At 45.6% G+C, this 125,000-nt stretch overlaps 1 protein-coding gene and 2 long non-coding RNA genes across 4 annotated transcripts in view; 2 read left to right on the top strand and 1 right to left on the bottom strand.

Annotated features, from left to right (window-relative positions):
* LOC144118997 (uncharacterized) overlaps nt 1–163 on the top strand; it is an 8,111-nt gene extending 7,948 nt beyond the window's left edge. For both annotated transcript variants that reach the window (XR_013312218.1, XR_013312217.1), the window contains one exon: nt 113–163. This is a non-coding gene — a long non-coding RNA (uncharacterized LOC144118997). The remainder of the gene's footprint in view (nt 1–112) is intronic.
* A 962-nt stretch (nt 164–1,125) lies between these two features.
* LOC144118995 (uncharacterized) lies at nt 1,126–19,829 on the top strand. The gene is made up of 4 exons (XM_077651749.1): nt 1,126–1,218; nt 16,746–16,795; nt 17,121–17,192; nt 19,471–19,829. The coding sequence occupies exons 1-4, from the start codon at nt 1,128–1,130 to the stop codon at nt 19,633–19,635; spliced, it is 378 nt and encodes a 125-aa protein (XP_077507875.1). The 5' UTR covers nt 1,126–1,127; the 3' UTR covers nt 19,636–19,829.
* Nucleotides 19,830–36,166: 16,337 nt separating this feature from the next.
* Nucleotides 36,167–95,612, bottom strand: LOC144118994 (uncharacterized). Its single transcript, XR_013312216.1, has 6 exons — nt 95,543–95,612; nt 52,989–53,089; nt 48,172–48,234; nt 47,269–47,343; nt 39,683–39,733; nt 36,167–36,266 (listed from the first exon to the last, which is right to left on the bottom strand). It is a non-coding gene; the product is annotated as an uncharacterized LOC144118994 (long non-coding RNA).
* Nucleotides 95,613–125,000: the final 29,388 nt, after the last annotated feature.

The following is a 125,000-nucleotide window of genomic DNA, read 5'->3' as shown; positions in this document are numbered from 1 at the left end:
GCGAAGTTGCTTGTTTCACTAGATATGAACCGTTACGTGTTGTTGTTTTAGATGAGCAGCAATCAATAGTTGATGTATCTATATTTGTATGTTTCTTCATCCCATACCTTAGATTATAGTATAGATCTCGGTGACCCCTACGAAGCATTGGCGTACATATACGGTAAGTCTTGCAGATGATAAGTAAATCGTGATTTATTTGAATGTTTTGCTTAAGTAACGCCGATTAACACTCAGCAGGGCACTGCGCATAACCCTACTGAAGGCGAACCCATAGTTTTGTCAGTGAGAAAGTGTTACGTGAGGGTGACTAACAAAGCTGGGTACACAGTGCCGGAGCTAATTTCTTTAGGCCTAATGCGGAAAGCAAGCAAATGTAAAGGCTGTGTACAGAGCATTACTTCCGCTTAAATAATAGGTTGCTGATAATTTAACTGGTCCTAAGGCCAATGAGTGCGTAGCAAGCGTTAATGTGAATTTGCCTACCTTCCGTCAGCTGATGCATATAGTATCAGTACCTATTTACATTGTATTATAGGAAAGACATCTGCATGCAGTAATCACCTTCTTAGTTTGCGCGGCCAGTTTGTCCTCGCTTTATTCTAAAGCTCTCCACAACTGCGTGCTTTACAGCTGAAAATATTCCGCATGTTAAAACTCGTTAAGTCAGGGATCTATGCTTCGTCTTCGGGTGTCGTTTTGCCAGACTCAATTTCATATTTCAACGCGATCATGCTTCCAGAGGTTGTGAATGCAGTTCTGATTCCAAATACATACCAATGACAGAAAAAATTTCATGTAACCCCAGACCCCAGATAAAACTGTTTGAGTGTTTTATTTCCTTTACTAACCGAAAGAGAGATTTAAATTTACACTATGTGAACAATTTACTCGGTATCTAAGCGCCATTGCTGAGGTCACAAGCAAGTTCGAAAGAGAAGTTTTATACAAACTTTAGGACTATTGGAGGTGTACCTAGGATTCTTGTGAGAATTCACAAGTGCTCGTATTTCTCTGGGCATAAAATAATTTGTGAAGTACACTTAACTACTGAATGACACTACTTTCCCGGACACAGCTCATTTGTCTTAAAAACGTTCTTTGATTTCATTTTTCGTGTTGTCTTAATGACTTTTACACCATATGTCTTCAATTCTTCTTCTCTATTCGCTATGTCAGAGGCCACTAACGATTCTGGCGAAGTATACGACTTTAATGGTAAGTGAAATAAAAACCAAAGTATTATTAGCAATGTCATCTTGATTCATAGAACTAAATGTATAAAGGGTTACGCCAGGTCTGCCAAAGCGAATCAGGCTTGTTGGGAAGCACCCACAAAAAGAGAGCTGTACTTGTAGAGGCGAAATTAAAACAAGAACTACGAACAGGCGTAGCAAAATCTCGTGTGTAAATCAATATAGGTTTCTCCTCAGTACAAGCTCAACTAAAAGATATACTTTCAGGTAACTGTTCATTGATCACATAGACGAAACTGAAAACACAGTCGAGCAGAGAGTTAAAAATTGTGGTTACACAGTGATTCAGAACAAGACGACCTGAATGGGTATAGCTATGAGGGAGCAAACATCGTCACAGGTTGGGAGAAAAGCGTACAAGCACACGACTAACTTAAACATAATTTTTCCATATGAGCACGCAGAACACTTTAAAAAGCAGAGTAAAAAAAAGCAAATTGCAGAAAAGAAGTTAACAGCAGGCAATGCCTATCTTGTATGCTATAGATCGAAGGATCTCTTCAAGTGTTAACTTTGCCTTCGACGACAAAGTGAATGAGCAATCATAAATTATAGTAAATCAATATCTAACAATACCATAAATAATCGAATCTGTGATTATAAATCTGAGTTATGAAGGCCAATAGATATTTAGAATTACAAAATACACTTGACGAACCAAGCAACTTGTTGCATAGAACGGCCACGCTTCCATGAGATGCGTCTGTCAGAGAATTCCTCTCAAAATTTGATATCAGCGGATAAAAGAATAACAAAGAATCAACGACTAGCACAGGAAAAAGAATGCAAAAGCAACAGCTCCAGAGGAACCTGCATTGTAAAATGACTATGGAAACAGGACAAGTTCCGGTTTTCGAGTGTTAGCAATCTGCCTAGCTCGATATCAGTATTGGTGAACCCCTGTTTTTTTCTTGGGCTTTCTTCATTTAAAGTTAGCACTGTTACTCTCCATCTCTTGCCATGTACTGAAGCCCTCAGTGGTCATATATCCTGCGCTTTTCTTAAGCCGGTTTTGATATTAGCCAGCATTTCTGGTCTGGTTGGAGATCTGTTCATTGTTAAAGGGAGAGTAACTAGAGATTAAAGTTGGCTTGTATGCAAAGGAATGAGCCTCTAAACACAAAAACGGACTCTTACTAAGAACAAAGCTCTTGTAAAGTAGAAAAAAGGCAAGAACTAAAATATAGGTATCGCCGCCACAGGCAAATATCTCAAGTACAGCACAATGACGAAACAGTCAACGGAAATCGCGGACCTCTAAAACTGACAAACGGTCATGAAGATCACGCATTTGATCGATATTCAAGTATGGAATTTTTGTTCTGAAAACACAAGTGGTCTTTTCTCGAACGAGGATGACGGAACAAAGACAACCTGAACGTTGGAAGCCAAAGAAAACCGATACTTGTCGGCGCAACATGCGGCCAGCTGGGGCTCGGTATGTATTGTGATTGGCTGCTAAGTGCTTCCTGTGCCCGCGTTTTTTTCGTTTATGCGCGCATCGGTTTAGAAGTGCGGAGCAGGCGAGGAACTCCAAGTGCCCTATAAGTGTTCGTCGGACGATACTGATGCCGCTTCACACACCTGCGAGGCGTGGAAGACTTGTGGCCAGCTAATGATACACGAGTCCGACGCTAGCAAACGCACTGTTCGGCGGGTTCGCTTCGTCAGCGTACCAAGACGCAGGGCTGTGTAACCAGCGCTACTAGGAATTTTATGGCAGATTTTAAATATATCCGTACGTACAAGACTCTACTGTTAAGTCGTGACGGTGGCTCGGTGGTGACCGCTGCCGCAACAGTAGCTTGGCTTGCTACTGAAACTTCCGACACCTCGTCGCTCGGACTATCCTGCCGAGCCCGGCGCCTCAGCCCTCAAAAGCATTGTACGCTATGTGGGGTTGAGGTCGCTGAAGAGCAGGCAGGAGTTCTTCACGAGAAGTTTATCGGGATCGGGAACGAGATCTGTCGCAACTCTGGTGCAAGCGTAAACGAAGCGACGGCAGCCACGGCTGATAATAGGGCTTGAACGTCCGGCCGGCGGGGTTTTCATTTCGATTGCTTGCATGCTGCACCTATCGCTGCCAGTAATCACGGATTAGACGTTTGTGTCAATTTGTGTCACCTTTCAACTATTTCGTCATCAGAGAGTCCCGAGCTAGAATCAGAGTGGCGGAAAAAAAATTTCAACTTCGAATCCAGGACTCTTAGAAAAAAAACTCATCTTCTGCTGCAAGGCAAGCGGCAACAAAGCTAGGAAATTCCGAACTATCAAATTTTGATATCACAAAAAAATTTCATAGAGTTGTACAGAGTGTTCCTTTAAGGCGTATTACTTTTCGGTGGTTTCTGGTAAGAAATTATACGGAATTTGGGTAGAGAGTTCTCCCGAAGCAACGTGTCCCTTACCTGGTGCACGAAACCAGAGATTAGGTTTGGGAAATAAAAGGAATGCGTAGAGGGTGAAAATTGGAGGTGACGGTGGCAGCATACAGCGAGCTGTACGCAGAGTAGCCGCAGGAAAATAGTAAAATGCCCTGATACCGCACACATGCACAATGTGGAACACAGTCTTGATGCACGAAGCCGGTTTCAGAGAAGGGTGTCCCGGTCGTTGCAACATAGAACTGTGATAAGGCTTTGACAATGTGCCGGCTTGACCGATTTCCGGCACCTTGGAGACTGTGCTGAGTGGGCTAGGGAGTGCAGTTGCTCTATAATAAGACGAAAACTCTTCTTGTCTCCCGCCTAATGACGGCACCAGGAAAGAATGTGGAAGTGGTTTCTCTTCTCGGTGTGGTTTCCTTTCAAGGAATCGCCCCAGATTTGTTAAGAGCACGTACTTCACTACCTTTCCGATATAAAAACCTAAAGCCACAGGCTTATAAGATGAAGTCCTGAAGAAATTTTCTGGATTGAAATGCAGCTGCGACGCCGAGTGCAGCATGGATTGATTAGAAAAACAGGAAGAACGTAAGAGTCCCATTCTCGTTCTGTTGTTCCGGTACTGCAACAGAATACAAACGTAGAGTGAATGAAGAGCTATACTCATTGGCAGCTTTTCTTTGCGACGAATGGAAAGCTACGGATGCAAAACGCCCGAAACTGCGTCATTCCGAAAAAGGCTCGGCGGCATCGCGGTGTGCCTCGCCGCTTGGCGCTTTAAGCCTGTTTCACATGCAAGCGAACCGCTCGTGAATTCCGCTGCCGCGGCGAATACACCCTCTCTCAGGCGGTGGAGGAAGCTCCAGCGGCTGGAGCGGTGAGGTTCGGGAAAGTTGGAAATTTTCGCGGCGGCGACACAGCAGCACCGCAACTCAACCAATGGCGGCGCGGCGTTGCCCTGCGAGTTTGTACGCCGCACGTACGAACTTTTGTTTAAAAAAGAAATTGTATAAAGTACTGTTTAATGCTTAAAACGCAAAAATTATATGTATTTAAAAAAACTGTGAACAGAAATGACAAAATAATGCTTATATATTATGCGTTTTTGTGTTTGCAGGCCACCAAAACCGGTTGCAAGCGTATATATTTTGCCAGGAACGTTGGTTTACGCAGCGGTGGGAACCGCGCAGTGTAGGTGCATGTGAAACAAAAGCTCGCGAACCCCTTCGCAGCGCCGCGCCGCTGTTCGCTCTGTTCATCAATTTGCTTGCATGTGAACCACCCTTTACTCTGAACAGCAGCTTTTCTCTGTCGGTCACGTAGTTGGCGCTCATCAAAGCTCATCATAGCAAGAGGTGCCTGACGTATTCAATTCAAGCAAAAAATCTTCTTGCCTTTCTGTGGTGCAAAGTTGGAAGATGTAGCACAAAAAAGAAAGGCCGCCTCCGTCTGAAAGACGTTGAAGCAAGAAGCGTTAGCTGCTTGGTTACTATACGAAGAAAGCGGAAAAGAACGAGCCCGTTGTCCAGTTACTCCCCCTCATGATACGTCCCAAACGGTACTTGCTTTGTTTGGGGGGTCAAGGTGGACGGCGAAGTCGGCTTGTGGCGCGATATGGACTTTTCAATTAGTAATTGCATGTATACAATGCTTACCTATTAATTGGTTTTTTTTTCCTATACCACGACGTCTAGGGTTTTATTTGCCGACCAAATTCGGTACACAACTGCCCCGAATGGGTGCCCGTTGTTGTCGGGTATATATAGCGGAACGAATGTATACATATACAGCGGTCCCATAACGGGACAGTTTTCTTACCCGTTTTAGGATTTTTTTGTGAGGGGGCGGAAGGAATGAGAGGGCGCAACCAATTTTAATGGCTGCCATCTTGGATTCGAGGAACCGGAACTATGCCACCATTTCATCCCCTGACGTAATTCACCCATAGTTCCATTCCTATACTCTATATGGCAACGAGACATCATCGTTTACACGCGGCAGGCTGTTTTTTCTACAATACTATTGCAGATGGCGCTACAAATCTTCATATGAGATATGCTGTTTTCTAATTGCCGCCACAGATGGCGCTGTGATCTCAGGGTGGGAGCAGACCCCACGAAATCTCGAAACGTGATGAGTAAGAGCTAACGCTCTTAAAATGCTTTAAGCTAACGAATGTTCAAAGTGTAATCTATAAACAGAAAACTAATACCGGCAAACGGTGCAATATTCTTCTTTGTAGGAAGAAAGGGTGTGCTTCTTCTGTTCCGCACCTTCCGCTCCTCTGCCAGGAAACAGCAGCTTTGAATATGAGATGGTGAGGTGCACCATAGGTTGTAAAAAGCGCGCTGTTCGTCTCCGGAGGGTCGTAGCCTCGGCGACATCTTACCTTTGTGGTGCCCAAGACTCGCATGTCGTTGGGGGTCCAAGGCTCATTACGGATCAGAAGGGTGACAGCCTGACCGTGCAGTTTATTATCACCCCAACAAGCATTCAAATGCTCTGGCACCCCGCCGTAAGAGCGACAGTGGCGCCGGCCGGGAAAGAAAAGGCCAGAGCAAGGTCGAAATTGCATAGGAAGAGGGGGATGCCGCAGGCGCCAGCGCCGAGAGGAGGTTGGGGGAGACGCTCCAACCTGGAAATAAGGATCGCCCGAAAGGGCGGGAAAAGAAAGGATAAAAAGCCAGTCAGTGGGGTGAGGAGTAAGGCCCGAGACGACAGCGCTGGCAGTCTGTGTTCCGGCGGCCCCAAGCGTCCATGCTTTAGGGAGAGAAGCTGAGCCTCATCGAACGAAGGTCAACTCCGCAGTCCCTCCGTTCCTTCTGTCGAAGACTCCGGCTCCAAAGCATTGGCATGTAAGCTTCGGCACTCCAGCCTTCCTCTGGATCATGCACTCGCTGACATGTAATTCTTGAATATCGTCACGTAGCAGTTAGCGCTGGTAACTGGCGTCCAGATGGCAGTGAAACTGCCACACAGAAATCTGAGATGCTGTGAGAAGATGCGACAGCAAATCGAGACGGCCAGAGTGGAGCTTCAGTTTCTTCTTCAGAAGCGAACAGCGTGGCGCACGAGCTGCGTGCCGAACAGCCGCCGAGCGGCTATTGTTGTAGACTCGGCAGTACGCTCCCTCTCGGAAAGAGCATCGGCCAGATGCTTTAACAAGAAAATAATGAAAAAGAAAAAAACAAGATTGCGTAACGCGCGGCAATTAGCCACTAAATGTGTGGTGAAAAACAGGGGCCTTATCCGCACGACATGAACAGTCTGTGGATTCTGCTGAGTAGTTCAGGAAACCCCATCCGGAAGGACTTCATAGGTTGCGTTGCTTAGCTGACTGAGAACACTGTAGGGACCGAAATACTTCTTTAGCAGTTTTTGGAAAAACCGCGGCGACGAATGGGGGTGCATACCCACACTTATTCGTACGGCGCGAACGTCATCAGTCTAGCAAGCTGCCGGGCTAGTTGGTTATGCAAGTCGTTTCCTTTTTTGCGCTTCCTAGTAAACAACAGTAATCAGTCTGTGGCGGCGGTTCCAACGTCGGGCGTCACGGCCTTGTTGGCGCAATTTGTTCAGCGCGAAGCGTGAATTTCTCGGCGCCAATGTCGATGTCGCGGCCATCATGGGGCAGCCTTGCTTCCAACATTGACGACATATCGCGGCCGTACAACAAACAGAAGGGCGTTCTCCGCGTGGTTTCCTGTTGAGCCGTTTTGAAAGCGAAAGTAATATATGGCAGGATATCGTCCCAACATCGATGCTCAACGTCAACGTACATGGACAGCATGCCGACGAGAGCTTTGTTAAGGCGCTCGGTCAGGAAATTTGTCTGGGGATAGTAGGAGGTTGTTTTCCTATGAGTAGTGCCACTTCTCTGCGTCAGGGATTCCAAAAAGTTTGACAGTGAAAGCGGTTCCTCTATCCGGGATAATAAGTGCCGGGGCGCCATGCCTCAGGACGATGTGGTCAACAAAAAATTTCTCTGCGTCGGCTGCTGTGCAGCGCTGGAGGGCCTTGGTTTCAGCGTAGCGTGTAAGGTAGGCAGCGGCGACGATGATCCACCGGTTTCCCGAAGATGAAGTTCGGAAAGAGCCGAGAAAGTCCATGCCAAATTTCTCAAACGGGACTCTGGGCACTTGTACAGGATGTAAAAGTCCAGCTGGCTTGACAAGGGGTCTTTTTCGTCGTTGACAATTACGGCACCTGCGCACATAGTGTCGCACTGTCGCTGCAAGCTTAGGCCAGTAATAGGTTTTCTGGAACCGAGCCATAGTGCGGGCGTAGCCGAAGTGACCGGCGGTAGATTCGTCATGACACGCCTGCAATAATGATTCGCGGAGATTTGCTGCAACAACGAGGAGGTAGTCGCTTCCGGTTGGAGAAAGCTTGGCTTTGTACAGCATGTTGCTGCGCATACAAAAGGAGGACTGCGTTCTTGCGAAAGGCTGGGTAACGTCCTCGGCACGCGCTTCCAGGAAATCGATGAGAGGTTTCACGGCCGGGCCCTCACGTTGCTGACTGGAAATAGCCACTGCGTCTACGGCTGAAATGAGCGGAAAGTCCGGTTCGTCGTCGTCGCGCGCAACCTCGACTGGAGATCTGGACAAGCAGTCGACATCGTTATGCTGGCGCCATGATTTGTACACGATGGTCGTGTCGAAGTCCTGAAGACGTCAGCTCCAACGCGCAAGGCGGCCAGAGGGATCCCGTAAGTTCGTCCACCGGCAGAGAGAGTGGCGGTCGCTTACGACTTGAAAATGCTAGCCGTACAGGTAAGGTCGAAGTTTCATCACTGCCCATACCACGACGGGACATTTTTTTTTCGGTCGTAGAATAATTAGATTCAGCACGAGACAGTCCGGCTGGCGTGTGCTGTCACGGTCTCAGGCGCTCTCCTGCCACTGGACGAGTACAGCAGGAACGCCCACATTGCCGGCATCTGTGTGGACGTCCTCTTATGTAAGATGCGTCTATGGTGCAGCAAGTGGGGAAACGTTCTCAGTCAACCACCGGCAATACGAGCAAAGGCCCAAAAGCGCGAAACCGTTTTCTTGTCCGAAGAAGTGGGAAAGTTGGCGACGGCATCTGTTTTAGCGGGATCCGGCCGGACTCCGCGATGGCTGACGACAACACCCGGGAAAAGCAGCTCCTAATAACCAAAGTGGCATTTTAGGGCTTTAACGTCAGGTCGGCAGATCTTATAGCCTTTAGCACGGTCAAGAGGCACTGGAGGTGTTCTTCGAAAGTTGGCGAGAGTAAAACAACGTGGTCTAGTTACACCAAGCACGTTTGCCATTTCAGGCCTGACAGAACGGTGTCAATTATTCTCTGAAATGTTGCCGGAACCGAACACGAACCGAAAAGAAGGACTTTAAAACTCATAAATGCCATCCGGCGTCACGAACGCTGTCTTCTCGCGATCCCGATCGTCAACTTCGATCTGCCAGCAACCACTTTTTAAGTCGAGTGAAGAAAAGTAGCGTGCGTGCCGCAGACGGTCAAGAGAGTCGTCAAAGCGTGGCAACAGGTAGACGCCTTTTTTATGAGAGTTAGCTCTTACTCATCACGTTTCGAGATATCGTAGGGTCTGCTACTACCCTTGATCAAAGCACCATCTGACGCAGCAACTACTAATCACGTTTCGACTTGTGAGGTCTCCTACGACCATGAGATCAAAGCGCGATCTGTGGCTGAAACTAGAAAAGAGCGCATCTCGCATTGAGACTTGTAGCGTCATCTACAATAGCATTGTAGAAACTCCTGCCTGTCACGTGCCAATGATGATGTCACGGTCCAATATGGTCGATAGAGGTGGAATTATGTGAGTATGACGTCAATGGACAAAATGGCGGCATAGTGTCGGTTTTTTAAATCCAAGATGGCAGCCATTAAAATTGGTTGCGCCCTCTCACCCCATTACCTCTTCACCAAAAAACATCCTAAAACAGGTAGGGAAACTGTCCCGTTATGGGGCCTTTTTTTTTCTTTATTGCATGAATATACACATCAATAAAATATCGTAGTTGGCATGCCCCTTGGCAGACAACCGTGTCTAATGGACTTTCATTACAACAAGTTAGTCCGTCAGACTCAATACATCATCCGCATTGTCCTGCTGCGTCAGGAATTCTCTTAATTTATACATATGTTCGACAAAATAATCACATACCGATCGTGCATCCAAGTCACAATGTCTAAAAGCCATTCTACTCCTCCAAATGCTGTGAAGACCCAATGACATAATCGATATACATCTACACATTAGTTCCGCTATATATAATCTGACAACAACGGGCACCCATCCAGGGGTAGTTGTATACCGAATTTGGTAGGCAAATAATACTCTATGGGTTGTAGTATAGAAATAAAACCCCGATTAAATAATAGGTAAACACTGTATACATGAAATTACTAATTGAAGCGTTACCATATCGCACCGCAAGCCGAATTCTAGGCCCATCTTGACCCCCCAAACGAAGGAAATTCCGTTTGGAACTTATCTTGAGGGGGTCGACAATGGGTAGACGTGCATCGTAATTTCTCTGACAGATGGTGCTAGGCGGCGATCATTCCGCTAGCCGGCATGCGTGCACGCGTAGCCGAGCATGGTGGCAACCCACCCCATTTCAAAGGGTATTACATTCCGTTTCTCTAGACGAGCGGCGAGTTCGTCTTCGCTTTCTCCACCTAGTAAACCAAACAGCTAACGCTCGTTACTTCAACATCTTACAGAGGGATGCGGCGTTTTTTCGCGGACTGGTTAAGCTTTCGGTAGTCAATGTAAAATCGCAGACTGCCATCTTTCTTCTTAACCAAAACCACAAGCGAAGCCCAAGGGCTCTTCGATGGCTGGACAACGCCATCCTGCAGCGTCTCTTGGACTTGCTGAGCTATGGCTTCACTCTCCCGCACTGAGATACGGTATGGGTGTTGTCGAACCGGTCCGGTACTGTCGTCCGCTATTATGCGGTGCTGAGCGAGAAGCGTCTGTTTGACTGCCGATGTAGTCGAGAAACAGTCTTGAAAATGATGCAGAAGGCCGAGTAGTCTTTCCCTCTCGGTTGGTGGCAAGCCTGGGTTCCCATCAAGGACCAACTAGGGTGTGGGACAGGTGAATTTTTCGCTCTGGAGGCCAAGACAGTCGTGAGTTTCGGTGATGCCCTCGAAGTATGCGACTGCGGCGCCTTTGGCGGTGTGTCGCCGTTCGGTCCCGACATTCTTTAGACGTATATCTGCCAGGCCGTTGCGTAGCGTTACGATAGCTCTGGCTATGCAGGGCCCATGACAGAGCACAAGCGCAGTGTTCTGTTCTGCTACACCTTCAGCACTGCACCGGTCGTCACAAATGACGGTAACAAGGACACAGGATCGCGGAGGCATAGTCACATGCGTGTCCATGACGCGTAAGGCCGCTCTGCGTGGTTAGGTGTCGGGTGAAACTGTTCCCGGGGTCGAAAATGGTACCAGATGGCCAATAATGCTTATCATGGCACCATACTCGTGCAAGAAGTCCATTCCAAGAATCAGAACCTTGCAGCAGTGTGGCCGAACAACCAAATTGGCAATAGTGACTCGAGCAGTTTACCTTACGACTGGCGTCATGAGGTGACCGCCAGCAGTACGAATTTGCGGGCCATCCCATTCTATTTTCACTTTGCTGTAGCGATCAGCCAGGTGCTTGCTTATTATTGAAAAGTCCGCTCCTGTATCAACTAGAGCCGTCAGCGGGTGCCCGCCAAAGTGAATGCGGAGGTCAGCGCTAACAACTGCACCGGTGTCAGAGAGATTCGGTATCACAGAATAAGGCTGTGGCGGCATCAGGATCTCGGCATCGCGCTCCGGCGGCATTCGGGGGTCTTCGGAATATGTGCCGTCAGAAACCTTCCCCCTGAGCTCGCCGCTTTTAGTTTCCCGGCGCGGGCTTGGAAACCGGTCCCGCAGCCCATCCGCGAAAACCTGGCGGCTGGGTAACGTGAAGAGTACGGTAGACAGAGATCGTGGTCGGCGGGAAGAGGAAGTGTCACGGGCAGCAAAGTATTCCTCTCTTTCGTGGGGTCGCTGACCGAAACGGGGACAGGTCGCGTCACGTGAAGACCCCAGAGGCCGATTTTGCGGTAGGGGCAACGGCGATACAGGTGGCCGGCCTCCTCGCAATGGTAGCAGAGCGGCTGCTGGTCAGAAATGCGCCAAGCAGCCGCCTTCCGAGCCTATAGAAGATATGCAGGTCCTCGCTGGGCCACTGGTAGAATGACGGCGGCGGAGCGGGCGGCGGCGGCGGCTGGTATGGAAAACGTTCCGCAGGTGGCAACTCGGAACGGAGAGCCGCGGCGTAGCTCATGGGGCGTGGCTCCGGCATGACTGGAGGAGGCGGTGAAAAGCTTGACGGATCTCGTCGCGCACAATTTCGGTAAGAGCGGCACCTGTCGGATCAGGCGAGGCGAGGGTCAGTTTCTTAAGCTCTACACGGACCATCGCGCGTATGAGCTCACGCAACGACGAATTGTCGCTGCACACGCTCAGAGCGGCCGGGCTGCTGCATGGCTCGCCGCACAAGAAGTAATTTCGGCGGCCGCGCTGCTGCACGGCCCGCTCAATGGCGGTCGCTTCTTTTATTTCGTTCCATCTGAGTCAAAACCTCTTTCCCGTGTGGACAGGCTCAATATGTGAGGCCGTCACAAGGTTAACCTATGGGGCTCTTGCTGTAGAGAACGAGTTAAGGCAGTGAAAGTCGCCCAGAATCTTTGAGGCAGCTACAGTACGTGCCTTCCAACATGCGGTCAGAAATATTCTGCGATCGCTTGGGCGTTGCAACGCTCAATGGCGGCTGCAGTTAGAGATCGGCACTGCAGGCAGAATTGGCTGGTAGGGCTTGACGACGTGAAAGCAATACTAGGCTATATGTTTGCGCAAAACGTGTCAGCAAAATGTGTCGCCAAACGTGATGTCATCAGCTCGTAACGTCATCAGTCAAGATCTGAAGAGAGGTGTGGTGAAGTATGTAAAGTCAATGAATAAAAAATGTAAATTATGTGTCATTAGTCAGCTGTTATTAACATTAGGAAGTAATTAATGATTATAAGTAACAAGGCTAAATAATTGGTTCAAATAATGAGGCTAATCGGTGAGACCAGGTGACGTCATAAAGGTGTGACGTCATGCCTACAACGAATCAGAGCACAGCAACAAAAAGTACACATCGTCGAGTGGTAGCATCGGAGATCGATGAATGGTGGGTATGTAGGTGTAGAAAGGCGTCGACTAGGAGGCAGCTTGATCGCGGCAAACACTAATGCTTTCGCATTTTTCCAGTGCAGTCTCTGCAGTGATCTTGAAGTTTTTTCAGGTCCAGCTTTCTGCAAAATGGTCGCAAACGTTCGCATCCAAACAGATTAGGATACGGACGAATACCTGCTGCGGCACAGGGTGAGGAGGAAGCTCGGAGGTCGGCAGCAGATGTTGGTCGCCTCTATTTTCTTCGAGATCATTGTGGAACCCTAGAAAGCTGGTCTATAGCTCGTCTACACGAGTTTATAGCATCTGTGTTGCCTGTCAACAATATTGCGATGCTGCATTCTGCCTTATTGTTCTAGTCATGCGCTATTCCACCTCCACTGCGGAAGGTATTAACAGAGTGACTGCTGTTCCTGGTTTGCAGGTCCAACAATTAAAGTTGGACCAACAAAGTCTTGGTTTGCAGGTCCAACAATTAAAGTTGGACCAACAAAGTCTTGGTTTGCGGGTCCAACAAAACCACTTGGACAGATCTCACTGCTGCTCGTTTGCAGCACGTCATTGACATGCAGGTAGAAGAATGGCATATTCATGACTGCTGTGCCGAACATGATGTTAGAAATTTTTATTCTTCCTCCCGGTGCTGTGCACCTCAGATGGAAGGCGGTGATCAACAATGTGAAACGTAACATTACGCTTGAGTATGATCGGTGCCGCACGTTTCCACGTCAGTGCACGAAGTGTACCACAAACGAAGCAAATTTGCACGAAGTGCATTTCCACACAAATGCGGGAGCCGAACCGTGTATACATGTTGGAACAAAACTACAGCAATAATTCGCATTTCCTTAAAGTATGGATAACTCATATTACACAGGTATATTAACAACGTCAAGTTCCCCTCACTTATCAGGTGACTGCTGAGTGGAATTTGCGTGCTCCGATGGAAAGCTGCTGGGTTTGTGCGCAGCCCTTAAGAATAAAATTAAAATTCTTCCGATTCGTAGATTTTTCCGTCAACATCTCTATGACGACAGTAGCAACAGTAAAAAGTTAGGGTTGCTGTCTCCAATTTATGAGGTGTAAAGAATGCGATGTTTGTTGTTGAGAAGCTCGCTGCTTCAGCTCTTGTGTTTTGTTAGTTATAAGAGCGAATTTTTACTCACACATCGAATGGCGTCGTTGTCACGTCATGACTGGTGTCGCTTCAGGACCACCTAAAACAGGCAGGCGCTTTCAACGGCTAAATCAGGCTAGTAGCCAGAGAGTGACCATGCTCAGAAGACTATTACGGAAATTCACTGAGCTCAGCAACTGAAAAGAGCCGCTAACGGAGACTCAAAATGGTCGGCGGCAGCAGAGGATCTGTTGGAGAGGGAGTTGAATCATCGACTCAGGATGCCTCAACATTCGTTGACGACGCCGATGATATGCGATATGTAATGAGTCAAGCAGAGCTTGATGCATCCGCATGTGGTTTCCGAGCTGCTTCTTCCGCGGCCACAGGTGGCGCGTGACAATGTTTTTGCTATGGACCAAGTGTATGACGACCGATTCGAACTTATGAGTCATCCCAAAGGCAGGAAAACTGACCATGAAAAATTCAACAGGAATCTTAGCTGCCAGCGTCTTTTCGGGCGACTGATCTGAAGCTTAAAAAAAATCTTTGTTCAGCGATACGATCAGCGGAGCGGGTACTTACGCGGGGGAATGGCGATGCAGGTTTGAGGATGGATTACAATCTGTATAATGCGGCTGTTACGTTATTCTGAAAAGCTAAGAAGAGAACGATGGATATTTTTTTGCACTATTCTGAGGGCTACCGCGCCAATGTCAAAAATATGGTCCACTGTGAACAGTTTCTTGGGAATATTATAGCAAGAAGAAGGTTTGGACGTGCTTCCTTTATACCTAGAGATGCATTGCCTTCCTAGGTGTTGACTTCGCTGATGCTTGTGTCAAAGGAAGACCAAATCTGTCAGATGTATTACGCGTGAACTCATTTGCGTGTGCTATGGATACTCAGTTCAAAAAGTGAGAATAGTAGACTGCTCTAGGAAGGCTTTGGCGACGACGCGTTCAGGCCTCGATCATGACTGGACTGAAATGCTTCGATACTTCCCTGACGAGAGGCTGCAAGGCCTCCTAAACGTTTTAAACGGGTGTTATGAGGCAGAAGATATTCCGTCAGCCTTATTTATTCATCAGACTGGTTAATAGCCTTGTTGGAGCCGCGGTAGATATCATTTCCAACATGCCAGAGCCACTCAGCGTTTTTACTAGAAAGCTAAAGGAGATGAACACATGAATTAGGCTCTACCGTTGGGCGTAGAATTCAAACTATACCTGCCGTCTTGCCTGACGGCTTTCCACCCTAGTTTGAGTGCGAAGACAGTGTCGTATATTTGGTCTGTCACAAATAGCACAACAATAAATAAAGGCCTTTCAACCCTTGCCTTATTATAGATGTATCGATGGCTGAGTACTCGGTCTTGCCAGAGAGGTCATTTTCAGTCAGCTACGGTGTAAGCAATTACTGGACGCCTTTTTCTGGCACCTTGGGAGCCTAGCGAAGAGCACAGGAAGCGTGTCTAGGGGTGTGCTGTCCCCGCCGCTGTGCGATACCGCCATTGTAGGGCTTCTGGACGCCGTATCAACTTTCCGCAAGCTGCTTCGAAGCTCTACTGATGCAGATAATATCTGCCTAAGGATTACAGTGTTCAAGCATAAACGTCTTGGTGTTGTAGCACAAAGCGCTCTCTCTCCTGAACAGGAGCATCTCTCACAGCTAGGCTTGTCTTTATTAGCCAAAAAGCCTGTTTGAACATGCTTCATGGCTGAAGATGGCTTTGGGTTCTGTTGGACGTGTGATTATAAGGAATGCATTTCCGACAAAGAAGCCGTGTGAGATTCCTTACGTAATTCACAGTTGGCAATGAAGGGCCGTCTTATACTCACTGCTAACATTAAATGTGTTGAAGTGTTTTTAAAGTGCGCTTTCGGGCAGTGGTCGATCCACAATGCAATTACTGCCGGCAGGAATCTCGGTGCACAGCCATTGAGGACTCCTTCAAACACCCAACTTAGCTGTTTCGATATCAAGTACAGGAGGGCCTAAAATATCACAGGGATTTAGTTCGACAAAACGAGTTGCTTGGTTCATGTCATTTGAAGGAAAATAAAAGCCACAAATGAAGGCTAAACAGACAGGACAGCACTGGCTCTGGCCGATGTTTTTTTTGTACGCGGTCAGTTTTGGTGCCGCAAGTACAAAGCCAAGCCGCTTCCAGGAATGTCCTCGGCGACGTTTATTACTTCCGCAGGCTTCGCAAAGGCTGATCTTACAATAAATCTACTTGGAGAAACTTGAGAGAGAGAGAGAGAAGTTGTAGAGGAAAGGCAGGGAGGTTAACCAGCAAAATGTTCCGGTTGGCTGCTCTGCACTGGGGTAGAGGGATGAGGGGGCGTAAAAGAATAAGAAGTAGAAAATTGCGGTCCGTAAATCTGCAGCTATACATAGCGACTTCGTATTATAATAAAGTCATTTATGTATACCAATTCGCACACTCCGCAACACTGAGTGTGGTCATGCGCTTAAAGCGTGCAGCAGGATCCTCTTTAGAGATACGAAGATATAAAGTGCCACCTGGTAATCCGTGACGTAAGCTAAAAAAAGGTTCACGCCGACTGCGTGAAACAAGCTCCCTGGTGTGAGAACATTCATTTTGTGTTTTATGGGAACAAAGGCCGGAACATGATCATATACGCAGAAGGTGCCCCAGAGGTGCCACACAGTTTCTTTCGCTTAGTTTTTATCGCAACGAACGTCGGCATGATGAGTTTTTCCTTAATGAACTGCTTTATCTTTCAGAAACTCATGATATATGCACGATTCCGGCGCTCAACACCACCCATGGTCCGGTTAGTCAAACTCTGAGATTTTTTACTTTCCTTTCGTGTACTTTTAAACCTGTCCATTAAAAATATGATTCCTGTTGTGCTTTCATGCGTATGCCCTGCAGCAGTAATAGAATATAAAACTTGAATATAATTTCACTAAGCCAATGTTAGGTAATCCTGAGCAGTTGATGGCAAGATAATGGCAATGTGCACGTAACATCACTGCATAAGTTATTATTTAACGTTCATGTTAGGATGACCAAAATCAAGGATGCGCTTGAAAGCTTGAACTGCCTTATTTGCCGTAGTATACAGCATCCCCCTCCGGTCCTCTCTGGTCTTTTAGCTCCCCGTTGGCTGCCACGTGACATGCATTAGGGAAGGAAACAAGAGCTTGCCAGATGGCAGTAAATGCATAGTAAGTGCTCCATTTTCTTCATGGGGGTTTTGTACGCATAGGCTAGGCGTTTTAGATATATTACCAAGCTCGACTCTCAAAACATATATGCGGATGTTCTGTCCTTCTTATGAAAGAGTAATAATGAATTTAGGTAAAAAATGCAGGACATAAATATGCACCGAGACCATATATGCTGTAAAATTTTGTAGTCTGTGACGTAAGACAGCAAAAGGTACGAGGCGTTGCACGCATCTCTTTAATTACTTCTTATGTTTGGATATCGCCACTAGTAAAATTCAATTTTGTCGATTAATATAGATTGAATATTTCATTTCTTTTCTTGGAAATAAGTTGTTGTCAGGAGGTCATGAAATTCTATTTGTTATTTACAAGTATAGAAGAATAATGTGGTGTTGCACAAGACAAATATATCACAGCAGATGTGAAAAAAAATATTCAGAGAGCTAAGCAGAAAACGAACTCCAGTTTGGTTCAAACCTGATGACAAGCTATATAAGCGACTGGGAGGTGTCTCGGCGTTAGTTGGGTTGAAAGGTTTCGCATAAGAAAAACACAGACACAGAAAAGAAAAATACGTTTATGCACCGCACCGTGCTTCATCATGATGACGTATTTTATGCGAGAGAAAGAGCTTTCATTTTCTGTCTTGAAATCTGCTAGCTAATCTGTTGGCCCTTGTGAAGAAATTTCGTCCTAAATGTTCCATAATATTTTCACTCACTTGTAAAAAAACCACCTTAATGAAAAAGAGATAGCGCGTTCACTGACATCAGTCCAACACTGAAATATATCGCCTTAAGCTGTGTGCATGAGCTGCGTATCCTGTTCACTTCATTGTAAATTTAAGTTTCAGCTGCGCGAAATACTATGATATGGACCACGCGTGCTTTTCTTTTTGAAAAACTCCGTACCAAAATGCCTGCCTGCAGTAGTCACTTATATGGGCTAACGCTTCATGCCAACGTGAAGAATACTCGGACCGCCGCAAAGGTTCTGGTGTTCGCAGAATTATACGCCCTTTAGGGGAGGGAGTATTGCACTCAGACGTTGTTTACGATTTTCCGAGGTACTTTTCCGCTGCAATTATCAGTCTGAGGGTTCGGACTAGCGGGTAGGCAATGCGAGCATTCATAGCGCTACAAAGACACGGACAAGTAGACGAGAATACATAATTATACGAGCGGTAATTTCCACTGAACGGTTACATTCATTCGCTCAAGATGTTCAGAGGAAAGCATGGGTGAAAAGAGGAACGTGTCAGAGATGCTAGCACCCCAATCGCGAAACTGAAACAAATCGCAAAAAAGAACAAATCACACGAGAAAGAACATAAATCATGTTTCATTGTTCGGAAGCCGCATCGCATCCAGGTAGGCCATTTGTCTTTTTTTTTAACAACAATATGGTTGGACCGCTTACATAATTTTTCAGTGCAGTCCTTGTAATTTTAGATCAGTATGATCTCTCTTGTCTTTTAAACCGTGTACTTGATTATCGCGATGCTGTCTTGGAAGCGGGGTGTGAACTTATGGGGCCGAGAGTAATACGTTATGTTACTGCAAACGCTGTCTCTAACTTTTCTGCGGTGCTGGCCTAGCCGGAAATATTCTGTTGCTTAAACGGGCATCGAAGCGAACAGCATGTCATGGGTGCAAACGGGGGTTCTCTGACAGTTTTTTCCGAATATTATAATTTGTTTTCATTAATCTGTATCGCCTTACTCCTTGTTTGTTGGTGCGGAGTGCGCTCCTAACCACAGTCACGGGCCGCCCTCTGCTGCGGGCACAGAATTGTACTATATCTATGTATATATAAAGCGTAATAAATTTTTATGTATGTGTGTGTGTGTGTTGGAGAGAGAGAGAAAGAGAGAGATCTTTTATCAACTTTTATCAAGGGCATCATACTTTTAACTTCAAATAATTCAAGATCTAGGCTATTCATCCTTAAAGAGGCAAGTTATTTGTCATGCACGTGGTAACGTTAAAAATTAATTTTGCTGATTCAGTCATTTCAAAGGAGCACTTCTCTATCGGGCGCATCATGAAGCCACTTCCACATTTGTATGACACATAATACGGTCCAGACTGGGATAGCGAGTTGGTGTCTAGCGCTCTCTCAAACCGTGTTCGTTAGTACCAGCTGAATATGTTTTATTCAGCGTGTTACCACCCTAGAATAATTCTGTACCTTTAATAAGCCTGCAGGAGCAGGCATAATTTCTTTTATAGCTGCTTTCGAATCATGTGTTCGTTATTGGGGTCGTCTTTTTCAGCCCATGAGAGTTGAAGAAGCCACTGCCATGAACCAGTACGACACCAAACCATGCCAACTAGGCGCTTGCGTTTCAGGTCATTGTGAAAATTGTGGCGACCAGACTTGCTGCACGCGACTACCGATAATGACCATAAGTATTTCTAATGAAAGCAATGCTCAATAGCACAGGCTGCGTAATGGAAAGCGGCTTGTTACTTTCTGTGCTTCCGGCAAGGAAATGCTTATTTTATTCCGTAAACCAAGGACTGACTTTCCAACAAACCTAAAGAAGTCGTGAGTCAGTGGTTCACAATAAACTGCTTTGGTCCTAAATATAAAGCGGATGTGATGAATAAAGAGACGTGACTTCTCAGACAATATATTGAAGTTTAGTTTTTTTTTTTTTGCTTCGTGAGGTTTTCCTTCTTGAGGTTGGAATATTTTGAGTTACGAGTCCCTTTATGGTTCCGAAGGTGCACTTGCCTCATGTCTGATACAAATTTCAAATGTACATCAGACACGATTGTAAGTCTCAGCAGTGTTTTAGTTAATTCTCAATATTTACTCCGACGACGGATCTCCGGCGCGTGCCTCGCACTGAATCTTGCCGTATTAAATATAGCGCGACTAGAAGACTGATAGAAGATTGAACACAATCGTTTTCTTGCGCTTTCATTTGGGTGTTACGGTCAAAATTGTTTCTAAAATATGCAAGTGCTAGACATAGTGTCCGAACTGCAAACACGTTGCCGCTGTGGATGGAACTAGAGAAGCAGTCCATTACTTTCCTCATGGCGAGTAGAAATGCTAGTGTTGCGACTGATATAACAATAATATGACTAAAGAATCGCTGTTTTTTTATCAGATTCCGAGGAATATATTAAAGTGTTCATAAGTTTTAGATGTACACGCAGTAATAATTAATGTGAGCGGTAAATAAAGCCGCTTAAGTTTGTTGCAGATAGAACAACCCCGTATCTAGGTTTTATTTGAATTTATCCTTTTCATCCAATGTTTTTACTCGAATTAAGGGTTTAAAATTAGTTATCTTTATAGAATATGATTAGGCAGTTTTAGCGAACTGTTTTCTTCACTTCTGTGTGGTTTTTTCCAGATGTATAAGGAAAGGTAATGCTAGAAAAGAATTGACAACGCGTTTACTAAATACAGATTGCTACCTCATTCGCACTTCGGGTTTAGAAAAGAATAGTCTACTCAATATAATCTTCTGTCACATTAAGAACTTACCCGGCAAAATTTTGAACGTAAATATGCATCTTCGAAGATTTCAGCAAGGCTTTTGATTACCTGAATCATAACATTTTGTTCGCTAAACCAGAAAAATATGATGCTCGAGGAATATGCTCCTATTTTCTACGCCGTTACTTCACTAATAAAAAACAGGCTGTCTTTTGTGACCGACATGAATCCAGGCCAGAGGCCATGAATTTGGGTGTGCCATAGGGCGGCCTTTTAGGTCTTCTTCTTTTTAATTTCTACAGGAATGCCCTTGTAAACACTGGCTGTAACGAAAAATGCATTTTGTACACAGACGACAATAGCTTATTCCAGCGGACTTCTCAATAGGATAGTAATCAAATCGCAGCAACACTGTGGTCTAAAAATGCATGGATGTTCTTGTTATAATGAGCTGTCTATTAATAACGCTAAAAAAACGCCGTTTTTTTTTCAGAAGAGAGGGCTTCACAATTAGCTCAAAATAACATCTCCTAGTTTGGAACCAGAAAAATGGAAATAGTGGACAGCTTAGAATCACTAAGAACAGTGTCTGACGCTTCTATGAACTGGGCTACACATGCAACACATCTTATCAAGAAAACGGCAGCTTTCGTTCACTTTGTAGCTCGCTACCACCCAGAATTTTTCTCATGTCTGAAACTAATAATTTTTCATGCTCTAATCAAGTTACACATCAACTACTGCTTGGTGCAACCACACCTAAACAAATCTTCAGAAAACTAACCCTTCACAGGAGAGCTATCAGGCTTATCATAGGTGCTTTTCGTACTGCCCGTACGGCTGATTTGCTTAGCCTGTATTAAGTAATTGGTTTGGTTTGGGGAGTTTAACATCCCGAAGAAACTCAGGCTATGAGGGACGCCGTAGTGAAAGGCTCTGGAAATTTCGATCACCTGGCGTTCTTTATCGTGCACTGAGATAGCACAGTACACAGGCCTCTAGCATTTCGCCTGCATCAGAATTCAACTGTCGCGGCCGGGATCGAACCCGCGTCAATCGGGCCAGCGGCCGAGCGCCATAACGACTGAGCCACCGCGGCGGCTATGAAGTAATTCGTATAAATCTTTTTCTTGAGTATCTTTTATTATACTACCTAACTTCTGCTTCGCCATTAATTTTTAATTTTTGCTTAATATCGCAATGCTAAAGCCGAACGAAATTATTTCCAATACTGATTCACTAAGAAATGGTGACTTCAACACACGAGAACAAATTACGGGAAACAAATGTTTGCTTTCCTTATATCTGATGTGCTTAACAGGCACGAATCCATCTGTCTCAGAGTGTGTAAAAATCTGTGACGACATTTCAAATTGCACTTTGTAAACAAAGTTTTGTAAGCATGAACTATTGTAGTGTGTATGCGCGCTTCAGATGTTTCTTTGCACCTAATGTGTTTTGCAAGCAGTTTCTTCATAATACTCCTGATTGCTCTACTCTAAATGAAGATCGTTTCTGCTGGTTCTCGTCATAATTGGCCACCAGTTTGCTCTTGTGCGACCTGCATTCACCGCATGCATTTTTTTTCATGTGCTTTTATACAGGGCAGAGGCATTTTCAAGGTGTCTTCTTAGTTATGGCCCTGTGGCCTATGGTGAACGTATGTGCAGATTTCGAAATATTGCGTCCTTTCTTTCTTTCTTTCTTTCTTTCTTTCTTTCTTTCTTTCTTTCTTTCTTTCTTTCTTTCTTTCTTTCTTTCTTTCTTTCTTTCTTTCTTTCTTTCTTTCTTTCTTTCTTTCTTTCTTTCTTTCTTTCTTTCCTTCTTTCCTTCTTACTTTCTTTCTTTCTCTCTTTATTTTTCTTTCTCTCTTTCTTTCTTTCTTCCTTTCTTTGTATTCTCTTTCTTTCTTTCTGGCCTTCTTTTTTCTTTCTCTCTTTCTTTCTTTCCTTCTTCCTTTAATTCTTTTTTCTTTATTTCTCTCTTTTATTCTTCCCTTCTTTCTTTATTTCTTTCCTTCCTTCTTCCCTTCCTTCTTTCTTTCTAGCCTGCCTACACTGCCTAGCTTGCCAAGCCTGCATAATTTTTTGCTGCCTGTCACGCCCTCGAGTGTCTAGACGTCGTTCATTCTGTGCGCCAAGATGGAGCAAAGCCTTGCCTATTAACTGGAGCCAGTGCATCCCAGTCTCAGGCTGCCACCGTACATACTGGTTTTCATTCTTCTGACCGCTGCTCATGGCTTCGCGTCTACGCTCCAGAATTGCTTTCCACGCTTTCTTCGGCAGGTTCTTGCAAGCAGTATGTTGCATGTGTACTGGTAAAAATGCGGCAGCCATCTGCTAAAAGTCCCTTCTCTTCTGTTGTTCTACGCTGTATCTTCGTTTAGAGGAGTGACTACACCGTCGCTTCTAAATACCTCTAACGATTAAACGACTCCACCTAGGGGCAGATCGGATAATTTTCTTAAGAAAAGAAAAGACCAAGAGTATAAGTCGTTATTCTCCGCGATTCTGGAGCACTACGGAATAGAGCTGCGTTCCCGATCTGGTAACGCAGCTGCCGGCGAGAAAAAATTGTTGCCTTTTTGTTTAATGCAAGAAACTACACCACCAAAATCTCTGGGTGAGTTCCAGCTTTGAGCTTCGAGATACTTTGAGATCGTTTTGCATCCACAATGGTGGTTTCAAATCAGCGAGCCGAGCTAGGAGGCAAAACACCAAGTTAGCGCACAGTACTGTTGCGCCAGACTTGAAACTAGTGACAAGATAGAAATTGCTATGTTTTAAACACCTTTTGCTCCTCACTGCCCTACGCCAATTCTCTCACATTTGTTTAGAATTTTCGTACATCTACAAATCTTGCGTTGCGGGAACCGGTTAAAGAAATTGCGATTTACAGATATTGCGGTCTTGATTTATATGACCCTGTGAGACTGCAGACATGAAGGTATTGCAAGGATTTCTATTCCTGTTTGGGACAATACCGCTCCACTAACTAGGACCACAGCTGTGGCCGCGAAGAAAAACGCATCCAGGAATATCCAGCAGGCTTAAAGCATATTTCAACATAAGCCTCTTCATTCCCTGATTTTCGCGTTTATGAAAATGAGGCCTGGATTGAGAGCAGTTGGTGATAAGAGTTAATGGGGAATATCTAAGTAATTTGCGAATCGCTGATGACATTGCCTTGCTAGGTCACTCAGGAGATCCGCTTCAATGCATGATAAATGAGATAGAGAGGCAGAGCAGAAAGGAAGGTCTTGAAATTAACATGCAGAAAACTAAAGTAATGTTCAACAGTCTAAAAAGGAAACATCAGTTCTCAATTGGCAGCGAGCTGTTGGAACTGGTAACAGAATACGTCTACTTGCGGCAGGTAGTGACAGCTGAACCGGATCACGAGAGGGGAGTAACTAGAGGGATAAAAATGGGGTGGAGCGCATATGGAAGGTTCTCTCATATTATGAATGGCAGTTTACCAATATGCCTCAAGGGAAAAGTGCACAACAGCATATCTTACCGGTACTCAAGTACGGAGCAGAAATGTGGAGGCTAACGAAAAGGGTTCAGCTTAAGTTAAGGACCATGCAGCGAGCTATGGAAAGAAAAATGATAGGTGTAACGATAAGATACCGAAAGCGGGCAGAGTGGGCGAGAGAACAAACGCATGTTAATAACATCCTAGTCAAAATCAGGAGGAAGAAATGGCTTGGGCAGGGCGTGTAATGCGAATGCAATATAATCGCTTGTCCTTAAGGGTAACGGAGGGGATTCCAAGAGAAGGCAAGCGTAGCAGGGGGCGGCAGAAGGTTAGGTGGGCGGATGAGAGTAAGAATTTTGCAGGCATAGGATGGACGCAGCTGGCAAAGGACATGGTTAATTGGAGAGACATTGAAGAGGCCTTTGCCCTGCAGTGCGCGTAGTCAGGCTGATGATGACGATGTTGATGGCACCCTGATCCCACAATGCCTGCATGCTTGCTGAGGCTTTGACTCTGTTAACTGCTTTCTCTTAATTTGTGAAGGGTATGCTAAGGGTTGGTTATATTCTGCACAGTCATCTATCACCTGATTGATCATTTGGTTGATTGACGTCTCAGGTTATTCTGACTCTATTTCGTTGCTTACCGTACATTAAAGCGGTTTTTCTCAGACAAGCTTGCGTATTGTATTGGCATTTCTACTCTTACCAACATAAAAAAGGCAGGAAAGAAATTGCTTGACACAGGAATTTATTGCTTCTTTACCATTTATTTCTTTCAAATTTAACATTTGATAACACCATTAAATACTGAGCATTTAAGCGTTTTCGTTCATTCATGAACGTATTTAATTGTTCTTGATTTGTAGAAAAAATAATAATTTAAAACAGAGCCGAGCCTCAAAGATAAGTTATTCAACGGAACCGGAAAATTCCGAATACATTTTTGTCACCAGTCGTTTGCACACTGTTCTTTATAGTATTTCGATGAATCAAGAATAAAAGTTAAACATCTTTAACCCAACACGAAGTCCTGAAATTTAGTGATCGCCCTCAGAGCGTAACGCACATCCTTGGAAAGCTAAGGGTGTGCACAGCGCTGGAATAAGAGACAAAAAGAGATATGTAGCTGAAATCCGAGGATATAACACATGCGAAAGAATTCGCAATTTAATGTTGAATTGTCCACTGAGTTCACATACTTTTTAAAAACCATTCGCCTGTCCTCTCCACCTGGTACCGCAGAAAGTGTGCAGCATTATCTATGCGGGACTGAGTCGTATAATACGCGAGGAAGAGCTGCGATTGAGCTCGCTCAATAATGTTATCATTTTAACGTCTGCACTGCTACCTCTATGTTGTGTATTTCATGTGTTGAAGCGGCGGCTCATTTTATTAAGCTTTATGTTGTCGTTAGCACTGATCTCTTCAAATATATGAACAGTGGTAGTCACGAAGCTGCGAGGCAGCAACCTCTGCATTAATATGACGAATTTGTCTAAGGAAAAACTACGATCTAATCGTTTCAGGGATTTATCACCAAACAATAGAAATGGTTGCGCGTTGGGCCGCATTTTGTTGTCACACATACACAGCAAGTTTTTTTTCTCACTAAAACAGGCCTGTATTCCTTCTTTCATTACGTAAGGAGTTGGCGCTCACGTGGCAAAACGGTGAAGGAGGGTTTAAATCATGCGAGCTTAGATTTGTCGCCTGTGTTTCGGTCTCTCGGCGCGCGATCTTGTTTTAAGTTTAAATCTCCTCTTTTCGTCAAGCGTTACACCCTTAAAAGTGGCTAAACGAAAGACAGCACACGGGTACGCTACACACCACGCCTACAACAGAAGGCTGTTGGATCAGTGTAAATCTATCCGCCACAGCACGTGCACGTGTGTAGCAGTCCTCGCTTCGTTCGGTCTGTACCATTTTGTGCCCAATAAACGGTGTCGCTATCCTTCTTCTTTTTCTTCGTTCTAAAACATGGCACACACCCACATGGGGGTTTTGGCCAAGGTGTAGTGGCATAAATAAGAAAATTTCCATAAGAGACTACGACAAAACTTTAGTGCCAAGCGTGAATTTTGAAAAATATGCCAATAAAAACGACATAAGAATATTTAAATTAAAAAACGGAGCATTTTGGTGAAAAAAGAAGAGCTCGAAGAATTTTAAAAGAGTTAGCAATTCAACCTACCAGTTGCAGTTATGTAATCATGGAGAATCCCACAAACTGAACCCAATGCAAATCCTTTGGCGCTCGTCCCGAACGGCACACTTTTACACCCGCTGCTTTGTTTTTTTCTCCCGGGTAAAACACTTATCGTTCATCTAACCACGGTAGAACTTCTTAGTTTTTCTTTACTTCTAGTCCTGTCCGTGCTTTTTCTCTTTTTTGAAGTATGAAAAGGAGGCCATCTGTAAAATATGTTCCAAGTCATCAATAGCTTAGTTGGCTTGAAATACCGGCTAGAAATATCGCCAGCAGATTTTCCGGGATAGTCTAGTGCTTTAACGGCAGCGTCAGCCCAGCATCCACCAAGCGTTGGTTTGAAATCCAATACACCGGCATTTTCTTAGAAGTGTTTACTGACGGGCTAATTAGTAGTCATAAAGTGTTGACATTTAACACTTTGCTTTCTGTGTCATTCTTCCTTCTGTGTTCTCTTTGTCACGCAGCTTTGAAAATAAAGTCGCAAGCTTTCTAGTGGCGTGCATTGATAGACGTGCGCACCGACAAATTTGCGCCCAAGGAGAGTGAAAATGTAGCTGTTAAGCGTTTACAAGACGAAAAAAGAATGTGCGTGATAAGCACTTCACCTTAGGTAATATGTTAGCTTCAGGTTGTGAAATATTTTTTGTTTATGTTCAATCTTCCGGAAGGCGGCCTTTTGATTTTGATGATAGATACGGCCAGACGCCTCTGTAATGTTCTAGCCCTGCGCGGCTACTGTCACGTTGTTTGAAGTTGTTTGGTTTATGGTTTATGAGGTTTAACGTCCCAAAGCAACTCAGGCTATGAGGGACGCGTTTGAAGTTGTCTGGGTTCTTTCAGCGCCTTCTAGAAAGTTCTTAAAGTTAGTCGTTAGCTTTAAACTGAGTGCGGTCGACAGTGCCAGTGATTCCGTTCGTCGACGAATTAAAGCCAAGCACGTTAGTGGCTGTCGCTGCAGGCGGGTTGTTCAATTCTTTATGGGCGGAAATCAGGCCATTATAGTGTTCATTTCAGTGTCACCCCAGTGTGCTCGTGTTTGATTTACGTGCGTTTGCTTTATATTGACTCCAGTTTTGGCGGACATCAAAAATCAGGTGAAATATGTTACCTGCTATGCTGGTTAACTAAATTTGAATGGTTAAATTTTTAACTGTGACCATTAGGCACCTACTTCCAAATAAATATATCTATAGCAGCTGGTTACCAATATGAGCACGATTTTTTGAATTTCGAAAACGCGAATATGCTCGCAGCTGTGATAGGAGCAATTCCGACTTTTCCATGTGCCCTACGGAAACCGGAAGGCTGCGTAGCGCACATTGGAAACAGCGAGTAGCCTACCACCTAGGTTATGCACTCCATATTGTTTAGCTTAAATTTATCATAGCTAAGTTAGGCAGTAATTTTTATAGATAACTGCATTTCGTTTCATGGTTTTCAATTGAAAGATAAAACAACCCCTGGAAGTCGTAGCAAAGCCCAACCAACCCTGAATTTCTCAAAGAAGATGGTTAATGCTTTCCGAGCTTGACTACTGTATGAATGCTGCCCTTTTTTGCCTTGCCGCGTGTTTTCTCTCCGAGCGCTGCTCCTTAACATTTCAGCGCACATTGACACTGACTTTTGAGTTTGTGCTATTTAGAATACATATCTTGCCTTCGTACTCAGGGAACAAATATCGCGAACTTTACGATTTCTTGTAATTCGTCATGTGTCTTGTCTCCGTCTGAGCGCATCTTCCATCGTGCTAGAGCACGTTTAGGCCACGTTTTTTGCGAGCTGATGCAAACTGTGCCGATCAGCTGTGCACTGTTGTTAGGCATCAAGTAGTCCTTGCCGCATCAGCTTGGTGCAGGAACCTAAATAACTTTGTCTCCATTTTTCTTCGTAGGCTTGATATCGGCCATTACCGGGAGCGTAAGCCATTGTAAAAACTTTACTCTTGATGGTACAGTTCCAGAAGTATTTATGCGCAGTGCTGTAGGTTCATGTATACTCAATGCCTCCGGCGACGTCTAACATTTCAGTAGCGCATCGATCGAAGCCTAAAAAAAGATTAGAATGCCAGTATACGAGCTCAAACCCAGCACGAATGAATGCGCTCACGACTACCGAGTATAAGTGAATGCGCGGCTCGATTCTACACAGTAGGCATACACTGGATATAGACTGTCGCCCTTTATTCCTTACGCCGCGAAGTCACACAAGCGGCCACCGCTTGATGCTGTCTGCCCTGCTCTCGCATATTAAAGGTCGAACGGTTACGGATGCTGGTGCTTTGAATCCGCCAAGCGCTTCACGGCTCCCAGCGACGACTGTGTGGATTGAGGAGAAAATGCAAATCGACTGTGGATATTTTGTCGCAAGGAATTGCTTTAGAGGTACCAGGATGATTTGTTTGATACTTCCTTTGAAAGCCGCAGAAGGCGGTAATGTTTCCGAGCGAAAGGTATAGGTCACTCCGATTTGAAAGGTAACAAAGGTTAATCATTCAATGAATGATTGCCCTTAATTATCACGAAGTCAACAAGAAAGGGACAACCTCAGGGTGCTTAATTGTGTGTGACAAGCACACTGTTTCCTGTTTTTTAACTAGTTTTTATCTAGGCGCGTAAGAAGCGAGATGAATTTTTGAATTTCGTGGACAATTAACAAAACAATTTCTGCTTTCGTGCCAGTTGGTTGTTTCCTTTCATTTTGGAGGAACCTGTGGCAGTATTTGCCATCTGGAAGAAAAAAAGCGATAAAATTTTGTTTACAACTTTAAAACTTCTCAATCTAAAATTCCCGCTTTTAGCGATTGTCCAAAACATACTTACACTGGCTTCGCTGCAGTGGTTGTCCGAAAGAATGTTCAATCCATATGATATCTACCTTGGCCTAGATAAAAACCAAGGGGCACCGTGTAGTGAGACTGAAGGGGCTATCATTGTTCATTGAATGCAGGATAATCTAGTAGTGGAGCCACTGCAGGATGTTGCACTGTGTGATTGTTTACTCCAGCTCATGAGTATTTACTGACTGCTCGACGAACTGCTGGTGGCGACATTAGATGCCAAGTAAGAATGGGAAATGAATAGCAGAATTCTCTGTCGTACTGGAAGAGGCGCGATCGGGTAATACTACTTGCAATGAAATAGACTGAACTCACTTGTACTACTGGTTAGGTGTGGCCGGTGAACATGCGGTTTTCAGAAATTATATCTTTAGGACATGTGCTGAAGGTCACGAAACATTCCCTTTTTCCTTCGCTCTGTTTCTGCGGGTTTTCAAGAATTTGCAAAATACAAAATGTAAAGCTCAAAAGCGCGCGCGAGGGATGCTAGGAACAGTTGTCTTCAGTTTGCGTCATGTCTAGGGTTGCGCGGTGAAAGAAATGATAGTGTTTTATCAGTACACTACACAGGGTGTTTCACCTAAAGCGTTACACAATTTGAAAAAAAAAGAATTAGGTTTTTGAGTTAGAAGAGCGCTTTTTCACCACTGTCAGCGGTGTTGCACATCAGAACACAGCTAAGGCGTGTTGACTAGCAGGCTGGTTAACAAATATTGAATAGATAACTTTATAAATATTACTGTTAGGCTTCATAATTATTGAGTGGTATGTAGCCCACCGTAAGGAATATCCATAAGAGATTTTAGAATTTCGAAACCGTGGTTACCCTCGACGCTGTGGTCCAAACATCTTTGGGTACATCAAGCCAAAATGCCTGCGCTTTTGAGCAGCCTCAACGCAAAGAAACCTTTCCACTGCGCGTACCTCTTCAAAATAGCCAAAACTTGTGGGGCTACAGCGGCGAGGGTAAAACCGGTTTTGAAATTATGAACAGTGATATGGACGCTACTCAAGGTGCACTACACGCCTCTCAATAATTAAGGACCCTAACAGCAATAGTTAACCAGTATAGAAGTTAGCACGTCTCGGCGGTATTCTGATGTACTACACCGCTCACAATCTTATGCCGATGAAAGCGCTCTTCTAGCTCAAAAAGCGCACTTAAAAAATTTGTAATGCTTAGTTGCAACACCTTGTGGAGGTAACCGCTATTGGCAGCTTAGATCGCGGGACGCATATAGCCTCTGGAGTTATTTTGTGTGAGCTGTTTTAAGTCACACTACAGCGTAAAGCAACAGTAGACCTGTTCCAGCTTTATCTGCAGGAGTTCAGCTGATAAGTTTCGCTGTCGGAAGAGAACGATAAAAAAATCTTTCTAAATAAGGATTACTTGAAGTGGTCCTGAACTTTTTCCTTTTTTTTCAAAATAGGGTTTCTAACACACTTACATTGCAAATTCTGGCATAAACACTTTTTTTGTCTTATACGATCATAATCTTCCATAACCTTTTAACTTAAATTTTCTGCATTTCTTACGCGTACATTCAAAGGGAAATATAATAGTTGTTGTGCTCCTAGTTCACTATGGGCTGAAGAGCTTTAACAGTTCTGCCGCTTTAGAACCATGGTCATTACACTGCTATTGACGAGATCTGGATTATGCTAATTTCGATAACGTGCAAAGCAGCATCTCAGGGTACTCCATGCAATTGCGGTGGCACCGTCTAACGCGAGTGCGATATGAGAACTGGAATTCGTCTATCGAGTGCATTATGTAGCTGGTTGTAACAGTCGAAGAGAAGGCTGAGCCATTTGTTGAAATGAAAAAATTTCCATCTATGCCGCAAGCGCGTTTTTTGTTCCACAGACGATGACGCTAGTGTAGTCATTTTCCACATGTCGTGAACTCCAGAGTGGTAAGCCTATATTAATAAGCATGAACAGAGTCGTCCTCGGAGAGCTCTTGATAACCAATTCCGACAAAGTTTTTATTGTTTCTCTGAACATGCAACATTGATGTCTGGACAAGGTGCAAAGAACGAGAAGGGCTGACTCGATTCCTTGCAGTTCTTTGCATTTTGCCTCCGTATGTCTCGGCCCGCTTAGTGATTGTGAAATCTGACTAAAAGCGTCGAAACTTTCCACGAAAAAAGACCTCTTGCAAGCGTCAGACTTACCTTCGGCAGAACTGCGTTTGCCCTAAGGTGAGTGGAGTATCGATAAAACTGTACGTTTCTTCATAAACAAAACTGATCTGCTGCAGGAAGTGGTACATGCAGAACAAATTACAGTTTTCAGTTTACTAGACTAAAATCTAACAAAGAATGTACTTGCGCAAAGAACACAGGACAAAACAAAGTAACACATACGACAAAAACATAGCGCAACTTCCAACTAGTTTATTAAGAGCAGGCAACTTGAATATATACCAGTGTTGGCCAACAGAAAGATTACAAAACCAAAAGAAAGATAAGCCACGAGCGCAGTTCATACCAGCATGCCGCCGCCAAGGGTACAAGCAGATATTACTCTGTCCAACTGATATGATACTCCAAACATAACAAGCAAAACATAAAACCAAAAAAGAGAAACTGAAGATTCATGAGGTGAACAATGAACGCGGGGAATATGACATATCTTAGCAAAGCAGTGTCAAAAATGCTAAAACAAAAGCAGTCAAACATGAAAGTGATTCCTGTCAACGGGTAAAATATCTTCGTTGCAAACGCAGTGTCAATAAAACGAATGCGAAACGCTAAAAACATTAAGCCACAGAGATAACAGCACCGAGTTTCACCGACGTAAAGCAACCTAAAGGACATCGAATTTACACATGTCCATCTAAGAATGTTATCTCTTTGCCGAGCAGAACAACAGAAGCAGTACTAACCCATTCGTCACAGGTGTTAGCAATATGAAAAGCCTCTACTATTTCTCTCCGAAGTTTAGTCTTAGCATGGGCCAGAATCGTGGCATTGGTAAAGATGGGCTTGCATCCATGATCCATAGTATGCTCTGGTAGGCGGCGTCTTTCATTGTTTTTTATTGTCCGCTCGTGCTCCCGCAGTCTCTCGTTGGCGAACTTTCCCGTTTGTCCGATATATACGCAGCCACAGGTTAACGGAATTCGATGCACGACGTTGGTAGCGCATTGGACGTAATGATTATCGTGCTTCTTTTCACATGACTCTCGCTTCTTAGACAGGGGAGTACAAGTACTAGAAAGCTTACTGGGGGCGGAAAGATATCCGTCTGATACGCAGAAAAAAACCCTGAGCGGCTGCCCCGCTGCCACGGCGATTTTGCTAGCTTCTTGCAACGAAATCGTAGTGGCTGCAGGCGTTCTTCAATGCAAGCGATATGCCGAAATTGCCCCTCTGTTGCGCAGTATCAGTGAGTGATAAGTAACCGCATGTGGTGGATACGACTGCAGAGGCTTCTTCTGTGTCGTCTCTGAGAGCGCAGACGAAGCTTTGGGACTTTAAACCCAGCACAGTAGTGCCAATAGAGCTGCCAAACAGAATAAGTATGGGCTTGCATGTCCAACAAAGAAAACGCCCCTCTTACACAAAAATAACTGGCCGCATATCAACTTAACGCCACGTCGGCGCTTTAATAAACGGGTACAGACACAAAGTTTATAGGCAACCGTTTTTTGTCCCCTTGAAAGAAGCTTACGAGTGTCGTGATGATCAAAATGAGCTCAGAACACCAGTGTGCAGCGTTAATAAATAATTGAAAACAATCTTGTAACTTAAGTTTCGGACTTATTTGGCACCGGCGCTGAATTACGTTACTGCTGGCCGGTCATCCTGAATTTCGACGTCCCCCATGAGGTCGCCGTTGCTCGCAAGCACTGTTTGTTACTTTTCAGAATAGGTCGGTTCGGTGGCGTCAAAAGAATGGGGGCAAGAGCTACTTGACAACACTCGATGTGGGAAGAAATGCCCAGTGGCTCCTCGAAAAACATTCAAGAACATATTAAGATATGTTCCATCCAATGCCTGCGTCTAAAAGGTCGTAGAAGAGATCTGCTTACGCCCACGACACAAATCGTATTGTTTGTTAGTGTTAGAAAGTTTTTGTCTGTACCGCTTTAATAAATGTTTATGCAGGCCCATCGTCGGTGATCCCAAGGATGCTGGCAACCGACAACTTAAACTGACCGGATGTGAACCACTAGTGATGGTATTGGGGATTGAGACCTAACAATCCCGTAAAAAGTTGCTTTTCCAAACAGCAGCAATTATTTGGTAAATTTACTGAAGGAAGGATAGAGCGTGAGAAGGGAGTAAGGCTTATTGTTATTTAGCTGCATGGAATTATAAATGCAGTCTTGAGATGAATAGAATGATGACGGCAAAGACCATCCGAAAAAGAATGCTGACAACCGCCAGGCTTTCCGCCCTTGCTTTGGTCAAATAAATTACGCCGATAACCTAGAAGAGGCCCAATCGTTCAGCTATAATATATTCGTCCGTAAATGAAAATTGTTAAAGGAAGGAGAGATGAAGACCTCTAAGTAGAATAAATATATTTTCACAACGAAGATTCCAGATGTGATGCCTGACTCTAAGTTACTGTCACCCTGTCGAGGCAATTTTTCAGCGCTACTAAACGCCCTAGGGAAACGACAGCCCTACGAAAGCGGCAGGAGTCATAATTCCACAAATTAACATAAGGGAGTCCATTTAGCGCTATTATTTTATGTAACTTTAGGGATCCCCGAGTGGATCTATGCTTGTTCATTCCATCCAGATCACGAAGATCTGCTTGTTGTGTCCAATGAATAAGAGACAACAAGAAAGCAGGCCACTGTTATCTGGTAATGAAAACTGACTTAAACTTCACTGAAAAATGAGGATATATTTGTCATCGCGTTTCCCTATTTCGACTGCGTCATTAAAGAAAAATCTCGGTGCCTTGCAGTGGTGCCCTTAAGGGCATCTGGTGTCCCAATATCACGACTCCCAGATAGTCTAATAACCAGTAATGGGGTCATAGAACATATGTCGTTATTCCTTAGTTCCTCGCTTTATGATGGACGAGTGAAAAGACAACTTCGTTTAGTGTAATTGTTGAGTTGAGGCTTTTTTCTCGCGATGCAGTTTCGATCATTATATATTAGTTTTAAAAATTGTATATGTTTTGAGTCCAGTAGGAGCGTAGTTTTCGTAGCTGTCCTTGTCAACGCCACCACATCCTTCATGAACTGAAAGCGCTGGTAGCTACTAGCTTTTTTGAAACTGCTCTCTATTTGCCTAATTACGAATCTCATTAGGCGAAAGCTGGGGTTTTTGTGCAACAATCAGGAATATGTATTGACTCGCAAGCTGTGGCTATTATAAACGATATTTTGGTGCGGACGGTGGAGCATGCACTGAAGTCGGGTTTTAACTACCAAGTGTTAGGTTTTTGCCGGTACGCAGGTCATTACCTGATTTTGTTAAACTTATCAGAGGAGGATAACCATGTTGATTTTTTTTTTGAAAATATCACTGAATGTTTCCAAGGGGATGAGTTAGCAGCTGAAAAGCCGGTAGAAGGGTACATTCGTATTGTAGACTACAAGATGCGAATGGCAGAGAACAATGCGTGTTGGATGCATGCACCCCGTACGTCCAAACTACTGAATATGGGTTTGGCGCATTGAACATGAGCCATAGAAGAGAAAGTCTTCTAGTCGCTTAGGGCGGACAAGTATTATCGCCAATCAATAAGGCTGACTATACGGGTTACCTCGTCTAAAAATAGGGAGTTTTTCAAGACAGCTGGCTGCAAAGTTAAGGAGGAAAACAAGTAAGCCCACTGAACAAACAGGTGAGACTGGGCGAAAGAAAGTCGCAGTGGTTCCATATGTCTATTCTACGTATCATCGCCTTATACAGCACGATGTATGACTTTAGTGCGGTTTAAAGAATTAAGGTGGTCTAGTTGGTGCTTTTGATCCACAGACTGCGACATATTACTAGCGTTAAAATACAAAGGACAAAGAGCAGAAACAGACAGGACAGACGCTAGCGTCTAGCGTCTGTCCTGTGTGTTTCCGTTCTTTGTCATTTGTATTTTGATGCTAGTAATATGTCGCAGTCGGTGGATAGTGCTGTTTTGTCTGATTGAAGGTAGCTGAGCATTTTGCCCAGCTGTTCGTCGTATCAGAGAAGCAGATCAGCGGCAAAACGATATTGTCTGGATGATAAACCGTCAGGCTATCTTTGTAGCACGAAAGATATCCATAGTCTACCACAGTGCTCTCTCATAGGGCAGCTGTTATAGCGCGGGTCATTGACCACAACAGATCTCTGAGCCGCGTGGGGCAGCGGACGAATTTGCGCCTACATTTTAGCGCCCACAGAAGCGAAGCGATATTAGATGAAAGCAAAAAAGTCGTCCTGAAAAGTAATCAAACAATTAGAAAGACAAGTAAAGTCTCCTTTAATCATAGGGCTTGCACCACGCCGTTAGCAAATCTTCTAGCTCACTACAGGAACGTGAGATAGTGCTTCGGGGTGCATTGTGTGAGCATTGCTGGATGACATCATGACAACCTATATACACTCCATTTCTTGTTCAAAGAAACGTTAAATTAAGATTTAGCGCCTTTTCTGTACATACCTTTCTGTTCTCTTGTCCTCGTCTTTTTGCGGTGTTTTAGAAGCAAACGAACTCTCCCAGCTTTACCTTACTGTAATGCATTTGGCCTCAGTTACTACTCCTAGTAGAGTTATTTGAGGTGCGGATTAAAAAAATTATTTTAACACTTGAACGGAACCGGAACGCTGCAATACCGAACAGAATCCAAGAATTCATAAAATAAGCCAGCCTTTTTTCATTAATTTAATCAATACTATATCCTCCATCACAACTCTGATCATCATTGATGCCCTGAGGCAATAAATCTCGCTTAAAGAAACCACAAGAATTCCTGATAACACATCTGACTCGGCCGTCGGTTTTGGAAGTTTATTGTATACCGGGAAACCAAGAAAAGAAGTTGCGCATCTTCAACCAATCACGAAGTCCTTAAAGTAAGTGATTGCCCGGAGAGAATGGCGCACATCAATGGCAAATGTAGGAATTGCACAGCGCTGAAATGATAGGAAAAAAAGACGCCGTTGAGATGCAAAGAGATACATATATAAAAGAATTTGTAAAACTTTTTTCTGATTTTGTTAAATTTCACATATACTTCGTACTTTAGCAGTCACCTGGAGTTACCATATATGGTTTTATTTTGCCCATAGTTCACATATACTTATATCCATTGGCCTGGATTCATCTCCTAAATGCCTCAGAAAATTGGCAGCATGTCTAATGGAACACTCAGTTGTTTTGTAGTGAGATTTTAGCAGCTGTGATAATGGTCGCTCATTATTCTTACATTCTAACGTCTGCTCTGCGTTCTCTGTGTTGTGTGTTTCGTGTATTGTACTTGTGTTGCTTTTTATTGAGCTTTATGTCGTCAGCACTAGTGATTTCCAAGATTTGAAAAGGAGTAGTCAGCACGGTGTCAGGCACCGACCACTGTTTCGATTCCTATGTGTATGCAAAACTGACAGACGATTACGCTAGCCCATAATACGAAATTTGAGCGCAGCTCTTCATGCGCCACCTGCCACCGCCGGCAGGTGGAGTGTTACGCTGCTAGCCACTAATATAGGGACTAATATATGCGGACGATATAGTGATAATGGCTGACAACAAGGAAGACCTGCAGAAGTTGTTAGACATATGCAGTACAGAGGGAGATAGATTAGGCTTCAAGTATAGTAAGGAAAAATCTGCAGTCATGACATTTAATGAAGAGGGCGGCGAGCATAGAATACAGGAGTTCGTGCTAAAGGTAGTGAATGAGTACAAGCATCTTGGGGTGTGGATAAATAACAGTGTTGAGTATCTGACAGAGCATGAAAAATATGTAATGAATAAAGCTAGTAGGAATGCAGCTGTCATGAAAAATAGGGCACTGTGGAATTAAAATAGGTATGAGGTGGTAAGAGGGATCTGGAAAGGGGTGATGGTCCCTAGCCTGACCTTCGGGAATGCGGTCCTGTGTATGAGGCCAGATGTTCAAGCAAGGCTGGAAATTAGGCAACGGGGAGTAGGGAGGTTAGCTTTGGGAGCACATGGCAATACACCAAATCAGGGGGTACAGGGTGATATGGGATGGGCGTCTTTCGAGAGCAGAGAGGCTAGCAGTAAGATAGCATTTGAGGAACGATTGAGAAGGATGGAGGAAAAGCGGTGGGCTAGGAAAGTTTTCAGATACCTGTATATAAAGAATGTTGACACGAAATGGAGAAAGCGAACTAGAAAATTGACAAGCAAATATCTGGACAGCAGTAAGTGGGCAAATCAGCAATTATCGGTTAAGAAAAAGGTTAAAGGAACACAGAGAGCTTTGTGGAAAACAGGGATGCTGACGAAATCGGCACTAGAAACATACCGGACCTTTAAACAGGAAATTGTCAAAGAAAATATCTATGATAATTGTAGGGGAAGTTCTTTGTTGTTTGAGGCCAGGACTGGAGTTTTGCGGACTAAGAAGTATAGAGTCAGGTACCAGGAGATAGACACTTTGTGCATTGCATGCGGAGAGGAGGAGGAAACGGCTGAACACTTGATACTTTTCTGTAAAGGGCTTCACCCTACAGTGGAAGGCAGCGGGGCTGACTTACCCAAGGCATTGGGGTTTAGGGATAGTGAAGGGAAAGTGGATTTTAAGAGGTTAGAAGTAACCAAGCGAAGGTTATCTGATTGGTGGCTAAAAGCAAGACAGGAGTAAAATTTCACAAGACATGGCTAGGTGGCTTGAGCACCGCCCGATGTAAAGGGTTCAGCCGTATCCATCCATCCATCCATCCATCCATCCATCCATCCATCCATCCATCCATCCATCCATCCATCCATCCATCCATCCATCCATCCATCCATCCATCCATCCATCCATCCATCCATCCATCCATCCATCCATCCATCCATCCATCCATCCATCCATCCATCCATCCATCCATCCATCCATCCATCCATCCATCCATCCATCCATCCATCCATCCATCCATCCATCCATCCATCCATCCATCCATCCATCCATCCATCCATCCATCCATCCATCCATCCATCCATCCATCCATCCATCCATCCATCCATCCATCCATCCATCCATCCATCCATCCATCCATCCATCCATCCATCCATCCATCCATCCATCCATCCATCCATCCATCCATCCATCCATCCATCCATCCATCCATCCATCCATCCATCCATCCATCCATCCATCCATCCATCCATCCATCCATCCATCCATCCATCCATCCATCCATCCATCCATCCATCCATCCATCCATCCATCCATCCATCCATCCATCCATCCATCCATCCACTTTCCAGATTCTTGCACTAGGAGCTACCTTCCGGATTTTTGCCCTAGGAGACACGTTCCGGATTGTTGCCTTAGGAGCCACTTTCGGATTCTTGCCCTATAAGCCACCTGCCGGATTTTTGCCTCAGGAGCCACCTTCCGGATTCTTGCCCTAGGAGCCGCCTTCCGCTTGTCCATTCCTCTGCTCTCGCCGTGGCAGGGGGTGTTTCGCTCTGCTACCACCTGCCACGGTTGCCAGGTGGCGTGTTACAGCGACAGCGCCGACGACTACGATGCGGAATCCCCGAACGGACGCCTAAGAGCTGCGCCTAGTAAAAGAAACAGCCATACAGTTTTTGCTGACTCTTGATTACCACTGTAAATGTATGCGTGCTGTGCCGTATTATGTTTTGATGCTTACACAGCGAGTTTTGTAGCGATAGCTGCATTACGATAGCATTTCGAGCCTTCAGCGTGGCGGCGCAGCCACCATGTGGTTGCGCAACACCCTGCGCTGCGCCGCCACGCTGTCACGTGTTTGGTCACATGGTGCGGGGCAGCTGCCGGCGGCTCGGCACCGTGTCTGATCACGTGGTTCGTCACGTGGTCGGTAACGTGGCCACTCGGCCAGCTGTAGCTATCGCGTCACTCCAGGTTTAGCCAGAGCTAAACAACCGCCAATTTTCCGCCAAACACCAACCGCCAAGCCGTCGGTTAACGGCTTTCTCAGTTTACGATGAAATGCGGCCAGAGTTAACTGTTGTTTTCTTAGCCCTGCACAGCTAATCCTACGTTGTTCGATATTGTTGTAGGTTATTTGAGCGCCTCATCTTCAAGTAGACGGCCCAGCACGCCTGCAGCAGTCACCGTCGTCTTGTTCATTTTTTTTTATGAGCGAAAGTCAGCCCAGCTTGACATAGAGTTAATTTCAGTACCATGCGGGTCGTCTCGCCTATTTTCCACTCTGTTCTCATCATTCAGAAAAATATATACAATAGAAATTACGGGGAAGCCGCGTGTTTGTACACGAGCGGTACAGAATCGTAAAGTACAATGGCAACTCAAAAACGTGCATACGCTATATGTATGGTAAACGCAAACTACAAAGCACAAAAGGGCAAATTGATAGTCTCTACTTACCCTAAGTGCGGCTATAATTTTTGTATCCACGTGGAAGACCTGTTCACGAGACTGCAAGAGAACAAAAATAGGGTTTCCAAAAATTGCGGACGAACATATATTAATGTCCAGATGCTATAAGGAATAAAATGATTGATTTTTACACCAATAAGCAAACATGCTCTGAGCTACATTTTCAAGTCTACAAAAGTGTGTGGAGGCTTTAAGACGAAGCTACAATTGAGCATAGTCCGAAAACAAACTCTAACTATGGCAATCTTCATACGGAGTTTCACTCTGTAGTTTACGTGAGCTTTTTTGAGTCACGTGACGGCACAAGCTATTGCTATGTATGTTAGTTCCGTTTTTCGTCATGTATTTCGAACCTAATAAAAAATATTGATTATAAAAGCATGCAAGGTGAGACAACGCGAAAAGGATTTTTTGCGCACGCTGGACCCTGCTATGAATACTGAAAACAAAATCCAAGACATTGCTCCATTTTCTTAGGGAAGGAGCAACCCTGAGATAACTTTAATACACTGCAACAGATAGCGCCAGCAAAAAGAATCAGAATCATATCATGAAAACTACGTTTTCACGGATTTCTGCACGCTAGCCTGTACGCTTCTTTTGAATGAAGCGTAGATCGCATTAAAATAATTGTTTCGCATGGGATATGTTTATTTGTTAGCTTTGTCAGCGGTGCAGCGCATCAGAAAACAGCTAAGGCGTGGTAAATACTAGGCTGCTTAACTTATATAAGTAGCAAGCTTTCTAACTCTTACTGTTAGTTTCCTTACATCACGTCAAAATGCATGCACTTTCGAGAAGCTTTTAGGCAAAGTTTCTTCTCCGGTACGCATAGCTAGTAGAAATATCCCAGATTTTTCGGGCCATAGCGCCAATAGCAACTGCATTTTCGAAGTGCTACAATCTGCTAGCGACATCACTTACGGTTCGCTACGTATCTCTCAGTAAATAAGGAGATGAAAAGTAATAGTTGGAAAGAAAAGAACTCCATATTAGTTAATCATGCTACTGCTTAGCCCATCCATCTGCATTTTGATGCGCTACATCGCTGGCGATGTTACGTCGAAAAATTCGCACTGGTGGCTCAAAAAGCCTATTTTTAAAATCGCAAAATATCTTACGTGAGACATTCGGTATATGCGGCTTTAGCAGGCTGGAATTTAATTATAAATGCTCTTTAATAAGTTTGAAATTAATTCGTCGAAAGCTTATTTTGGTTTTTACAAACCGGCAATTCTCGAAACATATCCGCAGGACACTTGAAGCTGCCGTAGGACGATCAAGTTCTTGGAATCGTGTTTCGATAAGCACGCAGAACACATTCCACTGCCAAAATTTGGCCCCGGCCGGCCCGAAAATTTGACTTTGGTCAATTTGTACCAAAATCGATCTCCAGTCATACTTGGCCGTGCCCAACCAGATGGAGACCTCGAAATGTGGCCCGGATCATTTCCAAAATTTGGCCCTGGCTACACACGAAATTCGACCTTGGCCGATATCAACCGATATTAGTATGAAACCTTAACTGAGCGTGCCTTACAAAATGGTGACCTCCAAATTTGGCGCAGGTTATTGCTAAAATTTGACCTTGGCGATTTGTGAATGCTTTCGCACTATATAGGTTTACCTAAGTTAAAACCTTATCGTGTACCATGCCAACCACTGTGGCTTGCCCTGTGACTGTGGAGTTTTAGCCTTGAACTTTGGCAGTTTACCTTAAAAAAGATTCGTCGATGAGGCGTTACTGTCAGGTCATGTGACATGACGTCAACGTATGGCGCGCATATTAAAGCCGCTTATCCGCACTTGACTCATGCGCCATGGAAGAAGAGGAGTCGGGACCGTCTGTCTAGCCCTGCCAGAACTATCAATCGGCTTTTGGGTATACCCACGGTGAACCTTTACCGAGACTTTTCTCTTTTGTCATGTTTCACTTAAGCTAAACGCAACCTCGAGGTCGTAGCTATCGCGCGACAGATGAAATCAAAACCGAAACTGTTTCTAGAAGAAATAGATTTGAAATTATTTAGCGCTTGTAGAAGAATACCACCTGGCCATCTAGGTATAGTAATGTGTTGCGCGTACCTACTAAAACGAAAACACGCAACAACAAATTAACCCCTACACTGTTTAGCAATACCGTAGGTTTTCGGATACGATTTTGCAATTTCGTCTGTGGCGTCAGGCCACATAACATCAGGATCTTTAGAAAATTTTACACGTCCCTAATTGGCAATGGTGCTCAGAAAAAACCCAACACACCGCCAAAAAATTAATGTTCAGTTGTGCTCCTATATCTTGAAGATATTGTAGCGTGAAAAAATACATTTAGAAGTATTTACAGGAGGATGTACACCAGCAGCCGGAATAGTTGCGAGGAGCGCGAGTGAACCTAGCGAGACACCAGTCCTTGACTTCGTCCATCGTTGACTCGTGGCTTCGTGCAACCCTTCCTCATCGCCGTCGTCAGCGTCGCTGCGTTAGGTGGCCGAAGTGTCAGCGACGTGGTAGGGTTCAAGGCGGTGGACGGGGACGATACGGTGACTGGGCGAGCGGACGATGGTGAGGACGCATGGGCAGCGATATCGTAGTTGACGTCATCCCCTCTGTGCGCCAAACGGTAAGGGCCATTGTAGTGGGGAAGAAGTTTCTCAGAGAGACAAACGTGACGCGAAGGCGATCACAGAAGGCGAGTGAACCAGGTTCGTAGTTGACTTAACGGTGTCAACGGTCGTAGGCGGACTGCTGGGACGCTTGAGAGGCTTGGAGCCGATGGCGGGCTATTTAGCGCGCCTGGGCGGCTTGATCGATGGCCTCACGGGCATAAGCTGTGGTAGGGACTGGAGAAGGTGACATGAGATTGTCGAAGGGCAAAGTGAGGTGTATACCAAACAAAAGGTTGAGGGGAGTAGCCCATATTTTCATGCTGTGAGAAGTTCTATTTGAAAGTCATGTAAGGCAAGGCGCTGTCCCAGTTGGGGACACATACTCCAGCAAACAACGTGCCTCTCCAGGTGCGCCCAGAAAGGATGGAATGTCCCAGTCCCAGTAAAACATTTATCGAACATTTCCAGGACGTAGAGGCAGGACACAGAAACACAAGCAAAAGGGAAGTGCGCCCACTAATGGCCTAGAAACGTCTTTTCGAGGGTGTTAAGCAGAAACAAAAACAAATCATAGCATTTTGGTCCAAGGAAGGTAACTGGGAGCACGTTTTTGGGACCAGTGCTTTTCAACAAAAAATACAAATTGACTTCTCGCTCCCTTTTCTCTCTTCCTCGCGCCAAAGGCTACGGGGAGAGAAGGGTTTGCTCTTGCACTCGCCGTTTTGAGAGATCAAAAAGTTTTGTTCGAACAGCCGAAGGAAGCGCAGTTCAACCCGCATCTCTCTTGTGGGCCGTCGGCTCCATGCAGCAGGCAGGCAGGCGTCGGCAGTCTGTCTTTTCATCGCACCGTCGGGAGCGGCGGTTACCAACGTGCCAGTCTTCTATAGTGTTTCCAACTTCAGCACGGTGCGGCGGTCCCTGCCGGCATCTCCAACTACCAGCAGTCCTCGTTGCGCCGCTGTCTAGCGGAAGCGCAGTAATTTCCCCCCATCGCTCGTTCGGCTTCCTCGCTGCGCTCGCCCGGCTTCCTCGCTGGACGGAAGCCATCTTGCGCACACGTATTCGCGCAGCTCCTAGCCGCTCGCGCGCAAGCGCCAGCTCGCGGCAGCTCTTGCTCTCATTACTGGGCTGTCGTGAACTTCGTCGCTACGGATTCATGGCAGCTTTCCCGCGCACCTCGGCGTGCCCACATAATTCCTTTTGGAACTGATGCAACGGCGCGTGGCGCATCGCTAGTCTTTTGCGCAGCTTCACGGCCCTACACCATAATGGCGCTCTTACACGCGTCGTTCGCGGCAACAGATTTCAAGGCAATGGGCGACTCCTAGCGCGCACTCTGCACCCTCAGCGCATCCGACGACTGTGGTGTGTTGTTGGTGGCAGCGTGGCCGTCCGCTGCGGTCATAGGCGGGAGAGATCTTCGGAAGCCCACTAGACTCTTGCTGCGAGTGCCCATGTATTAACCTGCTCTACCTACATTGCCGTGCTGTCGCAGCGGTATAGTTTGTGTTGTGTTCGCGTCGCTGACTTTCAACCCACCCCCACAGGATTACTTGTGCCTTGATCCTCTTGATCTCGCCTCCCACGCCGTATTGCGCCGCACGCGCGGTCTGGTCTATCATAGGTGCGGCGCGCCAGGGCTCCTACCTCAAGACGTCCCCCCTTTCCATCCAGCCTCAAGCAGTCTTATCTCCACACTTAGTCACAATAAAATAAAATGGGGGTGTAACGAGGATGTAAGGCGTATGTCTGAGCGTTCGCTGTGCCGTGAGAAGGCGCGGGACAGAAGGCTGCGTTGAATTCATGTCTATAGTTGCATCATTTTATTTCATCACAGGGTTTCCGTTGGCAATATCGTCAAGGTATGTTGGTTTATGCTCGTTTTTTATTTTCGCCTCGTAGAATTATTTTTTTTTCTGTTTTGATAACACGCTTAAGCTTACTCCGGGGCCCGTGCGAGAGGCAAAGCCAGAGGGAGGTTTCACCCTGCAGAATATCCGTGACCTGAAACCGCGTATCTGTATCGTACGCCCAGATCGTCTTTTCTTTTGGCACCCAGGTTGCTCTTTACATGCGTTTGCTTTTGCTTGTGCATATATGCTTTTGTACCCTTTAGAATGTTTGCTTGAGGTGCATCAACTTTCAGCCTTTATTATGTTTTTATTGCTTTATTTTTTCAGATTTCTCAGACCTAGAGAAAAATTTGGTCATTATTATATGCTGGTGCCGTAGTGCTCCCTACATTGTGTTTAAATGGTGCATACATATGTGTCTCCGGTTTGTATTCATTTAAATGCAAAGAGCACATCTAATAAACTGAAATTACATCTGTATTGCGCAGCTATTTCCTGTTATATGGGCACGATCGGGCGACTTTTTGAATTCATATTTCCTTTGTGTGTAAAATTTTGGCACAGTTCATATTCTTGTGGCGGGAGCAGCGCAGCACGAAACAAAGAATAGAGAGGCGGGAATCAGCGCTGACTAACAACCAGATTTTTAATCCACGTTCGATTCAATATATACACCCTGCTCGTGCAATATGGAAAGAACAGAAGCATGACAAACGCATAAGATGTACACGTGGTAAAAGATTAGGACAACGCACGCAGATAATCAATTTCGCTTTCACGAAACGCTATCGAAAGTAGGCTGACGCATATACGTCGCTCTTTTGCCGATAATATGACGTGATGACCATTGTGTTGCAAAGCTGGAGGTGACATTCATGCTCTCTGCAATGTGCTGCTAATTCATTGCTGATGGCGCCCTTTAGAGATCTTTCGTGCTCTCGAAGCCGTTCGTTCAAACAGCTCCCTGTTTGACTAATGTAGGTGCGTCCGCATGACAGAGATATTTTACAAACCCTCTTTTCACACATTTCACATGTTTTTCCGGTGATTTTCTTTCATTGATTTTTCTTAGGTCGCTGTTGACTTTGGCGCACATTTCTTACTTGGTTGGGTGTTCACATGAGCACTGTTACACAAGCTCTTGCGCCAACCTTTTCGAGGCTGAGGGAAATGTCACTAATGAAAGGAATGACCGCGTACGGCTTCCATTCTTCTGATGGGGTTGTGACATATTTTCTGCCTCTAAGTGCTTGCAGAATCCCTTCTGCGACAGTGGATAGCAGTCTTATAGGGTATCCTGCTGCTTTCAGCCGACTGTTCTGGGCGTCAAAACTGCCTAGAACTTCATTATGAGAGGATCTCGTCAATGCGGCTCTCATTCCTACTTTTTCTAAGGACTAGAAGAACTAGGACTTGAAATAACAAGTGAACTCCCAGAAAACAACGTTTTGCGATTTCTTGGCTTGACGCTAGCCTTTCTAGGCGCTCACATATGCTGGCGGTACGGACCACGAAGCTAGAAGGGACTGCTCCCCTACACACCTGCGCACTCCAAGATCATCAAGCGGGGGTAGAAAAAAAACAGCAATGACAGAGCCGTGTGAGTGGCTCCGGAACTCCCGACAGAAGGAGGCGGCAGAGGAAAATTGAAACCATTTGTGCGAAGGCAATGCCCTGATTGGCTCGCGCTTGCCCGAGAGGGTCGCGCGGCGGCACGAGCAGACGATTTTCACGGCTACCGGAAGTGTGCCCGTGACGTCGTGGCTGCCGTGGCTCCAGCGAACGAGAGCGTGTGGTGGCCTGGCGACGTCATGGTACAGTGATGTCTTTGTTCCACGATTTTAGTTCCAAAATCGGTCACTACGAGTACACCAATAATAATAATAATAATAATTGGTTTTGGGAGGAAAAGGAAATGGCGCAGTATCTGTCTCATATATCGTTGGACACCTGAACCGCGCAGTAAGGGAAGGGTAAAGGAGGGAGTGAAAGGAGAAAGGAAGAGAGAGGTGCCGTAGTGGAGGGCTCCGGAATAATTTCGACCACCTGGGGATCTTTAACGTGCACTGACATCGCACAGCACACGGGCGCCTGAGCGTTTTTTCTCCATAAAAACGCAGCCGCCGCGGTCGGGTTCGAACCCGGGAACTCCGGATCAGTAGTCGAGCGCCCTAACCACTGAGCCACCGCGGCGGGGTGAGTACACCAATCGCCCGCGGATTTTGTAAAACACGGTTTTTAAAAGTTCATAATAAATTGCCAGCTCAGTTCTGAAGACTCATACTTGGTTTGAATGCTTCTTAGCATCATTTCTAAGCATTGAAAACATTTACAAGCGAGTTTTTATTCGATGCACAGTCCCTTTAAACTGCACCTTTAGCCGCCCTTTTGGCCTCTGGAGAGGCCGTTCGCAAAGGTAGCTTCTGGCCTACCTTTAGCAGCTCCTTTCGTCAAAGCAACATAGCTACCGAGTACGATCGACGACAGCTTTTCCGATTTATCAAGTTCAAGGAGTTAATAGAAGAAATCGACCAGGTTCCCTATCGTGCGAAGTCGGCATGGTGAGTGCTGAGGGATCGCCAGTATCCAATGAAGCAGTTCGAAGACGAGCTTCTCGCGAGGTACCTCTTTTCGAAGCCTGCTGTGCTGGAACTGCTATCTAAGCCTGTGCCCTCGCTTAGTATGACGGCCCTCCAATTTCGCAAAATGGCGCGCCTCACAAAATATAACCTGTCTACTTCTTATCCCAAAAGCGAGGAGGGCGGCCTTACGTCACCCAGTTTACAGTCGCAGCCGGGGAGCAGCGACGGCAACGTCGCTTTCTCTTTTGGCAAAGAGTGTACATACACGTGACGCCATAAAAAATTTCACAAGTAATGAGCTCTTTGACAAATGTGACAGGTATTAGATCATGAAATCCACAGTTCTTAACAGGTGATCAACGGTTCAATTTAGTTGTAGCACACAGCAATGTCTCATGGATATTAGGTAGCTTCTAATTAAGAGCATGCGCCAGAATCGATTTTTGTCTGCACGTTAAGGACACTGCCAAGTTGAGCTTCTAAACGCACGTTGTGATAGTATTTAGAAAAAACAGGGAAATGGGCCCACTTACGGGATACAGGGTAAGCCAAGTGCGGACACTCTTTTCATAGCACTCCATGAGCTGGTGATTGAAATTACCCGACACCTGCGCCAAGTTCAGTGGAAGAAGACGACGAACCGAAGTGAGCCGTGCTGTTTCTGCCAACGTACCACAGCATCTGTAGGGTAGGCGTCATTTGTAGGTGGCGTTGTTTTTTCCTCCACGCGGAGCGCTTCTCATCCACAAGAATATGGCTTTACCTAGTCGTGAGCACATTGCTGAAGCATGCCCGGAGGTTTCACGGGTGGTTACACAGGGCGTAATACGTACAGGCTCAAAGAACACAACGCAAAATGAAAAAAAAAATTACACAAAATTAAGCACAATTTTTCAATTCCGCTTCTAAAATGGACGCTGCGGGTAAATTCCATCACTCCAGCGTCAGCTCTCAGGGCATTCCAGCCGATCGGAACAGTGATGCAGTTAGGATGCTTGATATATGTGTAAGCGGAGCATAAATGGCTTCTCTTGGAGTGATAACATAGCCGCTGCAATGTTCTAGTTTTTTGCGTGCAGTTCGTGATTTGTACCCTTTATTTTTGGGTGCAGTAAGATGTTTCGAAACTAACACTCGACAAGCCATTACACTAAAGGGAGTTTGCGCAAACATGTCCCGACAGGAAATTTTTCTCCTCTTTGCTGCTGTTCTGACCATTAAGTAGAAATTTCTTAGGCGGCAGGGCGACTGCTTTGATTATTGACGCAGAATAATTAAAAGGCAAATGCTAGTTTATTTATTGCTCTCACCACTGTTGCACTTCAGCTAGGCTTGTACTTTTCCAAGTGATTTGTAAAAAAATTTATAATTTACACTATAGAAGAGTCGTAATAAATGTGAGACTTCTACACAAAATGTGACTCGCTAGTCCTTACGTTTTTGCTGTCCTGAACCCACGCGTAGCACAGCCTTATGAAAGCGCATATTCGAGGTACCTCCTGAAACGAGGAAGAAATGCAAAAAATGGTGTTTTAGTAATCAACATCTGATTGTCCAGCGCATGGGCAACAGACGCAATCATGACGACTGCTTTGTACTTTCGATGTCCGCTAAAGCGATATGGGGTATACGTGTGGGCCCATCAATACAGACTATCTGTAAAGCTTGCCCCCGAAAAAATCTGTAAGATGGTTTTGAATAACCATGCTAAAACGTTGATAATTTAAAGTCCCCAAAGAAACAGTTACGTGTACTATAAAACTTCATGACAGTTCTACTGCAATTTGGCGGGATGAAAAATATCCCCAAAGCTGACATCGACGTATTTTCAGTGTTGGTTATCATTCATTTGTTTTATTTATTTATAACATCTTCACTTGCCATACATATTGCTTCCCTTGAGCGTCATTGCGCTTGTGTGTGGAACAGACATGCGTTAATGCGTGGCGTTAAAAGAGTATGGATAGCAAAATCATGTTATACATGTACACAACAAAGAACGATTGATCCATTCCCTTTCTATGCACAGAAAACAATTATTTAATCTACCACCGTCCACTGCTACGAACCACGATGGTGGTGGTGAACACTCTCACGGTCCGGTTACACTACAGATAAATACCCTAAAAGCAGAAGATTGGACAGCCGTCGCGGTCGCTCTTGGTAGAGCACCGGAAGCGAAATTCGGAAGTCGTCGGTTCGGATCCCCCAGGCGGCATGGGGCTTTTTCTTCTTTTTTTATTAACATCGCGCTAATGAAAACCACAAAAGAAAAAAAATATCCGTATGTTCCTGGGTTTCTGCGACTGTTCGCTTCCGTCATGTATGTCATGACGATCACCTCTTTCCATTCCGGTGTCCCATCAACAACATAGTACGTACAGCTGCTCTTTCAGACAAAACATTGACCCAACAATGGAATCACCTAAGGGGACAATGAAAATGGTGTAACATTTGCCGCATCTTTCTTTATCATTCAAGAAAATAAAATGACGGTTTGAATGCATGCATGCGCTCGAAATAAAGCCACAGCATATACAATTTATAGGTGAATGCGTAATCACATTATTTAGAGGGCCAGATGTATCGACAAACAAGATCAAGGAAGTGCAAGGAAGTAACAGTAAATGCAATATGTCTGGAATGTTTTTGAACCTGCTGAACCATCTTTTAGACATAGTGCAAGCAAATATTCTTCCACGATGCTTTTTACCAATTGCAATTGATCCGGCGCTAATGTATCGGTCAGAAAAATGTAAACATCGCTGAAAATAGGGATTCCTGTTTTTTTCCCCCATGATTTGTGCGCATGCGAAGCATGCTGTTAATCTCATTTTTCTGCAGTTTCGTCTTGTTTTTCACTGTCGCTCTGTAAAGATATCTTCGTGGTAGCTTCTCGCCTACAAATGTTGTCTTTTAATTGCACCAAAGACAATTTATCAAATTTTTAACAAATCACTTTTTGCAGATTTTTTCGGTGTTTGCTCTTTACCACAAGTTTAAATCCCTTTATATTACGCAATTCTTAATTTTCTTCATTACGTGGCGGAACGGATTGCAAATAATATTGTAGTGTATTCCTGTTCTCATTGTCCGAGCGCAATGTACACAATTTTCTGTCGTTTAATGGAGCTCCCAATTCTGAAGTAGAAAAGCTGAACTGCTACTTTCCTTAACTTTTTTCACACATAATGGACATAGTAAATTCATGAAATTGCTGCACCAAATTATAAATCCTCATACTTAGGGCAGGTCGTGTATTTCATAGAGGTCCGTGCGAATGTTGAGCAGTTTTTAAATTTAATAGAGGTGAATCAGTATCGTAATTTTTCGAATAGCGATATATCCTCCTAATTCATTCACTGGACAAATAAAACAGTGTATGCTGAAATTTACTCGAATGGTATTCAATTTGTTGCCAAGATTTCAAATAGTTATCAAATAACTGGCTCGAATGTATTAATAAGTGCAGGGCTCACTTTCAAGGCCACGCTGCATTCAGGCGCGCTCATTCGTAGGTAAATGCAGATTTAAGTTGCACGCACAGCGCACTCACTTTAAAGCTCCCTAGATGCTCTTTCACCTTGGAGACGTCTAATCCCTCGAACGTCGAGATCTTCTCGACGCCAGGGCACCTCTCCACGACGGGCAATGAGGCGGCCAGCACAGCTGCTCGAGCTCTCCTCCTCCGAGCATCTGGCAGGCAGCCTCTCTCTGACACCATTAAGGACCCCTCACCCTAACTAAGCTACGCAGAAATGACAGAGTACCTTAAGATCATAAGAAGGAAATATCGTCTTTCTCACAAAACCCTTAGCAGATTTGAAGAGCACATAAACAGGCGACTACAAATTAATACCATGCCCAATCACTACTTGATGAGTAAATAGTATTCAGACACCTACGGTTCATCCTGCACCTTCTGTGGAGCAGTTGTCAAACCCTTTCACACATCTTGGAAATGCGAAGAAAATCCATACTTGGACAGCCATCTCAATCTGACATATGGGGGCTGGGAGGCAACCCTTCATAGACACAGGCCGTTCGAGCAGAAATTTTCGCTTGAGAGGGGCTGGAGTGTGATGGCAACGAATTCGTTCGTATTGAGCCCACCCAGTACTTATGCTACTAATGAATGTTTTTCCTCCTGCTTGCTACCTGATCACTTGGTTAAAAGCACGCAGCCGAAAAACCGTTCAGATGCATCGCTTTTGTACAGCCCCAGAAAGTAACTATGCTCGCTACCCAATCACGTAACTCCGCGCGGAAGTGCGAACGTCTTCTGCAATCGCTCAGGATGAAGGAATATGTGGCGTCTGCCGTCAAAGAGAAATCTTCACGTCTTGTCTCGGGTGGATCGGTTCGCTGTGTTTTTCGCCGTGGACATGCCAGGACGTGCAGGCATTATGGTTGAGCCTGCAGCTTCGTTAAAAGTCAGGGGGATCTACTACCGTTTCTAGAATGGGCCTCTTCCTCGTTCATGGGTGTGGCCGCTTAAAATATGGTCATCTTGTGAGACGTACTAAATGATGTAATCTTTAGAAATACAAAATAAAAGGAATCGAATAGTAATCAGCTTATTACACCAATTATTTGAGCTCTTAAAGCCTATCTGCAAATCAATAGCTGAATGGCAGGTAAAGGACACATTTTCTATCCCCTTCAGAAAATTGCGAGCGCTGAAATAACAAAGAAGTCATACTGCGCTGCTGAGACTCACACCTGCTCGGCAGTGCGTTTTTATTATTTTTTTGCAAAGATCAATGCCTTATGCTCTCGACGGAGCAATCCACAACTCGGGACTAATTTCGCGGAGTATAAATAGAGACAACGCAGAGAGGTTGGGCACTGGTGGCATATGTTTTGCTTCCAGAGGCAATAATGTTTAGAGAGACCGCGTATTAGAATACAGTAAAGTCTATTTATAACGGCCCTGACTGTTACGCGGATTCCTTTCGTTATAGCCGATGACTTTCCGCACTTTCCGTATAAAAGCGAACAATAATAGATCCGTCAAAAGTAGTGCTTATGTCTTAAATCGGCCTTATGCGCGTCTACGATGTTTAAAGCAGACCCTACCGTGGCTTCTTCTAGTCCCTCTAGGGCGGTCACGTTCTCCCAACACTCAAACCTTTGCCGCTAACAATCAACACGAACGCAGTCATCCGAGGAAACATCTGGCCAGCTATGCTTCTTCGATGCGTTGCCATAAATCTACGATTGGCTGCTCATGTGTGTTTTCGAGAGCTTCATCTATCCCTGCTTCATCTTCAGCTTCATCTAGCGCTCGTGGTACTTCTTTCTCTTGAGATGCTCTGCTCAGCCGACGAACACGCAGGCAACAATTGCCCTCGTAGGCCATCGGCGCGTGCTTGGTCGGCTTTTTTTTTCAAGCGATGTTTATGGCCTCAGGGCATAAAGGTGATGAAATGGTCGACATTTATTTGCCGTTTCATTGCTGCCTTTTGTAGCGATAGATACAATCCGCCACGTCTTCGACCCTTCGGCGTGGCACCACTTGAGCTCCGTGGCGGCGCCGTTTGTCACGTGGTTGGCCACGTTGGTTAATTACATGGTGCGGCCGTTGGTCACGTGGTTGATTACGTGGTGCGGAGCAGATGCTGCTGCCTGCGGCGCGGCGCGGAACAGCTGCACCAAACAGCTGTGCGCATGCGCCGTGTCAAGTGGGATGAAGATGAAGAAGGAACGCCCAGCGAAACGGAGCGGCGAAAGACTGACTTTGGAATTCGACTGAGGTAGTTCTACTCGGCCAGATGCAGCTATCGCGTCACTCCAGGTTTAACCAGAGGTAAACTTGAGGCATTTTTATTGCATTTTTAGGTTGACATTTTCTTTCTGGGCCGTTGTAGCGAAGGCTGAGAGACGACCATCGATCTCGTGCTGGAAGCAGGAACTCTTCAACGTGGGGTGGAGTTTACGATGCTAGTGGTACGGCCAAAGCTGTTCGTTGTACCTAAGAAGAATTTTCAGTGCCCTAATGCATAAATTGACGGTAGCAACGCACTCGTTCGCAATAAGCGAGACTTCGTTATGTCTGCGGCTGTCTTAAGTGTGCTCTACAGTATTCTTTTGGGCGTTTCGACATCTCGGAGTGGGCATGGTTCTTTTATATGAGGCCAAACATAGCATCTTTAATTGGATGGTGCTACAATACAGTACTATTCTTTATTGCTCTGCTACTCGTTAGTTTATGCTGTATTTAAAACCAACGAAAAATTTGTTTTACCCTCACCCTTGTTAACTCTGGTCGAACTTCCAAAGCTTGAGCTTCATTCTTGCAAGAGTACAAAAATCGTGTAGAGGCCGCGAGAGCTTTCCCTTCTTCCCATTTGTCTGCGTGAAAAAGAAATAAACAGATATAGGCAGTTAGCAGAAAAAGCGTGCTATCAAATTCTGGGTGACCACTGCGATTGATCTTTAAACAAATAAAGACGGGTGGGGGGATTCGTTGCTCGGGCTGCATCCATTGCTTCATCTGTCTGCTGGACATCGCCACTTGCGCTCAGCACATTAGTGCTCGAACCCAATTTAGTCTTTATATGAGTCTTCGTCTCACACTTTGTTTCCGATAAGATTGAAGGGAGTCATCCTGTGTATTAAGCCTGAAAGGCTTCTAGCTCTCATGGTCGCTTCGCTGCGGGTGACGTTGCCGCCAGAACGAAGGAGAACATGGAGCCAAGGACAACGCAGAAACTTTGAGTTCTCCCACACTTAGTGCCTACGTTCTTCGCTGCCCACAGAGCAGCGCCTGCGTCAACACGGCTTCTTATTGGTCCCGTGGTAAGAAAAGCCAGCGCGCGGCGCGAAGAAGGCGAAGGCCCCATCTCGACAGACCCTTGCGCTGCGCCCCGGGGACGCGGGCGTGTGATAATAATTGGTTTTTGGGGAAAGGAAATGGCGCAGTATCTGTCTAATATATCGTTGGACACCTGAACCACGCCGTAAGGGAAGGGATAAAGGAGGGAGTGAAAGAAGAAAGGAAGAAGAGGTGCCGTAGTGGAGGGCTCCGGAATAATTTCGACCACCTGGGGATCTTTAACGTGGACTGACATCGCACAGCACACGGGCGCCTGAGCGTTTTTCCTCCATAAAAACGCAGCCGCCGCGGTCGGGTTCGAACCCGGGAACTCCGGATCAGTAGTCGAGCGCCCTAACCACTGAGCCACCGCGGCGGGTCGCGTGCGTGTGACAGAGCCGGTTTGCGAGCGGAGCGATCGCCCACGCTCCGATCTGTCTACTCCGTTTATAGCACGCGCCCTCCAAGCGCCATTTCAGGCACACCGGCGTGCACCAATCGGAGGTCATGGCTTGCGGAATGAAACTTGACAGCCTACTACAAAGGTATTTTTTTTACAGCAGCAGTGGCAATGGTCGTGCGCAGATAGCTTCACATCGAGCTTCTAACCACCACTACAAAAAAAAAACGGCCGTATCCATGGCCCCCACCAGCGTGAATAATTGGCCCGATATTGGAAATGTATTGGCAAAGGTCGGTTTTATAAAGGGCCAGAGTTTAGCTATTCATTTCTAATATTGGGCCCATTATCTGGGCTGCTTGCGGCTGGCGAGCTATAAACCATATACGAATAAGGCTCGTGATTTGGGGGGTTTAACGACCCAAAGGGACTCATGCTCTGAGGGACGCTGTAGGGAAGGGCTCTGGAAATTTAGACGCTAGGTTCTTTAACGTGCAGTGACCACACACAGCACACGGGCGTCTAGCTTTTCGCGGCCGCGGTCAGGACAAACCCCGCGTCTTTCGTGTCAGCAGCCGAGTGGCGGCATAGCTAAAGGGCCGTCACGGTCGCTTTCTACGAGAGGTTAGTGAAGGCAACGTTGTGGACAGAAGTGCCGGCTGAAATTTTGCCCGGACTACTGCGAGAAGATAAACCAACCTGTCATTGATGATGTGCAGCTATTTAAAATTTAACTTGAAAATCCTTCAATCGCGCAGAGAGCATCGACCTTCTGCAAAAGTGGTGGAAGACCCTCAGCGACAAGTTCCGCTGTTTCATCGCGGAAAAGAAACACTTCAATTAAAGCGGTGCCCGTGCAGAAGACATGGAAACGGGCAAGATCATGTGGCCACACTGCACACAACTGTTGTTATTCAGAGACACGCTGCGGTGTGGAACGCAAGCGCACCGACTTGTTTGTTTCATTGAAAATGATTTTATAAAATTTAACGTACAAAGGAATATTCTTGCGGCCGTAAATTCCATCTAGCCAGTTGGGAGCTGGAGTGTCTACAACTGATCACCCTTTTCAGAGGATGACAGCCTGTGACTAGCTTGAAATGGCTGTCGCAAAGAAGTGATTTACTGTCCAGATAACCACGAGGCACTCCCTTTCCTTGGCTCTGTACTTCAGCTTTGTGGGTTTCAGCTCTCGGCTACCAAAACCTACATGATGCGCGCTACCCTGATAACTTTCGAATGCACAGCACCAAGCGGCAACTTTGACGCATCTGGGGCCATAACGAAGGGTAAATTGCAATCTGGGTGGCGCCACAGCGGTGCACTGATTAACGTTCTCTTCAGTGCCCCCAAAGCATCTGCCGTAACATTTGACCTCCGAAAAGCGCCATTCTTGGCGTTTAAGGCGGTCAGCGGCTTAGCTAGAATGTGCCTTCGGTAGTAGCCAATCAGGTCATGAAACTGCCGGACCTGGCGGACACTAGGCTGGGGTGGAAAATCTAAGATACATAATAGTTTACCAAGAGCCAGGCTGGACTCCGTGAGCTTAAACAATGTGCTTGAGTTATTTGTATTTATTTTTAAAGTTTATTTAACAGACATGCTTAGGTCCAAGCAGAAAGGGCAATTTACACAGTAATAAAGACCAAACAAATTTATGCAAAATGTAGACGAAATGGCACTCACAACACAGAATTTGCAAAGTAATAAAACCGCAAGACGTGCGGGGACCTCTAATTTGTAATACAAAATATAGACAAAATTTGCAAGGAAGAGATAGATAAAGAGGAGGAGGGAAAGGCAGGGATTTTAAACAGAGAGGGGTTCCGGTTTGCAAGGAATAAGTTAGCACAGAAAGCACTCGAAACAATCAAGCAGCCTGCAGCTCAATAAAAAAAAAAAAACGCGCCTAATAAGGAGCTACAAGGCGTAACACAGTTCAGGAATACGTGCGCTAGTTCATGGAGGTTCGATTAGATCTGGGCAAAGAGTTCCGATCAGCGACGATGCGACGGAAAAAGGAGAACTTATAGAAGTCCGTTCGTTCAAAATATGGCGATAATAAAGTAGAATGGTACTTTCGAGTGCTTCTAACAGGCTGTGGAATTAAATATTGGGGCGGATCAAGTCCAAGCTTGTTGTTGAATAACAAGGAAATAAATCCTAAACGAATGTTTTTTCTCTGCATTTCTAGGCGTGGTGTATCAAGAGTTTGCCTTAATTTGGAAGGAGAATAGGATTTCAAAAATTTCGAGAACACAAACCATACATCTTTTCTTTGCATTTTTTAAGCTTCTTTATAATTGATGTAGAGTGCGGATCCAATACTCTGTACGCGTGTTCAAGCTGTGGCCTGATTTAAGAAAGGTAGCTATGAAGTTTTACATTGAATGGAGAATTACGGAGCTTATGCATGAGGAAATGCAGTTTTTTAAATGCCGTTGTACAGATATTGTCAATATGTGTATTCATAGGCCGATTACTTCTAATTGCCACACATAAGTATTTGACAGCATTGACTTTCTCGAAGAATTGCTGAGGTTATAATTAAATTTTTGGGACTCTTTTACGCGTAATGCAGATGCAAAGAGTTTTCTCGGCATTAAGAGCCATGCTCTCACGGCGCACAAGTTTACAATGTTGCCAAGGGCAGAATAGGGGTAGGTTTGAAGTTTATAATAACTGATTTTTTACGAAGTAATACGCAATTCTTGGCATAAATACGAACTGAAGACCAGGATAACTTTATCTACAATGCCATTAATATACCATTATCATCAGCCTGACTACGCCTACTGCTGGGCAAACACCTCTCGTATCACCACTGAATCCTATTATTTGCCAGCTGTGCCCAACGTTTGCCTCCAAACTCAAACTTCTTAACCTAAACCGCCGACTTAAGTTTCTGCCGTCCCCTGGTATGCTTGCCTTCTCGTGGAATCCACTCCGTTACCCTTAAGGGCCAGCGGTTATATTTCCTTCGCATTACATGCTTTGGAAAAGCCTATTTCTTCCCCTTGATTCCGGCTAAGATGTTAGCAACCCGCGTTTAATCCCTCGCCCACTCCGCCCGCTTCCGGTCTCTTAACGTTACTCCTACCAATTTTCTTTCCATTGATCACTGCGTTGTCCTTAACTTAAGCTGAACCCTATTCGTTCACGTTCTCTCCTTTCTCGGCGGGAAGTCGTGGAGAGCATCAGTGCAGTCGATGCTCCAGCTGTACACTGCATTATTCATGGGATTCCTTGGGTACAGTATCCCTGTACTAGGAAACTTGAGGAAAACGAACATACGGTGTCAGCAAAGTGTTCAGGCTCGAGCTCTGCGGGCGTGCCTAGGACTGCCAAAATACACGTCTACAGCCGCAACAGTACTCATAGCTTAGGAGAATTCAGTGACTGCCTATGTCACAACCCAAACCTTGAGAGCGCATATTCCTCACCTCTCTCCGATTGCACACCAATTTGCCAGTTTTTCTGCTAAGTGGCTGAGTACATCGTTTGCGAAAATTATTGATGCCCATCGCGACTTTCTACCAACCAAACCCATACCTGGCCTCAAAAAGAAGGCTGATTTATTGTCGACAGCATTAAAACAGACCACTATAAAATATTTTCATGCGAAACACGGACACCTACTGCACGTATACACCGATGGTTCAGTGACCCCTTCCAGTTCCTCGGGCTCCGTAGTCACCCGAGTAAGGACCATAGTTAAGAAAGTGAAAACATCACACCAGACTTCATCGACTGGTGGAGAACTTACTGCAATTCTTGTCGCCATTCAGCATATCAGTGAACAAAGACCCCAGGAATGGTCTGTTTTCACTGATTCAAAGGCAACCCTCCATGCGTTACAATCTGCTCTTCATCATGGGTTCTATGAACAACTTGTCGTGGAAAACCTAAAGCTCCACCACGCAGCCATCAACACAGCACACGATGTTTTTTCCAATGACTGCGAGGACACAGAGGCATCGCAGGCAACCACCGCGCGGACGAGGCCACGCGAACTGCTCACCATGAGGGTGATTGTGTGTCCATCCGCATCTCGAGAGCCGACGCAGCGGGTATGCTTAGACCCCTGTCGTGGGACATCACGCTTGCCGCGTGGAATTCAGGCCAATTCTCGCATTCACGTTTAAAAACCTTGGACGCAGATCTGAAGCTTCGTCTTCAATCCGGCCTACCACCACGTGAAGCAACTTTGTTGTGTCGCCTGTGGCTTGGTGTAGCTTTCAGCAAGCACTGCTCCTTCTTAATAGGTATGGCTGACAGCCCTGCATATGCCATCTGCGGGTGTGATGAGACTATTGCCCACATTCTTTGTGCATTCCCTGCCTACAGCGTCGAAAGACAGTCTCTCTGCCGTGCACTGGAGCATCTAGACCTACGCCCACTGACGGAAACGAAGATTCTCGGCCACTGGCCGCGGCGATCGTCGGCGGTGAAGGCCTCCAAGGCACTGCTCAGCTTTTTGAGGACTTCTGGCCTGCACGATAGGTTGTGACTTTACTGAAAGATATGAATTTGCATAGTGACTTCAATTTCCAGCAACTCTTTTCTCCTTCATATTTTTCTCTCCTCACCCCTTTCCCCCCGTGTGGGGTAGCAAACCGGTTATTCTTCTGGTTGACCTCCCTGCCTTTCCTCCTCCTTCTCCTCCTATTCGTAAGCCTCTGCGTTTCTGCCCTACAGGTGAGTACTGGTAAGAGATAAGTGTTGTATACTTTTCTCTTGAGGGATATTGGTAACTTGCCATTCATTACCAGAGAGAACCTGCCATACATGCACTCAACCATATTCTTATCATTCTAGTTATTTCCCTGTCATGATCCAGATCAGCTGTCACTAACCTGCCCCAAGTAGACGTATTCCTTCACCACTTTCAGCAGATAGCTGCCAATTGTGAACTGCTGTTCCCTTGCTAGAGTGTTGAACATTACTTTGGTTTCCTGCATGTTAATTTTTAGACCCACCGTTCTGCTCTGACTGTATAACTCATTGATCATGATTTGCAGTTCACTTCCTTAGTGACTCAGCAAGGCAATGTGATCAGCGAATCGCAGATTAGTCAGATAATCTTCATTTCCTCTTATTCCCAACTGTTCCCAATTCAGGCTTCGGAATAAATCCTGTAAACAGGCGGTGAATATCATAGGCGAGATCGCGTCTCTTTGCCTGACGCCCTCCCTTATTGGAGCTTTATTGCTGATTTTATGGAGGAATATGGTAGCTGTGCAGTTGCTATACATATCTTCCAATGTTTTGGCATGAGGCTATTCTACACCCTTATTACGCAATGCGTGTACGACTGCTGAGGTTGTCGCTGAGTAAAATGCTTTCTTGTAATCAATCAAAGCTGTATATAAGGGTTAGTTATATTTTGCTCATTTCTCTGTCACCTGGCTGATAGTGCATATGATCTATTCTGGAAAATCCTTTACGAAAGCCTGCCTGATCATTTGGTTGATCGAAGCCTAAGGTTATACTCTGACTCTATTAACGATTATCTTAATAAATACCTTGCAGGCAACGGACAGTAAGCTGATGGTTCTGTAATTTTTCAAGGCCTTGGCGTCTCGTTTTTTAGGAACAAATATAATGTTTGCATTTTTTCAAGCCTTTGGTATGGTCGAGGTCACAAAGCATTGCGTGTACAGGGTAGGTGGAGCATAATCTCCGCTTCATCGTCGAACAGATCTGCTGTTAGCTGATCATCACCAGCTGCCTTTCCTCGTTGCATTGGTCCTAGGATTTCTTTAATTTCTCTTTTGTTACTGGCGAGATGACGCATTGTTGTGCGCGGCTTTCTCTCAAATTAATGTCCTTGTTATGTTGGCTACTGTATAGGTATGTATATGGCTGTTCGACAACCTTAATTGTCTTATCTATATTGCTAGCGACATTACTCTTCTTGTCTCTTAACGCATGCATATCGGTTTTACCTATGCCTAGTTTCCTCTTCACCACATTTAGTCTACCTTCGTTCCTTTAGATGCTCTCCTTAATAGACTTTCTTATGTCAGCTACTTTGCGCTTATTTATTAACTTCGATAGCCGATCACCGGTACTATGCGAGACAGCAGGGCTCTGGACCGCGCCCATCGGCATCCTTTTTCATTCATAGTGCCATGAGAGTCTATTGGGTGCCCTTTTCTCGGCATCTGCCGGATTCATTGCTCTCTGCCAAAATTCTGCCGCCATATACACTACTATGAAGTTCCCGGCAGTACCCAGCTGGGAAAGCGTCTCTTGTATATTGGGGATGGGGTACGGGTCGATCGTAGTTGCGGAATTTAATCTGCGATAGTCAGCAACCAGTCGGTAGGAATAATCTGAGTTCGCCACCAATGGGGCCGGTGCTCCCCCCCCCCCCCCCCCCCCGCCTCTCTCGCGACTTGCAGCGTTCGACTATGCCGCGATCAATCTGATCCTGCACTTGCCGCTGCATCTCCTGGCGTTGGGAGTAGGTGGTGCGGTACGCCCTGGTAAACGGGAGCCGAAGTGCCGGTTTCTATCCTGTATTGTACAACGCAGCAGCATCCCCAATCAAAGCTGCTCGCGGCGAACACTTTCGAGTATTATTTCAGCAGAGCAGTCAGTGCCTCCCTTTCCTCGGGCTTTACGTCAGGAAAATCGATCAAGGCGTGACTGAAGGGCCAGCATGTCCTACAGGGGCGAGTGCCGTTTCGGAGGGCTCCCGTTTCTCAACATCAGTGCTAAATAAAGCTAATCATTTCTTCTTTGTGACACTTTGTGGCTGCTCGCAGCAATTACGCAACCGCCGAGCACTCTGTGGTCGGCGCTAACAGCTACGAGGCACGCGGCTGATTTCAGACCACTGCTAAGAAAATGTACCGGCTCAAGCCCTCTCACTGTGACGCTCTCTGCATCTGAAGCTACAGAAGCGCACAAAACGGGCCCCGATCAAGGAAGGACGATCGTCTCATCGAACAACTTTATGGCTACTCGCGAGAACACCTTATACACCGATCCCATGGTCTCTTAGGTGTCAGTATCAGTAATGCAAATCTCAGCCATTTTTCTGTTTGCAAATGAAGCTTTTATGTCCCCCGCATGGACTTATTCAAAGAGCGAGATATCGACCTTTTATCATCTCAAAAAATGCTGTCCTAAGTAAAGAAAATCTATCGACACTTCAATTCGGAGAGACACTGAATTCCACCGAGTGTGATTTGTAGTCGGTTGAGCCCGCTCATGACAAGACGAACCCTCGGTATACCTACAAACCTAGTTGCAACATTGCAAAACTGCAACATCTCGCGATCCCCTTTTCAAGCGTGTTAAAACCGCTTTACTTAAGTAAGATGACCAGCGTACAACAGGGCAAGCCTCATTGGCAACACAATCCACCACAAATTCATTATTCCTTGTTTGTTCCATATGTTTGTCAGGCTGGGGGGGGGGGGGGGGGACTTTTTAGCTTTTGCCGCAGCACTTGGCGCCTCTCCATATGCTCGCCTGAGACTGGCCTCACCTGCTTTTGTTTGCGGCTCCCTTCGTCGCCCGTTTGGGCAGAACCTTGGACCGCGTCCGCGACTCGCAACCAAATCACACAATTTCCTCAAAATCTTATGCCGCCCCTGATGATTTCTGCCGGTCACAGGTTTCAAACAGATGGGCGCTGCTGAGTCCACGCTTCATCCCTGTGTTCTACCTGCGGCGCCAGCAGCCGTGATAAGCGGTCAAGCCGCTCTGCTAAAAGAGCAACCTTGTGGTTTGGCTCTGTTCCCTCGACGAAGCTTAATATCTCTGTGTTCACTTTTAGCGCCTCATTTGGCTCATCATTCAATGCGGCCTTCATAGCTAGGTCAAAATCGCTCGGCTTGCGACACAGCACCAACCGGTGCTCGGGGTCTCGCAAACTGTCCACCAAGAAATCGGCCATTATATCTTTCAGTAGGTCGTCCGCGTATTTATTCTTTTGCGGGTCTCCTTCCTATTCTCTCCTTAGCGCATCGCAAAACTATCGCGCGTACTCCTCTACCTTCTGCCCAGCCTGGCCGAGCTTCTTTTCGTGCACATGACAGGTTTCAGTTTTCAAGTACTCGAACGAGAGCTTCTTCAATTCCGAAAACGATTTTGGGGAGTGAAGCTCTTCGTCTCGCCATGCAAAACCATGAGCAGCCCCTGCAATTTCTCAGCTTGCCATTGCCAGCAGTGGCGCGTCGAACCAACCGCCGCCCCCCATTTTCCCAATTTATTCTTGCATGGGAAATAAATCGGTGTTGAGAAGCCCCGTGTTATGACCCTTAAATTTCGGTATAACGCTTCCTAATGCCATCATACCTGTTAGTACTCATTACCTTGGAATTTCTGATTACTTATTTTACGCATGCCCTCAGAAGAGGCATTGAGCCTTCAGGGGTGTTTGAAATCTCGGTTAAATAAATGTTAATCTTTTAAACTAAACTGCTGAGCGATATAATGATACTGATAGAAAATAAAAACAGTGGTAGAAGATTTAGAATTGCACGTGAAGAAATTCCGGTGATGAGTTTCTTCACGGCGTGATTGCTGCTAATAGGCTACGGCTGGTTTTTGGCTGAACATTATTGTGACAAGAAAGAAAATGATGCCAAAGATTCACAGGCATCTGCCAGCTTAGCTTCTTATTTGACTTGATCTGTTCAAAGCTAGTCTGTCTTCCGATCTTTTTTTCTCTGAAGAGCCCATTCCTAAGCAGTCATATTGCCGCTGCTACGAGGTGCACGGAGAAGAATATTTTACCTGATTAAGAGTTTTGCTTGCTACTAAATTCGTGTATAAAGAAATAACTGCTTTCATAACTTATTCTGTAGAAAATACCCAATTTATCAATTTTAGCTGTGACAACCAATCCCCAGGTAGTCCAAATTATTCCGCAGCCCCCCGCTACGGCATCTCATTTTTCTCTTTATTCCTTTACTTATGGCGCGGTTTAGGTGGCCGCCGAGATGCAGATAGATACTGCGCCGTTTCCTTGCCTAAAACCAAATCTAATTTTTTTCATTTTTGTGACAACAGATTCAGCTGCAGAATTTGCTGTTTAGCCATTTCCGCTAAGCTTAACAGCCACAAATGAGCTCTGGACCGAACAACGAATCAGGAAACTGAGCATCACAACACACGATCGCTCTTGTTTCTCGTGGTATAAATATACTGTCTGCATGGGTTCGCTTGAACCCTCCCATTCTGTTCCTTTGTTGCTGTTTGCGCTCATTCCTTTTGGTGAAATGAATCGCTTAATTCTACCGCAGTCTTGCTCTCGACCTCCGTCAAATAGATGGCCACTAAGAGGACATGGAGGAATTTTTTTAGGGTATGCTACGCGCTTAGAGAAAGCGACCGCGAAAACATCATCATGCGACGTCGTCCAATCCACAGTGATCGAATCTAGTATACTACATGCTCGAAACACGCATGTCTTAGAAGAATACTTACTGAGGGGACCACCACACCAACGCATTTCTTGAGCGCACCGCACATTGAGTAAATGCGGAGTAGATAACAGCACTGCTGACCAAAAGTAGCTCCCACAGCGCATCGCTTTCAGCTGGCGCGCGATTTTTAGGAAAAGGTTAGATATTACGGTTTTGCAGCGTTCTGATAAAATACTTAGCGTGTTCGGCAGTTGCCTGGGAAAATAACGTTGAGATTCGAGCGCCGTTACACTTTCGCTCGCTGCCAGCCTGGTATATGGAGCCCTCACGAATGTGTGCCATTGGGCCATATGTACCATTTAAAGCATTTCACATCTAGGTTAATAGCAATGAGACGTGCCAAGTGTCCGCCTTGAGATGCATGGAGTAATGCCACAATGGATTACTGCTTGCTCACTGCAGCTGCGGGAGTTTGTACCAGCTGCGTTAAATTCGCCTTCTACCTTGACTTCGCATACATCACGAGGTCTTAAAGAATAGTCCGCAAACAAGCGGATGTCAAAAGGCGGAAAAGGCCTTTTGCGTGCACTCGTACTGACAGGGATGAAAGAAAAAATGGCGTGAGCGATATGAGAGGTTCTACTGAACGTTTCTTTTGAGACGAACAGTTTTCCCCTTGCCTACGGTAAAATGGAAAACTGAAATTTCGCCAAGCAATATGATCAAGACTGTCGTAACACCGCCATGGGTAGATGGGCGACTCCTTCGCTTGCCTATGCACGGGAGAACATGTCACGAGCATGAGAGGTTTTTGTATTTTTCAAGGCTGCAGAATGGCGCAACAAACCATAGGCTGACAGCATAGAGAAAGAAAACATTGAGAGGTCACTCGGCTGAAACTGGCCTCAGGAAGTATTTCACGGCTACGCAAGAGTATATTATTCTCATCAAACGCAAGAGGACGTAAGATTGAGAACAAATGTTCTTATATTCCAGCATACACGCTTCTTCTTGCTAAATAATTTGCTTATGCTTCAGCGCCACTGTTTTAAATTATATAAGATGACATAATTTAAAAAAACCTTCCGGATCATTTTTTTTTGCATCGACAAGATTTATGAAGCCATAGCATGCTATAGCTGCGGCCAGGCCACACCATGATCTATCTGCACTTTCAGCGCGTCATGTGGGCGTAGGTTGCGTCGGTGTTGTTTTGGCAACAAACGGCTTTTCGCATGTTAAAAAACAGGTGAGACACTTTTTTACAACAATGCTGCTCTTAAAGACCGACATAAAGGAGCGAGCACAGGCTATTGTTGTGTTTTTACATCGCTGTTAAGTGTTCACATATGGCGTAAGACGCGCGGGGCCCTGTGTTTGTTAGCAAAAATAAAAGGGCGGGATGGGGGCAAGGGGTGCCAGAGCTCGAATGAATATATCATGAACTCATTGCTCGGTGCAGTTTTAGGCCAAAGTCTTGCGCATTCATAAACATTTTGGCTGCTTATAACTCTTACAATTGCGGATTTATTGTTCTCGTTGTGAAACGCATTGCACGCCGTATTCTTGCGGAGGAGGCCGTGGCTTTGAAAAAAGTTGTATGATGCACTAACATCACATAGGCATAGTCAAACAAATATTGACATCGTATGACATCGGTATGACAAACGTAGAAATTCGCAGAAGTTAATGACGTTTGTGTGATAATTGTTTGACAGTTGTGTTACCAACCCAGTGAGCTTGTTGCATTACACAACTTTTTTAGTAGGAAAACTTCTCATAACGTGGTACATGAGAGAGGCAAAAGGCGAGCCGACGTTGGAGCACTGTTTTGTTCTCACTTTGTGCGCCAGCTGCAAAGCATTACGATTTGAGAGCATAGAGCTTGTTTTTTTTTATCTGCAAAACTAGCATTGTACTGACTACACCTGTCTTGTGTTCTCTCTGTTAATTTTTTAAGAATTCCTTGTATCAGGAAACGCAGTATCTTTGTATTCAGCCTTTTTGTACTATTCTGGCCTTAGATTGTGTCTTGCTTTTATGTACTCATTCTTGATCTTGCCTTAGAATAGAGAGTTTTTCGACAGTCAGCTTTTCGACACTGCATGCTGAGTGACCCTTTGCTCCGAACAGAAGACAAGCGCACCAGATAGAAAGAGCCCTTGTAGATTTATGAAGTCATACCTGCCTCTATTATAAGTGCAGTTTTCTTTACAACTTACGCTGAAATAATTTCGGTGCGAAAAAATTCGCAGAAGGGATTAAACGAGACATTCTGTACACCTCCGTCCACAGCCAAACGTTTGTTACAAGCAAGAAATTCGAAATTTTTGCCAGTGAAACCGCTTTCGACAACCTCTGGATGCGCTAAAACCCGTTTGGTGGCGCGTAAGAAACCCAAAATTCGTGCCAGTGAAACCGAGACAGGAAGTGTGGGCCAGTTTCTGTCACCAACTGCTAGGTGCGCTGGAATCGATTGGGCCACTGGGGTCTATGGGAGTTTCGTCGCCTATTTATTCCTTCCCTCTTTTTACACGTTTCTCCACTGCTACTGCTCCACTTTTCTATAATCGCTCTGGACCAGTGTGTTAGTGAGCCTGTTATAAGCATTGTTCGTTAGTCTTCTATAGCTCTCTGCTAAGCTAACGTTCCTAGGAATTTTCTTCCAGAGTTTCTTTTAGGAAACCTTCTAGAGCGCAGGCTCAGCTCAGTTTACTACGTGGTTTTCTTTCTGTGACAACTTTTACTCTGTTGAATTAATTTCTTGGTGGTTTTTGTTTTCTATTGATACTTTCAATTACTACTTACCACTGCGTATATTTTCAGGAAAGAACGACATCGGCTTGGTTGCCATATTTCTTTTATTTTCTTTTTACTTATGTGATGCATGAGACAGCGTGAAGCTTACTTTCTTTCAATATATAATGGCTAGCGTTCCTTTTTTAAACACGAAGGAGGAGGAACACACACGAACAAGACAGACGCTAGGTTTTAATTCTCGTTTATTTGACAAAAATAGACAATGCAACCTTGATCAGAGTGCTGTAATCATTCATGCGCGCGCAGTAGCACCACCTCGTGTGAGGTACAATAGTTGTTTTCCTAAGATAGCTACAGAAGGTCCGCTGTCACAATTAGTACTATTTTTTATGCACAAGGCCTGAAAAAATTCTCGTTCTAATTGCCTCATATTTGTGGCTAGGACACGTGTGCCCTGAAAGAAAGATTTTGCCAGATTTGATCGGCCAGATTACCATAAGCCGGTTTTGATGATACTGCCCAGCGGTGCTCTCTCAGACGCTCATTCAGGCACCGACCTGACTGCCCGGTGTATGACTTCCCTCAAGTGAGCGGGATTTGGTAAACGACACTGACTTTGCATAGGAGCCACTGAGTTTCATCCGCAGATGATACTCAGTTGGTCAAATCAATATCGGCTGATAGTCATACTGTAGCGAGCCCACGACGAAGATCAAGAGATGCGCTGTGCCATGAGTCGAAGACGGACGAAGAGGACGAAGATCTATCTCGCTCGTTCAGAGCGGACAGAGCGACTTCCGGGCTCCATTGTTCAGGGTTGACGTGGCGCAGCTACCCAGACTGCGGGGCAGTGGCTAAGTACCTGGCGGTGTTGCGTTAGCTTGCTAAATTTCTCCTTCTTTTTGTCTGTGCCTGTTTGCTCCTGTTCTGGGGTGATAGGGTGCGGGACGAGAGCTTAATGTCGACTTCTTCTCCTGGCCAGGGGTTTTCCCCTTGGTCGGCATCTCTTCCTAAAGACCAGCTCCCACTTGATCTCTTTTTCCGCAGCGGTGTTTCAAGCATTCCAGTCGCATTAGTGCCTTCCGATGTAGGCGCTATCCGACTGAACAACCCGGAGGCAGTGCAGGCGGCCCTTCAGTCCACATCGAAGCACTTTATGCACATTACCGATGTCCGGCAGTTCGGCAGGGGTGGTGTTTTGTGCCGGTCGTCGGATAAAGACTGTATTGAAGATCTTCTAAAGTGCACGACCTTCGCCAGCCACCCGGTGAGCGCATTCATTCCGCCTCATCTAGCATGTTCCAAGGGCTTGGTCCGAGGGGTCGACTCTCGATTGAGCCCTGCGGAAACGCTTGAGAACCTCTCGCTTGCGGGAGGAGTGATTGCTGTCCATCGATGCAGCAGGCTGGTTGACGGAGTAAAAATTCCTACGGAGTCCGTCATTGCCACATTTGCAGGATTATTTTGCCCGTCAGAGATTAAGGTGTGGCCATTGGTTTTTCGAGTAGATGCCTTTAGCTCTCGGCCCCTTCAGTGCCAAAACTGCTGGCGATTTGGCCACAGCGGCAAAGCCTGCAAATCGGCCTTACGCTGCTGTGCCTGTGGGGAACGTCATTGCAGAGAGGAATGTCCTGAACAGCAAGAGAAGTGTTGTTTGTGTAGCGGTGCTCATCCTGCTGATTCGCCTGACTGTCCTGCACGAGCACAAGAAGTACAGGTGCTCGAGCTTATAGACAAGCGCAGATGCACGCGGAGAGAGGCTTTTGCCGCAGTCAAGGAGAGAGCCTCAGCCTAAATTCAAATTCAAATTCAAATTTATTTGCCACCATGGTACAGATGATGGCGGGGACCCGTAGTAAAAGCTGCCGTTTGACAGCTTGACAAGGCCACGGGCCCCCACTTTGACAGCAATACAGTAAAGAAATAAGGAAAATACAATACAATACAATAAAGAAAATGAAAAAAATACAAATAGCAGAGCTGTTATCCGGTTACAGTAGTCAACATAAAATCAACAGCATTGTCCTGGCTGGAAAGAAAACTTACAATGATGGTGAAAGAAAGAAGAATTAGGTAGACAAATCACAGAAAAAAGGTTAGGTGTAGTGTAAAAAAAAATACTCGAACAGTTTGTGGCGTGTTGTGTTTTGGAGATCAATATCGTTTTGTGCGAGTTTGGCGGCCACACTCTAGTCTGGCCGCCAAATGCCCACCCATAATGGATTCTAGTTTGTCCCAGGCTATTACAGCGGCAGTTGAGAAAGCTGTGGCAAATGCAATGGATCGCATTATGAAAACCGTGTCCACGTGCATTTCGCAGGTCATAGCTGCTCAGATGACCAATCTTTTGCAGGCGTCCACCACTCCGCTCTTGTCTTCTTTGGCTTCGGAAGCTACCCCTCCTTCTGTAGTAATCGATTCCGCTCCACAGGGCCAAAAACAATGTGAGCAAGAAAAGACCTCTCAGCCCTCTCCTTCGAATAGCGTTATGGACGCATCCTCTATAGATTGTATTGATATGGAGTCTGATCTCCGCGCCCAGAAACGAAGTGGGTCTCCTCTGAATATTGCAGGTCCATCTTGCCCCCAGTCAAAGACAAAGAAAAGTAACGCAAGTCAAAACGCTAAGACCAGTATTCTAGAAAAGGCAGTCGCGGCTGCGGCACTTCCGCCAAGATAGGGTTCTTAAGTGTACTCCAGCGGAATTGTCGATCAATATTCTCAGCTTCAATAGATTTAAATTGCCTATGCAATCAGCTTCTACCAGATTTAGTTGCTTTACAGGAAACATGGCTAACTCCAAATTTCAATTATCATCTCAAGGATTACCATCCGTTCCGGCTTGACCGGTCATCACGAGGGGGAGGGTTGTTAGTGCTCATGTCTACAAAGTTTTGCCACAGGGCATGCATTTCTTTTCAATATGCGGACAATGAATGTGAAATCCTTGCGGTTGACCTCAGTGTCCCAGGTCAAGAGCCCTTTACGGTAGCTAATGCATATTTCCCGTCTGGTGTGCGGGACACTCGGCCCCTTGACTCACTCATGTCTAGTAGCCGATCTCAGGTTCTATTACTTGGCGACTTCAATTCGCACCATGTGACTTGGGGGTTTAAAACAGACAGCTTTGGTTCTAGGCTATTTGATTGGGCTTCTGGCAACAACTTGATCTGCAACAATTCCGGATTGCCTACGTTTGTTCGCAGTCAATGCCGCTTTGCCTTGGATTTAACTTTTTCCTCCCCAGGAGTATCCGTTATGTCTTGGGAGCCTGTTGGCTGTGCAACAAACAGTGATCATCTACCGATTAGTTTCAAGTTTGCGTGTAAATTAACTCTTCCTGAGCGACATCAGCGCACGTTAATAAATTACAATTGCTTTAAAGACACTCTAAAATCAGCCCTCCAAATCACTTCAGACACTCACGCTCATATAAGTGCCCAAAGCAAGGCTGCACATCTATGTTCAGTACTGGACCATGCAAGGCAAAAGTCTGAATTTTTGGTTAAGAGAACAAAGTGTGCAATCGCGAACAATTGGTGGAATGCTGAGTGCACGCGTGCATATAGACGACGGAAAGCAGCTTGGAAGAAACTTCTCATCAATCAATGCCCAAAAAATTGGCTGGATTATACGTATGTCGCAGCAACATTTAAGCGCACTGTCGCCCGTGCAAAGGAGGAGTATAATACAAATCATTATGATTTCCTTTCCTAATCAGGAAGTAAACGAGCTTTGTTTAATTTCATGAGGCGCAACAAGGTGATTCCTCCGACTGCCAACATTGAATTGTATCCCTCGTTCAGTCCCCTGCTGACATCGCAAAGGCCTTAGAAGATATTGCGTGTGGCCTAGAGCTTCGCTTTACATCTGCTTTACCTTCTCCTACTATATTCACATGCACCTCAAGTGATTTCACTGAGGTCTCTATGCATGAGCTGTCGCAAATTGTTCTGCGCTTATCCCCAGCGGCTCCTGGCCCCGATATGGTCACTTCATCTATGATCAAAATTTTGTTCAATGAATCTCCTGCAGACCTGTCGGCTCTAATTAACCATTCTATTAAAGGTCCTTGGATACCGCATGAGTGGCGTCTTGCTGAAATAGTTCCATTGCTTAAAAAGCAGGGGGAGGGCTTAACTTTAGACAATATACGCCCTATTTCGTTAACATCGAACCTAGTGAAATTGGTGGAAAGGGTTCTTCTCAGCCGTGTCATGTCATTCATTTCAGAAAATGCTGTATTGAATCCATGTCAAATTGGTTTCAGGCCGGGTTGTTCAATTTGGTGTGCTCATACTGACCTTGAGAGTCGTCTTAAATTAGCTCGCAATAGAAAACAGTTTGCTGCGCTTGTCACCTTGGATGTCAGTAAAGCATACGACAGCGTGGAGCACTCGACTCTATTACTAAGATTACAGGAACTCAACTTCCCAAGCTATTTTGTAGCCTGGATTTCTGTTTTTTTAGAAAATAGAGAATTTTACTGCTGCCAAAATGGTGTTTCCTCAAGGAGATTTCCACAGACAAGAGATATTCCGCAAGGATCAGTTCTCTCACCTGTTCTTTTTAACATTTTTCTAAGCTCAATTCCATGCATTCAAAATGTGAAAACTTATGTGTACGCCGACGATATTGCATTTTTTGCATCAGCAGGTGACATTCACACTCTTTATCGAACCCTGCAAAATTACCTCAATGTTCTTGACAACTGGCTAGGAAGAATTCATCTGTCCCTTAATGTGAAGAAATGCGCATTGTTAGCATTTCCAGTTTCTGTTCCTGTAAACATCTGCCTGGTCTATAGAAATAACATAATACCTCAAGTTCAGACGGTGAAGTATCTCGGTGTAATATACGACTCTACTCTCTCCTGGCGGCCACACATTGAGCAAGTTTCTGCAAAAGGAGTTCGGGCCATTGGCATCCTGCGCAGGCTTTGTAGTGCTAGGTCAGGCATGAGAAGGGATACGCTTCTGATGATTTATAAAATGTACGTCCGCCCAATTTTGGAGTTCGGGTGTGTTTTATTTTTAGGAGCTCCTGCCTATAAAATTCGCCCTCTTGTGCTTTTGGAGCGTGAGGCGTTGCGCCTTTGTCTGGGGCTTCCAAAATATGTCGCCAATGCTGTTCTGCACCTTGAGGCGCGAATGACTTCGTTATCAGCCAGGTTTCGCCTTTTAACAGTTCAAACATTTTTAAAATTGTGCGACTCACCTCTTCACGCTTCCAGTATAATATTTCTTAGTCGACCTTCCGCCTTTTTTAGTGCTGCCTGGTCTCGATTTCATATCCCGCAGATATGTTACGTGCAGTCCCTCCTTGATCGCATAAATATTCATTTCACGGATGTCTGCCAAATATATAACAACTCCTCATCTGTCCAGATTGAATTCGATGACATTTTCCCATCGAATACAAAGCTGCAGCCCTTCCCGCTTCTTCAGGGTCTATTGCAGGACCACCTAAGGTCCTTTCCCTCTCATGTTCTTATTGCTACCGATGCCTTGCAGGATCGCGAAAAGGCAGGTGTGGGAATTTTTTCACCTTCACTGGATTGGTCTTTTTCTCTCCGTCTTCCTGACTTCACTCCAATTTTTCTGGCTGAATTATTAGCAGTAATCTTGGCCTTACGAAAATTAGAATCTATCGTTTCCCAGGTCGTGGTTATGACAGACTCTCTGTCCATTTGCTCTTCCTTATCCTCACCCACTGCCTCTCGGCCATTACGCCTCTTTAAGTTCCTGATTCCGCTGCATCTAAATTCGGTAAGGTTGCTTTGGGTACCAGGTCACATGGACTTTCACTGAAATGAGGTTGCAGATTCCTTAGGAAGAGCTTCTCTCAGCGGCCCAATTGTTGCTGTCCTACCATCGTGTGCATATACAGCTGCGGTGAGGTTTCGCAGCTACATAATATTTCAGGAATTTGCTGCCTCGGCTCTTACATCGTCTCCCGAATATCAGCGTCTTCTGCATCCTTGGAGTAGCAAAGACTGGCGCTCACGCAGACTAGAGGTCTCTTTCACGCGCTTGCGTTGCCGGGTTCCCCTTCTAAATTTCTACCTTCACAGATCTGGCCTGGCAGCTTCCCCACTTTGCCCTTTTTGTGCCGAACCTGAGACAATGGATCACTTCCTGCTGTTCTGCCGCCGCTTTTCTCATTTGAGGAAGCTTCTTTTGCAAATTCCATTTCATCAACTGGGCTTGCCTGTGTCTTCCGCGGTTGTTCTTTCCATTGGCGCTTCTTTGCTTGGACGAAGCGACAGGAGTGTGCGCTCTGCGGTGCAAAATTTTCTTCAAGAAACGCAGCGACTCCCATTCTAATTTCTTTTTCCCGATCTCAGTCAGTAAGACATTGCAACATTACAGGCATTGTGTACTACTATGCACATTAAGCAATTGTCCCGTCTTCGATCTCCAAGTTAACTGGACCCCTTTCCTTCCCTCTTCTAATCTATCAGACTACATACTATTTCCACTGCTTTTCCCGTCAAAAATTTTCTGTATCCAGTAATTAACCGCCTGTGTCTTGGCCACTCCCCCGAAGTGGGTATGTGCCAGCAACGTCTGAGGCCTTCCTTCCTTCCTTCCTTCCTTCCTTCCTTCCTTCCTTCCTTCCTTCCTTCCTTCCTTCCTTCCTTCCTTCCTTCCTTCCTTCCTTCCTTCCTTCCTTCCTTCCTTCCTTCCTTCCTTCCTTCCTTCCTTCCTTCCCTTCCTTCCTTCCTTCCTTCCTTCCTTCCTTCCTTCCTTCCTTCCTTCCTTCCTTCCTTCCTTCCTTCCTTCCTTCCTTCCTTCCTTCCTTCCTTCCTTCCTTCCTTCCTTCCTTCCTTCCTTCCTTCCTTCCTTCCTTCAGAGCGACTTGCTGCAGTGCGCCTCTTTCGCCTCACTCCCGGTGAAAGCGTTTATTCCCGAGCAACTTCGCAGCGTAAAAGGAATATCCCGCGGTGTGGATCCCTCTGCTATGCCAGGAGAAATTCTTGAAGATTTCAATTTACCGCTGTAACAGAGAGGCTGGACGCTCTCGTATACTAACTGAATCAGGTATTGCACCCTTTGCATGGTCCTCTTCCCCATGTGAGATCAAAGTTTGGTCTAAATTATACCGAAAGAAACGCCAGAGCATTGTGTGCAACCCTACAGACGGAATACAACTAGCAAAGCTATCAAGGTTAGTTAATAAACACAAGGTAGCGGACATAAAGAAGTTTAATATGGAGAGAACCGAGCATGCTCTAAAGAACGACGGTAGCCTAAAAGCGGTGAAGTGGAAACTAGGCATACCTAAACCAGATGTACGCATTAGGAGACAAGAAGGGTAGTGTCATAAGCAAAATGTAAAAGATATTTAAAGTAGCCGAAGAGTTTTACACAAATCTATACAACAACCAATGTAATCAGAACGTTAATGAGAGAGACAGTAGCGCACACCAGTGCGTCATCCCGCCAGTAACTAAAGCGGGATAAGAAGCAATGCAAGCCTTAGAAGCAATGCAAAGTTGAAAAAGCACTTGGTGATGATGAGGCAACCGCAGTTCTGTTGAAGGATGGAGGGGAAGTTGTGCTAAATCAACTAGCCTTCCTGTATACGCAATGCCTTCTAACCTCGACAGTACCAGTAGCTTGGAAGAATGAAAACATTACTTATCTCATAAGAAAGAAGACGCGAAGGACATAAATAATTACAGACCGATCAGCTTACTGTCCATTGAATACAAGGTGCTTACTAATGCAACCGCTAATAGAGTCAGGGCAACCTTTCACTTTAATCAACAAGATGATCAGGCAGGCTTTCGTAAAGGATATTCCAGAATAGATTATATTCACTCTGTCAACCAGATGATAGAGAAATGCGCAGAATATAATCAACCCCTATATATAGCTTTCATTGATTACGAGAAAGTATTTGGTGCAGTGGGAACCTCAGCAGTCATACAGGCATTGCAGAATCAGGGTGTAGTTGAGCCTTAAGTCAAAATACTGGAAGATATTTGTGGAAACTGTACAGCTACCCTAGTCCTCCATAAAGTCCGCAATAAAATTACAATAAGGAATGGCGTCTGGCGAGGAGACACGATCCCGCTTATGCTATTCACCGCATGTTTACAGGAGGTATTCCGAGGCCTGAGCTCGGAACTTTTGGGGATAAGAGTTAATGGAGAATGCCTAAATATTCTGCGATTCGCTTGTGACATTGCCTTGCTGACTCACTCAGAAGATGAACTGCAAATCATTATCAATAAGTTAAACAGACAGAGCAGTACGGAGGGTCTAAAATTTAACATGCATAAAACTAAAGTAATGTTCAACAGTCTAGCAAGAGAACAGCAGTTCGCAGTGAATACGTCTACCTAGGCCAGGTAGTGAAAGCTGATCCGGATCACGAAAGGGAAATAACTAGAAGGATAACAATGGGGTGGAGCGCATATGGCTGGTTGTCTCGGACCATGAATGGCAGTTTACCAATATCCTGCAAGAGAAAAGTATGCAACAGCTTTATCTTACCGGTACTCACCTACGAAGAAGAAATGTGGAGGCTAACAAAAAGGGTTAAGCTTGAGTTAAGATCAACACTGCGAGCCATGGAAAGAAAAATGATAGGTGTAACGTTAGAGACCAGAATCGGGTGAGTGTGTGAGGGAAGAAATGCGGGTTAATGATATCCATGTTGAAATCAAGAGAAAAAAATGGGCATGTGCAGGGCATGTAGTGCGAAAGGAAGATTAACGCTGGTCCTTAAGAGTAACGGAGTGGATTACTAGAGAAAGCAACCGTATATCAGGGGGCGGCAGAAGGTTAGGTACGCGGAGGAGATGAAGAAGTCTAGCGGCATAGGGTGAGCGCAGCTGGCAAACGGCAGGGTTAATTTGAGAGACATGGTAGAGGCTTTTGCCCAGCAGTGGGTGTAGTCAGGCTGCTGTTGCTGCTGCAGATGATGATGATGATACCGAGTGTACCCGCCGCAGCCCCGACCATTGCAGTCTTGACCACTGACCCTATGCAGCCGCGACACGAATTGCTGGTGGTTTTGTCACAGTGGCAAATTTTGCAAGCCGGCAGTGTGATGCCACGCTTGCGGCTGTGATCATGCACCAGATGTTTGCACTTCTGGGTCGTTTAGCTGCTGGTATTGGCACTCTGATCTCACAGCTGACGATCCCACCTTCCCGAAACGCGCCGATGAACAGAGTGTCTTGGAAATTATTCAGAGCAACAGGTGCTCGCGCGCAGATGTTTATGCCTTACTGGACAGAAGACAGAGTCCGTACACAAGCATTGTCCGCACGGCTACTACTGCTGTGGAGGCAAGCTTAACAAAGTCGGTTGTTGCTGCGGTGGAGAAGGCTGTTCCTTAAGTATTTGACCGCATGGTCAGTATGTTCAGCGATGCGTTGTCACAAGTCATTTCCGTGCATGCTGCTTCATCGTTTTTAGGTACCCAAACCTCGTCTACCGGTCCTCCCTTCTATGCAAATATAAGTAATATTTAAACAAGCACCTCTTCTTCCTACGCGTCTGTAAGTGTAAATGACTCTGACCCAGTCTACCCCTGTAATGCTTGTAACATAATAAAATGACATCTCCATCTCAGAATCGTCGTGCTTCCTCTTCTTAAAAATCTGACCATCGGCATCTCAAAACAAAAAAGTTCCCCAAGAATTGCAAAGAAATCAGATGTGTTCAAAGAGGCTGTTTCCGCCTCCTTTTTAAGGCACCAATCAGGGCGTGAATCTCTGTGCTCTGTTGGAATTGTCGCTCTGTCTCATCTTCTCGCGAGTTAGAGCAGCTTATTCTTAAATTTACTTCAGACATTATTTTACTACTGGAAATGTGTTTCTCTCCTAATCGTCCTTTTACAATTAAAACTTTCTCTGCTTTTATAGTTAATCGCCCGAACTGCAAGGGCTGGGGCTTGTTAACACTGATTTAAACAAAACTGTTGCAGCGTGTTGAAATGTCTCATCAATTTGTTTCGACCTCATTGTGAGATATCTGTCGTTGAAGTCCTTATTCCGCAGTGTGCTCTTGTTACAGTGGCCAATATCTACTTCCCCGCAGGTGTTCATGTTCGTAGGACGGATGGGGCAGATGCTTTACTGCGCAACGCAAGAAATATAGTTCGGACTGGGAAGTTATGCTGTATGGATTATGTTATATGAGGTTTCAGAAGAGACTATAGCGGGCATTTACTTTGTTCTTGGATGTCAGCAACTGATGTGTGCTGTTACAACAGTTTCGCCAAAACTTATCTGAAAGCAAATTCTCGTTAAGGTTTAGGAGAAAAGAACTAACGTGCTACCTTCCTCTTATGTCGGTCAGTGTACAGTATTGACCCCTCCGGAAGAAAAACCTCGACTGAAGACCATACCCCAAGGCCCTGCTGCGCGTTTTCATGCTTGAACTGCCTTTCTTTCAACCCCATTCGTTTGAGTGCAGACTTCTCTGAGCCCTCTATACATGATTTACTGTCTGTAGCTAATTACCTGCTGTCTACTTCGCCTGGGGTGGACGGAATAACAGTTGGCATGCTGAAAATACAAATACAAGACTTTGCTTCCGGCCTCTTGTAGACAGTCAGTTATTCTTTGAAAAAATACTCGGTTCCACAAATTTCGACAACAGCGCAAATAATGTTTGTGCTAATTGACCAGTGGAAGGGTTTTGATCTCGGCAATATTCAGCCGATTGCTCTCACTTCGAATTTGGTTAAGCTTGTAAAACCGGTAGTCTTCAGCCGCCTACGAATGACGTTCTCTCTCTTCAAGGCTTCAGCGAGGCTCAGATTAGTTTCTGCCGTGGGTGTTCGATTTGGACAGCACACATAAAACTTGACAGCCGTAATACGGTTGCTATGAGGCGAAAATAGGTGCCAGGTCTAATTACGTTGGATATTGCAAACGCATATGACAGCTTTGAGCACAGCATTTTCTTCAAAAATTAGCGGGAGTACAACCTCCTATGTACATCTTCGCGTGGATAAGAGAGTTCTTAAGGAATTGACCATTCTTTTGCATTCAGAATACATTAAATACTAGCACATACGCCCAGTTTAGAGGTGTTCCACGAGTCTCTGTTCTTTCACCATTGTTGTTTAATATACTATGCGTGATACCCCTATACACCCGGTCATCAAAGCCTGTGTTGTGTGCGTCTTTCTTTGTCCCTTGCCCCTTTTTGCCCCGCACTCACATACCATGGATTCATATCATGTGTGAATTGTTGCAGGAGTATTTAAAGGTTCTGGAAGTTTGGCTGGACAGCCTGCAGTTAACTTTACACGTCAACAAGTGTGCCGCCCTTGTTTTCCCACAGGCATGTCCTGTTCATATTTCTTTGTCGTATCACTGTATCCTAATCCCGCAAGTTGATTCTATTAAATACTTGGGTATAAATATTAGTAGCAGTTAAACTGGCGGCCCCAAATAAGACGCATTGCGCTAAACGTGAGCGTGCTCTTGAGCAGCTGGCGAGGAACAGCTACAAAAAATTCGGTATGCGTCGGGACACTCCGCTCTTTCTTTATAAGACCTTTTTAAGGCCTATGCTTGAATTCGGTTCCGTTCTCTTTTCTGTGTGTCCAAGGTACAAGCTTGAACCGCTGTTTGTTATGGAGCGACGGGCTCTGCGCTTTTTCTTAGGTTTGCCTAAAACAGAGGCTTGTGGTGTGCTGCACATGGAGGAGCGTATACCTAATATAAATTCACGGTTTCAGCTTCTCACTTTGCAGACGTTTTAAGAGTCTTTGGAGCATCTTCCTGGATTGGCTAACTCTATATTTGCAACGAACTCAACTTCACTTCACTTCACTTCACTTTATTTCCTTAAAGACCCTCGTGTGAGGGTATTACATAAGGGGTGGGACACATAGATTAACAACAGAAAAAGTACACAAAACTTGAACGAGTTATACAAAGAAAAATGATTATCGTGATGCAAGCAAACGCGTAATTTGGTTAAGAAACATAGTTTGGCATGTGATGGCAGCAAGTTCATGGGGAAGGCCGTTCCAGTCGCTAGCAGTCTGGGGAAAGAATGATGAAGAAAAAGTTGTTGTGCGTGCTCGTGGCCGAGATACCTGCTGCTGATGTCCGGTGCGAAGAGAAAAGCGCGGTGGGGGACGACAGATACAGGGTTCCTGTGATAGCTCGGAATAAAAGAATTTATGGAATAGGGATAAACTAGCAATGTGGCGACGAAGTGCACGAGTAGGTAGATTGGACTGCGATTTCAGAGCTGATATGCTGATATCAAAAGAGTATGAGGAATGAATGAATTAAGTTGCCCTATTTTGAAGTGATTCAAGTGAGTTAGTAAGGTATACTTGTTTCGGAGACCAGATGGGCGATGCGTATTCTAATTTTGATCGAACTAGTGATTTGTATGCGAGTAGCTTAACATGCTGGGAGGCAGAGTGGAAATGACGCTTTAAGAAGTCAAGCGTTTTGTTAGCAGATGAAATATTGTTCGCGATATGGCTATTCCTCGTGAGGTCATGACTAAGATGAACACCGAGATATTTATATGATTGGACAGGGTCGACAGGAACGTTAGAGATACAGTAGGGGAACAGGAGAGGATTACTGCGACGGTTGAAAGATATATACTTGCATTTGTTTATATTAAGTGTCATTTGCCAGTCGTTGCACCAGTTTTGTACCAGATTTAGGTTATCTTGTAGGGATTGCTGGTTTACGGAGTCAGTAACTGTTTTGTAAATAACGCAATCGTCGGCAAACATCCGAATATGGCAATCTAATTTCTGAGGTAGGTCGTTAATATAAATTAGAAACAAAAGAGGCCCTAGGACGGATCCTTGGGGCACCCCTGAGGAAACTGGTAATAAGTTATACACTTGATTATTAATGACGACTGATTGGGAACGGTGAGTCAAACTCTCTTTTGTGGTACTTTTTGTCCAGGTATCACCACCCTTAGGTTGTGTCCACTAATTTCCTGGTGTCAAAATTTTTCGTTTCAATAAATTCTTTAGTGCAAATTAACCACTTGTGAGCTGGTACTGCAGTCCCTTTTGACGGCACCCTCCCTGGGAGTGCTAGGAATATGCCTGCCAATGTATTAGAAGGATCTATACAGGAATATCCAGATGATTTTCTTAACGATACTTTCGATTTTACAGACGCCTCCCAGCAAAATGAAAAAGGCAGCCATTGGGGTTTACTCAAGAGCTTCTGAATGAAATTAATAATTTGGGCCTCTGACTATACCCCTATTTTTGCCTTCGAGTTTCTGGCTATTGAGTTGGCCTTAATAAGGATTCCTTGCTGTATCCCTCAGGTTATACTTTCAGACAGCCTTTCCGTCTTGGCAGCGCTGGAAAAATCGAGGGATACTCCTATGAGCCTTTCCCTTCCATTCTTTATTCCACCACTTACTACAGAAGTACGCTTTCACAGGGTCCCTGAACACTGTGACATTCATTCTTATGAGAGGGCTGATTTTTATTCCTTGGCGAACCTATTGTCCTGTTCGTCGCAAATACTGTTTGATTGACTACATCACGCTTTCGACGGTTCCGGTGTCACCACTAATGCGCCATGAGTCTGTTTTTGCTGCAGCGGATTTTCAACACCTGGCATTTCCTTGGTTTGTGGGGATGTGTATTTCAAGGCAATATGAAATGCCCATGACCGTCTTGCGCTGCAGAATACTGCGACTAAATCTTTATTTACGTCGACAACCTGTGTGAAGACTGTCTTCTGGCGAAATTTAGTCCATTGTTCACTTTACCCTCTTTTGCCGGCGGTTTACTTCTCTCCGTAGAATTTACTTGAAGATCCCCACGTTCGACTAGGGCTTCCTCTATCTCTTCCGATTCTTCTTCTCCTTTGAGCCAAGCGACAAGGGATATGCCCTGAAACCAGCGAGCGATTACATTCACTACTATAAAATTACTTCAGGTAGAATGCTCTGCTAGAATGAGAATTCACTGGTTTTATTTTTTCTTTTTTATTTTTCAATGTCGTAAAAATTCTAGTCTTAGACAAAAATGATTTAAATACTCATACCCTTGTTCATTAGTGGGTTTATTTCCTTCTGTAATAATAAATTTATGTACATCTTAACTATGCATCTGTTTCCAATAAAAAACCGTTTCGTTTCCAAACGCACCCTGGCCAGTGCTCAGTCGTGGGTATGTGAAATTAAGCCTTAAGACGTCAAAATAATTATCATCCGCTCTGCGCTGCTCGCTGGTATCCCGGCTGCATGTATATGTTTTGCTTTAATTACTGGTAAATATATTCTTAGAGGCTACATATTTGCTGGAGGAGCGGATTTCGCCAACGGCTGCAGCCAGCGACGGAGGTACGTAACAGATGCCAGTACTCCACCTCTGTAGCTTAGCCTACCCAAAGTCGCCTCACAGCAAACAACGTCGCTGGCAATGCCATCGGCCGTTCTGGCTCACCCTTGTGACCCTGGGACATTTTCTGGCACAGATGCCATTGACGTAGAAGACTGGTTCGATATGTACGATCGTGTGAGTACGTACAACCCACCCTCATTCTTGCGAATGTAATATCCTACCAGAAATTCACCGCTTGCAACTGGTACGAGACCCATGATGATGATCTTCGAACTTCGAAGCCTGTTTCGAGATGAACTTCGAGACCTGTTTGGAAAACCGCTACGCCGACAACTTCCCGTCAAAAGGGACCTTTCTTTCCGCGCGCGAACTTCGACCGAGTCTTACGTTTTATATATTCAAGACTTTTTAGCACTTCGTCACAAACTGGACGATAATATATCTGAAACGTACAAAGTGGGCAATGCATTGAAGAGAATTGCGGACAATGCTGTCGAGGAAGCCTGAAGCCGGTGTATTTGCCCCCACTTCGCCCGCCTCCCCAACACGGCTGCGACATCTTCATGTTAAGATCTGCTTCTCAGAAAACCCGCTGGAAAATGCTGCACATATTCGATGGGCCTTCAGGCCACTTCGCCTGTCGTCCTGCAGCCATGTGATGCCTACTATCAGTTACCCGCCATCTCTGTTATTCAAGACGAAGACAGAAAACTAGGCACTGCAGCGTCGGGAGGTGATGTTGCAGTATAGGCGCGGGTCGCAAATCTTCGCTTAGTCGTTCGTGCACGATGTAATTTGCCAGGGATTTACGTTGATCGAGTCACTGTCACAGCCCCTATTGATATCGGTGAGCAAGTATCCGTCATGGGTTCACATTTACGCTGCCGCGTGAGAAGAGCACTGACGCCAGCGCGTACAGCCGTTTTACGTGTAGACGACGGCGGGAAGCCTCCGGAGGTCCAACTATGCACAGCCCGTGTTACCATCTCTGGCTGCCAAATCTCCATTCTGTTTTCTGTTCTGGACCAGTGCCCTCAGAATGTCTTCATCACCCTTGGCTTCCTTTCTGATCTTCTCGCCCTCATTGACTGCGCCACAAGCATCGTTGAACTGGACGTCCTCTTTGTACAGAGTCGCCCCCCCCCCCTCCCCAAAGTAGTGGTCTGTCCTTCTACAGTCGCGTTTTCCCGCCGGCTGCCTGACGCCACCACTTAAATGTCTGGCTCATGTGTTCGACCTGTCTCCGATGGTGACTGCAACGTCACTCCAGCCCATGATGAGTCCCTCACTCGCAGCATTGCGCTTGCCCATAGGTTCGTCATAATATCTCCAAACGGAACTTATCCTTCGCTCATCAACTTTGGCTGATATTTCCAGCCGCTCCCGCAAGGCATGACGCTTGCAACGTTCTGCCCCGCCACCGAATGTGTCATATCGGCTGTGGCCAACTGCGTCTCGGCCTCTGCTCACCACCTCTTGCCTATCGTGACAACGATCAACGAGTACGGGAAAAATATCATTTCTCAGCTGTCACCAACGCAATCCCAAGGCCTGCGGTGTCTACTATCCCCTTTCCGCGAGATCTTCAATTTTGATGCCCGCCCTTTGTATCGAACCTGTGTTGTGAAGCATCGCGTAAATGCCAGTGATGCCGCTGCTCTTCATAGAGGTGCACATAGAGCGCCCAGTGCAAAGCGCCACATAATACAACAGGAGGTGAACAAGATGGTCGACAAAAACGTCATTGAACCATCGTTGAGCCCTTGGGCCTCTAGCGCGTATGGATGTTTAGCACGTAAGGAGCTTAAGTGCCCACCGTAATGAGTGCTGCTTCAGGATATTCCACGCTTAGCCATGCAAACCATCTCCTACCTTTACCGAATAGAGCAGTATGAAGAATCCGCCTCTGATAGACCAAGCTAGGCGGCGATCGCTCCACTAGGCGGCGTGCGTGCACGCGTAGCCGAGCATTGTGACAATCCACCCCGTTTCAAAGGGTATTACATTCCGCTCCTTCACTTTCTTCATCTAGTAAACCAAACAGCTAACGCTCGTTACTTCAACGTCTTCCAGGCGGTGACGGCCTTTTTTGTTCTCTTTCTTCTTGTTTGTATTCCTATGCTTAGGTATTTAAATTTTACTAGCATGTTATCACTAGCCTGCCAATTCTACCTTTGTCATCTGGTCAGTGAGGGCGTTTAATGGTATCTTCAGATAAATAAAAAATTAATTACGTTTGAATGACTTATTCACGCGTTTCAAAAACTGCAAAAATTTCCAGTGTTACGTCACCATACCCTTTCCGGCGTTGTATTTTTCTTGCGATGATGTGCTATTCATTCCTAAAATTTTGGCAATATGTATTGTTTAGGCTCTTCTTGTGGATGCCTGTTTTTCAGAAGATTTGTGATTTCTATTTGCTCTATTTTCGTGTAATATTATAACCTTTAACCAATACGTTGTGTCCCCCCCCCCCCCCCCGCACTTTGTAATATCGTCGCAAGGAAGTCCTTAAAGGTATTTTCAATGAATTACTAAACAAACGGTAAAATTGTTGCCGTTGTACACAACGGCTATATTGAACTCCTTTGGACTGTTCCTTTGAGCGCTCATTTTACACAGGTCAATCTGTCGTCCTTTAGTAAAAAAAAAAATTTCTCTTCCCACCGTTCTCCCACGCTCACTTATTTTTTTTCTATGAGTCACTAACCGGCAAAAGCTCCTGCTTAGGGCTCATTCTCACAGCTTTTCTGCGCCGGGTTCGCGCAGTGCTTTGCAGCTTTCTGTGGCGTAATGCATCGATATGAAATTGGTGTAGAACAGAGCTCTCACGCAGAATTCTTGATAAAGCTTGTGGGGCTGCCCGTTTTTGTTGGTGATATTAAGTGGATGTGCGGGTTTTGAAGTAGCCTAAAATACTAAAATTGAATTTTTTGAGGCGAAGACGAAGACGCCATCACTCGCCCATCTCGCTGCGGCCGTTCGGTGGCCTGCTGGTTCCTGCCGCTGTTCCTGTCTTTGATCTTGTTGCCTTCATTGGATTCCTTCTTCCTTCTACAGTGAGGCCGTTCCACGTATTGCGGTTTTGGCCAGGTCTTTTTTTTATTGCTCTACCGATAGTTCGGTTTACAGTCCGCTTTGGCTTCGAGCAATGTCTTTAGCTTCCCCGGGTGGGGGTCCGGCTCCATGGTTCGCCATCCTGCAGGCCCAGAGTTTACCCTTCGATTCTTTCGGTCGGAATGGCGTCAATGGCATCTCAGTGGCGCTTGTACCCATTGGAGACGGGGCCCTAAAACTGAGAAACTTTAAAATGATCCAGGAGCAGCTGAAGGCTGTTACGAGCCGCCATCTGGAAACCTATGAAGTGCGCCCTTTCGGACGTAGGGACATTCTGTGCTGATTCTCGGATGAGCAGTGCGTGTAGGAGTTGCTGCATTGCACATCCTTCGCATCATTTCTAGTTAAGCCTTTCATTCCGGAGCAAGTCGCATGTTCAAAAGGCATCATCCGTGGCGTGGACCCATCGGCCTCTCCTCAGGAATTACTTCAGGACTTTCAGGACTCCGGTGTTGGCGTGTTATCAGTTTACTGCTGCGCCAGAGATGCTAATGGCTCACGTGGGCACACAGAGTCTGTGATTGCAATATTTGCAGGATCTTCTTGCCCGTTTGAGCTTAAGGTTTGGCCCATAGTGTACCTCGTGGACTCGCTACCACTGCGTTCTTTGCAATGCAGAAATTGCTGGCGCTTTGGTCACAGCAGCAAAACTTGCAAATCTGTGACGCGTTGCCAAGTATGCGGGCAGAACCATTCCGCAGACCTCTGCACATTTCAGGGTCCCATTTGCAGTTTTTGTTGCGGCGTACATCCGGCTGATGATGCTGGCTGTACCAAACGTTAAGATGAGCATAATGTTCTGGACATCATTGAGCAGAGAAGGAACTCTAGAGCTGCTGCTTATGCGCAATCAGACAGGAAGAGGCATTTTTATGCGGGTCTTGCTAGGCCATCTGGGTCTGTGGCAGAGGCGTTGCAGACAATGTCTGTGGTGTCAGCTGTCGAGAAGGTGCTTGCAGGTGTTGTGGACCGTATGTTGACTACCTTCAGTGAAGCTGTATCCCAGGTCATTTCAAGTCAGGCTGCTGATTCAACTGTTGATCTTCCCGTTCTATCAACTAGTCCATCCCATAGCCTCTCTGGTGTCTCTGCCCTGGCTTCTATTTTTGCTGCGTCCTCGCCGGCTCCTGTACATGGTGCCGGGGACACCAGCCTCTCTACCGTTTGCTGTGCGGACGTCGGAATGGCGAATCCTTCCCAGAAGCGTCGAGCTCCTTCCTCTCCGTCGAAGTCGGCCCTCCCAAGCAACAAAAGTTATTAACGTTCTCCCAGTAATCCACATAAAACTGATGTGTTAAAGGAGGCTGTCACATCATCTGTGCTTTTACAGTAACAATGGCGAGTTAAAAGTACTGCAGTGGAATTGCCATTCAATCGCATCTTATTTTCACGATTTACAGAACCTCGTGTCACAATTCGACCCAGACAAAATGTTACTTCAAGGAACTTTGCTTACTCTTATTAGGTCATTCTCTCTCAAAAATTTCCGGGTATTCAGAACGGATCGCAATTGCGGGTAAGGTGGCGGCTTGTGAAGATTGATTTCTTTTCAATTTTTCCATCGGGCGCATGTGTCACACCAAATTCAAAGACCTGACCTCAAATTGTTGGCACTTGATACCGCAATTACACAGTATGCACCTTTTACCTTTGCTAATGTTTACTTTATTTCAGGTGTCCACACCACAGATCATTCAAATGTTCCTTTTCGGTTTAACAATAAAGTGGTGATTTCAATTCTCATCACGAAATTTGGGGTTTTCTTTTTGATGCATTTGGGCAACTTCTTTGGTCATAGGGGTCGACAAAGAACGTGCGTTGCTGTAACAGTCCAGGAGTTACTTACATGCGTTCTGATTCTCGGTCTGTCATGGACTTAACATTGGCAGTGAACAAGGCGCAGGTTATTCGAGGTCTACAGTGGATTGTGGCACCTCCAGTGATCACTTTTCGATAACTTTCACCATAGTAGCTTCTCTCCTCCAGGCGACCGTTTCTTCACAAAAATTCGTAAACCAAACACTTTAAAAAAAACTTGTGCAATGCTTTTTCTCCTCCATTGCATCATCTGATAACTTGGATCGCGCTCAGCATGTTCTCAATTTCGTGTCAGGGGCCTCTGAGCGTTTCGTATTGACGGTACAATTTACGGTCAAAAACAAATAGCCCTCCCTGTGGTGGAATGATGGGGGTGAGAGAGAATAGCAGCTTAGAAAGGCTGCCTGGAAAAGCCTGTCTCATAACCACTGCCCGCGGAATTGGATAAATAACAAATTTTTCGCGGCTGCATTTAAAAGGACTACTGCTAAGGCGAACGATGTGTACAATGCGAGTTTGAACAGGTATCTTTGAAGCTCAAATAATCGCAAAGCTTCGTACCAATTCATGGAACGCAACCATAATACGTCGTCCTCTCATGTTACACAGTCAGTGGTGTTACCACCACAGGATGCAAAAAACAACTTGACCAGATAGCACAAGGCCTTGCTCTGCGCTTTCAAGCGCGGTTGGTTGTTCCAATCGTCTTACCCTCCCCGCGCGCCGAGTTCATTGCGGTTACACCTTCTGAATTATTTTCCATAGCTACTGGCTTGAAACCTGCAACTCCTGGATGCGATGGGGTCTCTATCGGTATGTTGAATCTCTATCGAAAAACTTTACCTCGGAGGTTTTGCATATTGTTAATGTGCCCCTGGAGACAGCTTGGCTCTCTCCTGAATGAAAAATTTCGAAAATGATCTTAGTTTTCAGATCCAAAGAAGAATATTGCAGTTGATAACACCGCGCCGATTTCCTTCTTGTCTAATTTAGTTAAACTTATTGAACACATTTTTCACAGCCGTCTAACAGATCACGTTCTTGCAATACAAGCCTTCTGTGCTTCTCAGATAGGGTTTTGTTGGGGGTGCGCGGTTTGGACTGCACATTTAGATTTAGAAAGCAGAATTAGGGTTTCAGTGGAGAAGAAAGAGGTCGCTGGCTCAGTCACTCAGGATATCGCTAAAGCATATGACAGCTTAGAGATTTCTTTTGAACAAGTTACACAAAATTCGGCCACCTTTTTACATTCTTGCATGGGTGCAGGAATTCATAAAAATAGACGTTCTTTCTTTTCGGATGGTTCTTTTACTTCAGAAACCTTTTCACAGACTAGAGGTGTGCCTCAAAGATCGGTTTTGTCGCCTTTACGTTTTAACGTACTTATGCGGGACATGCCAATTCAGCATGCCATCAAAATGTATGTGTATGCGGACGACACCAACTTCTTTGCTTCTGCTAGAAACATTCATTCGCTTTGCCAGCTAATAGCAGGCCTACCTCAATACCCTGGAAGTTTGGCTGCGCAAGTTACATTTAATTCTCAAGGGGTACAAATCTTCCGTTCTCGTTTTTCCACCAGCGTCCCCTCTTTATATCTGTCTACGGTACTGTGTCGCCCAAATCGCGGAAGTTGAGTCCTTAAAGTACCGAGGTGTAATATACGAACCTCATCTAGACTGGCGACATCATATTAGAAGTATAGGCCTCAAAATTGAGCGAACTCTCGGTCGCCTGACGCGAATCAGCAATAAGATATTCGGTATGTGCCGAGAGAGACTGTTATTTCTCTATAAGACTGGCGTAAGACCAATTTTGGAGTTCGGTTGCGTTCTGTTCTCAGGTTCTCCTAGATACAAAATTGGACCTCTGGTTCGTTTGGTGAGGCACGCTCTATGGCTTGGCCTGGGTTTACCAAAATCAGTGAAAAACTGGGTCCTCTTTCTGGAAGCTCGCATACGGGACATGAACTCTGGCTTCCGGTTTCTCACTGTGCACACCTTCTTATGGGTAATTGAGCCAATGCCTGGAGTTCCTGCTCCAATTTTTTTGACTAACCCAGCTTTATGTCTAGATAAACATTGACCGCTTTACAAACTGCCTCAATTAGTGTTTACTGAGAACCTCTTGTCTCCGATAGCAGTCTCGCTTAGGTCCGTGAAATGCGTCAGCAATGTGCAGGCTTCACCAGCTGTTGGCTTCGACTGTACGCTGCCGCTGTATGCAAAGCACTTGTCTGCCAATGTGCTAAACGGTATCCAGAAGGAATATCTGTTCCAGTATTCCAGCCATGCTGCAGTTTTCACAGATGCCTCTAAGCAAGGCGAAAAGGCCGCAGTAGGTGTTTATTCCCACACAATAGATTGGAATTATTCTATCCAGGCCCCTGATTATACTCCATTTTTGCTGCTGAATTTCTCGCGATTGGTTTGGCCGTTCAAAAAGTTTTTCCGCATTATTTCTCGAGTTATCATTCTCTCGGACTGTCTCTAAGTCTTCGCAGCATTATATATTTCGGCAGCTTGTCTCTTGTACCGATCCCTAATGTACTTTGTGCGACGTCATCTCTAAGAGGTGCGTTTTCAGTGGATTCCAGGGCAATGTGGCATTACTTCAAATTCGATGGCCGATTTCTTGGTGAAATCAGCCATCAATGGGCCTGTTGCCTATGTCGTTCCGAATATCAATCTGCTGACCACGTCCCGTTAAGAACTTTAACTAATACACCATTACCTGAGCCATGAGCCCATCCCTGGTACAGCAGATTTCGCACATTTCAAATTATTCAAGTGGAACATACGTTCCTGTGCATCACGGCAATATGAGGTTTCCATGACGCTGTGGCGCTGCAGGATTCCTCGCCTTAGTTTACATTTATGCCGTTCTGGATTCACGCCGTTGAATCTATGTGCGTCATGCGGGGATATTGAAACGATAGATCATTTATTCCTCCACAACCGGCGGTTTGCTCGGCAGCGAATTCAGTTTTTGCAATATCGTCTCGCTCACTTAGCGCTCCCGTATACTCTTCCCATCCTCCTCTTCTTAAGTGCAAGCGTCAAAGGGCATGTCATTAAGAATGTGTGTCAGCTTCTTCAGAAGTATATTATTGAAACCGGGAGATTGTTGTGTTAACTTCTCGATCCCATTTCTTTCCTCACAAAATTATAATCTTTTTGACTAATTCTTTAAAATTTAGTTATTCAACTCACACCACTCTGTTTCCTCGATTGTCACTCCGATTTTATCAGGATCTCTCAAAATTCGTTATTTTCTTTTTCCCTCATATTTCTCTATACTTATGAGCCGCTTGAAATAAACCTAGAAGAGATTTTCCTGTTTGGATCGGCACTAAACCCTGGCCAATCCCCCACCGTGGGTGTGTGCCATCGGATTTGGCGCAACAAGAACAAGACATGAGCTCCCGCTTCAGAACCAAATTTTGTCGGTTTTACTCAATCTTCGGACCGGCCTTTGTTGGAAAAGTCTTCGGAGCGCTGCCCTGCACACGTGGACTGTAATGTTGGCAAGTCGACGCCCTTTTTTCGTGAATTTCACGCAAGTCGGAGCCCTGTGCTCGCTTGTTCGAGCCAGCACACAACTCTCAATGATGGACTAAAACGTCGAGGGGGACGACATTTTGCATGCGGTGCTTTAATCCGAGGAATTAGATACCATTCATCGCCTACAAGACCGCGTTCGGCGCCTGAAGTACGATACCGCCTACCAAGGCACCGCCGCGAGGACTAATCTGGTGCAAGCCAGCGGCAAGCCCAACTCCGACGCTCCCACCAAACAGACATGGAAGCCGCCGGCTATTAAAAGGCGAGTAGCGCTACCAGAACTCGCCCTGAACGAATATAAAAAAGTACGCCGTCCGCGAAGCTGCAGTTTAAACACCTTTGCATCACGCCAACTCGAACCCGCCATGTGCGAGGCAGCCAAGGTTCCGCATCAGGCCGTGATAACTGAAGACACCATTCCTTTCCTCCATCACCATTCATCACCGTCACCATCCATCAACAACACGCTCACTGTGAGCACCGCAGGAGCCCAGCGAGCGGCGGCGTATGCCGGAGTCCAGACTTTATAGCTGGAAGGTAAGAATTATGACGGGGCGACTTATGTATTGGCTCTAGACGACTCGTCTGAGGCGTAATTTACCAAGCATAGGACAGAAGCTCCGATAATGTGGGACAAGGCTTTATGAACCTCAAATCGGGTGTCGTGATCGCCCACGCGCATCAAATGGGTCGCTCTAAAACTATACAGATGGCATTCCAAGGGAAGAAAACTCCGAGCCAGATTTATAACTTTGGATCCGTGTTTCATGTTCACCCTTAACGTGAACAAGTAGAATCCTGCTACAACTGTAGAAGAGTCGGATATCGAGCCGACGTATGCTACCGACCTAAGGCTAACGTTTGCCACCGATGTGACAAGGACCATCCTGCACGTCCTGATGGGTAACCACTGTCATGCATACCAGAGTGCGTCGTGTGCCATAGGGCACACCTAAGCGGGAGCGGCAACTGCAAACATCTCCTCGTGGCATGGAGAAGACAACCGCTTAAGCCTAACAAGGGTGTACCGCGCCACGTGGATAATCAGTTCCGATCCAGGCAGCGATCTTCGAGCCGTATGAGGCACCAAGCAAGGAAACAGTCTAGAGAGAGATTGAGCTTCTTTCCGCCTCTGAGCGCGGCGGCCGGTGGAAAAAGAGCACAAGCTAAATCCGAGGCAGAAGCAGTAAGGGCCGCAATAAAAAGGTGCGCTGCCCAAATCCAGCCTCCCAACATAAGAGCGCTCGGGAGAAGGAAATCACAGAATAAATCCAAAACCAACTTAAATCGCGTGACGAGGAAAATGCGAGACCAAAGAAAAGAGATGGCAGAGGTCCGTCAACTTGTAATGGTCTCGAGGGAGCAAACATCACAGCCACGAACAAAACCTGTGCAAATCACTCCGAGAACACACACCCGCATGCGAGGCTAGGGAAACGGAGACGCGCCCTCTAGCTAAAAGACACCCTCCCCCCATGGGTGATATCCAAAACAAACTCCCGAAGCCTCTGAAGGCGATGTACCGCAGCCAGCTAAGGCCACAGGAACCCTTCGGGCTTACCTTAACGCACTCACCAAAAGGGTGGATAACATAGAGATTAATGTGGGAAAGCTACAGGTTAGAGTAGGAAACTTAAAGGTTAAACTAGATGCCTTAACAGTGGAATTTAGAACTAACGAAACACAAGTAATGACTATGTTTCAAAAAGTTATGGCGAAGCTGACTGCATTGGAGAACGGCGTACCATCATTACAGCCAAAAGCGGGTAAACAATATGGTCCCCTCGCAACAAATTGAAGTATGGCAATGGAATAGCAGAGGCATCCAACACAAACGGGGGAATCTACAATTTCACATTCAAGCCCAACAACGTCCACCGGGAATTACTGCTATGCGAGAAGATAGTGGCGCGGTGAAATTACCGGGCTATATATATAATGCATATCTACCACCAGGGTACGATGCCAGCCCAGTCACGGGGGTGTCCACCGCAGTAATAATACAACACAATATTACGGCAATACAAAAAACTGAGAAACTCCAAAGGAAGGCAGCGTCATCCTTAAGATTGCCGCCAAGAAACGAGGTCGCACAAATTTGTTTCTGCTTAATGCATGCAACCCAGTTAAAGATAAGAGAAATGGTACACCAGTTTCATATCAAGGCTTTGAAACTAGCGACCAAAGCTAAGGTATTAATAGTAGGCCACTTTAACGCACCACACCTGAATGGGGTTACACTAGAGCTAGCCCCAAAGGCAAGAGACTACGGCAGGCAGTCCAAACTTGGGCTTAACAGTCCTAAACAGCCCTAAAGACAACACGGGACTAGGCAACAGTGTTTGTACAGGCACGTCACCAGACGTCACCCTGGTCAGGAAGAAACAAAATAGAAATACTAGACACACGATAGGTAGCGACCATTACATTACTAGATTTGAGACAACAAAGCATAAATACTTATTGAAAAATTGCACACTGTGACAAGCTCAGATACCTAAGAAAAAACGCGCACACAACAATTGAAACCCTCGGGAATTGGGTGGAGTCATGAGAAGGGATATTAAAGCTTCCACGGTTGAAATGGCCATAAAAGAAGAGGGAAAAATCACTTGACTATTGGCTACTGCACATATGGGAAGCACATATCAGCTTGCAAAACTGCTAGAAGAGGAACAAACGTTATAAAGCTATTAAAAAGAGATTAGCTCAATTACAGAGAGAAATTAAAACCTATACTCTCCAGCTTTAACACAAACAATGGTGGAAGATTTGTGACCTCATGAATGATTATCATTGATACAAGAACACATGGCATCTACTTATCCAGCTTCTTGACCTCACACACACCAAAATTAGCTCCACCGGGTGACCTGATGAGATTGGTGCATCAATCTCAAGGCACCACAAAGGAGTTCTTAACGAAACTACGAGATTGATACTTAAACACGATGCCAGAAGGACTCCTGCCAGCTTCTAGGGGGACACCAAATAAGGTATTAGATTCCGAAATCACGGAGGCGGAGGTGCGGTTTGCCATAGGGCAACTACGCATCCCGTCCGCAGGTGGGCCCGACGTTGTTACTAACAAAGCTATCAGAAACAAAGCGGTCTCACTGATATCACGAACAAGTACTAGACAGAAGGAATCATTCCACAAGAATGGAAACATACAAAGATTACATTCATAGCAATGCCGGGCAAAAAGCTGTGCAAAGAGAATCTACGCCCAATTTCTTTTACATGCTGTTTGGAAAGTTAATGGAGCATGTGGTTTTCAATCGACTACAAAAATCCCTGCTAGGCTTAATGAATAATCATTCCACCCAATATGTTATGCATTATGCCGCCACTCAAGGCAGACATAACTGACCCGAAACGCGGCAGAGGAACTAAAGCCATATGAGGCTTTGATTTAAACAAGGCTTTCGATAACGTCACGCACGATGACATCTTACGAAATATCTTGGGTATTAATTAACCCAGGAGAAAGACTTTCAATTTCATCAAACCTTTTGTGAGTAACAGAATGGCAGAGCTAGAAGCGGGAGACACCAAATGACATGCTATGTCACTAAGAAGTAAAGGAACGCTTTAGGGTTCAGTCCTGTCGCCTTTCCTTTTTCACCTCTCACTATTCAGGATAGCTCATAAAACAGCAGCTCTCCTGGAGCTGCAATACACAGTCTATACAGCTGATGTACTTGATGGACCACAAGTGGCAGCTATGGTCAGATAGAGGATACCCTGCGACAAGCTGTAGAAATAATAGACCTGGCGAGTAAAGCAGGGCTAATCGGCTCGCCCTCCAAGTCCGAATTATTCGTAATCAGAGACACACCAGCAGGCCGTAGCGCCAAAAATTATAAGCTTCCGTCTCCAGTTAAAATCTGGTTGGAAGGGCGCTCTGTAAAGGAACTTCAAACTGTAAGAATCCTGGGGCTCTTTCTTCAGTCAAACAGGAAGAAGGAGGCATTAGAATGACTCAAGGCAGCCGTCAACTTGACAGTAAGACTAATGAGACGAACTGCCAACGAAAAGTCGGGAGTGAAAGAGAAAGAACTCGGTGGAATAGTACAAGCATTTCTACTAAACAGGCTTGTCTACGCACTCCCGTACCTAAAAATTAACAGCACTGAAAAAGCCAAAGTGGGAGCTATAGTTAGACATGCATACAAGGTTACATTAGGGCTACCGAACTATGCCTCAACCAAACTACTCCTGAGCCTAGGAGTACACAACACCCTGGACGAGCTTAAGGAAGCACAATTAACATTGTAACGAAGCCGCTTTCGCACCAAAGCAGGTAGAACCATACTTGATCGTGCAGGACTAGACATTGAGCTGTCATTACTAGGTACCAAGACACAAATGTCTAAACGCATTGATCAGGCAGTAATATTCACAAAAACTAACTAAGAATATGCACCTTTCTCATCAAGAAAAAGAAAAAAACCTAGGGCAGTAGCACTACAGAGAATGTAGAGCTAACATCAACAAGCGGTATATGTAGATGCCGCAGGATACCCACAGACCACAGAAACAAGTGTTCGCACTAGCGGCGGTGGACACAAAAGGCAGTTATAGTCTCGAGCACAACTACAACGAGATCCTTAGAAAAGGCAGAAGAGGCGGCTATCGCGATTGCCATGATTAAAACCAACGCTGTGGGTATACTAATTGGCTGTAAATTCGCCATACGCAATTATGCAGGAGGCAGAATTTCTCAGGCAGCAATGAACATATTGGGTCAAGCAAAGAACTTAGAACTATTGAGATGATATGGATCCCGGGTCACTCGGGGAACCCTGGTAACGAAGCGGCGCACATCAAAGCTCTAGTACTCTTCAGCCGAGGAGGGGACGCGGTAGTTAGAGTTTCTCGAACGATGACCTAGTATCATATCTCAACAACACCAATCATTTTAAACTAGAAAGGAGGATCTTGACCCTCCAGAAAAAAACTTTAGGGAGGAGGTCACTTCGAAGCGAGTCCAGACGCGATCCTTCTGGACTCCTTACTTAATATTGAAATTATGTCCTGGTGATTAAAACCCGGAATGTACACTATGTGGCGAAATAGCCACTTACGATCACATATTGTGGAACTGCAAAGAGGATTCGCCACCGGAATTTCTAATAGAGGTTCCAAATCTACAACAACCGGAGGCCGTGTTGGTGAGTTCTGACCTTGGCGTTCAAACTCGGGCCATTGAATGCACAATTGAGGTAGCTGTCAGCCGTGGACTGGTAGCCAGCTAGCACGGATCGCCTGGATTTTGCCTTTTCAGAGGAATTTAATCTTTTGAAATCGAGTTAGATTTTTATAAGTTGCATATTCAGCGTCAGTATACCCTATAATACCTGCGTATAACATTTCAAGGTCCAATTGGACTTCAGGTTACTAAAAATCTGATATATTGGACGTCTCCGAAGCGCCAGAATTGCATATGCGGCCGAACATCGCGCCCGTCGCTTCCCGCAACGGCTTCCCGATGACCGCCATCTTGGTCGTGTTCAAAGGGTGGGGCTCGTACCAACAACCTGGTATTACTACTACGAACTTCTCTTCTCTATAACACTTAAAACGCCAGCACTTAAAACGCAATTTTTACTACTTAGTGTTTTTTGCCAAGAGAACCGGGCTTGCGGAAGTTCTCGCTACGGATTAATGGTATAAAATTCAGATTGTAGTCTTGCACAACTGCAGGGTTTCTACGTAAACAAAAGTCCCTCATCGGTCGAGACTTTCGTGGCGTCTTCCCCACCACCAAATTAGAAAATTTTAGGACTAGAATGTTCGAGTAGCCTCAGCTACGTTAGCATATTGGATGCAAATACGACCCACTCTTGCACCTTAATTCACCCGGTAATCGACTCTGATCCACGTTATTACATCTAATTTCCATCAATGAAGACCAATCCAGCCACTAATCTCCACCAGTCTACATTATTCAACTTACTATATCACCTTAATACATGTAGTAACCCACCTTAATTCATTTTGTGGTGTGAGCCGGCTTCCGGAATTTCGGGTTCTTTTGGAATTTTCTTCTTTAAGAATGTGTGTGAACCCCAAGTGTTTATTGTGCAATTTCAATTAATCTTATACCGCTAAATACAGAAAGAACTAGATTATGAAATTATGGTATTTTTATGGCTAAGTAAATGGAACAGATCTGGTCTCGAATTATGTCAGATAAGTATATTCCATAATTATGGTGCGCCGACATAATATGAATGCGTAAGAATTTCTCTTCTCGTGAGTGGCGCATGCAAGGCATGTCAGCAGAGAGCATGTCCGCAGAGCGTGTCATCATAGCGTGTCCGCACGAAATTGATCATTCCAGAAAGTGACCATTCCAAATGGAAAATACGTCGACAATGCGGTTCGAACCCAAACCCTCTGTGTGCCAGGCGGGCACGTAACTCATTCGTCACGAAGTTTTTCTTTTGCAGCGAAAGCTTCACTACGGGACCTCTGGCTTCAATCGCGGAGCGTGCAAATTTGACCTTCAGCTGAGTTTTAGAGGTCAAATCATGAAAAAAAATTCAATCAATATCTATGACCGCGAGTTGAACCCGCGGCAGCGCGAACAGATCTCCTTTAAGTGCCACTCACCGAGACCATTAGGGTATCGCTGCAACGAACGCACCACGTGTTACACAGCACCACACACTCACAGTGTGCATTGGAGAGCGTCGTCTTCGTCAACTTCCATCTGCTCCGTCCAACGGCAATGCCTGCTCACTGTCGTCTACTACGTAGCACAAATCCGTGCTTTCGCTCCTGTTAGAAAGTAGTAAACATTATCTGTACTTTTTTAACCTGGTATTTATTACAGTGAAGCAATGTTGTATGAACATGAACTATGCCGAAACCATAAAGGAAACAATCCCAAATCAAAACAATGCATAATACGAAGCACCAAAAACCGAAGCACGAAAAAAGGCGCGACACAGGGTGCATCCCTATTACCTGATAATACGACACACCTAAGCAAGGGCGCACTAGAAAAAAGGTAATGCAGAACACAACATTAGGAGTGCTTGCCACTATGGTTAAAATTCAGTCTTGGCATACAATTCACTTAGATGAACAATCATTCCGCTGAACTGGTTCACAATGTCGGTCCACCATGCGCCTTTTACAGAGGCTGTGTAGTGCAATCAGAAAGAACATGTCTAAAGGTTCGCGAACATGTGGCAGTGCACTGAGATACCGCACAGATTGCCGTGTCAAATTAGGTCTTTTTTAATGTCCGTTTCAAGGTATCCCCAAAGTGCATTGCTTTTTTGGAATCGTCGAAACAATGCTCAATCGTTGCTGGAGCATCACAAAGGCGGCAATTGAGAGTAAACACAAAAATGCTCTTTTTTTCTAACCATGTTTTAACGGGCAATGTGTGGCTCTGTAGCTTATAAAAAAATATCTTGGTGCACGGCGAGAGCGGCATTTTACGTACTCTTTTCAGTACGTCATGTGCCGGTAAATGAAAATACATAGAGCGGTATATGAGTGGAGGGAAGCGCATACAGATTAAATCCTTTTACAACCGTTTCGTCGACACTGAAAACAGGAACTCAGGGGAAAAACGAACACAGGAAATGAGCAACCAAATGCACCTCATGCATGAAGCCCCACAAACACAGTCGAAGGGGACAATTACAAGACAAAAGGAGGTTCAGTAAAACATTAACTAAATTAATTTGCAAGAATGCAGGCACTATCAGGTCTGTAGTGTCACGCAAAAACATCGTTTTACGCCAGGAATGGTCGTTGGTTCAAGCGCATTAGAGGAGCCCGAAGTTATAACGATAGTAAAGTGCTTTGGGGGTGTGTACTGATTTCAGACAACGCCGACTTAAAAAAACAAACTTGGTGAGGTCATCCAAGGCTCTCTGGATGAGTGTCACGTGAAAAAAAAATGGCTTGTAAAAAATGTTGCCGACGTAATTCAACGGTTACCTGATAAGCGTCACGTGACAATAATGACTTGCAAAAAAGTTGATTTTGAAAGGGAAATGTTTTCGCATTTCTCAAATACAGCAGACGACAGTCGTCTGCAATTTTTTATATAATGACACACCACACTAGCATTATAAGTAGCTTAGCTCCGCACTTAACCAAAAAAAAACACTGAGGGAAATAACCCTAACGACCCGTAATAAATTACCTAAGGAGGCTTCAGTTATTTTCCATAACATGTTAGCTAAGTGAGATATAGAGAAAGAAATTTTATTTGAGAAATAAGGAGGACTAAAGATGCACACACGCCCCATTTCATTGCAATATCTCCAATATTAAAAAATTCATTTCCAGGACCCGTGTCTCCGCTTAATCAAACACACTTTAAAGACACCATGGTGAAAGTACACATCGTCATGTCAGATTTCATCCAGCTGTGTACTGGTTTTTGACCTATTTAGCGTTAAATTTATGCCAAGTGTAGGCTGGTGAATGACCATAAACACTACTGGGAAATTTCCGCCTGGAACTCTTGACAGAGTTTGTAGCGTCGCATCGCCTCATCTGCGACAACAGCGAACCAAATAAGCATGCAAACGCAGACGCAGGGAGCAGTTTGTTAATCGGTTCCACTCTCTATGCCACCGCCGCGTTTTCAGGCTGCAGAAAAAACCATGATATAGGGTCAGGTAAGAATAGCAGGGTGGCACAAACTAATTTGCTGGCTACGCATTCTGTGCGTATCCCTCACTTGTATGACGGTGAGAACGAACAGTGACAAACATAACGGTGTGTTGTAAAGGTAGGTCTACTCTTCACCGCCGTGACGCCGCTAGCCTGTCTTTATGCGCGCCGGCTGATGTGCAGGAGACATTACTGTCTTAATGCGCGCCGATATCTTACATGCAAATGTAGCTTGAATCCACAGAAACAAGCGCACTCAAGGCCAGCTGCTGCTGAAAAATGTCCGACACGGTGTGAGCTCTGGCGCTACTTGTGCTGCGAAAGAGCCCACTGGCGGCCCTGAACTACTCACCACTTGCTCTGCTCTCGCAGAGCTATTACTGTGTGTGCCGTCGCAACGACAAAATAGGCATATGTAGGCAGCAAATCTCTATATTGCCACTGTCCCAGAAAGGGTGGTTAGCGTGTGATTCCGCCTCCACAACAAAGGCGACGGACGCCTCTTTCTAGGCAGACACCCCCAGTAGTTGTTTCCTCCATCCACCATAGCGCCGCTTCGTGGAATCGTGACTATAAGGTAAGTGCCCGAGAGATTGAATTTATAAGCTTGAAATGAGTGCTAGCCTCCGTGGTTACTCAGTGGTTATAGTTCTCGGCTGGTGGAATGAAAGACGCGAATTCGATCGCAGCGGTGGCATTTCCATGGGGGCGAAATGCTAGTCACCCGTGTACTGTGCTATGTCGGTGCATCTGAAGAACCCTGGGTCGTCAAATTTATCTGAAGCCCTCTACTATGGCGTCCCTCATAGCCTCAGTCGATTTGTGGCGTTAAACCTTATCATCTTAACTAAAGTAATCTAAGCTAAGCTAAAGTAACTTTACTTATTGTAAGCTGAAATAATTTAAACTAAAATATCAAATAAAGGCAAGTTTATAGAAACTAAAGTAATCTAAACTAAACGAAACGAAACTAAATGTATGCAAGCTGCCGTGTTGAGTTCTACGGACCATAGTTCGGCCAGGAACCGACTGCTTTTACTGTAATAAAGAGCCTATGGGGACAAAGACAGTTTAGAGGGGTGTCACAACTTCGCACACTTTTGCGTGCGCTCCCAGACATCCTTAGAGCGTGGGGGGGGGGGGGGGTAGCGGTCTCAGTCACAAAGGAGATGCCCTCGACTCAGCGTGGCAAGCTCAGCCGGAAACCAGCTACCAAGTGAGAAGGGGGTTGGTCGTTTGGTGCCCAGCTTTCGCCGGTCGCAAGCCAGAGAATGGGTCGGAGCCAAAGGTTCACAAAACAAAACTGTTTATACAGGTAAGAGACGATACAGAGGATTTCACAATCACTCGTACGAGCACATACAAAGTGATTTACAAATACAATGAAGCTCGGCCAAACTAACAATGGAGAGAGATTACAATTTAACAAAATACCGGCACCTAAAGTGCACTAACACATAGGGAGAGACAAATAAACAAAAACACAATTTGTTCACCGGGCACTGCGACAGTCCGACGACCTGAGGAGCTCCACGGGGCCGTCCTGCAGGTTGGCGCACGTTGCCTCGCTGGTCCGTGCTGGGCGAGTGGTGTTCTCCCGGGAGTAGAGCGGGCGCGCTTCTCGGAAGCTTAAACGGCGGCTCGGGCTAACCGACAGCGGTTAAAGCCCCTCATTTATAGGCGCAGCCCGCGTCTGTTTGTTCTTCGCGCCAAGGCTGGCGCCCACATACACGCAGCATCCACTGCACAAGCTCCTTCTCCTCGCGCCGGGCGCGCGACCCCATTGGTCGAGCGCGGAAACCACCTTCTAGAACAATTTAGGTCCTTCGCGCCACGCGGACTCATCGGCGCAAGAGCGAAGGGGAGAGAGTATCACTTTAGCGCGGACAAGGTTACCCCCTTTCCATAGGCAACTAGCAGAAACTACTCCGACATTCTCGAAGAAATCGACGCCGCGCGCGGCCATCCTCCCTCGGCGCCGCGCCGACGAGCTGAGTTGCAGCAGTACGCGCAAAGCTACGCACTCTCCGGAGGTCCTTCCCCGCTGTTTTTGTTTTATTTTACCGCGCGCGGGTGCGATTGTTTAGGCGCAGTGCCGGTTTTTTCGAAAATGCGCCGAATTTTGTGACAAGGAAGAGTGCACTTTTGAAGTCAGGCACCTAAATTATTTATTGTGCTAAAACGTTGCACTCGGGAGGCGACCGAAAGAACACCGATTTATTCTTTGTCGCAAAAGTAGTCCACTGGAATAATCTTGCTGATTGTTTGCTCGAGTTGGTGTTTCTGATGCAATTTCTGAAACGCCTGTCGCATTCTGGCTGCGATGATACATGCATATGTCCTTAGCCGAGGTGGACAGCTGCGTCGGCAGTATTCTTCTTGTGCGCGCCGCACGCATGGTGCTGTATTTGGAATCTTTAGGTTAGATTCTGATAACTCTGGGCACCCGAACTGCCCAAGTACATATCAGATTAGTTGGTATGTGCTGAAGCAACGGCCTTCAGTTGCTCACAAGCAACGACTTGCTCTTTTTAAACTTTCGTGTAAAGCGAACAGGACCCCACACGACATTTTCTGTGTGCAGAAAACGCAGTTACCCTGGTTAGTACCGAAGGTTTAGTGCAAAAGCACTCATACTCTCACTAAACACCGACCGATCGTCTTATCACCTTTTAATCTTGCGCCGTTGCCTAGCAGCAGGGATATTACGTTAGGTTAAAAGAAATCAATGAGCATTCTCGACCGGGTGTTGAACCCGCGGTGGCGCCAACAGAACAGCTTTGGAGGCCGCTCCTCGAGAGTACTAGCTTATTGCCGCACTTTTCCCCAACTTGCTATTTACTATTAGGAGTATATACTTTACAGAGAGCGGCTATATACATAATGTTTACAAAGCACGCTGCCAGTAACTGCACCGCACTAGCCTGGTAGAAAACAACACAGCCAAAAAGGGTGGCGAAGATATACCGCATCAACGGCGGAAGCCATACCGGTTGCAAGCCTGTTTTAGGGACAATTATGATGAAATAGGCTATCGCCGCAGCAGAACAGGCCTCGCGTAAAGGTGCAACTCACTCTAGTGCTGTGCATTACACACGGTCTTCTTCGTCCGCTAATACTGTTCATGCTTTCGTACTATGGTTGGTTTAACCCAGTTAAAAACGTGGAAATTTTTGCTTAAAATCACAGAACAACCCACGAAGCAAATGCCATCTCTGCTGTTGTGTCCTGAGCCACGTCAATCTGCTGCCTAGGCACCAGACGCGAGCTAGAGGAGGAAAGCGTCGTAACTGTTCTACGCCGCAACGGCTACACAAAGAACTTCATCTGACGGGTTGACCGACGGTCTGATAGCAAAGCTAAACGAGAACAAACTACCTGGGCCACCAAACCAGCGCACTTCACAATCCCCTATGCCAAAGGCACAAGTGAAACGCTGGCCCGCTTGTTTCATAGGCAGGGAATTAAAGCGTCTCGCAAACCATTCTCAAACAATCCGGCGCTTCGTGCCTCGACCGAAATGGCAGGCACCAAAGAAATGTGCACATGGCATCGTTCGCAAAATTCTCTTTACTGACGGTTCCGTAAGCTACATGGACGAAAGGAAAGATTTTCCACAAAGACTTCGAAAGCACAGGAGCGATAACCGAAACTTCCACTGAAAGCGCTGCGCTATCACCCAAAATTCTGAGGACTTCGACCATTGCGTGGAATGGACCAATGCTTGCAGCATGTCGCGGTTATTGACAACGAACACAACCCATTCAAGTGACAGCTTATAGTTTGCTGGCTTCTACAAAACACACATGGAAATGGGATCAGATCCCAAGGTTCCCATCTACCATCGTACGTATTCAGCCTTCGCGACGTCGAGAAGTTGCACCCACTGCCCATCGAGTGCATACTGTTTGCTCCCCTAACTCATGTTAATGGCATGGCTGCGACTGGCTTTCCCTTAACATTATCAGTGACGTAAAGATGGTTAAAAGCGCGTCTCTTTCTCCGAACCATTCAAGCCTGATGTAGGTGCTCAGTCGACTGTGGAACGTCAGGTTCTCTCATGAGCCTTTGCTTGTAGTGTCACGGTCTTTTCTCTCCTGTTCGCCAACCGAGTAAGCATACCTCAGCCGAAATGTTCACATCTCGAGCACAGGAATGCGCAACCGGAGGGTGGCTGTCATGGGAACCACACTGCAGGTGGGTACCGCGGAAGGAGATCGGTATTAGAAGAGGGTAAGAGTTGTATCCGGGGGGTGGAATTGTCCGGAATGTGGTTACCACCAGGACTTGTCGGGCTAGTTGGTTGATCATAATGCAAAAAAGACGAACTGCGCAACAAGAACACGGACGAAAGGGAGGCAGACACACACTAACGCAGACTTACAACTTTACTAAAGGAAGGAATACAAGGCAAATATATATAGCGATCCCCCACGCACTTCAAATCTGATCAATATGGCACGTGACAATCTGCCCAGGCGATAAACAGACCACACAAGAACCAACCGCTTACAAGGTAATCTTATACCGGGCCGGCCCATTCTATGAAAACATAAAGCAAAGGAACGCTTAGCTACAGTGCACACTTGAGAATTACGCGTTTTGCAAAGTAAGGAAATTCATAACAAAAACCACACCACTGTAGCCATCTGATACCACTGAAGGTCGAACCGCTTACAAGCGCAGGTGCTGACACCAAAACCAAGAGACGAAGCACTCCCCGTTTTGAAAGCAAACAAAACGGAAACAAAAACAACCACATCGGTCATCGTCAAAAACAAAAAAACAGTGAAAAAAGGCACCAGGTCAAAAGGGTAAAAAAAACCATGAATCAGCTCAAGAAGCTACGTCACAAAAACAGTGAAAATAGGCACCGAGTCATTTAAAGAAACAAAAAGATGAAAGACGGGACAACAGTTTAGGACAACAATGGTTTTAAAAAAGGGGGGTGAATGAAATCCAAAGCGTAGGAAAACATCTCAAACCATGACAGAACCGAAACAAAACTGAGATCGCTAATCAAATGAACAACGAAAGCATCAAACGCAATCAGGAGGCACTGCTCAATCACCAGGCCTCAAACAGGCCACTAGGCTACACATGCCCCCGCAAAAACGAAAATTCTTTGGATGATAAAGAAATGGAAGCCTTGCTAACACAGTTGTCCGTAGTGCCGATGTAAAATGTTTCGACGACGAGACGCTCCCATTTGTCATTCAATCTGGCCAGAAATTCCGTCTTTTCGAACCATGGTACACAGTCCCGTTGCTTCATTTTTGTGCAGTCCGCACAATGCTTAGCCAAAAACCCTCCATCGTTGTTTGCCACGCTCAACCGGTGCTCCCTTGCTCTTTCATTAAAGCATCTGCCGGTTTGGCCTATGTAGACTTTTCCGCAACAAAGGGGAATGCGGTAAACAACGCCGGAAACGCAATTTTTGAACTTCCTTAGATGTTTGATTTTGCAAAGGGTCTTCTTAGTGTTCTTCATCATCACGCACACCTTGGACAGTCTGCATGGAGCCGAGAAGACAACGTTGACGCCTCCTTTTCTCGCCACTTTCTTGATGTTGTGCGAGAATTTGTGGATGTATGGAATCACATGGGCCTTCTTTTGCTCGGCGTCTTCTTTTTCTTTGCGTTCTCACTTAATTTTTTGAAGCACATTTTCACACACACTCGAAATGACGTGCGGAGGGTATCCAGCTGCTTGCAAACGCTGAAGCTGGTACTGGAAGCTCTCTTGGACTTTGTGGTCACAAGTCTTTTTCAGGGCCGACTCAACACATAGGGAAATGATGCCTCGCTTGACCAACTTCGAATGGGCACTAGTGTAGGGAAGCAAAGCCTTTTTGGACCTGGGTTTGAAGGACCAGCACAAACGCTGTTTCTCAAAGTGCAGATCTAAATCCAGGAACTGAAGATGACCATCAAGCGGTAGCTCACTGGTAAACCGGAGCCCGAAAGATTCAGATGAAAATGCCGAGAGGATCTTTGAGGCCAAATCCTGAAGATTGCCGTCCCCCGGTGGGGTCAGGAAGACCAGGTAGTCATCGACGTACCTGCACACGCGGGTGACAGCCATCCCTCGCAGTTTGTCTTGAAGACGTCGGTCAACGGATGACAGAAAAATGTCGCTTAAGGCTGGAGCTATGCTCGAACCTATACAAATGCCTGCTTTTTGAATATGATAACTCTCATTGAAGTGGATGACGGAAGACTTTAGATAGAAATCTATAAGTTCCAAGAAGTTACCAGTGTTGAGGCCAACTGAGTTCCGGAACTTCGTCTCTCCGTGAAGCTCCACGCATTCTCTGATGGCAGCGAACAGTCCTTCGTGCGGAATGGAATAATACATGTCCTCGATGTCGACGGAAAAATGAAGCAATGGGACTGTGTGCCATGGTTCGAAAAGACGGAATTTCTATCCAGATTGAATGACAAATGGGAGCGTCTCGTCGTCGAAACATTTTACATCGGCACTACGGACAACTGTGTTAGCAAGGCTTCCATTTCCTTATCATCCAAAGAATTTTCGTTTTTGCGGGGGCATGTGTAGCCTAGTGGCCTGTTTGAGCCCTGGTGATTGAGCAGTGCCTCCTGATTGCGTTTGATGCTTTCGTTGTTCATTTGATTAGCGATCTCAGCTTTGTTTCGGTTCTGTCATGGTTTGAGATGTTTTCCTACGCTTTGGATTTCATTCACCCCCCTTTTTTAAAACCGTTGTTGTCCTAAACTGTTGTCCCGTCTTTCATCTTTTTGTTTCTTTAAATGACTCGGTGCCTATTTTCACTGTTTTTGTGACGTAGCTTCTTGAGCTGATTCATGGTTTTTTTTTACCCTTTTGACCTGGTGCCTTTTTTCACTGTTTTTTTGTTTTTGACGATGACCGATGTGGTTGTTTTTGTTTCCGTTTTGTTTGCTTTCAAAAGGGGGAGTGCTTCGTCTCTTGGTTTTGGTGTCAGCACCTGCGCTTGTAAGCGGTTCGAGCTTCAGTGGTATCAGATGGCTACAGTGGTGTGGTTTTTGTTATGAATTTCCTTACTTTGCAGAACGCGTAATTCTCAAGTGTGCACTGTCGCTAAGCGTTCCTTTGTTTTATGTTTTCATAGAAAGGGCCAGCCCGCTATAAGATTACCTTGTAAGCGGTTGGTTCTTGTGTGGTCTGTTTATCGCCAGGGCAGATTGTCACGTGCCATATTGATCAGATTTGAAGTGCGTGGGGGATCGCTATATATATTTGCCTTGTATTCCTTCCTTTAGTAAAGTTGTAAGTCTGCGTTAGTGTGTGTCTGCCTCCCTTTCGTCCGTGTTCTTGTTGCGCAGTTCGTCTTTTTTGCATTGTGGTTACCATGGATGGAAGAAGTACGACGAGGGGTGGGGATCGCACAACGCGAGGGTGGTTAACATGAGAACCATCCTCCCCGGTGGTAACCATCGAAAAAGGAGGATAAGGTCATAGAGTATGTATTGTTCTACCGGAGAGAGGTTGCCGCGGAAAAAATCCGGGAGGGCAGTTACCTTTAAAGGAAAAGGATATGGGAAGAGCTGAGGAATGTGGCACGCGCTGTCTACGATGGCTGCCCTTTTCAGCGTAGTGCATCATTCAGCCAGTCATACGCCAAGCCGTGTTCAAAGACAAATTTTTAATGCAGAATATGCCCGATATTCATTTCTATTCTCACTTTCCTTTCTTTATTGTTTCAAAAATAGGACTGCCACTTTTATTCACTTTCATCAAAAAGTTTCTAAAACCCGAGACAAAGAAAAATAAAAAGCTCCCCGCATTGCACAAAGACTAGAACAAAAAGAGAAATCTGTGCCCTCACACGACGAGCTAGTCGAGAGCTAGCCACTCAGCTGCAAAGTTACTCAACAACGAGCACAATGAAAGAACGTTGGGGTCGCTCATTTAAGGTCTAAATCATAAATTGAGCAAACAACGCTGTTAAAAAATGGTTTCCCTCTGTGTATAAAACGACGCGTAAAAACAGGCCGCCAGCCGCTTTCTCATTTTCTCTCTTTAGACCCCTCTTCACCTGTTCTAGAATCACTAGAGATGCCCTTTAGATAGAGCCTGCGTTTAAACACTCAGGCAAGCAAACTGCATAGATTTAAATTGACGCCCACGGTCTGGCGTCACGGTGGCGGGGCAACCAACACAAGAGACACCCGTGGAAACAAAATTGTGGGAAACATTGTCACCGGTGATGTCGCTAATGGGAACAGCCTCCGGCCAGCGTGTGATACAGTCGAGCGTGGAGCGGATGTTTCCAGCACCTTGAGACGCAGGTTGGGCCCCCGCGATGTCCAGGAAGAACTTGGCTGAGAAAGGACGATCAGGTGAGGAGTTTTGGTATGTCACGACACATTTGCTGCTTGAAAGCGCGCGTGCACTGGCGTCTGTCACCATTTGTTACGGACTTAACATAGCGCTGGGTGAGAAAGCGCGGAGTAGCCTGAATGTCTGGGTGGCGCATGTCTTGGAGCACTGGAAAGTTAGTGCGAGGGAACGAAGCTTGAACAAGAAATTGTCAGATTATAACCTGGTTAAACCTATTGTAGTGCAAAAGCACTGCTAATTTGTATAATTCGGACACGGTCAAATTTTGGGGACGGCCAAGGCACATTTTTGGGAATGACGCGGGCCAAATTGGAGGTCATGATAGTGTTGGGCACGGTAAATTATGGTTAAACATCAGTTTGGTGAAAATCGCCAAGGTGAAATTTTCAATGTGGTCCGAGCCAAATTATGAGGTCATCGTCGTGTGGGCAATGGTCGAATTCGGGGTTGGCCGGGGCAAAATGCGGAGGTATTTATGTCTGACGTTTTTTAGTGCGCTAGCACAAGTAGTGGCCGCTCCCCGCATTTCGTTATTGTCTGTCTGTCTGACCCCGATTTGTATGGCATGCTCCTCACCTGCCCACCTGGTGGTGGGCAACTGCCCAGGTATATATATACCTAGCAACCTGCCCACCGTGTCAGGCAGCCGCTCATGTAATGGTGAGAGGCTGCTCGGGAAAAGCAACCTGGGTCTCTACCTTACCCAAGTGCCACCAATGACTAGCATCCCTTCACAGAAGGGCAGTGGCGCATAGCGTGACCACTGCACCACTGCTCTAGGAGTTGTAGGAAGCGTCCCAGTGATCTACGAATGAAGAGAATGACTGATTCCGCATATATGGACATCAACCCATTATCGCTGTCCTAAAGATTGCTATTGAGGAACACTGGATCTGAACCGCGAATCGAAGGAAAAACCGAACTGCTAGCGCACCTAATTCGTATTTGGGCTAACTATCACAAATCAACCATCATTTTGGTAACTTAACATGGCATCGCTGGTGTTAGATGTCGACACAAGATCAGACGGAAAAAGAATTTTGGTGGCTGTTGGTGAGCATATGAGTGCTTTTGCACTAAAAGGGTGGGCAAGTGCCGCTGAAGTATCGCACTGTAAGGGAGCAGGCGAGCACAAATGGGACAAAAGCCACAGTTGGAGAGAACAAACCATGGGTTTCAGCAGGAAAAATTTTTATTTACTGCAAGGAGGAAAGGTAATGGCCAGCACTACAGGTCGCCTTGTCCTGTAGTGCTGCCAGTGCGGGTTTAGTTAGGGAGGGACTCATTGAGGTGATTCGATGCCTCCCAACACCAAGTGGAACGGTTTGCAACTTTCGCAGCTGCCTCCAATACATATTCCTAACGGGCAGGTATAATTAACGTAGAGCTGCATCTCATTTAGGGCTTTCGGGTGTACATGCCTAGAAAAGAAAATAAAGCGGATTTCAGCAAGCTAACAGCAGGCGCACCTATTCTAAAGTCTGCATTCGCGTACACGTTCAACCACTCTGCGCGTCTGTCCTGTGCCCTTTCCCTCGCCCCACTAATGAAAACTAGCCGTAAGCATACAATGCACTTGCGCCACTTGGTGTTCACCATAAATATCAAGCTGCAGATGCAAGTACATACGTGTCACTCCACATGCACATTTGGCGACGGTTGAAGCGATGGTCCCTGTGGCGTTCATGTGCAGAAGTTTTACATCAGTTTTTTTCTGCTGCAGACGTGTTTTGCCAAATTTCCCAGTTAACGTGATATAAAAAAGGCACGTTTAGCAAGGACATTACTATTCTACTGAGGCAAATAATATTGCTTGCCCTTTTCTGACTGAGAGCAGGCGTGAACTTTCAATATCGTTCAGCAGGGCTTTAGGATATTTCTGGATGATATACAGATTTGGCTTGTCGCACTCTTTGAATGTGTCTGGGCCGAGTCACTTCGCTGCTTTAGTGCTGCAACCTTCGTTAACTTCCTTTAACCATGCTGGCAACGGGTTCTGGCTCGACGGCTGCTTTCTTGTCTTTACGTGTCACCGTCACCCAGGGCATCACGACCTTGCGCTGGGAAGCGCGTTACACTCTCTTGTTTGTTTCGCCGCATGACGTGCTAAGTGACGACCTACTGTTCGGCGGCCTTAATGACCGTATTCCGGTTCCACGGCCATCTTCTTGCTTTCTTGTCCGCTCATAAAGGTCATGTTGCTGTTATGAATGAACACATCTCTAGTTCAGTGTCAAATCTGCGTAGGAGTGTACCTAACATGCGTTTTCTATCTAAAATCCTCATTCGACATCATCGTGCATCTATGCCACTATTTCCACGTGAAAAAGCACGCAGAACATACTATTCATGAATGCTAAAGGATGACATTATTGAGCTGTTGCCTTCTCCTCATTTTTAACGTGATAGGCACATCAGAAAAATGTAATTATTTATGTTAAGTTTGCGTCTATTTAGATGTCAGCGGGTGATGCAGCATTTATTACAGATACCAATTAGAACACACTGCGGCTATCGGTTGCCGCGATGGCCGGGACCCCAAAGTATTGGGGCGCCCGAAACAGTGTATTAGCGCTGTTATGCATTCGAATCGCGTTCGGAGCGCTTAGAATATTTTAACGTGCTTGCCATAAGCACGATAACTTCAGCTTTGAAAAGCATTGATTACTGCGTTTATTACTGCTTCATTTATGTCGTCAACCTCCGGGCGATTTCAGTGCGATGTACAACTAAAAGTGTGTGGAATGGGAGTGAGAAGCCTGCTATAATTAAAATACACCTGATGCCCCAACTAAATGTAACCATGCATTAAAAGCACGGAATGTCCTAGCCACGTGAAATCAAATGACAGTTGTTTATAGTCGCCCGACGTAGAGTCGAGTGTTTTTTCGTTCTTTAAAGTTAATTATTAGTTCAGCCTAATTAGCTAACTTTTCAATCATTGACTTGAGGAACGAAGTGTTAACGAAATAATACTAGATCACTTGGAAAACAGCTGACTGAAACGTTTCGACCATGGTACCATTCACGTAAAGAAGTTTTTTACCGCCCTTAATCCATAGGTTATGGCGCTCGGCTGCTTACCCGAAAGTCGCGGGTTTGATTCCGGCTGCGCTGGCCGAACTTCGATGGAGGCGTAATTCTAGAGGCCCGTGTACTGCACGGTGTCAGTTGCACGTTAAAGAACCCCTGTTGGCCAAAATTTCCGGAGCCCTTCACTGCGGCGTCCCTCATATAGACAGAGTCGCTTTCGGATGTTAAACCCCAAGATCATAAATCAAACCTCGCACAATAATAAAAGCCTCCACATGACAGCTGGTACCACTTCAACTTCCCACGACGCGTCTTATAGATCAAAATCAGTGTTTTTTTTTTCCTGAAGTGCTCTTTCCGATGAGCCTTTGCGTGCATTCTGAGGTAAAGGCGTGAGTCAGCAGCTGGTCACATAATGGCTTTCCTTTAAGGCCAATAAATATAAGCTACGTAAATCGTACCTTGATGGATATAGCGCTGCTACCGGTTTTTTGTGACGAGCTACAACTGTTCTAATAATTTTTGTTCCTCAAGTCAATAATTAAAATGTTCGCTAATTCGGCCTACCCAATCAACATTCAAGGACGAAAAAATATGTACACTAGGCCACACGACTCTGAAGAGCGCTGAGTTAGTTTCACCGGGGCTAGGACACTCGGACTTTTTAAAAGCTTGTGTTACATTCAGCTAGGACATCAGGTATAAAATGGCATTCGAACCGATGTTGAGGTTTTAGTTATTGCTTTGCCACGACTTAGTAAATATTTCAATATTTCATTCTGGCGAAAACGTATGCAGTGTGTCGCAACCTACTATGCAGAGCGTCTGATCCTTTAGAGGCAAGTGGCCGTTTTTTACACACGTCATTGAGCATCCACAGGTACCTAGAAAAAAAGTAGCAAGGTTTTAAGCACGCAAGTAAGGCAGAAAAAGACAAATGCTGATTGTTTTCTCAGTTAGAAAAGCCCTTTTTCCTGCAATTTTAATGCTTCTGGTATTATTTCAAATAAGAAGTCCGAAGTTCTATCAAAAACCACGGAATTGACAATAACGCAAATAAAAATAATACCTAAAAAACATAAATAATTGTTATCTATTGTATTAAATAGCGCTATTTATGAACAGTTGTTAACCAGCAATTGATGATATGAATTGAATCATTTTATATACAATCTAGCGGGCAAACAGCTGTTACGAAGTGTTATCTCTCTGGCACATAATAGTGAATAAATGCCTAAACCACATTCCATTTAATACGATTAAAACAGGCATGCTCGTAGAAGAGTGGCAATCTATTTTCTGAACGTTATCTGAAATAAAACGCGCTTTTGGTTGACTTCGTTGCATACTTCAGATATAATGCCTGGAAAAAACAGCGTTTGTTTGTGTGCCTGCGTGCATTCATAATGTTCTTCCATTGCCGTCATTTTCAAGAATGTTATGTGATTAACCTAATTGTACTACATGTCCGCGAAGACTGAAAATTTTGGAAAACTTCAGACTTGAGCGCTATTCCATATGGCTACAATCTAATTAAGATACAAAAATTAATTACAAGTATTATTGTGTGTTGATAAGAATGCGGCAACGTTTTGAATTACACTCGAGTTGAACGTTCTCAGAAACTGGTGAAGCTTTTTGATGCGATGCAAAGAAATCTCTAATGTGCTAAGAGATCCCTGTCTCGCAGTGTAAGAGAAGGAATTTCCTGAGCAAAAGTTGAGAGTGATGTACCTTCAGCGGAGTACAAATTAGGTTGCTACAGAAGTTTTATTGAAATGATCGGAACCAAAAACCTATTGCATGCATTCAGAATTAGTGGCAAGGAAACCTAAGCAAAAGTAGCAGATAACATCTACAAGAGTCGGAAGCAACTCAACAACGAAGCAGCAATGGAGGTTTCCGGCCAATGGCGTCCACCAGATCGTCTTGACATCTCCGGTATCTGGTCCCCATGCCACCGTTTGCTTTAGCACCCCCTCCTGTATTTATAAAGTATCTGCACGCACTGACTGACCGCTTCAAATAAAGTGATTCAGATTCCATTTAATGAGGATCCTGCAAGCAACCTTATACACCAAGAGAGGGGTTTATCTTGACTTCATGACAAACAGTAGACACTCTTCGCTGGCGGAACTACTTTGATGAGCTTTCTCGCTGCTGCGTTCTAGACGGTAACAATCGAATGCCTAGAATGCATGAATAGCTTTAGCGTCGGTAATTCGCGAAGGGAAAGTATTTACATTTTGTTGTTTCCCCTCTATTCCCGTAGTCCATACGCTGTACCTTTTAAGCCTGCTAATGTTTGTGTCACTACACCATATTTCTTTAGCCTGCAAATATTTTTGGCACTTTCCTCCTCCACATGCCTAACAAAGTAGAGAACGTTGCGTAAATAGGTGCGTAAAATTTGTGCGCTCTGTTTGTGATTATAGTTGTGTCACTTCGATGTGCATGAGCTATATGTTGAAAACGAAAACCGAAACTCGCGCTGGTGCCATATATGAGGCCAAAGAGTTACTAAGACAATGTTCGTTTGTCACTCACTGTTGTTGGTTACTTTAGTGCACGTTTTTTTTTTGTGCAGCATGGGGCGTTATTTCTCTTGCGGGTGACAAAATGTGCACCATAAGTGAGCTATAAATGGAATGCTTTAAGAAGTTTTGACACGCTTATAGTGCCCCTAAAAAGCTTCAATGTCATACTGAGTTCTCCAGCGAGCTGGTGCAACACTTGTTGGGATGAAAGGAATTGAGTGCATTGAAAAGTAACAGATGCAAGTGGATAGTTATACCCCTGTCACACGGGCACCGCAAACGCCTTTGAGAATCAGGCCCTTATATCCAAATGCGTAAGGAGCGCAGCTACAGGGCACAAATGTTGCGCCTTTGCCGCTAAGGGGCCCCCAGAGGGCGAAGGCGCCGTCCGAGACCTTTGGCGCTCAAATGCGCGGCTTCGAGATCCTGCGATCGCAGTGCCGCCCAACGTCAAAAAGTAAAAGCACGGAAAAAAATATGTGCACTTTACTATGTTTTGAAAACATCTTTAAAAATACAAAAGGTGTGCTGAGCTTTTCTTTTTGTATGGGTTTTTATATTTTATGCTCAGAGTTTGAGACAGTAAAAGTGTGACAGCTACGCTGAGCGCCTTTGGTGACCATGGCAATCCACAAAACTTGGTTCTCCTGAAGAGAGTTAGCTGCTGCAGTTCTATTAAGGAAGCAGTAAGACTAAAACATTTTTGTGGCCTTAACATTTTTAGACACGTTGAGCTCAAACGCGTTTTTTTAGACATGCTTAGACACGTTTTTGAAAGGTGTCCATAGACTTGTGTTCTCCATGAGAGAGAGGAAAGTTTTAGCGTAGCGCCTCCCCTGCCCTCTTCTCACCTAAGCCTCTACGGTCAACACCGAGCGGAGTGATCAGGAATGATTATAAAACAGTTATCTCAATCCTATGGCATTGTAAAATACGGAAAATGTTATTGAGCAGTACTCTTTGTGGTAATGTGTAACATCGACACAGGAACGCAGTCCCTGCGCCGCTCAGGCATCAGTGAAACAACGTGCTACCAAAAGAATTTTCATTGCCTCTAAAACACAAAATATATGATACATATGTCTTTCTGAGCTGTAAGAAAAACTTAAAAATGTTGCCTCAAAGTGAGAGGGCAAGTAAACAGTTCTTGCAGCTCAACATTATGGTTCTTCAGCCGCCAGTATCGACAAAAAAAAAATAGCATAGCCATAACCAATGACGGAACAGGCTCAGCAAAGTAAAGATATAAAGCGGACTTGGTGCCGCCTAAGACTAATGAGAGGGGGGGACTTAATTCGTGTGCGCACGCCTATGACGCTGTGTAAGGGTACAATTATGAGATTGCCTTGGCAGTGACGTGTCCGTGAGTCTGCGTGAACACAGTGGAGGCAAGTAACGACTAAGATTACTTTTCTCGGCATGGGGAATGAAGTGCTTTTTAAAAGATCGAGTGAGTTTTTCAGGAAAATGGTAATGGCCGGAATGGGCGCCAAGTACAGATTTGCCCTCCGGGAAAAGGAGCCAAAGGGGAGTGGCCATTATCAATGCATTTACCAAAGCGTCTTGGGCTTACTTTGGGGCATTGTTAAGAGCAGGCCTGGCTTCGTATAGGCGGAGCAGGTATGCGTGACCGATCTGACATGCCTGCCGTGCAGTACACTGCCTCCCCTGCACATATTTATTTATTCATTCATTATTTATTTATTCATTCAAATGCCCTAAACGCCCTCCGGGAAGGGTATTACATAGGGGACACAGACGAGGCTCTCTGACAACACTTTGCTCGAAACAGAAAAGAGAGAAAGAAAAACAAAAAATACAGACACCATTTTGAAGTACAGTACGAAGCAACAATAACAAAAACGCTATAGCGCAAATAGAAAAACGTAAAAATTTAAACAGCTGTGATCAAAAATACAAAAACAACGTAGAAAGAAAAAAGAATGAAAAAGAAACATCTGGAAGAAGGTAGTGGTATTCGATTGAGCACTAAAGAAGCATTACTAACTCTATAAAAGTAGAGTGGTGCACAGGTGCGTCGCATTCTGATGAGAGTATGCAGCATTTTGTGAAATTTGTCTGGATGAACCTCGGTAGCATATCTGATGGTAGGTTATTCGAGTCACTTTTGGTTCTAGTTATGAATGATTGCGCGTAAAGTGATGACTGACAGACTGGGCGATTGACTTTGTTAGGATGATCCAGGCGAGGGAAGATGTGGCAAGGTGGCTGAAAGAAGTCGTCATGCAAAACGTCGCGGTGATAAAGCTTGTGAAAGAGAGATAGGCAAGCGTGTGTTTGTCGTAGTGATAGTGAATCTAATTCGGCACGATTTTTTAAAGGTGTCCGACTGGTGTACGGGAATAGTCGGAAAAAAATGAAGCGAACAGCACGGCTTTGCAGGGATTCAATGTTACGTATTATGTAATCCTGGCTCGGGTCCCATATTGCACATGCATATTCGATTTTACGTCGGAATAAGGTGGTGTAAGCGAGCTTTTTTAAGTGTGCGGGCGCGTGCCATAGTCCGTGTTTCATGATTCTGAGTGCGCGATAATCTCTGTCTGAAGGAGGTTTTAGAAAACAGCGTGTTCTAGATTGAGACCGGTGCGTGAGACCGGTGCGTGGGCATAGGGGGTGCCAACTGCGCCTAGTTATTCTCCAGTAGTCTGCCGCGTCGTTGGTGCAGGAAACATCCGTTCGTGGAAGAATGGACATGCACTTAACTTGTGAGCCATTTTTCAGCGCACCCCCTTCTGAAACGGTAGGACATTATTGAGACAAAGCCCTATCCAGAAGATCTTTGCGGCATCAGCTTGTCTCATGCTATGCATTCTAAAAGATAAAATCCACATGCTTGATTTGCGACGCAGGGCTCCTTCAAGTGCATGACAGAAACGAGAACCTCTGGCGTTACCGAAAAGCGTGCTTGAATATTTTCGCCACTAAAACTCACACTCACAGACATGAGTGTGAGGGAGGCGATAAGAGTGCACTCGTGAGTGAGTGTGCCGACCTCTGGGTTAATGAATTGAAGGCTCTAAGTATACACAGGCTTCGTCACGCAACAAGTTCGCGTTGAAGTGCAAGCTGCGAACACAAGGCGATCGCTTGGTCAAAAGTCCTTTTCTCACATGCTGGAGAGCCGACCACGCATCTTGAAAGGCGCTGCGTCGCAATCTCAACATATATATTTTACTTTCAAGGGGCTGTGACAAGGAGCATAGCGGCATCTTGCGGCCCATTAAATTACCCTAGCTTTATCATGGCGAATTAGTGGAAAAACTTTGATAAAGGAGGCAAATGAGCAGGCGTACGCTTCAGTGTGCCAGGACGGTTAGTTATGCTGCTTAAGTGGGCGCTGTATACACGGCTTCAAGAAATTTAAGTTATCCTGTGAACATTACATGGTACAACTGCAAACTCTACTCAGCTACGTTATATGAAAGTAGATCATTGAATATACCTGGCAGGATGGTGAGCCAGTGCTCCGAAAATTAGGCGCGTGTTACGTGCTTTGCAAGATTGGTTCACATCATTATTCGTGTGTGTGCGTGCGTGCGTGCGTGCGTGCGTGCGTGCGTGCGTGCGTGTGTGTGTGTGTGTGTGTGTGTGTGTGTGTGTGTGTGTGTGTGTGTGTGTGTGTGCGTGCGTGCGTGCGTGCGTGCGTGCACGTGCGTGCGTGTGCGTGCGTGTGTGTGTGTGTGTGTATGCGTGCGTGCGTGTGTGTGTGTGTCAGGGGGAAAGTTGGGAGGACTGCGTTTTGCTGCTATTCACATTTTATCGACCAGAGGATGTATAAACTAGCGCTGCAGAGCATCTTCGGAAGCTTAGCGAATAACAATGCGTTACCTTCTTTCTAATGTTTAATCAATGCATTTAAAACCAGGTAATATTTATGAATCGGGCACATTAGATTTGTCGGTATTTCGACCATGGCTTCGTCTGATTTGATTTCGTAGCCTATAAAGCAGATTTCAGCGACTGCAGACGGAACACTTATGCCCGTCGTTTTTTTCTAGTCAAGGACTTCGTCGCTCCTTAGGTTTTTGCTTGCCTCTGATGCCTACACACCTCCGTTTCGACGGCATGTACTCTTGGATATTCGCGCCTGTGTCGATGTGTCTCGTTTGCCGTACCACGTACTTTAAAATGTAGCTGCTAAAGGCGCTTCGCCCCTGTTTCAGTAACACATACTGCTCCGTTTTGGAGTGTATGGCGTTCTCGATTATGGAGGCTAGCGAGCCCTTTATCCCGTACCAATAAAGTATCTGATCATGTTCACTTCCTCGCAATTGATAATGCTACATATAAGTTATATTATTGCACTCACCGTCCCTTCAGCGGTGTTCATCCCATCCACTAGGCAAACCTCTGTGTCTTCACCTGAATGCACGGAAGAAAAATAATGATGGTTGTCGGAAAGTTATTGCATGTTGCATATTGGCCATGATTCATGTTGGTGTCGGTCACTGAATAAATATGCGCAATCACGTCGCTAGAACAGTACCAGTGCTGCATTGCTGCGCACTGATACTTAATTTGCGCTGATTATTTTGATTATGTCATGGCTTGCGCCGGATACAATGGAGGAGCTAAAGTTTAAAGGCGCGCGAGTAAATCACTATGATTTTACTAGCTGTACTATGATTTGCTAATTCTGATTTCTTGCACGACAATCGGATTAATCACCCTCGGTGCAGGCTTTATTCTTTTATTCAATTATGACTTCCTCTTTTCTATTTACACTTTCCTCGCAAACACTGCTTTGTGGTCGTTTAAGTAGTCGGCCATGGTTTGCATTGATCGCTACGTGGTGTATCGTAACATCGGTGACGTCAACACAAGAGCCATAGCCATCCTTTGTTCACCTTTTTTGCGCAAATAACCTTGTTATCGTATTAGTTCTGAAGTCCTACAAGACTGATAACCTGACATTGCTTTCAATCCTCCATGTCATTAGAGGACAAAGCAAAGTTACGCGCAAGGTAAAATTGAAGGTTACCATTGCGTTCGCCATGTTCAATTAGTCTTCACATCTATTTAGTGCAAATCGATGAAGGTCAAATTTCTGGGTGTGGGCGAAATTTTGTGAGTGGTCGCACGGGTCCAAATTAACCTCGGTATCGATTTTGGTACAAACTGATGGTAAATGTTTTTCGGGTGGGCAAAATTTTGCAGCGGGCAAGGTCACCATTGTGTTACCTACAGCCAAATCAGCCAAGACCCCTGAGGCACGTGCGCCAAGGATCTCTAAGTGGACTCGGCACGAAAAATAACCCTTTCCGAGCGCTTGCAACAGTTCGGACGGCTCAAGAAACAGTGCTTGTTATCGAGTTTTCTCAGCGTCTCAGCTTATAGAGATTGCATAACAGTGGTCTTTCCGGCTTACCGCAACGTGCTAAGTGTGGGAACTGCACGAGGGGCCATAATTGAAGGTGTTCTAGTAAGGTTCTGGGGTCCGTCTAGTTTGTGTTTCCTTGAGAAAGGATTTTGCGTGCACTATCACAATTACTGGGCGGGATGCGCATTTCGGAGAGCCAATCGTGTTTTCGGAGTTCGCTCTCTGGATCGCATCTTGTAACTAAGTTGATGACTTTTTTTTATTTTTTGTTCTGGGGAAGAGTTAAAGTGCAGTGAAAGTTGAAGTGGGCAGCACGCAGCAAAGAACCAACTGTGTTGAGGTCTACTGCTATAGGGTGCTTACTGAGTGTAAGATGGACTCCCGAAGGTTTATAACCTAGCCCGGGAGCGCAATCCGTCATTCTGGGCTAGGTTTAGGTGCTCTGCATCTTCGGCTATGCCGAGGAGGAACGTTTTCCCTGTTAGCCAGTTTCATTTTATGTGCGACTCGGTCCATTATGCTGCACATTTTGTATGTCTCCTATATATAAAATTCAGTTATTTTCTCGCCACTTGCTGCCGTTGCAAGTCGTCATTACACTGTCACCAACGGGGAACCTCAGGCGCTAGGAGCCTTCAAGCCAACAAACCGTCACTGGCGGCGCATCCCTAGTGCAAATAAAAGAATCGTAACTTTACTCGCGACATGATGATACTTGCTGCTAACCAGTTAGCAACGTGCCAAATATGATTGCGGTATCTTGGTGTCATTGAAGACTAAAATATTCTTCGACATCTGCATTCGCAATTCCAGTTCTGAATGAACGACGAGCAGTTAGACTAGCTCACGCAACAGGGCCAACGAGAGATCACACATATGCCATTTATTTGGCACTACAGTTCATAGTATGCGTAGGACATACACGTAGGTGGGTGACCTTCAGCGACTCGCCGGCCGCATTAAAGTCCCTTGTCAGCCCATGTTCTGCCGCGTGGAAAAGTTTGGGTTTCGAAATCCTTAAATAATTCTGCAAGGCATCACAGATGCAGTATTTAGAAGACTTTCAATGGATACCCGGGCATTGCCTTATCCAAGGAAGCAATTAAGCATTAGCAGCGGCCGGGCAAGCTCATGACAACGCTTCTACTTATGACCTGCCATTATCTGGATGTAAAATCCGCCGTCTTTTATAAGACATGCGAGTCAGTATGAGCGAAAAAAATGAGGCTTGAGCATAATTATATAACTGCTAACCTTTATTGAATTGACCCTACTCACGGTTTACAATCCCAATATGGCTCAACGGAAGATTAGAAAGCAACAACAGCTATCTGCTGCCCGTGCAGACCTGCCCTGAATCAAACCTCTTGGTTTCAACTTACGGAACCCCCTTCGTCTTTTTGTGCTCAGCTCGTTGCAGTTCAAGAAGCACTCTGCTCCGTGGCCGACATAGCTATGCTCTCTGCGGCCCGCGTTGTCATCCGCACTGACGCCCTTCAGGTTGTCTGGTTGCTACGACGTGTTAGCCGCTGTCCAACGATATGTCAGGACATCCACCGGCTCGCGGCAAGCATCTCGCAGCCAGTACCTATTGAGTTAGTCCCACGGGATCTGCTGACCTATCAAAGCAAGGCAGATTTAGCGACCCGCCTTGCGAATAAAAACTCATCACCGCCTCAGCTCTTTCATTTCGACAATTTTACCCTCCTTCCTCCGGCACCGCACACGTGCTCTCATCCCTCCGTGTGCGGTAACCCACCCCGTGGTCTTACCCGTGCAGAGGAGGTTGCGCTTAGGAGGATCCGGGTCGGGGTTGCCCTCACACTAGCCATCACTCGGAAGTGGCCTCAGTACCGAGAATTGTTTCCTCGGCCAGGGTGTCTGATATGTAAACACTAGGACATTGAGGCCGACATTCATCACTTACTGTGCGACTGCCCAGCTCTCAAGACTACAAGGATCCGGCACCTGATGGTAGCAGGTCTTTCACCAAACAACCCTGCTTTATGCATTGTCTGGACGCAGGGACCGTACCATCGTTCTCTGCTGGACCTCATAAAATCAGCTAACCTTTTTCCATTCATTTAATCTCTACTGCATCATTCATCACACCTTCACCCATTATTGATGCCCTAGGGCAATAAATTTCACTTTAAAATAAAAAGTCTACAAACTTTCATTCAACGCTTCCGTCTGAGAAGAGCCTACACGAATCGCTTTCTAAATAGAATTGGGCGTGCAAACAATCCACGATGTGCACGTGGTCACGAGGATGAGGATGTACCTAATCTGCTACTGGATTGCCCAGAGCATGGCAGTTTTATGACACGACTGCAGAAGGACTTGACCATGCTGGAAAAAAGTCCTTTCAGTGTTTAAAGGTATAAGACTCATGGCCGACGCATGCCCCAGAGAAACGGACAGTAGCACTTGTGGTAGCGTCAAGCGCATGACGCATCACTTTGCCATCCCGCGCACTGATAGCAGCAGCGGAAAAGCAACTGCTGCTTACTAACGAAGCGTCAGACGAATAAACGCTCATTCCTTGTCCTGCATCGTTGCTCGCTGATTCTTTGGTGCGGCCGCTCGGCAGCCGCACGCCACAACATTTCACACTGATATCTGTCCTCGAGGAGAGTGGCATCCTCAGGAAGTAATAGGTATTACATCTGTAAATTCTGTGGTTGTTCGCCTCGGCACATGGTGTCCAGTGTCCTGCCAATCATTTATGTGTTTCTATCATGAATCTAATGTATGTGATATCATTAATATGGCTGCTGTCTAATGTCCTGGCAATCGTTTATATCTGTTTTCATTATGTACCTGATGTATGTGATATTGTTGTTATTGCTGCTCATTGTTTCTGTTTGAATTCTTGAATGTGTGGTTCTTATACCGTTTACTGTGATTAGTAGATATCATTGCTTATAGTATATCCTCATTTAAGTCTCTAGCCAATCTCATTAACTGTAGTTTATTTTTGTATTTTATGTTAGCATTTCTGGCGTCTTCATTGCATTATTTGTGTTGTGGATTGTGCGTGTTGCATCTGGGCTTTGTTGAGCGTTATATCGCAAGTTCAACTGCTTTTCTTCAATTATGTGCAAAGCATTAGCCGGCGCCTAAATCAGCCACCAAATTCTCATTTTATATCCGTGTCAATATCAGGCAAGCGCTGAAATTTTTTACTTATTTATACAGTGAACATGCTGGGAGGCAGTCACACGTCGCTTTTTTTGTTCTCAAGGTGCTATTAGGCTATTATTACGTATATGTAGTTCTCCTTGTCTAGCGTAAGGTAGCCCGTTGTGCCTTAGGCGGAGTGGGCTGAGCAACATTATTTCTCTTTCTTTTTCTCTGCCCACACTGATATATTTGTAGCTTAAGGAACCAGTTATACTTAGTGGCACGGGCAGAGACACCTTATCTTTCGTAATTTTTATGGTCGCATAATAATTTTTGTCTAGCGTAAGGAGCCCGTTCTGTCGCAAGATGGTGCGGGCAGGGCCATTGTTTATTTTTTTTATCCCAATCTAACCTCTGCCTGGCGTAAGGAGCCCGTTATACTTAGTGGCTCGGGAAGGGGAACTTTATTTTTCGTTATTTTTATAGTACCACAATAATTTTCGTGTAGCGTAAGGACGCTGGAGAGTTTTTGCGGAAAGGCGTCGAATCAGACGGATGCCTGCCCAATCCTCTCCAGTGTCTCCAGCATTTAAGATTTACAAACAAATGTGTACGTAATCACCATCTTAACCACACATCAGTGACAAGCAGGAACATCGCGGTAAAAACTTTCACGTTACCACACTTTCGGTCAACAAAGTGCCCCCCTGATTCTTTTTTGCATTCTCGGAAACTTTCGCGTCGCGCTTTGCAAAAACCCAACCTGACCTCCCGGGTTCAATTCACAACAGTTCCAACGCCTACTCGTATGTTATCGTGGGTGTGGTAACAAAGCTAAAACAGGGGCGACTAGGCTCTGCATCATGGAATACTGCGGACTACTAGGAAATAACACACATGACGAGAGAAGGAAACAAGCATGTCCGTGCAGTCGTCCACAAACCTGTCTAGAACACTCGAACTCCTTGCCGTCTCCGCTTCACCGCGCGCAGGGAGACGTCTAGCGGCAGAGCATGGTTCGAAATAGCGCATGTATGATTCTAAGACCATACAGAGATGCCCTATTTTGAACCAGGTGCTACCACTAGACGTCGCATTGCGCGCTGCGGAGCACTGATGGCACGGAGTTCGAGTGCTCTAGGCAGGTCTGTGGACGACTATACGTACTACCATGAGCAATATGAGCAAGAACGTGGGAGCGCGTGGCAGATAGCCTCAAACCCTCCATGTGGTGACCCACGGCGACCGCTTTCAGCAAATAAGTGAAGAGGGTTCGCCCGTTGGGCATTCTGTCTGCACCCCTGCCGCGCGAATCTTTCTACAAACGTGGAAAATTACGTCTGCACCTGAACTTGATAACGCTTAATCACCGTAGGGTTGGGTAATGCGCCTTACGCAGTTAGAAAAGAGGATGCTTTTTCGCATCGTCATTTTTGCTTTTACTTGCAGTGACTGAATGGGATAGTTGTGGCCGTACATTTTTTCAGACGAAATTTTTTTTTATTCTGGGCGAAGACAAACTAGGTTTTGCTTCAGCGACAGACGGAATTCCGTCTCCTCTTTCCTTTACAAGGCCAACGATGGCTATTAGGAACTTGCGTTGAAGATTGTGCGGCCGATTGCAGCGTCATAACACACTGCCCGCGAGCCTTCGCGCTCTGTCGAAGGAGCACGTGCCGTGCGTAGGCAATCTGGGCTACGCAGAGAGAAGCTAGGCATTGAATGCTGTCATCTAATCGCTGCTATCTAATCGCGCAGAATGTGTTCTCGCGTTTGCTGCAGCCCAAGCGGCTGACAAAAGCAGTTTTGAGTCACCGAATGGAACAATTGCAGTGCTACCTTGGCAGCGCAGGTCCCCCAAGGCGCTTACCAGTGAGCGGAATACAGTTGTAGAAATGTGATTAAAAGGCCACTCTCAGCGATATATTTCTTTTGCGACAGGACGGCTGTTGTGCAGTGTAAACAGGGTCGTCAAGCGTAACGAACCGAAGGACGGCTGGAAGATGCACCGCACGATAGGCGACCACGCTACGCCAAACAAGCCGAATATCTCAGCATGATGGGCACTCCTAGCGAAAATTCATTTCCGACTGCGAAGGGCATCCGCAGTTCTCTTGACCTCGGCCATGTGACTGGCAACTCAGTGCGACGAAGATTCGCAGAAGCTGGACTAAGAACTTGTATTGCTGCACAGAAACCATCACCCACGACAGCTAACAAAACAGCTCGGCTCAAGTTCACTATGCACCACAGTGGCTGGACGGTGAACGAGTGGAATAAGGTGCTGTTTTCTGATAATCAACAATTTCGAGCCGCTAGGATCAGCAACAGAGGGTATGGCGCACAGAGTGCACACGTTTTAGCTCGCAAAACATGAAGGAAGTTCCATCAAGCGGACGCACAGCAGTGAATGTGTGGGGTGCGCTTTGATGCGATGGCCTTGGGTCCTTGGTGAGTATTGATGGAAAATTCACCTGCGCCGCTTACTGCACAATAATTGACCATGCGATGATTCCGTATGCTCTGAACGGACCGCACAAGTATGGCGACTACCTGTTCCAACAGGATCTATCACCTGTGCATACAGCCAAGGTTGTGGCAATCCTTTGGAGAAGGGAGGCGTTATGTGCCTCACATGGTGCCCAAAAGATGCCGACCTAAGCATTATCGAGCATGTTTGAGGACGTACGAAAGTCAGTCTTTCCAAGCAATGCTTCGACTCGGCCAAAACAGGGCAAGTGCGGGAAGCAACACAAGAAGAATGGCGGCGCCTTCAGCAAACCACAACTTGAGTTGAACCACTATGCTTCTCTGCCTTCGAAAATGGAGTGAGTGAATGGATGAGCTAGAAGTATATACTACATTCATGTCACTAAAAAAACAGTAGATCTTTGGATATAGACAATTTGCAAATCAGACCAATAAAAAATCATTCTGATCATTGCTTCAATACTTAGCTATCTTTAACCTTGCCATTGACTTTGGCGAATTTTCCAGTGCCATAAAAAGAGCTAGAGTGTCGATGTTGTATAAAGGCGGTGATACGAAAGAACCTACAAACTATAGACCTATATCTGTTCTGCCTGTGTTATCGAAGGGCTTTGAGAAAATTTTATACACGAGAGTAAAGAAATATTTGAATAGGATAGGCGTTATTTCGGATGCGCAGTATGGTTTCAGAAAAAGAAAGGTAAACAGAGTCAGCACTCCTTACGCTAAAAGAACACATTATGCAAAACGTTGAAAACTGACAAATTACCCTTGGGTTGTTTATAGACTTTAGTAAGGTTTTTGACTCTCTTCATTATGATATTTTAACTGCAAAATTCTTAATAAATGGCGTTCGTGGTGAACTTCTTGAGCTATTCAAGTCATATTTGGAAAACAGATCACAATGCGTATGTATTAACAATCGAATGTCATCCCCATCAAAGATATTGAATGACATCCCACAAGGAAGCTTGTTAGGTCCTCTAGAGAGAGAGAGAGAGACTCTTTAATGAAGAAACAGAGAATTTAGCCGGCGTTTCAATATCGCTGGCATGCTACTCTGCGTAGGGAGGGGAATTTGGGAGATAAAGACTGAAGGAGAGCAGCGTGGAAGAGGTGAAAAAAAACAAAAAAACGAAGATAAAAGCCTACGTTGAAGGAACCTTGCGCTACTGTCTACCAGTGCTTCAAAGATTATCTACATCAAACAATAAGACTCTCAATACCGCACGGAACAACTGCCTGCGAATATGTCTTGGCCTCCCAAAGGGTTCCTCTGCATCAGGAACAGTAGCGGAGGCAGGATGTCTCCCACTAGAGGTAATTGCCGCCTAAGAAACTATGCGTACCCATCTCCGCCATGTCCTGCAAGGGAAGAAGCACTTCCTACACCGTGTCCACCTAACTCACAGCAACTCTAGCTTTGGCCAGGCAGTGCAGCTCCTGCCCCTTCCTACTATTAATCAGCCTCAGAAACTACTACCTCTGGCCTTTCCTCCATGGACACTCTCTCCTCTAAAGGTGAAGAAGTCTGTTTCAGGTGTGAATGCAAAGAGCCGCATGCCACAGGCAGCACTTCTGCAAGCTACTCTCGCCTACTTAATTGAAGAATATACGCAGCACACCCATATCTTCACCGATGGTTCAACTACTAAAGAAACTTCTTCTTGTGGTCTTTATGTGCCTCTCAACAGGCCATGCCCTTTCTTACCGGCTGCAGCGGAGGACCTCCTCTACAACAGCTGAGCTTCACGGCATTAAGGAAGCTGTTTCTTACATCCTGCGCCGAACCGCCGGCCGTTGGGTTATCTTCACCGATTGAAAAGCATCTCTGCAGATCCTGGCCAACCTGCTGAAGAAAACGAATCACCAGCCAGTTTCCCTGGACATTTTGTATATCCATCATTTAGCTATTGCCGCAGGCCACTGCATAACATTTCAGTGGGTACCTGCTCACTGTGGCATTATGGCTAATGAAAAAGCAGATGAAGCGGCCCGTAAGGGCCATCAACATCAGAGATACATTCGAAGTTTTCTCACGAATCTGATGCGTCCCAAATGGCAGCAGCAGCAGCAGCAGCAGCAGCAGCAGCAGCAGCAGCAGCAGCAGCAGCAGCAGCAGCAGCAGCAGCAGCAGCAGCAGCAGCAGCAGCAGCAGCAGCAGCAGCAGCAGCAGCAGCAGCAGCAGCAGCAGCAGCAGCAGCAGCAGCAGCAGCAGCAGCAGCAGCAGCAGCAGCAGCAGCAGCAGCAGCAGCAGCAGCAGCAGCAGCAGCAGCAGCAGCAGCAGCAGCAGCAGCAGCAGCAGCAGCAGCAGCAGCAGCAGCAGCAGCAGCAGCAGCAGCAGCAGCAGCAGCAGCAGCAGCAGCAGCAGCAGCAGCAGCAGCAGCAGCAGCAGCAGCAGCAGCAGCAGCAGCAGCAGCAGCAGCAGCAGCAGCAGCAGCAGCAGCAGCAGCAGCAGCAGCAGCAGCAGCAGCAGCAGCAGCAGCAGCAGCAGCAGCAGCAGCAGCAGCAGCAGCAGCAGCAGCAGCAGCAGCAGCAGCAGCAGCAGCAGCAG

This window comes from Amblyomma americanum, chromosome 2 (genome assembly GCF_052857255.1).
Source record: "Amblyomma americanum isolate KBUSLIRL-KWMA chromosome 2, ASM5285725v1, whole genome shotgun sequence".
NCBI classification, from domain to species: Eukaryota; Metazoa; Arthropoda; class Arachnida; order Ixodida; family Ixodidae; genus Amblyomma; species Amblyomma americanum.
This window is presented reverse-complemented; position numbering and strand designations above follow the sequence as displayed.

Excerpts from the sequence above, each read along its gene's own strand:
- LOC144118995 (XM_077651749.1), top strand. The coding sequence starts at position 1,128 with ATGACTTTTACACCATATGTCTTCAATTCTTCTTCTCTATTCGCTATG. Across the intron at positions 16,796-17,120 it reads TCAACACCACCCATGGTCCG|CTCCCCGTTGGCTGCCACGT; the intron begins GTTAGTCAAACT and ends CTGGTCTTTTAG. Across the intron at positions 17,193-19,470 it reads CAGATGGCAGTAAATGCATA|CCCATGAGAGTTGAAGAAGC; the intron begins GTAAGTGCTCCA and ends CGTCTTTTTCAG.